Source organism: Labeo rohita, chromosome 3, assembly GCF_022985175.1.
Source record: "Labeo rohita strain BAU-BD-2019 chromosome 3, IGBB_LRoh.1.0, whole genome shotgun sequence".
Taxonomy (NCBI): Eukaryota; Metazoa; Chordata; class Actinopteri; order Cypriniformes; family Cyprinidae; genus Labeo; species Labeo rohita.
Window position 1 is genome coordinate 7206396 of NC_066871.1, and position 144179 is coordinate 7350574.

Consider the following 144179-nt stretch of genomic DNA (forward strand, 5'->3'; position numbering starts at 1 on the left):
AACACTTCAGTCTCCCTCACACACACACATATGCAATCACATGCAGCAAAAGATAGCAGATTCTACACACGCTGACAGGCATAAATCACTTGGCTTTTGAAGCTCCCATGAGCGGTTTATGAAACAGTCTACAGTGAATACATATCACTCTGAGGAAGAGGCGGAGAGAGAGACAGAGAGAGAAAAAAAAGAAAAACCACTTTAGTGCCTTCACGTCTCTCTTTGACTTTCTCTTCAAGGGGACCAATTTTGGCCAATTTTGCTAAAACAGGAGAGCTCACTCACTCATATGTCTTCCCTCCCCTAGTTCGGCTGCTGGGAGAGCTAAAATGGTCTCTTCCTAGTTCCTCCATCACAATTGAGGGTTAGAGAGAGCCCCACGCTGGCACGCGGTCTGGAATAAAAGAAAACATTCTGTCTTCAGATCGCCTATTGATCCCAACACCAGTCCCCACCGGCCTGTCCACATGACAGTAACTAGTCTCCATGACAACAGCATTTCACATGCAGATTCTTGTGGGTCCTACCTGTGAGAATAATACCCCACCTATTTAGCATACACGCCCACGTGAGGGGTTGCAATCTCTGGGACAAATAACCACACATTTATGGACACTGTTTTATCTCAGAACATTTAGAAATGTACAATACTGTTCTGAAAGAATGTATCACAGGTTCTACAAATATATTAAGCATCACAAGTGTTTTCAACACTGATAATAATAAGAAATGTTCCTTGAGCAGCTAGTCAGCATATTAGAGTGATTTCTGAAGGATCATGTGACAATGAAAAGTCAGCTTTGCCATCACAGGAATACATTTCATCTATATATTTCACAATATTACTGTTTTCACTGCATTTTCCAGCCTTTCTGAGCATAAGAAACAATTTCCAAAAACATTAAAGGGGTCCTATTATGCTCTTTTTCAAAGTCTTGATTTTGTTTTAGGTTTGTACTAGAACATGCTCTCATGCTTGGTGAAAACGCATTATTTTTCACATAATTTACATTATTACAATACCTTTCTCCCAGCCTGGCACAAATAGCTCGATTAGTTCCGGGTTTAATGAAGGCCATTCTTCTAAAAAAAGGAAATGTGTTATGATTGGTTAGCTATTCCACTGCGTTGCAATTGGCAAACAGCTTAGACGGTGTTTCAGTACAGCCACGCCCCTTGTCAAAGCAGTTAGCGCCAACTAGAATAATACTGAATCTTACAAAAACGCATTGATTCGCTACACCCCTGGGAGCCGTGTGAGGCACTTTTATTATGAATGGATGCACTTTATTAGACTCCGATTGCATTCGTCTGAAATAGGGAAGTCATATACACCTACGATGCATGGAGGGTGAGTAAATGATACACTACAGTAGTGTTGAGTCCTATCATCAGCCTGCGAGATCACAGATACGTGATATTATCGTGCTAATTTAATTATTTTACATATAGTTTCATTGCCTGAAACCAGCTCCAGCATAAGGCTAAAAGCAGCCTAACATTATCAAAAAATGTCATCACTGATTAGCCTAGCCTATTCTAGTGCAAGTTTATGTATTTTAAAAAACACTCGTGTTATAAGTGAAGCTATCTACACTGTATGAAGAATAAATCTCTTGCCACACACTGCACACGTCTGCGACTCACGTTCGACATTTGTTTCGACCCCCTGTACTGCACACGTCTGCAAAGCGTTACAGCTCTGAAGCGGCCACTCTAGTGAATGCTTGTGTTTATACCCGCCACGCTGCGGTTCATTGTAGCGCCTCTCAACATCCCCCAACTCGTCCCTACACACCCCCCTACAATTCGAATTACAATTTCGGATTTAATTTAATGATATTCTAATGGACGGCGTTGTGACATCATTGCATGCAGAAAACAAATGCTGTAGTCCAAAGGAGTCATTCGTTGTAGTTCTTGGAGAGAGATTTTTTAAAAACTAAATATCTCCCTTTGGAGTGGACTTTGACATTTGTAACTTTGTAGATCTTTTTTTATGCCCAAAGATACACACCACACACTGACTAAAATTCAAAAAGTGAAAAAACATAATAGCACCTCTTTAATAAACCTTACCAGTCCAAATCTTTTGAAAGGTAGTATATATATGGGCTATTAAATCAGTCAACAAAGAAAATATACTGTTCTCAAACACTTGCTATTTAATGGTTATTTGCAGCAACGAACCCTTTTCTCACCAAAAAGTTTTTAACTATACAGTACCTTGAGTTGACTTCATGGTTCTCTGGAGATTAGAAAAGTTCTCAATATTATATTATACACTGACAGTCAAAAGTTACTCCAGGACAAACTTAAAGGAATAGTTCACCCAAATATTAAATGATTTACTCACCCTCAAGTCGTTCCAAACTGTATAAGTTTCGTTCTTCAGTTGATGAGAAAAGAAGATCTTTCGAAGAATGCTGGCAACCAAACTATTGCTGGTAGCCATTGACTTTCACAGTGTGAAATAAAAAAAATACTATGGAAGTCAATGGGGACCAACAACTATTGCTCTGGTTTGCTCATAATACATTAACTACTAACTTGAAACGAACATTATTAGGTCATATCTAATTACTTAACTACTGTGAACAAACCAAACCTTTTTTGGCCAAACCAAACCAATTTTTTTTTTTTAATGGCTGAATTGTACGACAACATTTTAGTGCCATGTTAAAAAATAAAAAATCTAAATCTAAAGCAGAAATATTTAGAGAATAAAGTAAAAAATATGAGAATAAAGTCATAATATTTTCAAAAATAAAGTCGAAATATTTTGAGAATAAAGTCGAAATTACAAAAATAAAGTCGAAATGTTTCGAGAATAAAGTCACAATGTTTCAAGAATAGAATCAAAATATTACGAGAATAAAGTCTTAATATATTGAGAATAAAGTCAAAATACTACAAGAATGAAGTCGAAATGTTTCGATATTAAAGTTAAAATGTTTTGAGAATAAAGTCTAAATATTACAAGAATAAAGCTGAAATGTTTTGAGAATGAAGTCAAAATTCTGAGAATAAAGTCGTAATATTTTCGAAAATAAAGTCAAAATATTTCAAGAATAAAGTCAAAATTACAAGAATAAAGTTGAAATGTTTTAAGAATAAAGTTGAAATGCTTTGAGAACAAAGTCAAAATATTTCAAGAATAAAGTCAAAATTACAAGAATTAATTCGTAATTTCAACTTTATTCTTGAAATATTTTGACTTTATTCTCATAGTATTTTAACTTTATTCTAGTAATATTTTGACTTTATTCTTGTAGTATTTTGACTTTATTCTCGAAATATTAAGACTTTAATCTCATAATATTAGATTTTTTTGTTTTGTTTTGTTTTTTTAATTTTTTAACGTGGCACTAAAATGCCCTCGTAGAATTGGACTAAAAGAAAAACATGTAACATTGAACAAAGTTGGTTTAAAAAAAAAAAAAAGTTAAAAAATATTAGAATGACTTTACTATTATTTGAATATGTGCAAAATAAGAGTCATGAGTAAATGGTCCAAACCTTTGACTAGTCCTGTACACTGTAAGAAAAAAAAATACGTAGAAAAACAAAAAATTCCCTGTCAGAAAATCACCAGTATGTCTTCCGTTAAGTTTACAGACATTTCCTTCAACCCTGAACCCCAACACAACACAATGCAATGCATAATTCAGAATATGGCTAAAACACCTGAGAAAACAATACAAAAAATTCATTCATATTAACATGGTGCATTGGGCTGTATTTTTACAGACATTTCTTAGAGTGCACCATCTACAGATCAGCAGTTCCAGGTATCATCTACAAAGAAACAATGTGAGAGAAACAACCTCTCAAGTTCTCTGAAGCATCAATGCATTTTCTTCCAGATAAACCTAAAACAGTTCTTTTTTGGCATCCGGCTACAAAACTGCGTTTGCAGCCTCTATTTTCAAGTATCAGTTCATGGCTTCTGCTGATCTCAATTCAAGCGTTTGACAACAGAGGGACAGCGTGTGTGGAAATAAGTCCATCGCTGCCCTCCCCTTCTCCTCTAGGCCTAAATCCCTCAGTATCGATTACCCTGCAAGCGTGCAGGTAAGAGAAGATAAATATGAAGTCAGTGGCCATGAACGCTCCCCTCACTCACGATCACACGGCCAGCGATAGAATCACTCTCTCGCACTTACAGCCTCCCGCTGCTCTGAGCTTGAACAACTCAAATCCTAACCTTGATTCAAGGAGAAGCACCCAGGACGTCCTCCTGTAGATGAGCCCTTCCTTTAACCCTACAGTGTAAGACCCCGAGCAGAGAGCTGATCAGCAGTCACAGAACCACACAGCGCTCTATAAGCAAGGTAAATAACGGCTGATAGCCCGCTGCGCTGGGGGCAGTGAAGCGATACACTCGCTCTTTCCCTCTTTCTCTTCCTCGCGCAGATTTCTCAAACCCGTATCTGTATCAGGAACAGCAAACTGAAAAGGCAAATTGCTTTGTCACACCCAGACATGCTTGACTACCCTGAATAATTGCACTGCAGTGCTGAAAAAGAGCTGTTTTCCTTTTATCTAATGAAGCCCTTAAGGGGAGGGGAGGTGTGGGTTGTGTACGAATATGTATTGGTGTCTATGTGAGAGTGAGAGATGTAATGATAACACCCAACTCTGTAATACGCTGGTCGTTCAGATCTACATACGGCCCGGCTGCAGGTGAAGGAAGCACTGGTTCAATAATGCCAGGGGGAAAAAGAGACAGCAGTGGTCTTCAGACAACAAGACCTAAGATTTGCTGATGCTTCATTCTGCAATTCTGATACCTGCAGGGCTGCTGAGAGAAAGATAGGACGAGCGAGAAAGGGAAAGAGAGAGAGCGAGCGATGCCAGAGCCAAGGGTTCAATCAGACCACTGTGGCTTTTTGGACAAGGGTGACTGTAGAGTATTCGCTCTTAAACACAGAGAGGAAGACAGCCAGAAAAAAAAGAAGAAAAACAGAAGTGAGAATGACTGTGAGGGATTGCATACAGGGCTGATGATTGCATATGGCAGGATGTGGAATTTTTACACGATTTTCACGTAATGATGACTGTCAGAAGGAATCACGTTGATACTTGTATGTAGAGTTTGGTGTATATACTGTTATATGTACATTTATATTCTAATTTATTCAATTAGCGAACTGCAGTGATTAGCTCTACAGAAACACTCACAGAAACAGAAGTTGTGTGTGAGCGGATAAAAGACGTGCTTTGCTCATTATTTTAATGTATGGCAGTGTTGGGAGTATCAGTTCATTTTACAGTTTTGAAGTTGCAACTGCTCAAGGCTTGATTATGATTGCGTATTGATTACAACATTTTCAAGCATTCAATTATATATTTAACACTGTTTTTGTACCACAGCCTCATTGCTCACCAAGGTTATATATTTTTGTGACCTTGGACCACAAAAACAGTTGTAAGCAGCATGGGTATATTTGTAGCAATAGCCATTGTATGGGTTAAAATTATTAGATTTTTCTTTTATGCCAAAAATCATTAGAATATTAAGTAAAGATCATGTTTCATGAAGATATTTAGTACATTTCCTACCATAAATCAAAACCTAATTTTTGATTAGTAATAGGCATTCCTAAGAATTTTATTTGGACACCTTTAAAGGTGATTTTCTCAATATTTAGATTTTTTTTTTTTTGCACCCTCAGATAGTTGTATATCAGCCAAATGCTGTCCTATCCTAGCAAACCACATCAACGGAAAGCTTGTTTGTTCAGCTTTCAAATGATAACCTTAATGACTGGTTTTATGGTCCAGGGTCAGAAATACAGTAAAAAATAGTTAAACTGTTTAATCATTTTTAATACAATTTAAATCAGCTATTATATTATAAGGCTGCAGTGTGCAGTAAGAACAGTAATACTGTGAATATTATATTTTAAACTGTAATTTATTATAAGGCTGTTTTATGCAGTAAAAACAGTAATATTGTGAAATATTATATTTTAAAATGTAATTTATCCCTGTGGTGACAAAGCTGAATTTTCAGCAGCCATTACTCCAGTTTTCAGTGTCACATGTTCCTTCAGGAATCATTGTAATATACTGAATTGCTGTTTAAGAAAAAAAAATACATTAGCCATGTTAAAAAAATGCTTTGGAGACTCTGAAAACTGATAAATGGGAAGTAAAATAAAAAGAGCTTTTATTGTAATGTTTAATCAATTTAATGCATTCATGCTGAATTAAAGTATTAAAACTTCCAGATTTTGAACAGTAGTGTATGTCAGCAGCTTTAACCTGCCATCTAATGATCTAAATCATTTAAAGCAATGGTGGAGCTAGAGTTTTATACATGGGGTGGCCAGGAAAATGAGTCTGTAGGAGAGAGTGGAGCAAAACCTAACAATTTTTAGCTTTCTCTCATTTTAATGTGTAATTAATGCGGGTTTAATTTTTTCCCTACGTCAGGTACAAATATGTGGTTTTGTTTCATTAACACAGTATATACTTTTTATTTTTTTTACCTTGAAAGAATGGAAAATAAATGTGACAACATGCCCCATATGGACACACTGCCACAACTAAATGGCATAGTTTTAAAAAATGTGAACAAACAGATAAAGAAACACATTTAGACTCAGCTGATACAGCTTTACAGCAGAGGTAGAAGTGATAGTGATCATGTCACCACAAATTTAATGTGGCAAATGTGGTCCAGTTTGACTTACTATTCTGTGACTGCACTGCGCTTATTACTAGAACAGAAGTTTATGTTATGCTAAATTTGGAACGATCATGTTTTTCTTATCAGGTTCACTGTAATGAAGCAAAATGTCTAACATTAATTTAAACAATGGCCACGTTCACACAGCAGCAGAATACAGTTGTCAATACCGTATTTGAATACGGTTACGTTCACACACAGTACGGTTATTTACGGGTATGACAACCATATTTTAGAACCGAACTCATACGCGTAAATTTTTAAGACTCACAACCATTCTTGGAACACACGTGCTGTGTGAACGGAAGTAGGACTGGACAACTTGTCTGTCAAGTCATATAGTAGGAGAGACCCGCTCTGCCGCCCAAACGCGCGTCTACAGTGTGCTGCATGCTTTAAGCTGCGTTCACACTACGCTGCATGTCGTCAGTGGCTGGCGACGAGGTCGCTAGTGGGCGTTCTTACTACTGGTTGCCTTGGCAGCGAATCAGGTTTCTTGCCGCTAAATACAAACATTTTGGAGGCAAAAGACTAAATATAATATAAATATGAATTAAATCTGTACATACAAACAAAAACGAATGAGAAGCAGAGCCTACTTTTTTTCTTTGAGTATGTTTATCTATGGCTGAGAGAGGAGAAGGATCACATGAGCTCTACCGTCTTCTTTCCTATTGGCTGTCGCTCCCGAAAGTCGCTCTTCATTTGCATAAAGTTGAGGGATTCTGAACTTTGTCGCGTGGCTGGACACGCCCCATCCGGTCGCCAACGGTCGCTGTAACTCGATGTCACGCTTGTCGCCGGAAATCGCCAGCTCTCCATTGAAATGAATTGGATCGCGTCGCTTGTAGTGTGAACGGGGCTTTAATGTGTGGTTTCGGTAACTTACAGTGAAGGAGAAATTAGCTGTTTGTCATCTGAAAGTTTTATATCCAGTCTCCACCGGAGTCGCTCCCTCCCGTCAGTTGTGTTTTCTGCGCACGGCTCAAATGCTCCGATCTCCACTCAAATTTAAAAGCTGCTGTTGGTTAATGATGATTTGATGGATGAACTCGCGGCACGATTGGACTATTTAAGTGGTAATACTTTCAGTTTTACGGACGTCGCCATCTTTGATATTGCTTTGGTCTCTGTTGCTGTAGTTACTCGTAAGGAATAGGGGCTTGACTCCCTTTGTACGTTCCTACAGAACAGGACATTTCGAGACTCACACCTGTAAGTAAATGCGGTTGTCAATCCCAAAAACTAACAGTGTGAACACTGAAAAATGTCTATCTTCCAGCTAAGAATGAAGCCATTATGTACATTAAAAATGTGAGACACATATAATGTGCTTCTTATGCAATGTGCAACCACCTTTTGATATATTCTTCTGCAACCAGCATTAATATACTCTTAATATTGAGGTTTATATCAAAACAAATGCTTCTTTCTCAAGAGGTGAAATGAAATGTCAATCATCAAACCGCAAACAGCCAATGAAAATGTGGGGTGGCACCCAGGGTGGCCAATCAGATGCTGTAATACAGAATCAGCCAAATCAAGCTGTTCTTCAAACTGAATGTTTGGAGGTATCTTCCATGGAGATGTTTGAAATTATAGTTTAGTATTGGCTGTTACAGTATACTTATAGTCAGGGACAACTGATTTGATGTTGTCACAGAGACTGGATGATGTCATCCGAACTTGCCACACTATTACCATGCTTTAGTGTTAGCACTGCAACATCACGGTCATGGGTTCAGATCTCAGGGAATGCACATACTGGCAAAATGTATATTTTAAATACATTCTAAGCTGCTTTAGATATGACTAATTAGTCGGTGACTGCATATAACCTCATCTTAATTATTTCAGCATAGGCTTTGTGTCACAATGCAGATTAGACTAAAACAACCACAGTGCAAATGATGAACAGTCTGCAGAAAGGGATAAAGCACTCCAGGGTGAGTAGTGAACAGTGTAAGACGTGCTGCTCTGCAACTATCAATCATCACAAACACAGTTTGTGTCTGTAAGAAATAAAATATAGGTTCACTTCACTTCATAGGTTACTAAAAAGCAGCATGCTTCAGGATTTCCAAAACATTATATGGACAAAAAATATTTTCTTTTGTGTGCCACAAATGAAAGAAAGTCATAGAGGTCTGGAACAACATGAGGATGAGAAAGGATTTTCGGGCAAACAATCCCTTTAACAAAATAATAGTATTGTTTTCCCTCCTGATACAGCTCTTGAACTTCTCTTTTTTATTTCTCCGCTCCACCACAAGCTTTTATCCAGGAATGCATCCTAATTATCCTATGAACCCATCAAACTTGTATTGATTAGAAGTTTTAAAATAGTTGAAAACCAATACCAGTTGACAGCAGACGTACAACTGCCTAATAAAAGCCTAAATTAAATCAGTTCATCATATGAAGTGATCATATCTCTTCACAGTACTTGGATTAAACCACTCAATTCATACAGATTCGTTTTATGATGCTTTTTTGGATCTTTTAAGTTTTGCTTACCCAGATTTTCAATGAAGAAACAGAAAGGTTTAATTAAAAATATAAAAGAAATAAAATAAAAGACGACGTGGAACTTGCAACTAGGAGTCATGCGATACCAGGCTAGAATCAAAACTTCTAGCAACTCTTAATTTTTTTTCACGTATGTGCCCTCTTTATTTCTTTATTCTTTATTTGCGACTAGGCTAATTTACGCTGCGCTTGGTATATTGCGTTGGTCGATATGTAAATGAGATGAAAATGAGAGTTGCGTCTGTGTTCTTTAATTTGTGCATTGTTAGTAAATCATCCACGGAAATTTCCACACCCATCGGTGCTGGTTTGGAATTGCACTCTTGCACTAATTTGCCGTTTAGTAAAACTGGCCCTAAAGCCCAAAGTACTCTCTTAAAAATAAAGGTGCTTCATGATGCCATAGAAGAACATTTTTTGTTTAAATGGTTTCATAAAGAACCTTTAACATTTGAAGAACCTTTCTGTTTCATAAAAGGTTCTGCGTGGCAAAAGGTTCTTCAGATTCTAAAAAGGTAAGAAAGAGATAGTTCTTTAAAGAACCTTTGACTGAATGGTTCTTTGTGGAAACAAAAATGGTTCTTCTGTGGCATCGCTGTGAAGAAACTTTTAAAGCACCTTTATTTTTAAGAGTGTATACTTCACTTTTTACGCATAGGCAGGGGACAGCGTATAGTGTGCGTGACATGAATTTCGTCATCAGAATTGTACGCACACCACCCAATTTTTGTAACCGTGCATACTTCATATGCACAGGTCGCACATGCGCAGTGAAGCTATTTTGCAGTAATCAGTTTTTCCACAGGGTTGCGTTTGTGAGCGAGAGGGTATAAGACAGCCCATCTTTAGTTTAAAAGAATTCAATATATTTGTTGTCAGTCGTAACTTACAGGAGAATATTAGGGCTGCCCCCCAATAGTCAACTAACCGTTAGTTGACGAGAAGAGGCTTGATTGACCAAAATTTTATTAGCCGCTTATTCGCAGAAAAAAAAATCCACAGGAAAAAAAATCCACAGGAAGTGGCGAAGTCACACAGTCCGTGACAGAAAGATCATTAACTGCTAGTCTATGTGGAAATATAGCACATCGGGCAAGACATCCAAACGCTCAATGAAAGCAAACAGGATGCACTTTCTGCCATCTCGGTCTCTTGAACGCGAAACTTCGAAACTCTGTGTATATGCTATGTAGGCAATTTAAGGCTCATTATTATGATTTATAGTTTATTAATAAACGTGCAACTAATAGTCGATTAGTACTTAAAATGAACGACTACTATTTGACCAGAAACATTTTTAGTCGACGGCAGCCCTAGAGAATATAGAGCAGACGCTGGGTGCATGTGTCGACCGTCCGCGTCTGCGCACAACATCAAATGGAGTATATTTTGAAAGGCTACACGTTCGACTGTATGCGTACACTAGCGTAGTGCAAGTAAACAAAGTCTACTTTGGGCTTTAGCATGCTAGATATTTGTCTGGCATCAGTGAGGCGTTGATGAGTTGTCAGTGAGCCTCTCTGATGCGTTGTTGAGTACTTTACACATAAAGATTGCCGAGCACTGATCACCCGCTGATTTCCCCCCAATCACAGCCCGACCTGTCTGCGAACTTGTTGACTTGCAAATCCTGTAGTGTGAACTTGGCATAACTTTGTGGGTGAACTATTCCTTTAAGCATATTACTTTACCAATCTTGCCTGGAGTAAACGGTGGCACAGTTTACCCCCACTGTCTCCTGCCTTTTTTGCATCCTGCTTATGTAACGCCCTTAAGTGTTCAATTCCTTCCTGGGTCTGCAGAACAGCTGAGAGTGAGAGCAGAGGAATTCCTCCATCAGAGTCAGCCAGCAGGGGATGTGCATCATTATGACTGTTTAATTACTCTCCCTTTATCTCTGGGGTATAAGAAAAGCAGGAAGAGAGGGAAATTCGGCTTCTTTCCGGGCCGATGCTGCGCATTTCGGGGCAGGTTTGCGGATTGCGCCGACGGGTTTTGAAGCGATTGTTCTAAAGCAGAGCTGTAATTAAACCATCAGTGACAGTTTGGAGTATTTAACTTCATAATGAGCCCAAGTGCGTGGAGTTCAGTGCTCTGCGGCTAAGCTCCTGTAATCGCTACTATCTGCTTAATTATGTAAAACCATTCTTTTATCCCCCAGCCCCTTTTTCTCTGCGTCTGCTCATACACACAGACTCAGTGGGAAAAGCCACGGAAAAACATAGCCAATTTCGACTAACCTCAGAGGATGGCGCTTCACTTCTGGGCGAAGCTGAGCGAGCAAGTGAGGAAATTTCATCTCTCGTTCGCAGTTCTGTTGTTTACCCAGGTCTTGTGGCGCCAGAGAGGGAGTGATGTCATAATCTGGAGAGTCTGTTAATGGCTCTACGGCCTTTGGTTTACAAATGCCGTTGCTATGCCAACCCTAATAGCCCTTTACAGAATCAGTTGTTATATTTGCATGAACAATTCCCTTAAAAAAGACAGAAAAGCATATAATTTCGCAGCACAATGCCCTTTATGACCATACATCTTCAGATGGCTATTAGTGTTACCCCACGTTTGAGAAACAAGAGCTGCGATCAGCACCATCGCAACTTTGACATGGGGCGGCGACCATCTAAAGACCTCCACCACCAGCACACATTAAAACGACATTCTGTGGATTGTTGAAAACACAGGAAGCCCATTTTGAAATTAAAATTAATGGGGAAAAAACATGAAATGTCTTCTGTTTCAATGGAGCAGAAAAAAAACAACAACAGAGAGAACTGCCGAGAGCAAATAACTGCAGGTTTCGGTTGCCAGAGAAAACAGGGAGTTATGCATTTTCTCGTATCCCATTATGCTTCTTTCTGCATCCAATTAGGCACAAATACAGCCTATCGAGCGCGGCCCAGCAAATATCTCATCTCTAGACTGAACGTCTGCCTGTGGTGTTCAGAAATCGTGGCTCCAGACTGAAGCGCTGTGATTGTGCTGATTAAAACAGTCTCGTGGAGTCCAGTGTGTGAATGTCTTTCCTCAAACAATCAATCAGTGACCGGCAGTGAACTCCCAACATGCCTTATCTGAGTGCAGATGTGTGTTGTTTACTCATCTAAGTTCATGGCCATACAAACAACGCATCATAATACTTTCCTCGTGAACTTTGTTTGCCCTTGCCCCAGTTGCCTTGGTTACGAGCAGGTACTAAATGTGCAACTGCCCAAGGGAGGGTGTGAAACGCCATGTTTGATTCTGTCTGCCACTGGCCGACGAGCAATCTGCCTCTCACACCTTCTCCTACTGGGACCGTAATGGACATTGCTATGGCAACAAACCACTCCTTGGACCTCTTGCCCCATAGGAGGGCAATGGTTGAATGATGTGACCAGATCTGGGCCTTTTATGCCCCAAATAAGTATCTCCATTAGCCGGTACTGTGGCTTGCAGATGGGACTGAGGAATGACCAGTCGTCTCGATATCAGTTAGAGAGTGATGCTGGGAGGGAAATCACTGTGAGCTGTGCTGGACTGATGCTGCATTCCACTCAGAGTTTGAAAATTCTACTTGATTTCACCAGGGTCTGATCTTATAGTTTTCTGTTTTTTCATGCTGGGAAGATGATGTATAAAGAAGCAATGCTATCATTTGTTTTGCAAGCGTACTGTTGTGAAAAATTAAGGTTTGCCATGTTTTAGTAACCTTTCTTAGGCAAACTTGTGTGGCAAACTGTTTGTTTGATTGTTTGTGCGATGTTGTGGGAACATTAACTCATTGATTCATTACAATTTATTTGTTCTTAATTATTATTTATATATTGTAAATATTTTTACTATATCTAAAGGTTGTATGTAGGCTATCAAGTGATATTACTGCATTTTGTAATTTAATAATTTAACATATTTGTGTGACATTATACATTTGCACCAAAGTAAGGTTTGAAAATTTCTGTCAGATTTTCGATGTTTTTATTTTAGTGTATTTTATTTTATGTATTTACTTATTAATTTATTTAATAATATTTTTAAATATTATATTAATAATAATATGTCGGCGGCAATAACTTTGTGGGTAGTGCGGCGACATATGGTGCATTGCGCCTCGGGTGTCACAAGTTCGAATCCCGCCTTGTGGACTTTTCCCCATCCCACAAACCCCCCGACACACACACACACTTCCTGTCTCATCTTCACTGTCCTTTTAAAAAAAAAAAAATGGAAAAAAGCCCCCCCCCCCCAACCCCACTTTTTGCTATATTTTAAGGTTATATTAGTTATTATTAATTTAAGTTACTGTTAAATTTGTCAAATTTGTTACTTTTGTCACTTGTTACTGGTTCAGTGTCACAATTGTATTTATTTATTTATTTATTTGTTTTATTTTGTTATTTATATATTGTAGTTATTTTACTATATTTTAAGCTTATTTTATGTTAAATAATATTATTATTTTTTTATTTAATTTCATTTAATTTCCTTGGGTGCTGGCATATTTGCAAGATGTTATATTAGCATTTTATTTTATTTTTTATTTTCATTATTTTATTTTATTTTATTTTATTTGCTGTAGTTGATAGTTACATTTAAGTTATGTAATATTATTTTTCATTTAATTAAATGTAATCAAATTTAATGAGATGTTATATACATACACTGTTTCTGTCACAGTTTCCATATGTGGGCACTTGTTACTGGCTCAACTTAACTATTTATTTAATTTTATTTTTTTAGATATTGTAATAATTTGTACTATATTTTAAGTTTATATTACGCTTATGTAAGGTTATATAACACTATACTGGCTCAACATCACGGTTTTGTTCTGATAATGTGCAGTTTTGTATAACTGTACAAAAAGAAATGGTCTCTGGTTCTTTGTTAACGCTCCAGCCCATTTCCACCACATAAGAAAAAAAATCATGCGGTGGTAATCATAATTATGAGATTAAAATGTCAAAAATTTTAAATGCTAACTTATAATTATAACATACACGTCAAAAATATGTCATGATTATTATTGTAATAATTTAGACTTTTTCCTCAGACTTAGTATCTCATGATTTCAACCTTTTGTCACAACTATTACTTTTTATGTCATAATTTAGACTTTTTTTAGACTACAATTAAGTTATAATTATGATTTAGGAAAGCATGATTCTTTTTTTATCTCGTGTGGCATAAATGGGTTTCCATAGATGTGCTATGCGCTTAGTATGCTGATATACAGCCACATGCTGGGCTTCACTGACAGTGTTTGACATTTGCTAGGGAAAGTGGAAGTGACCGGAAGAATGCTGATGGTGCTGACACACAGTTAAGCTCCTTTCACATGAGGGCTACACAGCAGCTCAGACATCTTTCAGACTCCAGTGCATCTTTCTACCATATCAGGATGGGACCAAAATCAATGCACAGAAATTTTAAAATGAACAGGTATCGATCCGTTCCTGTTTCCACAGTTCAGGCCTCCTTAAAAACCACTACATTACCTCTGAAGGCAGCCCTGTTGTTGGATAACTAGTTCCCACAATAAGCATTTTCCACTTCATGTGCTTCATTTGGAAAATAATTAAGCTTAAGGCTTTCAGGGGTTGCTATTTTGCCGTTAGGAACAATAACTGCTCAATACAGACTTCTCTGAAGCTTCCACCTGAATATGTGTAAAATCACACACACAAGCACAAGCTAAGCTCTGGACATTGTGTCCAGCAGCCTTCAGTATACAAAGAGACTATCTGCCACCGTTAAGGAGACAGAGAGAGATAGTAGAGGAAATATAGACGCTTTAGCTCCATGTCCTCTTCATAGTGTGCAGCCAAGTGTGCAAAAACAGAGAGAGAGAGAGACCGAGAACTCTTGATTTGGCTTTGTGCCTCAGAAAACAGAACTTTTTCTGCCCACTGTCTGTGTGTGTGTCTGTAAAATAAAGTCGCTTTTGTCATGCATATTTAACAATGCAGATAGATTTAGCGATCTCATTTGTGTTATCTGATATGCATCAATGAAATCTGGCACTGAAAAAGCAATCTTTTCTGCAACTTCTTAAATGTAATACTATTCACCAAAAGTTAAGAAACTCCAATCTCTGCAGTGCAGTTTCTCCATACTGGCATTTCCTATTACAACAGTAAACATTAAACATTAAGGACCTGCGACCTTCATGTGAACCTTGTTTGCTTTTAAACATGAACAATCAACAAGTAGGCCTACTATGACCATTATATATTTGCTTATATTTCCTCAGAATTCATAAATAATGCACTGGGAGTGGCAGGCATTTGATTTAGGAGTGTGTGTTCTGCCGTCTTTGTTTATTAATGCCTATTCGTATTGCTTGCGGGCAAAAAATATAATCCACCCCATCAAACCCAGGATGATCAGAGCCCTACCACACACTCCACAAACATCCAGAGGTCTCCTTCTCCTCCTCCTGTCTCTCAACATTTTTTATTCTTATTTATTTATATATATATTTTTCCCCACAGAGGGACGTTTCGCCTTACTGTGAAGAAACCATAACAGCACTGCAGTGTGTAACATTGGCGCAACTCAAGTGAACGTATACGATGTATAGTATGTTAACCACCAAACATAACCACACACACACACAGAGTTAAGTTTTTGTGCATTGTGGGGACTTTCATAGACTTCTATTATTTTTATACTGACCAAACAATGTTTTCTATACCCTAACCCAACCCCTTAAAGAAAACCTGTTTTGTTATCTATTGTTACACTTTCAGATAAATATCAGTTAATATGTGTAATACCTTTTCGTGAGGATATATATATTTATATGTGACTCTGGGCCACAAAACCAGTCTTAAGTTTATTTGTAGAAATAGCTAAAAATACACTGTATAGGTCAAATTTATTGATTTTTCAGTAACACTTCAGTATAGGGAACAATTATTAGCATGCCTATTGATAACATATTAGCTGTTTATTAGTACTTATAAAGCACATATTCTGCATGACCATATTCTACTAACTACTAATAAGCAGCAAATTAGTAGTTTATTGAGGCAAAAGTCATAGTTAATGGTTGTTAATAGTGAGAATTGGACCTTAAAATAAAGTGTAGCCGATTTTTCTTTTATGTAAAAAATCTTCATGTTCCATGAAGATGCTTTGCAAATGTCCAACCATAAATATATCAAAAACTAATTTTTGATTAGCAGTATGCAATATGCAATATGCAAATTTAAATGTGATTTTCTGAAGATTTAGATTTTTTTGCACCCTCAGATCACCCTCACCCTCAGAGTTTCTTGGCCAATATATATATATATATATATATATATATATATATATAAAATTAACAATTATAACATAATAATATTTTACAAACGTTTTCAATTCCATACACCAAGACACCAAATATGATGATCTTATTGTGATGAACCTCTTTCATATAATATATAAACAGATATTTATTTTCATATGGAAATAAATACATTTTAAAATAGTAAAAACTAGCAAGCAAAAATCAATAAAAATATCATACATTGAAATTTTTACAATTTATGTACTATTTTCTACTTAAAAATATTTTATAATGTAATTCCTGTGATGCCAAGGCTTAATTTTCAGAAAAAGATGAATAGCAATTTCAAAAGAACTGCATTTATTCGAAATAGAAGTCTATATAAATTATTATATAGAAATAAATTATTAAAGTCTCAATTTTATGCATCCTTGCTGAATTAAAAGTAGAAATTTCTTCCTCTTTTTTTTTGTAACATTACTGGTAACACTATAAATAAAGTGTCATTTGAACAAACAATAAACAATACATTTATTACACTATTTATTAATCTTATTAATGTAAGTTAATAAAAATACAGTCGTTCATTGTTTGTTCATGTTAGTTCACAGTGCATTAACTAATGTCAACAAAAACAACTTGTGATTTGAATAATGCATTTCAAATGATTAAGATTAATAAATGCTGTAAAAGTATTGTTCATTCATATTTCATGTTAACTAATGTATTTAATGTTAACTAATGAACCTTATTGTGCCACACCACTGTATGTTTGAAATATAATCTTAAAATTAATCTATGAAAGCACCATGAAACAAAAATAATATCATACTTTGATAACTTTCAGGTATTTTTTATATTATTTTTATATATTTTTTTGTGTACAGTATTTTCTCCAGCAGTAATCTTTACTTTGAAAACCTCGGATCTTCAAGGCTTCACTCACCAATCTCAAAATCCAGCAAGTCATACTCTTAATTCAAAGTGCTTACACAAAATTGATCAGAAAATAATTGTTGACTATTTTTGAACACTGTCCATTTCCCATGGCTACACTGTAGCCTACAACTGAATGCTCATTCAGGAAACCTACATTTTACTAAATATTGTAGCAGTCTTTCCATGGCCTCCACAAACAAAACAACTACTCTCAAATTATTATTTTATGTCTGTTTATTTATTTATTTGTTAAGTAGCCGTGTAATAACACGGATAATGTGCAGTAAGCTGGTCATTATCACAAAATAACCCCCTTCAGGGTGATCCAAGACACCTCTTGATCATCCTGTCGGAGTTTATTTCGCAATAATGACCAGCGGACTACGTAGATTATCCCTTACTTAGAGTCGCCGCTAACTGTCAGCAACTCTCTTTCACATGCAAAGCGCCGCTAATACGCTGCTCAAAGTCTAATCCAATCATCAAACCGCCCGTATCATAATGTCACAGCTCTCCTGGGGATATGCATGTCATTTCATCCCCATCTCAAAAATCCATTGTTTGTGCAACAGACTGGGCTGTCAATATAAAGCCTCCTCTTTCACCCTCCACTCTCTGTCTCTCTCTCCCTCACGCACGCACACACACACACACACTGGAGCGACTGGGCTGCATCTCGAGCAGGGCATTTCTTTGAATCCGCTCCCAGAGCGTCAATGTGTGCTGCTCCTAGCGTCGGAGCTTCGCAAGCACATTAGTCACCTTCCAACCTCTGCAACTCGAGCTCAGGCAGTCGATCCCACTTCAAAAAGCCTGCTGAGAAGGAAACTGCTCGACTTCATTTCCCGTGCCCGTTTACAACGCTGACCTCTTGGTGGCGGTCACAAGCGAAAGATAGGGGACTAATCATAAAACACAAGGCGGCTCGTTGTGCCGTGGCACAGTGGGGGTAATCTGCCTCCGTGAGCGGAATAAACCCCAGCGTGTGATGTGGATCGTCGGGCGCGCTCGACAGAACACTGACAGAATCCTGCGCGGAGCTTAAGGAAGGCGGGCGAGCTCTGAAAACGAAAGTGTCCGAGTGCTGGCGGTGGTCGGGAACGCTGTCATTTCGGGAGGAATGCATCTCTTCAGTGCCATGTTCCTGCTGCTGATGTTATCTACTATACCCTGCGAGGTAAGATGCTTTCGTGGCATGCGAAATACTGCTCATCATCACAACCCGGGATGCGAATACGCATTGTTGCGCGATGCACAGTGGCTTCTTTGATTATCAGTTTCTAAACAAGTGCTGAGCACTCTAATTAGCACATTGGAGGTTAATGGCTGAATCACTGTCGAGTTGTTTGAATAAATCACAAAGGAGCGTCTCGGCACGCAGGGGGAGATTTTCTAAGAATCTGGGAACTCGATTTAGAGGACGACAGCTGAAAAGTTTCGCGATGAATCTCAGTCCTCAACCCTGAATTCTTTCCACAACCGGACTTGTGTTTGTTGAAGCACTGTTCGTATTGTCACAGAAGCACTTGTAAGAGCTCTTTTCGTTTGTTCGCCTCGAGTGTAAGATTTCCTCGCTCTGGCTGATGAGAGCTGAAGTGACAGATGTGAATTGAAGTGAAGGACGGCACGTTACCTGACCTAGAAATATTCAGCCAAAATCAGACATGCGAAAAATTCACACGGCTACTTGAGTGTGAGATTTTCATAGAGTAGTCAAAACTACTCTTCTACTAGTCGTTGTCGTTTAGGCGTCAGCTATCGAGTGTCAATCGCCAATTTAAACACTTAAAAGACGTGTTTATTTAAGATTCACGTAATTGGAAGCTATGACTCCCATTGGTCAGGACCGTGGACAGCGCTCAACCAATGGCGTTTGTGATCGGCTTAAACCGCCTCGGACATTTCCTGTTTTGAATGAATTATTACGTGCGCCAACTTTATAAAAACTGGTTTAACTAGCAGTGCGATTAGCCTATATTTAATTTGCGTTTTTAAGCTGCAATAAATAGTAGGAGAGACTGCAGAGTGCTGTAACATGGGCTGAGTTGTAGAACCATCAAGTTAACCAATTGGAAATTAGCTACAGAGTGACATCACTAAAATACAACTCTAACATGTTGTAGGCTACTTGAGTGTGAAATTTTCATAGACTTGTCAAAACTGCTCTTCTGTTAGTCTTTGTCCTTTAGATTTCAGCTCTCATGACGTGTTTATTTAAGATTCACGCAATTGGAAGCTATGACTCCCATTGGTCAGGACCGTGGACAGCGCTCAACCAATGGCGTTTGCGATTGACTTAAGTCGCCTCGGACATTTCCTGTTTTGAGTGAATTATTATGTGCGCCAACTTTATAAAAACTGGTTTAACTAGCAGTGCGATTAGTCTATATTTAATTTGCGTTTTTAAGCTGCAATAAATAGTAGGAGAGACTGCAGAGTGCTGTAACATGGGCTGAGTTGTAGAACCATCAAGTTAACCAATTGGAAATTAGCTACAGAGTGACATCACTAAAATACAACTCTAACATGTTGTAGGCTACTTGAGTGTGAAATTTTCATAGACTTGTCAAAACTGCTCTTCTGTTAGTCTTTGTCCTTTAGATTTCAGCTCTCATGACGTGTTTATTTAAGATTCACGCAATTGGAAGCTATGGCTCTAATTGATCAGGACCATGGACAGCACTCAGCCAATGGTGTTTGCAATGGGCTTGTTAAGTGATGACGTAATGCGTTCAACGAACTCACCAAGGAACGCTGTTTCCGGGTCCAAACCCCAACTCATTTCACTTGAGAATACTACCTCAGCAGCCGTTTATGAGCACTGTTTATTCATAATAAACATTTAAGCTAAACGTTTTCAAATTTTAGGCGTACACTACAGTCTCCGTGCTCACAGCATCCCAAACACAAATAATTTTTATATTAATTTATTTATATTTATATTTTCTTGAATCTCTGTATGGAGTTAAAGGGTAGGATTATATTTTCTTGGTAGTATTATATCACATTGTGAGTGTATAATTAGTACCGTTTGTTGTTTTCGCGTGTCAACCGATGGACCCAGAAGTCACGGAAGAGGTGACGCTTGACGTCAGACTTAACGAGCGAATTGGCCAAAGTCGCCTCGGACATTTCCGCATTCGCACTCTGTTTTGAGTGAATTATTACCTGTGCCAACTTTATAAAAGCTGGCTTAACTAGCAGTGCAACTATTCAATATTCAGTTTGTGTTTTTATGCTGCAATAAATAGTAGGAGAGGATGGAGAGTGCTGTAACAGGGTGAGTTGTAAAACCATCAAGTTAACCAATTGGAAATGAGCTACAGAGTGACATCACTAACACAACACTAACATGTTGTACAGTATGGGTTAAAATATAAAGGATTTCCAACAAACAAACAAACACGGTTTGGATGTGAGTATGATGAGAGATAAAGTGAGACTGCGCATTATAATTTGTTTGCGAAATCATGCAAATGAGTGTTAAATGACAGAACTGGGTGTTAAATCTGACTGAACAGATGGGATGGTTGTACAGTAAAATTTCGAATGTACTTCTTCTGCACTTGCCACACTTGTGAAACAGCTACACACACACACACACACACACTCATTCACTGTCTGTTATGTTGTTATGGATGCTAGCCTTTTTTTTATTTGCTATTTTGTATCAGGCCTTACATGTTTCCTGTATGTTTATCGTTTTGAATTAGATTAGGTGGTGAGATGGATGGGTTAGGGGTAAATTCAATAAGTGCAATACATTCATGCACCCAATTTATAATGTCCACGTTTTCTGTTAATACAATCAGCTACTTAGGTAGGATGTAACATCAGCACTCTTTGTACTTGACACTAATTTACACAAAATATTATTTTCTGTATTACTAAAGTACATTGACTTGTAGCAGAATGAATACGAGCATGATTAATACCAAAGTACTGTTACAGACTCTGAAAAAATGTGTTACAACACTCCCTGGTCCTCCATAAATTTGTTAACCTCTGCATAATGAATTATTAAGGCATTTACGTCAAACTGTGTTAGAACAGCTCTGCTGTGTTTAGTTTAGTTTATTTTTTGTCAGTGGTGTCTAGAACTGAAAATGATAGCATTTATCATTTTAGAACTATTTTCACTACATTCTATTTTCATCACACGCTATTTTAATAACATGTTACTGTTATAAGTAAAAAATTAATTCGAATAAAACCCAAGAGCATGTGACTTCCCACTATGTGGCGTAATTAGAGACTGGAGGTGATGCATTTGATTAGATGTAACCTGTGTGCTCTATAATGTGTATGTTAAGCAGTCTGCGACTGATTTTAATATTAGAGGAAAGGAAATGATACGCTACAAGACGTGTGCACAGTTTGCAGATTTGCCAGTGCTGCTGTTCCAGACATACATTAGGATATGTAAATGCGAAAGCATCAGTAAAAGATATGAGAGTCCTGTAGGCATGCGTAGGAATGTATATTTCTATTTCTTCACCACAAACTTCTCATAATTGGCCCAAGGGGACAATTTGTTGTAAGTGTTTGCATTAAATATTAAACGGAGAAGAGAAAAAATGGCACCACCCATCTCCCTGATGTAGAAATGTAGATATAAAAAATGGATGAATTCTTCTGGTGTTTCTCTATCCTGCTAGGACTACTTCACATGGGATGCAAACGAACATTCACACGCATGGACTCACAAACATGTAGCCATACACACACACACACACACCTTCAAATGAATACACATAAACACACTCATGCAATGTTTAAATGAGACTTATTTGCTCACGACTTGTGTTTGCCCTGGGACAACCAGTGATACAGATGGGCGCCTACTCGACCTTGATAGTTCCCCTTTTGTGATGTGGTTACGTGCACACATCACACACTTTCACACATCTGTGCATCTCTGTGCATGTCCATATGTACGTGTATGTCGTTAAATAAGGACAAACAGAGGATCAAATTCTATTTAGGCCATAAAACTGGATGGAACCGGGTTTAATTGGGCTCTGGGAAAATGAAGAGTTTAAAGCAGAATGCAGATTAGCAACAATAACAGTTTAACAAATTAAAAGCTCGTTTTGTTTTCAGCTCACTGCGATGATTCATTCAGTAATCGTTAACTTGAATCAGCTTGCACACCTTTATGGCTACGCTGGACGCAAATGGCATTTTTGCTTTTTTCCTCGCTTCATAGCGCATTGTATTATTTATAGGCAAACCTATTCAGTCTGTATCAACAGATGTATGTTTATTAGGGTCTCATCCTCTTAATTTTGACTGGCTGCTCACAGTTGGGATCGGACATCTATTGAGTGCTATCATTAGCGAGGGCTAACACTAGGTGCTAACACACAGGCATCTTAAAGAAACTTTAATTAGTTTATATTAAAACATTATTACACAGATGACATTTTAAATCTACGCGCTCGAGTGTAAATCACATACATTGACAGCGACGGGTACCGATTTTGCAGCCACACAATGACAGACATTAGCCACAAATCTGCTTGCAATCAACATCTTCATCAAATGTAATTAGCCAGAGCGTTAGAGGCAAACACGCTAGCTTAGATATGCAGCTCAAGGGGCCTACTGGATGTGTCTGATCATTCCTTGCTTTAATGGCATCACAGAGCTGTCATGAGAGCATTGGATATCTCCTTTCAGCTGGAAGGCAGAGTGCTTCCATTTGAAGCCGTCCATCAATGAAATTACCATTTTTGATTATTTTTTAAAAAAGGGACTATATGGGAGGCTTGGTGGCCACACTTTGCCATCCCCCAGAGACATTAAGATGCAAAACTGTTACTTTTTAGCTTGTGAAATGAGGGGGTTGTCTGTTTACTCACTATTTAGCCCTGTTATATCAAACTCTCTGCGGGGGAGAGGTGCTAATTGGTTGCGACTGTGAGACAAAACCCTCATAAGTTGATCAAAATCTGTTCACGGCCCGCTTTTTCACTTTGTTTTGTAAATACACCGGAGACGTGCATCAAAAGCAAATGGTTACAATTTTTAAATAGGACTGTTTAAACGTGCAGGCCTTTGAGAAATAGAGAAGCCGCTCACAGTGGAAAGCCGCCCAGCTGGAGTGAAGTGAAATAATGCGCTTCAGAGCTGCTGTTCACTAGAAATTCTCATTCGTACTTTGGAATTCACTTAAATGCAGTCGTTTAATAATAAGCTAGGTAGAAATTGGCTGCCGCAGCCCTGAGATTTTATTAAAAGAAAAATATGAGATAAAATGAATAATTTCAATTAAGCTGCAGTCGGAGTTAATTTCTGCTCCCCTTGTAAGAGGTATTAGGCAAGCAGGGTAAAGCGAAGCTTATGTGAATACGTGTCATTTTATTTACAGCTGGATTTTTATCGTGGACTATTGTGGGCTTGTGAAATAACGTCCAGGCAGGATCTGTTCGAATAAGCAACTGGTGGCAGCGTGATCCAGCCAGGATGGAGTGTTTGCATGGCACTAGACCAGAGCAGGCCAGATCTGAGCAGCTGCCCGGAGAGTATCACGACTTTCGGGGCACGTCCAGCCTAAAGAAAGCTGTGCGGTGAAAGCCCATTCTCTGAATTATGATTGGTCCAGTCCAAGTCAGTTCGTCTTGCCCACCAGCTAAAAGGCCTATTATACACCCATTTGATCAGATGTGAGATAATGTGCGCGGACCTATTAGGCCTTCTTTCTAAAGTTAGCTTGGCAATGAAAATGGCCTCATAGTGGATTTTGGCTGTTGAGAGACTAATAAATATCAGGAGCGGTGACGATGCTCTTGGACGGCGGTCAAAATAGGGCAGTGAAGCGCACAAAGCTTCAGTCGCCATTGAGATCAAGGACGCGCAGGCAGGTCGGACAGGATGTGCTCTGCCAGCCGTTGGTCTGACTTCCAAACGGGGAATTAGACAAATGAAAATGCCCAGGACCAGCAGCATAAATCTCTCCACCAGAACCCCGAGCACGAACAGGAGTGGCCGGCAGACCCACTGCTGCTCTGCACCCTTGCTAACACCAGCAGCTGTCAACTTGAAACTCTTGCATGGTTTCCCATTGAAGCTAAACAGGGTTGAGCCTGGTCTGGGAGGCCTCCTGAGTAAAACTAAGATTGCTGGTGGAGGAGGTGCTCCGAGTGTTTACACTTCCCTTATCAGAGTTCTGCTCTGGCTCGTGGATGATGTGTGTTGTAATTTTCATCATCAAAACAGTCCACAGATGTCCATGCATGCTGTTCACGTGAAGGCCGTTTTTTTTTTTGTGTCTGTGCAGACTTGTGCACAGACAACCTCACGTGTGAGTGATTTCAGCGCTTGAAAAGAACAGTCCCAATAGATTGTGTGGATGTCTATACATCCATCCACACTCTTGGTCAAAGGCGTATGCTTTGAAAGGCTTGCACTCTCAACTGCGGAATATGGAACATGGAAAATGGAGTATGCCTGAGCCTTAATGCCCAACAATGATGTTGGCGATTAAAATACTATTTTTTTTTGGATAAGATTTTCATCTGTTGTGACTCTCTGTGGTCATTAAACATCCAAGGGCATATCTCAAAAGATTAGAGGTGTAATCCTGGCTACATTTGCGCTCAATCATACGTGGACCAGATGTTCCCTATTTTCTGGGTACAGTGCCCTTTTTTAGTGACCTGTCCCTGGAAATAGGGATGGGTGATATCTTATTGTTTGCGATATACTGGTAAAAAAATTTCCACGATAGGAATTAGTCTAGTTGTTGCCATATTTCTGTGTGCGACAGTGCGGAGTGACATGCTAAAGGCGGATGTGAAACTAGTATATCGCTAAATGAGGAGCTCCGGTCTACAGGAACTGGTTTGGTCAAAACTATGCAGTGCAACAAAAATCGATCTGAGCCTTGAATAATGTTAACTGTACTTGTAGCAATTGTGCGATGCAGTTTTGCGTGTGTTTGAACCTGTTTACAAACCTGTTGTCCAACAAAGATATAATTTATTAACATGCTTTTTCTCCAAATCAACTTCATAACTTAGTCAAGCGTTTGAAATAACCTTGCGATCAGACGTGGCTTCAGAAAGAGCTTTATTGCGAAGTGTTTTTCACACACAAGGAACTCTTTTAATTTAGTGGCTTCCAGTACAGAAAGTACAAACAATTTAATTCACATTCCAGTGAATTAAATAGTGTACTCAGTGTTACTGAGTTGTAATGCTCACAACACCCTATTTTGGGTAAAAAAATAGGAAAAAAAATAGGAAAGATAATACTTTTCTCTAAAGAAACAGGATTTCCCTGAATTATCGTCATTGATATCGTTATCGCAATAAATACCAGAAATTATCGTGATACATTTTTAAGGCCATATCGCCCATCCCTACCTGGAAATGTTCCTGGTTTTTATAGGCACTCCAAAACAGCCCACAAACTGAAACAACACCAAATGCGCTAGATCATGGATGGCCAACTTCAGTCCTAGAGGGCCACTGTCCTGCAGAGTTATCTAACACTCTAATTTAACACACCTGCCAAGCAATCCTGAGGATTTTTGATAGATTTTTCAGGTGTGTTTGATTAGGGATAAAGATAACCTCTGCAGGACAAGAATGGATTTGCCTGTCCATGGGCTAGATTTTGCACATGCTTATTTTTTAAATACATACAGTGTGTAATTTCAGTTTCCTTTTTTAAATGTAAAAAAATTGTGTAACTCATTGAAGACAATTAAAAAGTAACAACAACAAGGCTGCCAGTGCCTTGTCAAGTTCCTGTGCTAACAGGGACACATAGAGGACAGAAAATAATATATAAATTATTAAAAAAGCTTCATAGTTATTACTCGCCAGTGTCAGTTTCTTTGTAGTTTACTTCATTAAAACCATGAAATAAACAATTCAATGAAGCGCGCTATTTTTAATAATTTGGTTTTATTAAGGCCGTGACACCAAGCCGGTGGTTGGCCAATATCAGGCCGTAGTTGAGTGCCTGTTGGCCTAGTTTATGAAGTGTGTTCTGTACCACTGGCATTATTTGGACTCTCATTGGCAGCTTTCTGGCCAACTGACCCTTCGCGCAGTGAAAAATACATTGCAGAGCAAAAAGGACACTGACAATGCCTCAACAGACAAGACAGAGCAAGTACACCTTGGTAGAAAACAGAGTCTGAGCTTTCAAACTTTGTATTTTTTAAAGAAAATCAAACAAAAAATACCATTTTGGCTCTTTAATGTGTTGTGACAGACCACTGTAGCACCTCCAGTTCAAACGGGATGTGAACTGTTCATATTTTCATACTTACAAGTTAAAGGCAAGGCAAGGCAAGGCAAGGCAAGTTTATTTATATAGCACATTTCATACACAGAGGTAATTCAAAGTGCTTTACATAAAAGCAAGTAAAATAATCATAAAAACAATAATAAAAACAATCACAAAAAAGGAAGTAGAACAATCATAAAAACAATGATCATAACAATAAAACAAAAATGTAAAATGTAAAAACTTATACAGCACAAAATAAACATAAAATAAACATAAATGAACATTAGAAGGTATTTTATTTCAACCACAGAAAGACATCAATACACACTGTTTTACAACTTTAAATCCAGCAAAATTAAACTACTTTCCTATCTGTTTTTTTTTGTCGGACAAAATGGCGGATTCACATTATGATTGGTCAGATCGCCTGTCAATCAAGCTCAAGTGAACCAGTGAGCAAGAAGAAAAACTCAAGGGACGAAAGTGACAAATTTGCATTATCTCATCTGAGCATTCTAATATGCAAATATTTTCGTAATGACAACCATCTGGAGTGAAGAAAGTTAAGTGTGATTAGTGTGAAAATCGTGAAGAAATGCGATGATGTTTACAGTTTGTACATCCACAGACACTCCTAGTTTGCCTACTACTCCCACGTCTTTACTCAGGTGCAGAACACACGTTAGTTGGCCAATCCCATGAACAAGAAGTTAATATTAATTTACTTACATTTTAGACACAGCAGCTTCTGTTTTTGCTCTATTTCATTAAAGGAGAAGTTCAACTGCATTTTGGATGTTCAAACTGGCAGGCACCATAGAAGTCCACAATATGGAGATAATAATGTTTTCCTCATAAAACAATTTCTTTACGACTGAAGAAAGAAAGACATGAACATGAACGGGTGAGTACATTATCTGTAAATTTTGTTCCGGAAGTGAGCTTCTCCTTTAACAAAAATAGTTCCAAACAAAGCAGAACTGTTTTGCGTCTCTGAGCAACACAGGACAGTGTTTAGTTACTGAATCAATCAGTCGTTTGAACAAATCATTTGAATGAATGACTCAATGAATCACTCACGCAGTGATTTGCTGCCACCTACTGGCAATTTTAGGTTTATTTTTTCCCATTTTTTCCTCCAAATCATTTTAAATATCAGCATTTGTTTTTTTTTTTATACATCACAACGTTATTTACACATTTGTAACTGTAGGATAAATGCATTAAACAGCCTGTGTAAATGCATTTACTCTAAATGCCACTTCAGATGCAGATTCTGTGCTTCCAGTGCATTGCAAACACAAATTCTGTTGATACTGAGACAAAATTCCAGAAAATACCAATATATCACCTTTTTTTCATTATCACACACCCCTGGCCATTTCCTGGAGTGTTTGTGCTGTGTTCAATGACAGCACAGTTTTTTGGCCCAGACGTAGGCGATGTGAGGCGACACCACAGTCAGCTTTTGTCACTGCCAGTGCCGGTTGTGTATTTAGGCCTTTACATAGCCAATCAGTGTAATAACTGTCAGTGGTTATGCATCGATGGGAAACGATGGTGCACTGATGAACGTCATTTAGAGAAGTATGAGAGAGTATGATAAATCATAGCTAATCATAATACTTCATTTGACTTCATTTATGTCAAAATACAAACAACTGGAATGACCTCCAAGCCTGACCGCTGACTTAAAATGTCTCCGGTTTTCATTTCAGAAACTGATCACCTCATTCCACTTTAGAATATTAATAAAAGAACCTACTGACTAATTCAACATGACCTTCCCTTCATCCCGTAAAAGTGTGTGTGTGCTTTTGCATACTGTATGCATATGTATGTAATGCACACCTGAGCCACGCAACATCACACTGGCACGTGGACACAGACAATAATGTTAATATTTTCACATGCGACGCATGCGTGGGCGTCCGCTCATAATGATACTATAGTTGACATCATAATAATGTCACAGGCAGCATATGAGCCGCACTAACAAGCGATGAGAAATGAATAAGCCCTCCTCCCGTTCGCCCACCTTCAAGTGTTCCCATTAACATTCAATTGTAACGCATTACAATCAGGGAGCGTGCGCGCATGCATGGCTAGATGAGGCGATTGAATAGCACAGCCTACACTGTGAGAGGTGGCTGATTAGGACCCACTGATGAGTCTGTATTGTGTGTGGCACAGCGGAGGGGTCGAATGTGGGCAGAATGCATGTATAAGTGTGTGCGTGCTAGTCCACATGTCCGGTGTGAACAGAGATGCTACTGCTGTGCTGCTGTTTTGGTGGTGTTTGTGTGTTGTTTGCAGGAAAGAGGAACAAGAGAAGTGTGAGATTAGATTCTAGGTTTTGTGCCTGCATGACAGTTGTGCGAATACCTGCTGCTATCAATATTTATTTATTTATCCACATAAGAGCAGGCGCACAATGTGTGTTGACACTTCTGTGGGTCCTCACAAACACACAAGGTCTCAACTACCAGCACAGAGCTGTTTAGATTGCACTTGTCAAGAAAAAGCTACAAAATGTTATCATTTTTAGCATTGTGGTGTTATGAGTAAAAGAAGGTCTGTTGTTAATGGTACCTACATTTTGCTACAACATAAATTATACACGGTACTTCAAGTGCAAATACTGAAACCATTGTGTGCTTTAACCCTTGTGCCGTGAATAATTTAGTCAATATTCATTTAAAAATAGATGCATAAGCTCAGATCAATAAGGCCTACTAACAAGTCAGTTCCAAAAAGAAAAATGAAACCTGTGCTAATTGAAAAAGCACAAGCTGATAAAAATATTGAATCCTATATTTGGTAATAACATACTGTAGCATAACAAGGGATTTATAAGCAATTTTTTGTAGGCTGAGACACCAAACTTGAATATTCTGGCCAGCTGCCCACTTAGAAATGGAAGAGGCTGTCTGCCTGACATAGATGGTAACCAATGCCAGTTTTTTTGTTTTTATGATGTGACATTTAGGAGCAGCTGTATGTGAAATATTAGAGTATATTCAACATTTTACTGACCTTGTTTTTACACATGCTCAACTGGAAAAAAATGCTTTAAATTTTGTGCATTAAAATATTTAAAATATGATATATACATACAGTGCCCTCCACTAATATTAGCACCCTTGGCTGTGAAAATAAATTTGCATTGATTAGCTTTTTGATCAAACATAATTCCAACCTTTTGTTGAAGTCAAACAATTGAGAATTGGGGAGAAACTCACATTATGAAATAAATGTTTTTTTTCCAATGCATGTTGGCCACAATTATTGGCACCCCTAGAAATTCTTATGAGTAAAATATCTCTGAAATATATTCCCATTCATATTTACATTTTGTTTTAGCACAACAGGGTGACTAGGAGGATGAAATTGTCCAGCCATGACTTCCTGTTCCACAGGATTATAAATATGAGGAACACAAAGGCAAAATTACCTTAATCACCCATTACAAGGAGTAATTCTGATGTGCAGAACAAGATTGTTGAGCTCCACAAAATAGAAAATGGCTGTCAGAAAAGAGCTAAAGCAATGAAAATCCCCATTTCCACCATCAGTGCAATAATTTACAAATCTGCCTGGAAGAGGACGTGTGTCTATATCGTCCTGATGCACACTGAGGAGGAGAATTTAAGTGGCCAAAGACTCTCCAAGGATCACAGCTGGAGAATTGTAGAGATTAGTTGAGTCTTGGGGTCAGAAAGCCTCAAAAAACATCAAACAGCCCCTACATCACCACATGTTGTTTGGGAGGGTTTCAAGTAAAATCTTCCTTACTCATCCAAAAACAAAATTCAGCATATTCAGTTGTCAGACACGACTGGAACTTTAGATGACAATAAAAAAGAGCTTTTTGGCAGCAGACCCACTAGATGGGTTTGGTGCAAAGAGGGATAAAAAGTACCCCATGTCCACGGTTAAATATACTGCTGGATCTTTAATGCTATGGGCCTATTTTTCTGCCGGAGGTCCTGGACATGTTGATCAGATACATGGCATCACAGATTCTCTCAAATACTAACGGATAAAAAAAAATCTAAACCCGTCTGTCTCTGTTAGAAATCGTATAATGGGCCGTGACTGGATCTTCCATCAGGACAGTGATCCAAAACAAACATCAGAATCAACACAGAAATGTGTCACTGAGCACAAAATGAAGCTTTTCCCATGGCCGTCCCAGCTGCCTGACCTGAGCCCTACAGAAAATGAGTGGGGTGAACTGAAGAGAAGAAGCACCAACATGGAGCTGGGAATCTGAAGGATCTGGAGAGATTCTGTATGAAGGAATGGTCTCTGATCTCTTGTCAGGTGTTCACCAAACTCATCAGGCGTTATAGGAGAAAACTCAAAGCTGTTATCTTGGGAAAAGGACGTTGGAATAATTGGGTGCCAATAATTGTGGCCAACATGAACTAGAGAAAAACATTTATTTCATAATGAGATTCCCCCCCGACTTTCCAATAAACAGTTAGAATTTTGTGATTTTTTTTTTAACATAAGATCAAAAGGATAAAAGATGAGATTTACTTTCACAGCCACCTTTGCTTATACTTACCAATGGTGCCAATACTAGTGGTGGGCACTGTGTGTGTACATATGAAGAGTTCAGATGCAAAAGCCTCTAAATCCATCTGATGTACTTCTTTAAAATTAGCATTTCTTTCTGGCTACTTTGTATAGGATTTTATGTCAGTACTGGTACTTCTGATTGGGCTGACACTGAATTCTACACAGAATGCTAATTTATATATAGATAATGTGATATGGATGAGATTGTGGCTGTCATATGCTGTCAAATGTGGTTTTACCCAGCTCAATGGCTCTGGCCCAAGCTGTGATATAAATGAAACACTACTGCCTATTTAAAAAAGGGGCGGGGCTGCTGGATATGTCCCGCCCTGTCTTTTTGATTCAGTTGAAATTACGTCAACACAGAATAACGCTGTGTTTTTCTAAGAACTTCAGTGCGTTCTTGTTACAAAGTGTCCCCCAAAAATGAAAAATTAATAAAATGTTTATTAAATTAAATGTTTTAGTATATGAAGAGTTCAGATGCAAAAGCCTGTAAGTACGTCTGACATTTTTCTTTAAAACTAGCATTTCTTTCTAGCTACTATGTATAGGTTTCTATGTAAGTACTGGTAATTCTGAATGGGTTGAGGCTGGGATTCAGTGCATTTGAAGTGAAAGTACTTGATTTTGACTTCATTTTGGCTTTTAGAGGCTTTTGCATTGGAAGTTTTCATATATAGATTTAATGCAACGAACATTACAAGATACAACAGAATTGTACAACACAATTTTGTTTGCCGGTGGGCAATACATTAAGCCAGCTAATCAGATTAAAACTTCCCATTCTGTGAAAAGTCTTGCCATTCTGTGTACAATAATCATCAGATGGCCTGTCTGAGGCGACCATTTAACTAATGGATTCAGTATTTCTCTTTTACTAATTACTGATAATGAGTTTTTCCTCTTGATGTTTGCTTCCATTCGTATGTGTTTGTACCTTTTGGGGTAAGCAGTGGCAAACCTCAATGAAAAATGAAAGGCACTCAGAAGCAGTTAGTGAGGTTTTATGAACACTCGAACATCTGCTTGATGATTCTTTTACAGGTGTAGCGGGATTGCGGCAGTGTGTTTGGCTAAATTTGTGAACTGTCACCCTCCGGGTGCTTGTTTCAACCCGGGCTGTGGACCAAACAGGAAAAAATGTTCCTTGTTCGCTAATGTTTCTACCTGAAAGCATGTTTGTCCTGGTGTGACACCACACTGCAGCAGGGCTCAGGGGAACAATGGACTAAGCTGACCACACCAGGTGTCCTGACTGAGCTTTTATAGGCCTCTAGGTGCCGTTTCGAAATGTGCAGATGTGCGTGTTCGACTGTCCCGCGGCCTAATGGAGCACCTAACCACGCGTCCTCAGATGACAGCTTGAGCGAAGGGTCTGCTTCAATGACGCTCCCCAGGCGAGACCCCCAGGCTCCTTTCTCCTGCAGAAGGCTGTAACATTAAAGTGCTACAATGCAATCCGACCCCAAATACGTGTCACTTTCCTTTAACAGCCAAAATAAAAAGCCACGGGACTCCACGAGAACAAAAAAACAAAAAACAAAAAAAAACAGCGTGGTCGGGTTGACATTATTAAATTACATTTAGTAAAGCTGGTACATGAAATTCTTCTTTTAGTTCTGCTGAATCTGTTCCGTCACCCAAGCGGCAGATTAACAGAGCATCCTGTTCAAGCAGCGTGTCATCGTTTACTGCCTCTCTTTTTCTCTCTTTGTGTCGGGCTACGACACTGTCTGCTTGGTGGCGTGAATATCAGGCGTGCGGTATCAGGTCTGCCGGGCTCCCTCGGCTCTATGGTCTTGACTCTAAGCGAATGTGACATTTTCTGACAGCCGCGAGAGAGGCCCGTCCTCTGGCCTACTAATACTGTACGCAGCCGCACACACTGGTGCCACCGCACATCGTGACCTAATAAAATGCACACACAAATGCAGCCTAACTAGTGAGCGAGGGCAGGGTCAGCTACGGCCAGTCAAAAGTCTCCGGGCACGTGACAGGGCAGGAGGTTATCGTAATAATGGGACGGTGGGATCTCGCACGGCCGCTTTGCCTTTGCCTGATGTTGGTGTGTTGTAGTAACTACCTTCTGACCGGTTTCCTGTGCGACCTTGCTTTCCACCAGCGAATGAATCTTTTATGAGCTCTGCGATGTGGGTTTTCGGTGTGGAAGATTGGAATATAAATATGGCAGTTGCACACAGAGCCTCAAGCCGTGTGATATTAAACTCTTTATGCTGCGAATGTGCTCGGTGCGTGTCACCTGGCGACATACTTCACATATATGTGTGGTGTGAACCATATCCATACTTATTTTTATGCATAAGGCCGATGGAAGGAATTCACGATTTTCTTCAGCAGTGGTATCTATGCAACCGTCTCGTCTTAAAATAAAGCGATCTGCTTTTTAATTTGGTAACAGAACAATGCACACTATAATTTGCTCTCAAAACTCTTAGCAACAAGGCATGACAGTACTAAATATATTGACAACGTGTTTTAAACCTACTGTCTCTTTGGTGTCTCATTTGTGTCAGTCTGCATTATGTTTCGTACTACAGATAAATGTGGCCATCTGTTCACAATGAATTAAAATGTAATATATGAAGCCCATCGATGGTAAATGCGACACGCTGCAACGGTGCAAAGCTAATCAAGAGTGAATTCTTATGGAAAGGTCACATTTTACAGTGTCAGCCAGTTACACTTTGGTTTATTTTCACTAATATCTGGCACAGATTGGATCTCGGTGAGGGCGTGTAAACAGCAAAAACACGTTTTCACATCTGATTTGGGCCACTTTCAAATCTGATACTTTTCTGATACACTCTAAAAATAGGTAAAAAAATGGACAGATGTTGGGATAAATGTTGAACATTGTGGGTAGTTTTTTTTTTTTTTTTTTTTAACTCAACTATTGCCTAAAATTACTTTTTAATTAATTTTTGCAGTAACACTTTACAATAAGGTGTCATTTGTTAGCATATTAACTAACATGAACGAACAATAATCAATACATTTATTACACTTGGCATGTATTAATCTTTGTTAATGTTAGTTCATAAAAGCCATTGTTCAGTTGACATTGCATTAACTAAAGTTAACAAACACAACTTGTGATTTTAATAATGCATTAATAAATGCTGAAATTAACACTAAGATTAATAAATGCTGTAGAAGTATTCTTCATTCTTAGTTCATGTTAACTAATGTTAACTAATAAAAAGTATTGTAATGTGTTACCATTTTTTATTTAAATTAACCCAAAATAGGTTGGAAATTAACAGTTATTATTTATGTTCAATAAATGAATGTTTATTAATAAGTTGAGTAAATAAATAAATAGTAGTTAGTAAAACTTTTTTTAATTGCTTATTAATAAGTGTTTACCTTTTGATTATTGCTGATTCCTCTAGTAATTATTTGTCTGATTTTTACCACCTATTTTGGGTTCATTTTAAGCCAGCCATATAGTAATTTTTAAACAATAGTTGAGTTAAATAAAACTACCCAGAAGGTTTGGTTAAACATTAAACATAAACTCGCTGGGTTTGTCCATATTTTACCCAGCACTAGGTTATATTTAACCCAGCATTTAGAGTGTAATCTGAATCAGACATTTTCACCATGTTTATGTGACAGATTAGATCTGATCTAAAATTCATGGAATTGGTGGTAATTCCTGTGTGTGAACCGAAAAAGTTTGAGGTTGGTACAATTTTAAGTGTTTTTAAAAGAAGTATGCTCACCAAAGCTGATTTCATCTGATCAAATTCAGTAAAAAGGAATCATTTAAAATATTATTACAATTTAAAATAACCATTTTCTATTTCAATATATTTCAGACCTGAGCACCGATGGTGCAAGGACCCAACTGGAATTGCTTAGTTTCTTCTTCTCCAAAATGAATCGCATTTTTAGGGGCCTAAACATGCTTGAAAACTCATAAAACTTTGCACACGCCCCAGAAGTGGAGAAAATGTACATCTGATACGGGTTTCAGAAGTGGGTGTGGCAACATGGCTCAGTAGCGCCACCTATAAATTTTCAACGAAGTGCACTTCAAAATATGTTTCACATGCATGTATACAATTTGGTGGACACTATAATACACCAATACCTGCCAAAAAAACTCCCCCCGTCCGAAGTCCGAAACCCAACAGGAAGTCTCTGCAAGTTTTGTGCCGTTTTTGCCATTTTCAGGTGTTCTATTTAAACTAACCCCTCCTAGAGATTTAAACAGATCAACCCCAAATTTGTTCAGTCTAATCTAAAGCCCTTGAGTTTTTGTTAAAGGGCGTGTCTGTGGCGGCCTGACAAACTTTGATGTTTCACCATGAAACAGGAAGTTGTTATAATTCAGGCATAAAATGTCCTGAATACATGCACATGCCCATATTCAGTTAAATACATAGCGCCACCTGCTGGCAACAGTAAGTGACATGTTTTACACCCTAACGAACTCCTCTCAAAGATTTAACGACATCAACATTATATTTGGTCAGTCTGCTCTAAAGGCCTTTGTCGTGTTAAATTGCGAAGATCTTGAGTTTTCGTTAAAGGGCGTGTCCGTGGCGTTCAATGTTCAAAGTTCAATGTTTCACCATTGAAAAAGAAGTTGTTGTAACTGAGCCATACAATATCTGATCTGCCCCAAACTTCACCTGTTCACCTGTTCACAAAAGTCCTGGCCTGAACACATCTAGAGGACAATAATTAGTTATAATCATAGCGCCACCTGCTGGCAACAGGAAATTACTTGTTTTACAGTAGCTTAAACATGCAATGTCTGATCTGCACCAAACTTTACATGTTTGGTAAGAGTCCTGGCCTGAAGATATCTACATGACAATATGCAGTTGTAGTCATAGCGCCACCAGGTGGCAGCAGGAAGCTTGGCACATAAATGATTTTGACATATTCCTCCTATATTTACCATATTGCTCACCGTTCGCTGTTTTCCTAAAGCCACCATGTGGCAGTGAGCCCGGGTACAAGGGCCCTTTTAATGCTGCTTGCAGCTTTAATTTAAAATGTAGTTTATTCTTATGATGCAAAGCTGAATTTTCAGCATCATCTTCAGTGTCGTGTCACATGATCCTTCAGAAATAAATATTCTAATATTGCTACTTGAAAAATGTTTATTATTATTATAAATGTGGAAAATGGTTGTGCTGCTTATATATTTTTTTGGAAACTGATTTTTTTATTTATTTAAGCAATTTATTTGAAATAGAAATGTTTTGTATCATAAATGTCTTTACTGTCACACTTGATTAAAAAAATGGTCATTTCTGATTATTTTAATAATAATTTATTTAAAAAATAAAAACTCGATAGGCTATGTCAAAATACTGGATATATGGATTACTTCTTGTAGTGAAAATGCAGCATAATTTTGTCTTCAGAAAATAAATGTATTACTCAAAAGTAGCCCTTGAAAGACATTATGGAGCTCTCAATTATGTTTCATGCAACATCAACCATGTCTTGCTGGATGTTTCTTGTAAGATTTCTTATAAAAAAGGAATAAAAATAGAAACAGTTGTTGACTCTCATTAGGAGTCTAAGGCTAATTAATGCAGATAATAAGGCTTCTGAAGACGGATGTATGGACCACTTTTATAGTACATCTGAGGTAATTTTGTGACCTTTTTGAAGCTTGAAAGCTCTAGTCCCCATTCACTGTAATTGCAAGGAAAAAAAAAAACAGTACGTAATTCAAAATGTCTTCTTTTGTGTTCCAAGCAAGAAAGAAAGTAAATGATGATAGATGATTTACTGTGAATATCATAGTTCAGATCATTTGTCACGGGAAGAATTTCAGAGAAATATAGTTTCAAACCTGAGCACAGCTTGCAACATTGTTGAGATCACTTCTGAAACACTACAAGAGACTCATGTGAGATTGCTGGGGTCTTTCTTAAGAGAAAATAAAATGGCTCTCTATTTAATCTCAATGTGATTACTCATGAAACACAAGCAGAATGATTTTTTTGTATGTAAAACAATTCATACAGTACTTAAATGCATCAATTCAATTGGAAATTGATGTGAGAATGGATTTACTCATGATTTAGAAACTCATTGTGCTTGTGTGTCACGAAAAAGGACCTCTGGTGTGTGGGAGAAACAATTGAGATATTAAATTGGTTTTATCTGTCATTTTCTTTAAACTAGCAACCCATTCCCCTGTCTTTTCTTTCTTGATTTCTCTCTTTTTTTTGTCTCCCCCTGTCCCTGTTTGTTGTTTTTCAGAGCATATTTTCCCTCTTGACACCCTCAGGTGTGACAATGCAGCTTCTCCTGCAGAAAGATAACCTGTCAAAGAGAGAGAAAGCCAGATAGAGAGAGATTTGAAGGCAAGAGATGCAAATGCGAAGTAGGGAGTTGAAACTCTTTTTTTTATCGACATGTTTGTTCTGCCGTAAGACAGACAGCCAAAGAGATACGCTGGCCATTCTGGCCGCCGGAGCAGTGGCAAACTCTTAGATGGGGCATTGATGAGGAAATATTCCTCCCTTTCCCCGTCTCTCTGTGGCGGTGCTTGAAAGCGGACTCAGAAGTGGAATAAGCTACACAGCAGTGGCTATACCTGAGCCAGGCCCTGTACTGGGGGAATTTCTTTGTTAAAAACCAAGAAAGAGAAGCACTGTCAGTCCTCATTTGATATTCTCAAAGATAACAAGGCTCTCCTGTTTCCACACAGCAGCACAACCTGCTCGCTCTGATACTGACTCTCGGGACTGACGTCGAGGCACATGAAGTGCACAGATGTTACATGTTTGAGAAGCAAGTATGCTGATGCCAGCACATGTGAACAGCAGCAGGAAAAATGCTTGACATGTCCACACTGTAAAACATTTTCACCTGATTCAGCCTTCACTTAAAAAAAGTGTAGAAATAGTTTTCACTCAGCAATTGCTAGTAAGTTTTACTAGTGACAGCAAGTACCACATTGAATTAAATAGGGCGGTCTCTAACAATTATTTTGATAATCGAGTAATCTGTCAATTATTCTGATGATTAATCAAGTAATTAGATATTTATAATTTTTTGGAAGTAATAAAAATAGACCTAAGTGAACAATAGCCTTTTAAAATGACTTAAAATACATATATAATAGCAAGGAGGCAATAATAATTAGCTCAAATGAAGTATCAAAAGCAAGTAATCATATGGTCTTATTGAACAAAACTGTTAAAATACATAAGGTATTATAAACTGAGTGAATGTACATTACGCATTATAACAAAAGCCTGCAGAGGGCACCAACAGCCTGATGGATGTTTTTTACACTTTACTACGTGATTTAATCCATGTTTAATATTCACTCAACAACATAATTCAAATGTCCATTTCTTTATGACAGGAATACTACAGTACTAATTTCTTAAATATGTGGACATGAAAACGTGTAAACTCAGAGTGAGGGTTTGAGCTTTTATGTTGAAATCACTATGAAAAATCTGTCGGGGCTCCAGCAAGATTAAATTTACAAGAGTAAAAAGTGTTTTTTTTTTACAGTGTAAAAACTTCCGTTCAGATACTGCCTTAATTTTTTTTGTACAATGGCTGTACAAGTCATTTTAATTATTATTTTTTTTTCAAATCTTGTCTAGTTGAATCTCTTGTAACTTAAAATAAATAAATAAATAAATAAATAAATAAATAAATTAGATTTAGAAGTAATAGAAACATATGCTGCCAAGAACAAAAAACAAAAATTGGTCAGAAACAGTTTTCACTCTAAAATTGTGAGCAAATTTCACAATTAGTTACAAAGAAACAGCAAGTATTACACTGAATTAAACGTGGAATGTTGAACTCCAATAATCTTTGTTTTATTTATAGGTTTTTTTTTTTTTTTTTTTTTTACCATGTATAACTTTTTTTAACAGTGACTAAAAAAAATAGCACTGTAAATATACCCTCATTTAAAAAAATCATGTACAGCCATATGAGATGAAGACTTTTTAAATGTAATTTAACTTAACTTAATTTAGCCTATATATCAGTAGTGAGCTGTGATGTCTTCATTGTGAATGCTATTTGAAGGGATAGTTATCCAAAAATGAAAATTCTGTCATTAATTACTCACCCTCATGTCATTCCAAACCTGTAAGACCTTGGTTCATCTTCAGAAAACAAATTGAGGTATTTATGGCACAAATTTAGTTACGTTCATAGCCCAGAAATGTAGTAAGGACATCATTAAAATAGTCCATGTGACATCAGCGGTTTAACCGTGATGTTATGAAGCTACAAAAAGAATTTTTGTGCACAAAGATTGCAACAATTTCCTCTCTTCCCTGTGTTGTGAAGTAATGTCAAAGACTGATCAGTGTTAATTTCGTTGACAAATAATTCTTGTCATAATTTTCATCTACGTTTTTTATCAACGATGAAAGCGAGATGATAACGAAACAAAAACTCGTTTTGAATGACAAAAACCATGACGAAAATATATTGACATTTTCGTCAACAAATAAAAACGAGACGAAAATGTTAAGGAGGGATGATTTGGGATGAGATTTCTTCAGAACTAATCTGCTGCGTCGTCAGAAATTTATGCGTACATACTGTATCATAGCCTATTGATCTATCTGGCGGGGCATAAGCTGGCATACATTTGCTGCAGTTTCATTACATGTTCAAAAATGTCAATATCTGGGAGTAAAGAGTAGACATATGGATAAATTTGATGACGAAAAAGAGAACTCAGTTCGGTCCTGTTTTTTGAGTGCAGACAGTAGGGAAATTATCGGACATATATCAGTACATTGAATCCATGCATTCAGTTTTAAAGGGACAGCAGCCTAATTTAGTTGCTATTGTCTGTGGCATTGGTGTTAATTAAGCAATAAAAGAAAGACAGAAAATCACTCACTGCTCTTGACTGAATCACCTAGTAGCCCTAATAAAGATTAATCTAAATTTATTTATATAAATAAATGTCTGCTTGGCACGTGGTAAAACAAGTTGATATAAAGAATGTATAATTAGCCTATATAGCCACTGACATTTCATTGAAAAGAAGACCATGTTCTTGTTTCTTTTCATTTTAATAAAGGCATGTTGCATGTCACAGCAATTAAATCTGTGTATATCATGATAAAACCTTAATATCAAACCTATACAATGAATTTAGTCATTTTAGAGAAATTCTTAATAAATGCATTACACTGTAAATAAACAAATTTGATTTTAGCCGACTAAATCTACTGTAGATTTGGTCGACTAAAATCTTATGACATTTAATAAAACAATTCAGATGACTAAAATATGACTAAAACTAAATGGCATTTTAGTCAAAAGACTATGACTATATTCAAATTTGCTGTCAAAATGAATACTGAGACTGACACAGAAGATTGCACACAAAAAGTATTCTTGTAGCTTCATAACATTACACTTGAACTACTGATGCCACATGGACTATGGAAATTTAAAGTAATGTTAATATTAATTAGACTGCCCACAAACTCATTCTCTCAAATGGCTTGGGAATGCAGAGAATTTGCAGCATACAGTATATGGACTGCATTGCCTTAAGATGTTGTGGTTCAGTTCAAAGTAAAAAAAAATATTTTCAATGTCTAAAATGTTCTGTTTGATTTTTTAATATTCTTTAGAAATGCTTGTCCTTCAGTCTGGAAGGAATACATATTTAATGTAAGAGTTGATATCCTTCATTTCATGTAAGAGATTATACTTTCATTAAATTAACTGGACAGTTTTAAAAAGTTGAGGTTGCATAACATTCATTTCAGTTGCACATCCTCATTCGAATATTTCAGCACCTCCAACCCAAAAAATCTTCCCGCATTTCTGTCAGATATACATTTTTAATAAAACGACAATATTGTAAGCAACTTTAAAAATCCTATGAAATCAAAATGGGAGAGGCCATCTAAATGCTAATGTACTGCTTACTGAACCTTCTGATGCATGAATTATTAAATCACAAAGGAAAAATATTTCTTTTTATTTTTTTATATCAAACGTGTAAACTTATTTTTATTATTATTCATTTTTAATAGAAGTACTGTTACATATGTGCATTATAGTGGACATCATGCATTTAAGGTTGTAATGTAAGTTTAGACAATAACAAATTAATAATTAGTAGAGTGCCTGAGGAAGCGTGATCAACAGATCTCAATTATGTTTAAAATATATATGCATTTTTAGTTGTTTTGGTCTTTTTGAATAAGGATCGAGATAACTGGCGCTTCATTTTAGTCAGCCATGTCAAATTTTTGACTTATAGATAGAAATTACATCAACCCATGAAAGAAAAACTAGGCTCTTCAAAGCATTTCTTGGACTGAAAGTCTGTAATGGTTGAATCTGTATGTTAGGCTTTAGCACCTGTGATTACATGCTGTGCTAGAAGTGAACTGTGGCCACAGAGTCATCACTGTATTAAAGGGGTGAAGTCATTCTGGGAAATATCTGTTACTTTATTTATGCTCCTAACAGACACTTTCCTGCCAAACACTTCACAAAGCACTTTCACAAAATCTGTACGTACAGTATCCATATGTATGGATGGGGGAATCAACCAGACAAAAAAAAAAAAAAACAACCAAACCAAAAAAGCACATTAAACTCATAACGTTCATTTCAAATACATCAATCAGTTCTGAACTGAGAGATACCAACTAATAGACAGCAGCCCAAAATAGCAGCAGTATTTATAATAAGTATTCAGTCCAGAGCGTCCAGACTCAAGAACAGTTTTTTTTTTCTTGCAAGCAGTCAGACTTATGAATGGCTATGTCTAACAGCTGTATAATTTATAGATATATAAATCTGTAACAGAAATCGAACATTTGGATGAATTTTAAAGTGACTTTGAGTCATTAATTTCCCCCAATATCCTGAATTGGGCCCAGCCCATACAAACTGGGGTGGTTCGTGGTTTCCCCTAGGTTCACAGCTATGGGGTTGATGGGGCAGGGGTGCCAGTACCATGTACAATGGTACTTTACTCTCTGTATAAGAAAACATTTATTTCAGTAAAAAAAAACATTTATTTCAGTAAAAAAAAAAAAAAGAGTCCAAAACTCTCAGTTTCAACATTTTGAACAATAGGGACTTACAATCTTTTTCTTTCTTTTTTTTTTCGGAAATTTCTGTGTTTAAATTTTTCTGATAATAAAAAGGCATTAAACATTTATTTATTTTTTATCAAATGAAAATAAAAAGCCTTTATTTTTTGTCAAACAAAAAATACTGTTAAAATGAATGGAAGAATACATGTGTGAATATTCTGTTAAAAAGTTTTAATAATAATTGTAGATTTTTCTACAATTAAGTGGTTAATCTGGTTGTAATATTTATTTTTATCATTTAATTGTTTTATTTAAATTGGCCAGAAATAGGAATATGTAAAGACATGAAGTTTCTGTGTGTATATAGTATGATACGATGCTAGTTTTCTCAAATGAAACGGTAAAATTCACATTAAATGTCTTTCACAGCAGCTCTGGAGATGAAGTTTATGTTCATGTCGTCATATAATGAGACGCAGAGGCCGAAAATCACTGCGAGTCTCACGTTTGCTTCAGCATTTGTGTAGTAAACAAACTGTGTTTCTGCCATTCATACATACAGAGCCAAGCGGAACATGGAGGATTCATATCTAAATCGCCTTTTTGCGTTTTAATATTCACAGACAATAGTCCATATCGCGATTCGAATTAAGTGACAGACGCAACTTTGATTCATTTATCCAAAAATTGTCGAATTCTGTGGCATTCCGCGCTATAGAGTAAATTCTGGAGAAATTGTACATGCGCGTCCATGTAGAGACAGAAATGACATGCCGTCGTGTAAATAAGATAAATAACATAAGACCATTTAGTTTGTTTAATAAAAGAACAAGGTATAGACCTGTTCTATAGGAAAGGTAACCTTAAATGACTTTTGTTGCGATCTGGCGCTATTTATAAAATACAATTAAATAAAATGAACTATTACTTTCTATCCTGTTAGTCTTTTCTAATATACTTTTAAATAACAACACGTTCATAATGACATCATCCTAGGAAGTGACATCACTTTGGTGGGAAAACAACAGTATGAATCTCAATGAGTATTAGCAATGGATTTAATGGATTCTGTGATGTTCTGTGGGATGGTTTGTCCCGTGTCAGTCCTCAGTGTGATAACATCAACGTTTAATTAAGAAACTAATTTTAAGTTGGCACCCTTATGTATACGAACTAACTCTCAATCACTGAGCAGTGACTAACTTTAGCTCTTGATATCCTGTAGATTTTCTTCCCATAGTGTAAATAATCCAGCTATAAAATAAAAAATTAAAGTCTGTTAAGCCTTTTCTTAAAATCACAACTCATTTCTGTTGCTGCTGCTCCTCTCCTGCACTTTTTATATTGTTCTGTTTTACACACAATGTTGGAATGCAAGACAAATCGGTTAATTTTAGTGCTGAGCAGAGGAAGAGTGTGTAGACGCGCTGAATCCATAATCCTGCTGAAGGGATTCTAGAAAAAATAAATGTGAGTGAAAAGAAAGAGAGGGAGAGAGAGAGAAAATAATGGCAGAAGTTGGAAAGAATGTGCCTCTGGGGTTATTATCTTAAACATCCTTATAAAGAACAGAGCAATAATTAGACCCCTATCACTCTGTCACTTTGATTTTCTCTTGCTGAATAGCATTGGCACTCCTTACAGTTTGACTTTAATTAGAATTATATCGTTAAATCAATACGTGCACCACAAAGGCCCAACAATAGCATGAGAATGTGTCTTTTTACTGTAGGAAACACTGTACTGAGAAGGAAACATAGACAGTGGTGCGTGATGGACCTGAGGTGTCTGTTTCAAACGGTTTCTGTTTCAATGACAAGATTACCGTTTCTGAATGTGTATTTCTGGGTATGGGTAGGACTTAAAATGGATGTTTGAATCTGTTTACCAAAAAGATGTATTCAGATTCAATGACTAAGTCTTTCAAGAGGTGCCATTTATTTTACATCAGGTGCACTCTTAAAAATCAAGGTGCTTCACGATACCATAGAAGAACCTTTTTGTCTAAATGGTTCCATAAAGTACCTTTAACATCTGAAGAACCTTTCTGTTTTACAAAAGGTTCGTTGGGGTTCTTCAGATTATAAAAAGGTCAAAAAGAGATGGTTCTTTAAAGAACCTTTGACTAAATGGTTCTCAGTGGAACCAAAAATGGTTCTTCTATGGCATCGCTTTGAAGAACCTTTTAAAGCACCTTTATTTTTAAGAGTGTGATGACAAGTCACTTATGATGTAAGTCCACTGAATCATTCTCTCAACTGATTTGTAAAAACAGTCGTTAAAGACCAGAACAAGTCTTTTATTTATGACTGAGCATGTATAAATCTGCTAAGAGACTCAGAAAGAGTGTTTAAGCATTCTGCAAAGGGCAACAAAGCAGATCTAATGTTTTTCCCCCCTCAGTTGTTATTCACAATTCATATTCACATCATTTATTCCTATATAATAATTCATAAGTGAAACACATCTACTGCCTTTAGTCTGAGTCTGCTTGAGACACAAAAAACGTGTTATTGTATCCATTGTATCTTTTTTTTTTAATGTACTGTAAGAGCGTTGCAGCCATCTTGAATGTGCGAGGCTTCCAGTGACATTCACTTCCAGTTATTTTAGCTGTACAAAAATAGCCTGTGCTGCTTGAAATTTCAAAATGGTATTTATCATACTATTTAAATTTATTACTGTAATTATAAAATACTATTTGCACTTTTGTGTAGTGTTTGCACTTTGTTATTCTTCTAGCTAACTGAAGTGGCTAATGAAACGGGAAATCTTGCACATTCACAGAAATAGCTTACTTAAGAAAATCTGAAAAAAAATAAATAAAATAAAATATATATATATATATATATATGCTATATTATCTTTGTTACTCTCAACACATGAGATTTCTGAAATGTGCACAGTTTAAGAAGACTTTTGTTTGGTCTCTAGCACACCAGTAATGTTCTTTTTTTCTAAGGCACATTAATAAAAATTACTTGTCCTAATTAAACTACACTGTAAAAAACAATTTGTTGAGTCAACTTAAAATAATTTGTAACCTGGCTGCCTTAAAATTTTAAGTTCAGTCAACTCAAAAATATAATAAATTATACTAAGTGACAACTTAGATATTTGAGTTGAATCAACTTAAAATTTTAAGGCAGTTGGGTTACTTACCCATCTGTTAAGTTTAGCAAACACAAATATCTAAGTTGTTACTTAGTACAGCTTAACATTTCAGGTTGACTAAATTTATTTTAGTTGACTGAACTTAAAATTTTAAGGCAGCAGGGTAACAAATTATTTTAAGCGGACTCAACAAATTGTGTTTTTTATTTTTTACAGTGTATGACCTGTGGTTTAGTCTGTGAAACCAGGCCTGTATGTTACAATTGTAAACTTAAACTGTGAACCTTTAAAGCAGGGTCTAAAAATATAGATGCTCCATTATAAAAGTGTGTATTTTATACATTTAATAAATAAATAATTCTGCAAGTGCTTTATTTCCCCCCTTACTCCCCCTTTACTATACTGCACAAAACTGGTTCAATAATGCTGAATGTTACATGGACTGATTAATGCAATTGCAGATCCCACTGTTTTTTTTTTTTTTTGCTAAGGTTTGCATATGGTGCAATTATATCTTATTCTTAAAATAAGAAATATCCCAATATATCACCTTGCTTATAGTATCACAGTGTATCACAACATATCGTATTGCAACCACTGTATCGTGATACATATTGTATCGCCAGATTCTTGCCAATACACAGCCCTACTGCCATCGGATCTGAACTTTAGATCATACTTTAGAATTTAATGCATGTTTAATATTGTATATATATATATATAGATATATTATTGTTATATTAATATACAACCTATACAGGCCATAGTCAAACTGTGTACGGAATTGTAAATGCTTTATTTCTGAAATTATTTCTTTTGATTAATTAATAAATTATTTATAATTATAGTATAATGTTTTTCATAGTTGATAATTATGTCAGCTGTGGTAAATTCAACAACGCACACTGCTACTAAAATCTGTTTTGTGTTTTTAACATATACTGACAACCAAATTTCATCACATGTAGCTTTTCCACAAGCTGAAGTATATACTAATATATAGAAGGTGCACAGAATCATTCACGCAAACACAAAACAACATCATGGTTACACATGTGACACTTAAATAATGCAGTAAACATTCATTAAACAACAGAAGATGTAACATAAAACCTAAATGTATATAACTGATAAAAAACTATTCAGAAACATGATCATTAAAAAAAAGAAAAACTTTCAAATGTAGAGTGTGATGCAAGGAATATTAGTCGATATGTTGATTTGTTCTTTTTTGATTTATAAAAACTGTACAATTAACAGCATTTTACTGTAAAATTACATGAAATGTCTGGTTAGATCTGTAAATAGTACAGGAACTTACTGTTAACCTATTAACTGTTTTTTTCTGTAAGTTTTTACAATATTTTACAGTTAAAATTACACTGATTTTTTAATAGCAAGAATATTTCAGCTATCTTTTCCAATTTAACGGTTGATTAGCTGCTATTTTTATTTACTTTATAGTCACATTCATTTCAGTTAATTAGTCAATAAATTCTCTGTAAACACGCAGGTGTCATAAAGGTCGCAACCAAGGTGACGCAGCTTTAATTTAAGTGAGCTAAATGCTCACTAACAACCGCCTCACAGATCATCATTTCAAGTTCATTCCAGTTTGAGCAAGAGCAAAACTACTGATGTCTGAGTGGGCGAGTTGTTTACTCTGTAATTAGTCCATTTATTTCCATTCAAGTTCATTTCTGGGCTAGTTCTGGACATTATAGCTGGGCTTTATCCTATATCACAGGGTAATAAGCCTATCGTTGCATCATGGAGAGGGTTCTTTTTCATCTATACTTAGTAATATTTTTAATACTTGTACAATCAGCTATTTTTGCATGCAAAAGCCCTTCGCCTTCCAGAGAAAACGCCCATGAAGAGAGTGAAATCGAGTACGATAGGGATCCTCTGATTTGATGAATGAGGCGAGTGTGATGCATGTGACATTTCTCCGAGATTGAGCTCCAAGGCTTTGTCTCCCGCTGATTGCCACGTTCTTTGAGCGATATGGCTTCACTACGATCCAGAGGTGCAAGAAGAGCAGTGGAGGAGAGAAAATACTGACACAGAGAGACAAAGGCAGAGATTAGATTTAAGCAATGACAGCATCCAAGCCATTACGCTGCATGATGGACGAGAAAAACCCCAAAGAATTCTGGCGAAGCAGTCGCTAGCACATGCGGCGTGCCTGATCTGGGATACCGCTCCCTGCCTCGCGTGCTGCCATCTTAATTCTGAGCTTGTAGCAAGCAAGGACAGATATGTCAGCACTCTGGCAGACTGGGGGGGAGGTGAATATGTCTGCCGCAGGAGGAGGCCCCCCCGGCCACTCAGACGCCCTCAGAATTCTTCTCTCGCTCTCCACACCTCTCTCCTGCAATCTGCCTCACGCAGCCGTGGGAGAGGAGAACGGAGAAGTGGAGTTTGACAGGAACAGAGACAGAGAGCTCCTCGCAGCCTGACGTACACATTTTTCTCGTTAGGCTCGCCGGGGATCGATGGTTGCAGTTGGGCTGATACCTTTGTTGGTGCTCGAGCTCTCTGGAAAGCTTTATTAAAAATGAGTGACAGAACGGATTCTCTGTCTATCTGTATTTCTTTAGCACGTCTGCCGTAAACTGCGTTAGTCAGATGTACAAGTTTCTATTGCCTTTGTCCTCTTAAAATGCTAGTTTCTCGTGTGGGGACTATAAATGGTTTTTAGTCAGAGTTAAAGGAACAGCTTTACCTTAAAATGCCAATTATACAACCTCTCTTCTGAGGAACAAACAGAATCTTTTTTACATACGACACAAATGAATAGACACTAGCACTGCTGAAATGCCAAAAAGTACTGTAAAAATATCATAGAAGTGATTCATTCCAAGTCTTCAAAAGCCATACAATAGATTTGTGTTTGAAGAATATGTTGATATGGACTGAAAATCTTCCTCTTCACAAAAGTTCAGAAATTTCATTCACTGTTGTACATATTTTGAACTTGGCAAAATGTCCATTTCAACTTTTAAAGGACTGATCGTTGAACATTTATGATGATGTTTTGTCTTCTTTGGAGCTTAAAAATCATTGGTAGTGTTGTTTTAATATTATTATTATTTTATTAATATAAAAATCATTAGGATATTAAGTGAAGATCATGTTCCATTAAGATATTTTATGGATTTCCTACCATAAATATATCAGAACTTAATTTTTGATTAGTAATATGTATTGCTAAGAACTCCATTTAGACAACTTTAAAGGTGATTTTCTCAATATTTTGATTTTTTTGCACCCTCCGATTCCAGATTTCCAAATATTGTCCTATCCTAACAAACCTTACATCTGTAGAAAGCTTATTTATTCAGCTTTCAGATGATGTATAAATCTGAATTTAAAAAATTGACCCTTATGACTGTTTTCTTTGGTCCACGGTCACATTTATTATATAATATTAGTTTTTATTAGTTTTTTAAATAAAAGCCTTTATTTTCCTTTGTTTTAATTTTAGTTAAATTTTAGTAATTTTATGCATATTCTTCATTTTGGTTAGTTATGAAAATGTAACAACAAAAATGATTTTGTTAATTTCTATTTAGGTTTATTTCAGTTTTAGTTTTATAGTTAGTCATTTTAGTGCTTTAGTAAATGTAAATTTTTTTTTATATCAGCGTTTTTTTTTTTTAATATTAATTTTAGTTTCAGTTAATGATATTAACCATAATCAAAGATTACTCTTTTATTGTATGGAAAAAAGGCCAAGGTGTTCATCTAAAGCACTAAAGGACTTCTTTCTTCAGTCATAAAAATATTATGTTTTTTGAGGAAAAGCGATGTAGGATGATTTTGAAATGATTTTTGAAGTTGAGGGAGAAAATACAGTCTGAGTTTTTCAACATACCCTAACTGTCTTGAGTCAGAATACACAGAGTTCAGGAAGACAAGATGAGTGTTTGAGATTAAAAAGTATTTAAATTGTATTTTTTTTTAATGAAAATAACCGATCGTTTCGCTAGATAAGACCCTTCTTCCTCAGCTGGTTTACAACCGCATTTGGGATCGTTTGAAGCTGCATTTAAACTGCATTTTGGAAGTTCAAACTCGGGGCACCATATCAGTCCATTATATGGAGAAAAATCCTGAAATGTTTTCCTCAGAAAACATAACTTCTTTACGACTAAAGAAAGAAAGACATGAACATCTTGGATGTCAAGGGGTTGAGTACATTATATGTAAATTGTTGTTCTGGAAGTGGACTTCTCCTTTAACCACGATCAAAGGTTACTCTGAGCTTTTATTGTATTGAAAAAGGCCAACGTATTCAACAACAGACCATTTTAAATATAAAAAAAAAAAAGGAAAAATAATAATTTTGAACCCCATGAGTGTAGTAAATAATAACAGCTTGTTAATTTTCTGGTGAACTGGCCCTTTAATTGTGCGTTAATTGTGTTTTGTGGTAATGCATGCAGATGTGCTAGAAAAATACATTCAGCAAATTTACAGTTTTTTCAACTTTATTTTATATAAAGTAGAATAAATTGAACAGATACTGCACTTCCTAATCCTCTCACAGATTCACAGAAACAAACCCCATGCAGGTTTGACCGAGGTTAGTCATTAGACTAACATATTTAACAAATGTACCACACCAATGCTTCCAGTTCACTGTGAGCGGGTCGGCAAACAGACATCTTTTAATGAGAAAAAATGGCATGAAGTGTAACATATTAATAAAGGGAAATTTGTCTTTAGAGAGGACTCATTTCACATTCCCTGCATTATTCTGAATGGATTAGCAATGTGATAGGAAGCAAAGCCAGGATCTCATTGTTATGGGCCATGCCTCTTCACCTAAGTGCACTGCTAATACACTAAATAGAATGAAAATCTACAGGACTATTTGTCTGGCATTTGAGAAATCTGAAATTGCTGCTTACAACCTTGCAGAAAAGACCAGCTTAGACTAGCATGAGTTCCCATGCTGGATCAGACTGGTTTATGCTGGTGAAACAACACACAGTTGTATAAAACCTTCCTCCGGAATGTTTTTTTCTGGAAAAACTTGATGGCTAAAGACGTTCTGCAGGTTGAGTTAAGAAGCTTGGTGGGATGCCAACATCCCATGATCCAACAATGAATACACAACAAAAGCTGGTGACCAACTATGCTAGTCTTTTTAGTCATAGTTTTACCAGAAACATGCATTCACATGCATTTTACCTTAAAAAAAAAATTATATATATATATATATATATATATTTAAAGGGCACCTATTATGCCTCTTTTTCCCCAGAATGTGTCTGTGAAGTTTCAGCTCAAAATACCCCACAGATCATTTATTATAACATGAGGAAAATGTTATTTTGGGGGCGTGTCTGAAAAAAAGCTGTTTTGGTGTGTATTACTTTAAATGCAAAAAATGTACCATCGAACAGAGAGCGAGAGCTACTCTCACCAGCATGGCGCTGATCAATTAAAATACTTTGATAACGTACACACAAATACGGTTAAACATGATTTGCGCAGACAAAAAAGTATTTAGGTAAATTTTGAGGCGCATTACATTCAAAAGTAAAAGTAATCCATTGTGTCCTCGGTGGCTCAGATGTTGGACATTGTCAAACGCAGAAAAAAATGGAGGACAGTGTACAACCAAACACAACTCGCTGAGGGCGGAAACTATGGCAATGCATGACTGTCAGTCAGCAGGCTGTGGGCGGGGCCTAAACAATGTGACATCACACTGCTTTGAGAAACAAAACAGCACGTCTAATGAGACCGGTTGGGTTTAATGGGGATTAAAAAATAAGGAGTGGGTGGATTTTTATTATTGTAGGGTGGTTGTGTTCACACACTACCAATACCCATTTATGTCCAAACACCATGTAAAAGTGGAATGTGCATAATGGGTATCCTATAAACCTAAAAAAATGGAATAAAATGTAACCCTGGACCACAAAACCAGTCATAAGTACCACCAGGTATATTTGTAGCAATAACCAAAATACATTGTATGGGTCAAATTTTTCTTTTATGCCAAAAATCATTAGGACATTAAGCACAGATCATGTTCCATGAACATATTTTGTAAATTTCCTACCATAAATATATCAAAACTTAATTTTTGATTAGTAAAATGCATTGCTAAGAACATCATTTGGACAACTTTATAGGCAATTTTCTCAATATTTTGATTTTTTTTTTTCTTTGCACCCTCAGATTACAGATTTTCAAATAGTTGTATCTCGGACAAATATTGTCTTATTCTAACAACAACAACAACAACAATAAAAAAAAAAAAAAAAAAAAAAAAAAAAAAAATATATATATATATATATATATATATATATATATATATATTTATTTATTCAGCTTTTAGATGATGTATAAATCTCAATTTCAAAAAATTGACCCTTATGACCGGTTTTGTGGTCCAGGGTCACAAATGTGCATACATGTAAAGATAACTGGATGAATATAATGAATGTGCATAAATGCACAAGGTCACTGAGCAAGAAAGAACAAAGTTCCTGCATGTCACGTTTTGATGACTATGCAAACTATCCTCTTCATCACATTAAAAAACAGCCCTCCTGTTTGCCTGCTCACTTTTCCCTGTACTTTCCCCTTCTTCCTTTTGTTTGTGCAATCACGAAATGGATCAATGAGCTGTACACGCAATTACTGAACGCCACCGGTGGGACATGGACCGAAGGAGTCCTACAGTAGCCTTTGGATTAGTAGGACAAGTGGAGTGAATAGAGACACACTTGACTCAGTAGCATCCCTGCCTGCCTGTTAAACTTCATCTTATCTAAATGATCCCTTTATCACCTTTTTTTTTTTTAAAACGCCCACAACTGAAAAACTGGCACGTTAATGTATTTCACTCGTGTTCTTATTAGTCACTGTAATTTTCTGTCCGGGCAGAACATGCAAGTCTAAATGTAACCAGAATTATTTCCCGGAAAGGAAGCCGTGTGTAGCAATAAACACATCTCTAAATGCCAAACTAAACACACAAATCCGTGTAGAAACTGCAGGACACATTATTCATTTTGAAATTATAGAAGTTTACTCGACACTGCATTAAATGTGGAAGCCTTTCTTCCTCCTCAAGAACATTTCCCATTAAGGCGCTGGTCTGGGGATGTGTTGTGATTTATACGTCCGTAGCTGTTCAAGTAATTACAGCAGCCTCCTCATTAAATTATACAGTCTACATTCGCATTCATAACCTGCAGAGAAGCAATCTCTGGAAGAAAGTTTGCCCGTGTTGCACACCAGAGGCGTCTCTGAATCTGCACTGACCCTCGCTTCCAAACACCTTTCGGTCTCTTAATGGCCATTTGCACTCTCACAGTAGCATCATATAAACAACATTGGTTTAATTAGTGGGATTTATCTATTTCTTTTGCCTTGCCCTAATGAGCACTCAAAGAATTTGTGCTTTTGTCTGCTAGGGTCCAGTAGGGCCTTTCTGTGCCAGCCTCCCGCCTCCCTTTAGCTCTAAAACAGTGCTAATCTAATTAGTAATTAGTGTATTACGAGCACTTTTATTATCTTTTACCACAGAAAACTGTGGCAGTTTATGGCTGGCTCCTGAAATGTCACTAGTCTTTCACACTCGGAGTGCTTGAGAGTGAATACATGTACTGTAGCCCCACGGTCTGAGGGAAAAATGGTTCCTGCGAGACAGGGATTGACACACCATCTTTATGGCCCACTTGATGTCATGATGTTTGATGTCCTGGAGTGAACATTTTTTTTCCATCTATAGAATGCTAGAGGCCACTGACCCATTTTTCACAATCATACGCACTTATCCAGACATGTTTTGCAAAAACAGAATATATCTTTCTGTTTCTTCTACTTTGCTATACTGTGGGCTACAAAGAATTGAAAATGATGTTTACCTGTTACCTGTGACCCTGCTGTGGCTAATGCTTCAAAACAGTCTTATTGATTATCGAGGGCTAACTGACTTGACAGTATACTTTTTTTTCTTTTACTTTTTTTTACAGTAATGCATTTAGTAGATGCATTATTCAAACCGACTTACAAAAGAAGAACAAAAGCATTTGTCAAGAGGCCAGTGATACTTGTAATATATACATGCATTCATACATGTATATATAGGGGAGCACGGGAGCAACAATTTTTGACATTCTCAGTTTGTGTAATTCCATGTAGGGTTCAAAGTATAATTTTTATCCACACTAATTTCACACTTGTCTACTACTAGTATGTTGCTTTGATACATAATTACAGTTTATACGTTTTTCTTAATTTACCACAAAATAACGGACTGCATTTAAACTGCATTTTGGACGTTCAAACTCGCGGGCACCATTAAAGTCCACTATATGGAGATTTACATCTTGGTGAACATCTTGGATGACAAAGGGGTGAGTAAATTATCTGCAAATTTTTGTTCTGGAAGTGAACTTCTCATTTAAAGTGCTCCTATTTTTCCTTTTTTTAAATATGACCTTTCATGCAGTGTGTCATGTAGCTGTATGTGATCATAAACTATCTGCACAGTTGTGAAACCGACAGTGCACGATAAATAAAGTTATTGGCTAACTCACGCTTCTGTAGTTCTGTTGTTCAGCTGTGGGCCCACTGTAGTCTAAAAATTTGTAATTGATGCAGCTTGACTGTCTGTCTGTCTCATTAGTTGGAGTAATGATAATGGATGGCGCACGAAGCGGCTTTCACACCGAATGCGGAAAGTGCTGCGTTATGAAACCCATTCATTTCAATTGCTTGCTCCGCATGAGAAAGGCTTGTTTCTGCGTCGACTAAAGCGGACACGTAGCGGAGCACGCACACCATGCTCAAAGTCCAAATGAGTTTTGCCGCTCTGAAGGGCTGCACTGAACCCAGCGGCCAGCGCAGCGCTTTCTGCGTTCGGTGTGAAAGCCGCCTTAATGCATTATACAATGTTGAAGTTTACAACATAGAAGTGTGCCCGGTTCGCTTACATAAGCAAATTATGAGCACTTTCCATGGTAGTTTGTGCTAACTTGTTGATCAGCCACTTGAACCGCTTCATCATCAAACTCCGGCTCAAACTGGTAAGGTAAAATTGATGCCATCTTTTCTATGTATTGACAAGTCTCCAGGGTTGTCATTCAGTTATGGCAATGGGTGTTTCCATGGACTGCGCCATTTGACCAATCACAGCAGGGCTCACGGAAAGGAGGGGTTTAGAGAGACTGATTCTTCGAACTGCTTTGCATGAGTCGTTTACGAAATGAAGTAAAATGAAATCTATTTTTGGAGAAAACTAAAGTGTTTTTTGACCTTGCATACATGTAAACGTGTTTTAGGAGACTCATAAAACAATATTAGCAACCTATAAAATGGCATAATAAGAGCACTTTAAAACTCATAAAAGTAAATAGTCTAAATTACATAATGCTAATGTCATAGAATGGCATAGTTTAATAAATTTAAAACCGGTTAGTGTATTTTGGTAGTTAGAGAAGCTAACTTTCTAAGCTCATAAATCATAGATTGGAGATTAAAATAATAGCAGATTTGTCTCATTTGAAATAAATACTAAAAACTGAGATGAAAAATTTACTTCAGCCAGAAATGTAATTTTACTATAGTAAAATAAATATTCAGCGATATCTTCAAAAGATTTTTTAATTCTGGTGCACTTTTTTCTCTATATAGTGTTGATATGGCAATTAGTAAATACCTTTATTTTGGTTATGCTAGCATGATTGGAAATATTTAAGCTACGGATATTACAACTAACCCTGCGTTAGTTTGTGCCCTGCACTTTCCTAAATGTACATGAAGTACACATACATATTTATCGTAATGACGTTTTAAACTGAAATGATGATGAATGTGGAATTGTAGTCATTGGTAGATCAACTAATGAGGTGCAGGTGCTTTGCCAATAGCCAAAAAAGGGAAAAATGGTTTGCCAATTGAGTTGAGTTTACCTAAAAGACCCCAAAGCAATTCCACTGGCTGAAGGTACTTTTAATGAATACTGAATTTGGAGCTTTAAAATTACTTGATGTACGTCGTCTGAACTGTATTTACGACCGTAAAGATCTTTTAAAAATTTATAAATTTCTGTGTGTGTGTGTATGTGTGTACCTGGTATATATCACATTATGGGGACCGAATGTCCCCACAAGGATAGTAATACCAGTACATTTTGACCTTGTGGGGACATTTTTGACATAATGATGTTCAAGTATACATTTAATATCAAAGACTGTATATACCACAAAAAAGTGCACTGGTATTGCCACAGTATTGTCAACAGTTTGGAAACATTATAATTTTTAAATATTTTCAAAGACGTCACTCATGTTCACCAAGGGATCAGTCTTATTCCAGTCTTCAGTGTCACATGATCCTTGCTGGGACTTGGTAAGCATCCAGGACTTAATTACAAATCATAGTGTTTACAAACTTTCGACAGGTACTGTATAAATTGCAACACGTAAAATGTTGGCTCCAGGGTGGCTCTAATAATGCAAGTCCCGTCTTCTAAATTAAAGAGCCAATTGGTAAAGTCATCGCTGCATAGCTGTTAGAAACGCCGGTTCCCCTAATAACCTAAAACTTGCACTTGGGATTGCATTTTCAAATATTGCTGGGACCAGCCTGAAATATGCTTTGGGACAGTTCATGTCATCCCCATTCAAACAGATAACAGTGAGACAGCATTTCATGCTAGGGCCAATGTAGGCACGATATGGGTTTGAGGTATTATATATCCTATTCATCCTATCTGAATTGGCCTGTATGAGTCTCATATAGAATCTGACTGGGTCTAATTCAAATTGGGCTGACATGAAACCATTTGGGGCCTATATCTCAAGCAAATATTGTGCCTACATTGGCCCTACTATGAAATGTTAGCTGGGGATTTGGTTTTACATGCCCAAAATAGTTGCCTGGAGGCATTGCTAAGTCTGAGTAAACTAACTTTCCTTGATAGGAACTTTTGTATACTTTTATTCTTTTGATCACGCATTACAAACAGCTACCAAATATGTTCCAGTGCAGATAGCACCGTACACAGGTCCAACTCTTTTGTGGCACTGTAACCAAAAAAGCTGTTGGTTTTTGTGACTGCCTCCTGCTCGTAATATGTGAGATGGCTTTAGAAGGGCACATCAGGGATTCTGGTGTATTTCTTGGCTATGGTATTGTTTGGATGCAGTTCTTGGCAGAAATGGATAGGAAAGAGATTCAAAGGGAAACAAACAATGCTGCCTTTATTGCAAGTCGTGAGGATGATCCTTGGATATTAAATGAGCGGTTGCCAGAATATAAGCCTTTACCTCTTCTGGAACGCTAGGAGCTATAGGTAGTCGTGATTGTAAAGCTTGTCCATGTTTTTTTGGAGTGATATAGGAGGTTTTCTATAGCAGTGGAACCTTTTGGTCCAGTGAGGACCGGCACAGCAAGTGTAAGCAAGTTCAGCAATTCAGCACAAGGATTTCTGCTGCGTACACCATCTGATCCTGAGGCTTTGTGGATTTCAGCTGCTTTGTGGATAACACATCTGAAGGTTTAAACAGAGCTTACAAGCTTTGTGTAATTTCAGTTACCTGTCATGCTAATTGCCAATAACGCTACTGGTTCATTTAACCGTGTGCCGCTTCAGTAAGGAAAGCATCTGCTAAAACATAAATGCAAAAGTAATGGGGGGTTGCCAGTTTAATGTGATTTACCCACTAGGATGTGTCTACATGTTTGCTGTTTTTGGATCAACATTCCCATAAAAACCAATCAGATTTTATGGTTAGATTTAGGATTGCAATTAGGAGCTTCAGTATTCAGTCTTATCAGCCAAACATTTCCCTTTTATTTCAGGTGTGAGTCGGAGATTGGGTTAGGACTATGATTGATTGCTAATAATGCTGGTTAAGGTTGATTCAGTAACACGTTCTACTTGGGTAAATCAAGTTGTGTGATCGGGCGTAAGAGACTGAATGTTTCTGTGTCAGAAGGTCGCTCAAGCCATAATAGCAGGTGTAGAGAATTGAGTTCACTGGTCAGAAAGAATTTTTTTCAGAGTGTTACATGCCATCTTTTGCTCTGCTTATTCTTGGAAAGGAAAGGACGTGACGTGAGGCCAAGTATGGTGACCTGTACTCGGAATTTGTGCTCTGCTTTTAACCCATCCAAGTGCACACACACAGCAGTGAACACACACACACCATGAACACACACCCGGAGCACTGGGCAGCCATATTGCTATTGCTTGTGCCTTGCTCTAGGGACTCACCTCAGTCGTGTTATTGAGGGTGGAGAGAGAGCTGGTTATTTTAATTCCCTCACAGCAGCCATTTTAATTCCCTTTAAAGGAGAAGTCCACTTCCAGAACAACAATTCACAAATAATGTAATCACCCCCTTGTCATCCAAGAGGTTCATGTCTTTCTGTCTTCAGTTGTGAAGAAATTATGGTTTTTGAGGAAAGCATTTCAGGATTTTTCTTCATATAATGGACTTGATTGGTGCCCCAATTTTGAACTTCCAAAATGTAGTTTAAATGCAGCTGCAAAGGGCACTAAATGATCCCAGCTGAGGAAGAAGGGTCTTATCTAGCGAAAAGATCGGCCATTTTTTTCGGATGCACGTTCGCGTACTATTGAATCATGTCGAAAGGTGATGCCGAACATAAGCGGAACTACAGACCCAGTGTTTACAAAGCGAACACGCAAGACTAAGAAAGTGCAAGTAAGTCAAATGCTGTTTACAAACAAAAAGGTACAACGATGTCGGATGATACGTGAAGTTGTAGGAGAAAATAAGAGTTTTTCACCATACTCTGCCTTTTTTAGCCGGAGTACACAGACGATGAACTTAGACGTGATTCGTAGTAGTGACGGGAAGTTCGGATCATTTTACCGACTTGGACCTTTGAGTCTCGTTCAGCAAAATGAACAAATCTTTTTTTGAGTCATTTTGTTCATTTTAGCAAAATATAATTAAAATGTTACGTGTTACTTCCCTAACACATCTAATGCTTACACAAACGTTGACTACACTACAGACAAGACAAAACTATAACGTGACAGCCCCATAAGCTCAACCAATGCAGTGTGAGCCGGAAAAAGAATTGATTAGTTCATCTCTCAAGTCTTCGGGTGCGAGTCATTCATTCATCACGTGACAGCCCCATAAGATGAACGAACGACTCGAAAAACTCGAAGACTCGAAACAGGTGAACTAATTCCAGTACAGAACCTAATAGGATGTTGCGCATGTGCAATTGAACGAATCACTCCCCGAGACGACTCGTTCTTCTCGAGACACATTAAAGTAACTCATTTGTAGCATCGAGAAGCCAGTGGTACACAAGCTTTTGTGCTTAAAAAGTATACAAATTTTTATTTTTCGAAAAAAATGATGGATCGTTTCGACCCTTCTTCCTCAGCTGGGATCATTTAGAGCCCTTTGAAGCTGCATCTAAACTACATTTTGGAAGTTCAAAATTGGGGCACCAATCAAGTCCATTATATCCTGAAATGCTTTACTCAAAAACCATAATTTCTTTAAGACTGAAGACAGAAAGACATGAACATCTTGGATGAAAAGGGGGTGAGTAAATTATTTGTAAATTGTTGTTCTGGAAGTGGACTTCTCCTTTAAGTATTTAAGTCTGATCTGTTTTTGTCTCCTTTGGGTCCCATGTGAACAATAACCCAGGTTTTGTTATTTTTTTAATCAAATTTCACTCATAGAAATATCACAAAGATGTATTTCAAATAAATAAATAAAATAAAATAAGCAAGCAAATGCTTTCCTCTTGGTGTGTAAACACTGACCATGAGGATAGTACTGTATAATAATGTACTGAACTAAGGACGAAAGATCCTTTAACTTTTATCATTTAGTCTTAGGCATATTTTAGTCATGCTGCAATAATTAAACTAATAATCACAATTATTTGTTCATTAAATAAATGCTTGTTGATACTTTTAGCTCATCAGCGCTTTTTCCACAGTGTAAGAGACAGCACAGTGTGAGAGTGTGTGTGTGTGTGTGTGTACACGGTTGCCAGGTTGCAAAGATAAAGTAAAACACTGGGTAGAAAATGTAGCATGTTTAGAGACAAACTCTGATAAGGGAATTTAAACTCTTGACATCTGGTAAAACTTGTGGAGATCTCGTCTTTTATGTCAAAGAAAATCAAGAGAGATTTTAGATCTTTAGCATTTTGGCTATTTATTTACAAAACAACAGTGTTTGAGGGTCTGAAAACGTTTGAAAACTGGTTTCACAGTGCACGTTTTTGAAAATGATACAGTACGTTATTGTCTCTGACTGTATAAACAAAATGCGAATTTGCATGCATATTACAGAGTTTTTTGTTATATAGCAGACCCGTGTGAATGGGGATCGTTTTAACAATGCTGACATATGTAGGTGAAACATTGTTGTGTAAACATACACTTAGTCTTGTCTTTTTTTATAGTCACATCACAAAAGTTCATTAAAAAATTAAAACTAGTAAACATGCATTACCTCAAAATGTGCTTAGTGCTAATTTTGTTAATGAAAACTATGACGAAAAATGTCAGAGCATGGGAAATCAAGCTTTTTTCCCATGACTAAAAAGAGAGACGATGACGAGACGACAATAAGGTCAATAAACAATAACTGTGACTACATCAACAATATCGTTGATGATAAAAGATTAAACTGAAATGTATTGAAAAAAATAAAAACTTTACCAAAATCTCTTTTTATTTTCCTCCAAAAAAAGAGATAAAATATTTTTGCGGAATGCTGCACATGCAACTTTTCATGTGTGCGGTTGCCAGATATCAAGAATTCAAATCCCCAAATAAGAGCTTCTCTGTTAAAGGAGAAGTTTACTTCCAGAACAAAAATTTACAGATAATGTACTCACCCCCTTGTTATCCAAGATGTTCATGTCTTTCTTTTTTCAGCCATAAAGAAATTGTTTTTTGAGGTAAACATTTCAGCATTTTTCTCCATATAGTGGACTTCAATGGTGCCCTGAGTTTGAACTTCCAAAATGCAGTTTAAACGCAGTTTAAAAGTCAAATGCTTGTTTTGTCTTACTCTGCATTGACTCTTGAACTCTACCTGAACTTTCCGGTTCATTACAATTAGGGTATGTCAAAAAACTCCCATCTCATTTTCTGCAGTGATGTAGGATGATTTTGAAATATTTTCTCCCTCAATCATTTCAAAATCATCCTACATCACTGCAGAAGATGAAAATTCTAAAATTCTCAGACATTTAGTCGGACTAAACAAAAACAAGACAAGGTTGACTAATTATAAAAACTAAAATGTACACAAGTTTGACACACGATTAAGACTAAAGGTGCATCCCAAATCGCATACTGTACTTATGCACTATTTTATAATGGCTTGTAGTATATATAGTGCGAGGAGTGTGTTCACACTGAAAATTCCAAAAATATAAAGTGTACTTTAAATACTCGGATGATGCATTTAAATAACTGAAAAAACTAAGTGTGGAATGTTGAACACTCAGCTGTCACGGATTTAATTACATAGCGAAGGAGGAGGGGCTATCAGACTCCATTTATGAATGGCAAAATAACCTTATATAATTCATACATTACATTGTTGAGTGCATAGTGTATAAGTACATACTGTGTTAACACTAGATATGCTAGCTATTGTCTTACCTGTGCTACAACATTACGGATGAAACAATGGAAAGTAGACCACTTGGAAACATTGCAGGTCATGAGGTGGATGTTGACTTCCAGGATATAACTCACATAACAAGTAGATATATTTTCCTCCGTTAGCACTAAAAGCACTACCCTCAAGCGAGTTATTGTCCTAGAAGCTAACATTCACAACTGATGTGTTTCTTTTTTTTTTATTCAAATTGTGCTAATAATCTGATTATTAGGTTCCATGTAAGCACAGCTACTGAAAAGAACCTTTTAAGTCCCATTAGCAACAAATCCTTGGCTAATGTTGCACGTGTGCTTAGTTCGACCGATTAATTGAAAAAATCGAGCACAAGCATTGACTTAAAAGCCCCGCTGGGCCATAATACTTTTCCAGAATCTTATTAGTACAGGTGCCACGTGTTACATATGGGTAATAGCTTTCCAGTGCTTTCTCCTTGGTCTAATGATTTATAGTCACACAGTTTGAATACAGAGAAATAATGCATATGGTGTTTAGTTTGCAACAGGCATTCAGTAGAATCATAGCTCCCTTATCACAAGGGTGTATGTCAGTGCACAGTTTGTGAATTATGAGATACTGGAACACAAATGTGAAAAGGTTAGTTTGCTAGTTTAGAAACATTCTCTCATCCCTGAATTTATAAATCACCGTGAGATTTATGAGAAGAACTCTTAAAAACAACTCAGTTTTTGCAGGGGTGTTTAAGGTTATTAACACGGTTACTGTTCATTTTAGCTTTAGCATATAAGGGGATCCACTTAATACATGTCAGATCTGGCTTATTTAGGCACAAATGAGCTTTAAAAAACAGTTTGCGAAGCTTGAAAGTAGTAATATTACGCTAGTTCTTATTTACAGAGACTACAGAGACTCATTATTTTTTAAGCCTGGTTTTGAGTTACCAAGAGGACCAACCTGCTGTCAGTACTATACATTCCCACCATGTTTCAGTGAGCTTTGACCAGCTTGGAAAGTCTCAACATGCAGTGATGTTAACTTTCAACCGTTTACAGGTTAAAAGTGTACTATAGCGCCATTTAAGTCCAGCTCAAATGGAGAGTAGCTTTCATTCAGCTTCAAACTGAAAAGCCAATTATTTTCAAAGACAGCGTCAAGGCCAAACCCAGAAGCGGGCAGACAGGCATTTAGACGACATGCATAACCGTGTGGGGTAACCTCAATTAACAGGCCATCTCGTGGCCTTGGCTTTCTCTCGCTCAGGCTTAAGACACCCAATTTTCTGTCAGTAATTAGTCAAATTACAAGAACGGAGAGGATTTTTTTTTCATTTCCCACCACAGAACGAATGTTTGATTAGTTCAGATCAGCGGGAAGGGTCAGCGTGTCGAGTCAGTGTTCACGGGGAATGTTATTCACAGAATTAATCTCCGTGGCTGTGGGTGTAATTGGGTCATTGAGGCGCGGAAAATGCGAACGGTGATCATTGTAATCGGTTGTGAGATGAATGTGCACAGCATCATTAACTCAATGGGGAGGCAAAGCAGTCTTATTCTCACCTAGAGAGATGGCGAGGCATTTGGCTAGTACGCCACTGCTCCGGTTTAAAGATCTCTTTCTTTTCGTGTCCATTGACTCATCGTGGCATGATGAGGGGGACCGGTCATAAATAGAACAGGCCAGGATGCTATTGCTATGGCTCTGTGTCCCCTCACAACAGCAGCGTTGAGCCATATTGGCAAAGGATGTGAAGAGAGGAGACTGCTTGGCTCTCGTTGCAGTCGTGTTCTGCCCAAACCGTGTTCTGTGTGCATGTGTGAGCTGCTGCATGCATGTATGCAAGGTTGGAAAAACATCTTAGATGAATAAGAGTGCCATTTTTATTCTCCTTAAAGGTGAAATCATTTCTCTGCCACTCGTGGCAACAAGGAAAACTGCAGAAATAATGATTGGCTATATTTGGAACAGTGCACTACCATGCTAATCATATTATTTTGATGTATATATAGTATATATATATAATATGCAAAATGTGCTCATTTTCTGTATACTTAGATGACCTACAGTACTGCATTTGCAGTATCCCACAGAGCACACTGCGGGGAGTGCTATATCCCACAATGCAATGCTTTTAACTTGACCATGCATTTGCGGTACGCAAATGAAACAAATTAATTTTAAATGTGACGTTTTATTTTTAAACTAAGACTATTATGTTTAACATTTAATATTTTTACCCTCAGTTCTACGCTATCCGCCATTTTCACTGCGCTCGAGCAGCTGTAGCGACAACAATGTCTTGTAAGTAATGAAGGTGTTTTGTAGTTGGATGTAAAAGTGAACATAAGAGTCTTCATTTTCTCCCGACATCAAAGCCACTGAGGACGCAGTGGATTCATTTTGTTTTTGATGGTAACGTGCCACTGAATACACCTACATTCATTCAATGCAATGTCAATTCAAGACAGGTTTTGCTAAAAAAAGTGCACCTCTAGAAAAAGAAAGACTCACACTTTATATTTTTTTATTATTTGGAAATGATTATGATTATTTGGAGCAGAGCTCATTAGTATTTAAAGAGACATGCACCAAAATGGGTTGCTGTGAACAGTGCTGTTTTTGACAAGGTAAAAAACAGTGGTGTTTTACACGACCATTGAGGAATTTTAACCACAGTATGTTGCAGACATTTCATGAAAACTCTAAAGAATCATATCAACTTGTGGAAAATGGGCATCTGATGTCCCCTTTAAAAACGGTAGGGTAGCTATGGATGCACCATGTGTCAGTACCATATTGGTTTTCAATATACAGTATCTCACAAAAGTGAGTACACCCCCCACATTTTAACAATCATTTTAGTATATCTTCTTAAGGAACAATACTATAGAAATGAAACTTGGATATATTTTAGAGTAGTCAATGTGCAGCTTGTATAGCAGTGTATATTTACTGTCCCCTAAAAATAACTCAACATACAGCCATTATTGTCAATAGAGCTGGCAACAAAAGTGAGTACGCCCTAAGTGAACTTGTCAAAACTGTGTCCAAAGTGTCAATATTTTGTGTTAGCACCATTGTTATCTAGCACTGCCTTAATCATTCTGGGCATGGAATTCACCAGAGCTGCACAGGTTGTTGCTCTTCAAATCCTCTATAATGACATGATGGAGCTGCGGGATGTTAGACACATGGTGCTTCTCCACCTTCTGCTTGAGGATGCCCCATAGGTGTTCAGTAGGGTTCAGGTCAGATCGCCTTCACCTGCACCTTCCTCAGTAAGGCAATTGTCATCTTGGTGGTGTGTTTGGGGACATTATCATGTTAGAAAACTGCCGTTCTGCCCAGTTTCTGAAGGGAAAGCATCATGTTCTGCTTCAAAAATGTACAGTACATAATGGAATCCATGTTTTTCTCAATGAACCACACTTATGCAGCCCCAGACCATGATGCTACCACCATCATGCTTGACTGTAGGAGAGACACAGTTTTCTTGGTACTCCTCACCAGGACATCACCACACATGCTGGACACCATCTGAGCTAAACAAGTTTATCTTAGTCTCATCAGACCGTATGACATGGTTTCAGTCATTCATGCTCTTGGACAGGATGTCTTCAGCAAACAGTTAGCAGGCTTTCTTGTAAGACAGCTTCAGAAGAGGCTTCCTTCTCGCATGACACCAACGCAAATCGACTTGTTGCAGTGTGCAATGGTCTGAACCTCTTATAGCCTAGGCCATCTTTGTGGAGAGCAATAATTCTAATTCTCAAATCTTCAGAGAGTTCTTTGCCATGAGGTGCCTTGTTGAACATCCAGCGGTCAGTATGAGAGAATTGTACTCAAAGCATCAAATTTTAACTGCTCTAACACAAGATACACAACTTTCTATGGTCCTGTCAAGCAGACAAAAACATGAACATGATGAATAGGACATGTGGCTTTGCATGGTTAAATGACATAGTGCTGTTATCACTGTTAGGGTGTACTCACTTTTGTTGCCAGCTATTTTGACAATAATGGCTGTATGTTGAGTTATTTTCAGCAAACAGTAAATATACACTGCTATACAAGCTGCACATTAACTACTTTAAAATATATCCAAGTTTAATTTCTATAGTATTGTTCCTTAAGAAGATATACTAAAAACGTTGCTGAAATGTGAGGGGTGTATAGGGTGTATAATTTATTGTATAGGTTTGATGTTGGATGTATCAGCACATATTTGATATTTAGGTATTCATGTGCATTTCCCTGTTTCTACATTTTTATATTACCTTTATACTACCATTTTTAGATTATTTGCTGTCATCTAAAATCTGCTTAAAGTGAGAAAAAAACAGTTACAGTAATTAGTTAGTGTCACTTTAATTATTAAATTAGTGTCACTTTAAAAATTTAAAAAGATTACGAGATAAATGTCAGAATATTTTAAGAAAAAATCAAAATTACAAGAAAAAAAGTTGAAATATTTTGAGGAAAAAAGATTACTACTAGAATAAAGTTGTAGCAATATGAGAATAAAGTCTAAATATTTTGAGAATAAAATGGAAATTAAATGGCCACCGAAATTTCTCCAGGTGCTCCCAATCCTGGCCATTTGCATGTGCAATATACTCTTAAAAATATTATAACTTTAAAATATATAAAAATATATAATATATAACTCTTTAAAATATATAACTTTAACCGTGTAATTGCTACGACTTAATTCTCATAACTTTGACCTTATTCTCAAAATATTTTTATTTTATTCTCATCATTTAGAGTTTATTCTCAAAATAATTAGACTTTATTCTCATCATTTTGACTTCATTCTCAAAATATTTAAATTTTATCCTTGTAATTTCAACTTCATTCTCATAATTTTGACTTTATTCACATAATGAAATATGAAAAACATTTTACAAAGATATTGATAGAATTTAGTCATATATGTACTTCATACACATATATCACAAATACGAACCATGTATTAGAAAAAAAAAAACCAAGCTGAAACTGAAATACTTAGTTGACTCTGTATATTAACTTGGGATAGGATAAAGTATTTTAACATCAAAATAAAATAAAAAATTACACACTTTAACTTTAAGCTTCTACACACACCCATCACTCATAAAAGGAAATTACACACCGGCATCCCTACAGCATCAGCTCTCAAAACCTCTTCTGCAACCAAAGTGCTTCATCTCACAGCACATCCTGTTCCCCGCTGAGAACCAGCTCAATAATGCTGCCATTTTAGACATATTTATCATGGGAAAGGTAACGCTGGCGTAAAATAGGAAGACAAGTTTAACCAGCCAGTGGCCTCAGTCATCCCTCATTCAGCACTGTCATTGTCTGTTTGTAGCACATGGATAAATGCGTAACAGGCCTACATCACAGCGCTAATATTTCTCAGAACACATAATGGGAGTTGATGTGTTCGGGGTGCTGTGACGCTGCAGGATCCAGGGCTGGCAGTGACGGCCTGCATTATTTAGCGGGATTTGGGCAGGAGTTAAGTGCTGGCAGAGGGAAAGTGAGATGGACATTCCACGTTACGTGCCCTGTAGTCTCTCGAGCGGGCGCTCTCGGGAATCTCTGTTGTAGAATCCCACACGCACAAAGCATTTACTATCCGTACTGATCTGTATGCAACAGCTGCAGTACAGACCTGAGCTGCATACAGATGCATTACGACTGTGATTGTGTGAAGGAAAGTCTACTGTGATTAGCAAAAATGTAAATTCTGTATTTACTCACCCTCATAAAGACTTTTATACAGGTTTTACTGACATGTGGGTGAGTCAGCGATGACGAATATTAATTTTTGTTGAACTACCCCTTTAAAAAAAAAAAGGTTCGGTGCTTATTGATGTAGAAAACAATGCCTTGTTGTGTTTGCAAACTGAGAGTGGTGAATATTTGATGTGTGGTTGAATTCTTTGTGCATGTGCAGGTGTACGAAAGCATTTACAAGACAGCAACTGTGGTCTTGGACATGCCGAGCAGACACATTTATTATGGCACAGGTTCTTGAATAGTAAATCGGTGTCCTTGGAGAGGTTCTGAGGCCATTTGGGAAACTCTAGATCTTTACTGCCACCTGCAGGCGGCCGTGAGCACTGCGCTCTGCAGCTGAAGTTAATTCAAACTGTGTGAACTGATTAAAAATGCCCTTTAAACCAGAAGCCCTGAAGGCAAGCACCACAATCAAATTTTAAATGAATGTTTAGCACTGAGTGCTCGATAAACACGGCAGCCTGCGTTTGAACAGGTATGTGCGTGCTGTGCGTGTCTGCTTGTGCAGATGCATTCTTAAGACGCGGGTGTGTATAAGAGACCGCATTAGTGTCTAAGAATACGAGTAAGATCATTAATGAGGATGTGAGCGCTGTGGACAGAAATAGCAGACTGAGAGGCCTGCAGGGCACGAAGGGAAGAAACTCAACTGCAGCTCGTGACTGCAGAACAAAATGCACGGCTGTACGGTTCACAGTCAGTACTTGGGATTGACAACTGTATTTACTGATGTGACTGTCAAATTGTCACATACATGCAACAGCAAAAAATTAAATAAAGTTGTCCAAATTTAGTTCTTAACAATGCATATTAATAATCAGAAATTAAAAAGTCCACTTCCAAAACAAAAGATTCACATATAATGTACTCACCCCCTTGTAATCCGAGATATTCTTGTCTTTCTTTCTTCAGTCCTAAAGAAATTATGTTTTTTGAGGACAAAATTTCAGCATTTTTCTCCATATAATGGACTGATATGGTGCCCCAAAACGCAGTTTAAATGCAGCTTCAAACGATCCCAGCCGAGAAAGAAGTGTCTTATCTAGCGAAACGATCGGTTATTTTCATAAAAATAATACAATTTATATACTTTTCAATGTCAAATGCTGGTCTTGTCTTACTCTGCCTGGACTGTTTTTTTCCCGGTTCTTGACAGTTAGGGTATGTCGAAAAACTCTCATCTCATGTTCTCCCTCAACTTTAAAATCGTCCTGTATCGCTGTTTTACCTTTTTTGTTAAGAGTGTTTGATCTTCTTTGCATGTTTACTTTGCAAAGACTGGGTCGGTACTTCTGCAGCGATGTAGGATGATTTTGAAATGACTTTTTGAAGTAGAGGGAGAAAATACAGTCAGAGTTTTGTGACATACCCTAACTGTCTTGAGCCAGAATACACAGAGTTCCACGAGAGCAAGGCAAGACGAGCGTTTGAGAATAAAAAGTATTTAAATTGTACTTTTTTAAATTAAAATAACTGATCGTTTCGCTAGATAAGACCCTTCTTCCTCGGCTGGGATCATTTACAACCGCATTTGGGATTGTTTGAAGCCGCATTTAAACTGCATTTTGGAAGTTCAAAATCAGGGCACCATATCAGTTCATTATATGAAGAAAAATGCTTAAATGTTTTCTTTAAAATTTCTTTACTGAAGAAAGACAGACAACATGAACATCTTGGATGACAAAGAAATGAGTACATTATCTTGAAATCTTTGTTTTGGAAGTGGACTTCTTGTTCAAAGGGTTAGTTAATCCAAAAATGAAAATTCTGTCATTAATTACTCACCCTCATGTTGTTCCAAACCCCTTCGTTCATCTTCGGTTTCGAGGGGGATCCCCCGTTAAAATATCGCGTTCCTGGGGATAAAATACACGTTTTTTGCCAGGGTTCTCCTAATAAATTCGCATTTTAGGGGCTAAATATGACGTTGTTGGGGTCCCTTCATCTTGCAGAGATCAAAATTTAAAAGTAGCCCAACCGCGAACTTTACAACACTGGTCAAAACGCCGGATGTGGGTCAGCGCCGGCGCCGCCACACGCATGCGCGTCGAGGTAACGTACTCACGTGAACGTGCGTCTACAACTGACAACAAAGTCGTTATTTTTGTTTTCAATACAAAAAGTATTCTTGTAGCTTCGTAAAATTACAAAATTACCAACAAAGAACTACTTTGTTGATCATCTTGGTACTTTTCTGAGCCTTGAACGTGGTAGTACCCTTGTCTATGGGAGAGTCAGAGACCTCTCGGATTTCATCAAAAACACATTAATTTGTGCACTTCGAAGATGAGCAAAGGTCTTACGGGTTTGGAACAACATGAGAGTAATTAATGACGGAATTTTCATTTTTAGGTGAACTAACCCTACGTTTTGATATATTTACGGTAGGACATTTACAAAATATCCCAATGCCCTGGTGAAAAAACCAGCATATGCTGGTAGGTATGTTTTGATGCTGGTTTAAGATGGTCCTTTGCTGGTTCATGCTGGTCCTTGACCAGCAACATGACCAGCAAAAACCAGCAAAGGACCAGCTTAAACCAGCATCAAAACATACCTACCAGCATATGCTGTTTTTTCACCAGGGTGGAACATGATCTTTACTTAATATCCTAATGATTTTTGGCGATCATTTTGACCCATACAATGTATTGTTGGCTATTGCTACAGATATACCCCTGCTATTTAATGGTTTTGTGGTCCAGGGTCACATATAGATGTTATTTTGGCTGATTCTGTATTAAGGGATTATGAAAGAAATAATTCAGCCAAAAATGAAAATGTACTCTCTCTCATTTCAGTTGTGATCACAACACATCACATTTAGCATTTAGAAATGTGTTTAGCACTCCAAACAGAACTGATAACTATATTCTGCTGCTGTGTGAATCTCATTTATCTAATTTAGAAGAAGTCATGATCCTTACTGGTCAGAACAAAAGCATGTTTTCTCCTGCCTGTTTGTTCACAGGAGAGTGGCCATCTGTTGAACAACAGCATCCTCTAGTGGACACTAGCACAGAACAAGCTATTTATAATGCAGAACCTCATTACCACAAAAGGCCTCGTAAAATGTATTCAGTACTGAGAAGGACAATTTCATGTTTGCTTTAATGATTAGAGGAAAGGGAAGGTTGTTTGTACCCTGTTCCCAAAATCAATTCTCACTCTGATACATTTTATGAGGCTATCAAATGCAGGCCCAGAGTAATATACTGTGGCACTGGAGAATACAGCAAGTGCTAAGTACATCTGACAGTATTTGGATACTCAGTTTATTTCTGTATCTAACTAACCTCAGATGAACTGTAAGAATCTTAATCTTAAAAGTGTGTTCAAGGTGCTGATTTAGTCCGTTTGTGAGGTTAGTGCACTCAGGTGGGTGAAAATGATTTGTCCTACTTAAAAAACCTACACAGAGAAACATTTTTTTGGGGTCATGTAAATAAAAAGGTGTTGCTTGCTTTCTCTTTGCATGATAGGAAAGCTTGTGAAAGCTGTGGGTGAGGTGTTGTGTCGTGACAGTTACAGATCAATTTTACTGATTTTTACATGTATGCATTTGGCAGATGCTTTTATCCAAAGCAACTCAGTGCATTTACGCTGTACATTTAATCATTATGTGAGAATCAAACCCATGCCCTTGGCATAGCTACCTACCATTTATAGTTACGCATATGCTGTATACAGTAGTGTATGGAAAAGAGAAAAATTCAATGTTTAAATATCTCTAAACCTGATGTGTATTCAAGTGCATGAGATTTGACAGTTTGAAATGCACATTTTAGTCTTTTCCTCATACAAGGCTGTTAGTAGGGGCTACTTGTACAGTGCCTTCTTGTAATTTTTTAAACTTTGAGAGCCCCATTCATTTTCTTGTATGGTTATTCTGCAAAACATCATTTTTTGTGTTCTACAGAATATAGATAGTCATACAGAAAAGAAACAACATTCTGAGTAAATTATGACAATTTTGATTTTGAGGTATGTTTACAAATGGCTTGTTTCTAGGAAAAAAAATGTAACTGAATTATAGTATCTCTAAATAATGGTTTTCCATTGAAAATCCATTTTAGCGTGGTTTATTTTACTGAGAAATAAGGTCATGCTGTTCAGTGTAACCTTTGGATTCCTATTGATGTGACACAAAAACAAACAAAACAGATTGCTCTGGAAGCCTAGCAGCCAACTGGCTGTGACTAGTTATTACTGTATAATCAACAGAGGGCGTTAGATACACGTGTATCTTCATTATGCTGTATTACACCTGCTCAGGCAAACTTTAAAAGTGGGGTGTATAATTAACGTGCCAAACAGAATTACAAAACGCATGCCGTTTTCAATCAGGTTCGCCAAATACTCCTGTCTGCCAGGTAGTCCCATGCCAAACTAAAAAGGACTATTTTAACACTGAAAAAAGTAGTTGCAGTACTCATATACAAACACATGATGGCAGTGTTGAGCTAATTCAATTCAAATGTACAGCTGCGTCAGGTGAGTAGAGACCACACAGGGTCTCAGGCAACTGTCACATTTCATTGATTGTTGTTATTCTGCTGCAATTCTCTAGTCCCTCTCAACATGTCTGTGAGAAAACACCTGAGGTAAATAACTACTGAAGATAAAACAAACTATTTAATGACATTAAGTTGATAGAACAGGTTGTTTTTTGTAAGAGTGAGGAACTGTGACATTGTACATACTTAGTACTACTTATGGCTTGAATGACAAAGTTCTCCAACAGTCCATCGCTCAAGGTTAAACAGCCTCCATGTGGCTCGTCTATTTAATTATGTGACTTATGTGGCTTCAGGCTGGGAATGATGGGAGAGAACGAGAGTGGCCTGCATGGCTGGGCTGCTGATGGACTGCAGTCAGCATCGGTTAGTGCAGCGCACCAGCTCGGTGCCCATCCGCATTCAGATTTCCCATTACTCTTTGATTAAGGGAGTGTCAGACGCATATGTGATTGATGAGCTGTCAAGGGAAAGCCGCCGACTGGAACGCCTCATCCTCTTCCTCATTAAACACTCCAGGAGTACAGCTCCTCTTCTTCGCACACATACAAACAATACACTCATAGAGAGAGATCCTAATTTAGCTCGAGCCGTGAGCTGCCTCTGTACGGTTGTGAGGGAAGACAAACCCTTCAAACGGCGACGGCTTCAAACAGCTGATTGTTGCACAAAGATCTGGGGGTGTGCATCTCCCCTGCCTCTCTGATTTTTTTGTGCTCACAAAAGAGAGGGATCAAGAGGCACAGAGGAGCCAGAGGAGAGGGAGAAGACAGAGGGATGGATGTGGAACAAGGCTGGAGAGAGGCAAGGGAGGGGAGGGAAGAGGAAGGGAGAGAACGAGAGAGATAGATGCAGCCAATGCGCAGCGCGGCATCTTGAAAGAGAGCGAGAGGAGAGAGAGAGAAGAAGGGAGGGAGAGGGAGCGGAGGAGTGCGAGTCAGGCACTGGCAGTCGCTCTTCGGTTGAAGAATAACGTGTGTCGTGCGGTGCTGTGATGCCGTCGGATCCAAGCGGCTGGTACGTGTGAGCTGGTTTCGAGAATCTCGTGTGCACGTGCGGCCGCCTGTCCTTTGGCTGGAGGAGTAGGAGGAGGAGGGCGCATCAGGTTCGTGTCCATTCTTGCGCGCTGCATCTGGACCCCGGCGCCAGGGAGTGTGGGGGGGCACTAGGGCCAGGCGGCCGGCCGGGGGACGACATGAGCGTTCCGCTCCTGAAGATTGGCGCGGTGCTCAGCACCATGGCCATGGTCACCAACTGGATGTCCCAGACGCTGCCCTCGCTGGTGGGGCTTAACGGAACCACCATCTCCCGCGCAGGCACCTCGGAAAGGATCGTCAGCGTGCGTAACCCTCCACTTTTCTACTCTTCTTCCTGTCTGTTTATCTCTCGCTGTGTCTGTTTGCTCATCCGAGTAAGCCAATAAGTCAGGACCTTTTGTGTTAAAGAGCAGTTACACTCTTCTGTGGTTACAATCCTCAGAGATTTGCTAGACAGGCTTTTAGAGGGATTTTCAGGGTGAGAGGCAGGTAAATTGAATGCGTGTCTGGCTTTGGGGGTTGGTTACAGAGGAATTGATGGCTGCTGTGGGTGAGTGATTCTCAGTGGGAGATGATAGACGAGGAAGTTATACCCGGTGAGATTCATGACTCCTGCGAGGATATCCTCACTTGGCAGGGGAGAGGAGTTAAGTGCCTCATGACTGATGTTCAGGTCAAATAGAGACAGGGAGGCAGGATTGTCTTCATGAGGCAGCGTCTCGTCTGCTGGAGCCACCGATGGTGCCGAGACATGGGGTTAGACCTTTATAGCATTTGAGCCAACTCTTTTCTTCCAGAAAGGCACCATCTTTTTCCCACCCCCTCATGCGCTCTTTTTTTTAAATCAAATCCACTGTACTTTTTGTGTAAGGACTGTGCACTTTGTCTTTGTCCATAACAAAATTAAGTACCATGTGGGAGAGAGGCCTGGGCCTTTGGCACTGTCGAAGCGGTTACATTTAAAGTAAAAACACAGAAAGAGAAGAACAAAGAGAGCTAAGCACATTGTTACATTTTAAAAGGTTGTTAAGTAAGCACTCCCTGAAATTTCAACCTTCACAATTCTGCCAGAATCTGAGTAATTACCTTGCATGTCTAAGTGTCTATGCTTTTATCTTCCAAATGTCGGGTATTGAAAAATGGGACCAGGTGCGAGTAGGTGGAAGAGGGTGGATGGAGAGTGAGATGTGATCCCTGTAACGTTTTCTGGATCATTAATGTTGAGAGACCGCCTGGGGTATCCTATGTGTAGTATCTGAGCATCTGTCCCTCAGTAAAAGCTTTACCCGGCGTAGCTTATGGCCAGGGATGACACTCCATCTGGATGAGAGAGGAGGCGCTGTAGGGGTCGTTTGGGTTGGTCAGGATGCCTATGCTGATTTCCATCTGTCTTAGAAGAGGAGTCTGCAGAAACTGTCTATCACAGCTTTGTCTAACACATTCACACTCGCTTTGGAAGACTGTTACTACTCACCACAAGCTAGAACCTGTAGAGATGGAGGCTCCTTTTCTGTAGAGCTGTTTACTTCGTGTGGAATTCTACAGACAACACCAACATTGCTTCATATCTAGCCAGATTATTCATCTAGTCATGTGCACCCAATGTCACCCAGTACATCTAAATGTAGTCACTAGGAGTTAAGCTTGGCATGTGAGTAAATGAGAGGAAGCAAGAAGTTCAGAATTGAAGAACTGGCTGCCTTTCAATTAACCAGTGTAAATTTAAATTGAATCAGATTAACAGGAACTGCAATTCTGTGAAACGTTCCAACCTTGCTCTGTCAAGCCAGCATTCAAAGTTGCTGAATGTCTCACAAATCTAAAGCTTAGGTTAGGTGCAAGCTCTGGAAATTTGATAATGCCTATATCACATAGCTGCCAAAGGGAAGCTACTGGAAAATGAGCCAAAATTGTTCAGGACACTTATTTATTTAGCTAAAGTGGCACCCATTGAGGCTCCGCTATCGGTAGTCATCATTACCCAAAACACATTAGCATTTGTGATCTCCCCCGTATCTCATTTCAGGCAATCACTTTAAAACATTGCCACACTTCACCTCAAGGAAAAACCAAGGGGAAATTAGCATACGTAAAAAAAACAATCTTCCCTGAAGCAAAGGCCTTCGTTTTTAGATTTGAGGCATTAGACAGATGTTACTCTCATGCCGGGGACTAATTTATTCTCTATGATAAGTGTGAACCCATCCAAAGCGATCTGGCTTTGTAAAGACTCAAAATCTAATCTCAAAAGCAGCTTGCTCTCAGTCAGAAAGAGAGATGCATCCCTCTGTTCTTGAGATGAGGTGATGATCATGTGAAATGAGCTGCAGAAAGGTGTGGTCCGTGAAGCAGAGTGACTGATGGACTCGTAGCAGGCAGCAGGGAAGTCCGCTGTTCTCTTCAAAGCAACTTGTCTTCTATGCTGCCGTGATAATCTAGGACCAACATGACTGTCCAACCTACCGTCACGTCAGTGCCAGACGTTAAGTGTGCCGTATTCCATCAGCCCCGAGCTGCAATCACACTGTGCTCCACTTGCTCTTTTTTGCCTTTCTCAGCTTAGCTGCTAATTCATGTGAAGTCGTCACGTGTAAAGATCATCAGTACATGTAGAGGTGAAGTGTGTAATTTCTCCGCTACTAGTGATACCAAACTGAATTTTAAATGCCTTTTCATTTTTTCCACTTTACCCAAACATTCCTACTGGTTCTTCTGCTCTACCCTGATTTTATCCCAATATTCAAACAGGTAGTCTCACCCCAAAGTCATGCCAATGGTTACACATGAAGCTTATGTTAAAAGGATAGTTCAGCCCAAAAATGAAAATTACCCCATGATTCACACACCCTCAAGCTATGCTTCTTTCAGACGAATACAATCAGAGTTATATTTAAAAATGTCCTGGCTCATCCAAGCTTTATAATGGCAGTGAAGGGGTGTTGAGATTTTAAAGTCCAAAACAGTGCATCCATCCATTATAAAATTTTTAAATAAAATTGTATTTTTTTTTTAATAAAGTTTTAAATATGTTTAAATAAATCTTACACAAATACACTGATTCACTTCAAAAGGCCTTTATTGGTTAAGAGCCATGTGGAGCACTTTTTATGATGGATAGATGCACCTTTTGGGCTTCAAAATCTCGAACCCCGATTCACTGCCATTATGAGGCTTAGATGAGCCAGGTTAGCTCTTATCCTCTGTTAGGATAGGACAATATTCGGCTGAGATATAACTATTTGAAAATCTGGAACCTGAGGGTGCAAAAAAATCTAAATATTGAGAAAATCGCCTTTAAAGTTGTCCAAATGAAGTTTTGCGCAATGCATATTACTAATCAAAAATTAAGTTTTGATATATTTACAGCAGGAAATTTAAAAAAATCTTCATGGAACATGATCTTTACTTAAAATTCTAATGATTTCTGGCATTGAAAAAAAATGTATTGTTGGTTATTGCTACAAATATACCCGTGCTACTTATGACTGGTTTTGTGGTTCAGGGTCACATATACATCTAGAATGGTTTGAGGGTGAGATACTTAAATATGTTGAAAGCGTGACATGTACACCTTTTTTAGTAAGTTAATCTACAAATTACTTATAAGTTAAGTTACACTTTACTTATAAGGAATGAAAAATTCATGTAGGTAGGGAAAATACTTTTACATATGCATAGCAAAAGCAGCAGAGCTGCATAGAAGCAAGCATACAGGAAAGTCTCAATGCCGCAGTGATTGCTGGGTAATGATTTTGTTAAATGTCCATGTGTAGGCGAATGTGTGTGGCAAATACTGCTGGTTCAGGGGTGAGTCTGACACTAACTGTCTCCTCGATTATGAGAAATAAATGAGAGGCGAGTGAGAAGCCGTAGGACAATTTGCAACAAATGTGTAATGAACACAAACGCTTAACAAAGCCACATGCCCATGTGGCTGATATCAGCTGCTGTTTCTCATTTTCACGGGACCAAAATATTAAAGGAACGTCATGCAAACCGATATGCATAAATAAGCACCAGAAAGCAACATTCAGCTAAAGTCTACTGACTCTGTGGGAATTAGAAACATGGAGCTTTGGATTTTTTTTTTTTCCTCTCGTTGGAGCGGCTCAGATCTGTCTGTTATGAAAGCACCAAAACACAGCTCTGCTCAGCTGTTGCTGCCCACTAGGGATCTCTAAATGAGAAAGTGAGGTTGAACCACTTTGGACACTGTCACCACCACACACACCCACAGATGACAATGCTGAGATTTACAGCCTTAGAAGGGGCATCTATTCAGATTGCACCTTGGTTTTCAGGTTTATTTACTGTTTCTGGGCTGAAACAAAAGGTCAAAGTGTTGCTGATTAGCCTTGTTAGCCCATGTTGGTAGATCTTGCTGCTTCACCATCTGACTGTGAAAAGCATATTTGTGAACCTGGACCACAAAAGCCAGTCATAAAGGTCAATTTTGTTGAATTAAATAAGCTGAATAAATAAGCTTTCCATTGATCTATTGTTTTTCTTTTAGGATAGAACAATATTTGGCCAAGATACAACTATATGAAAATCTGGAATCTGAGGTTGCAAAAAAATCTAAAATATTGAGAAAATCACCTGTAAAGTTGTCCAAATGAAGCTCTTAGCAATGCATACTACTAATCAAAAATTAAGTTTTGATATATTTACAGTAGGAAATTTACAAAATATCTTCATGGAACATGATCTTTACTTAATATCCCAATGATTTTTGGCATAAAAAAAAAACTATCATTTTGACCCATACAGTGTATTTTTGGCTATTGCTACAAATATACCCGTGCTACTTAAGACTGGTTTTGTGGTCCAGGGTCACATTTCTCCACTTGCCGTCATTCAAAATTAGTTGTGTATTTTATTTATTGATTTATATTTCCAAGCATATATATTCATTTTAAAGCTGAATTACATAGGTTCTCCCTTTTTCCATCTTCTCTGTTTGAAACCTGCAATTGCAGTTTTTTGCGGAATTATCCTCTTTATGTGGGTTGTGCATCGGCACGGCACGGCACCTCAGCATGGATGAATCTAATGTTTTGAGGTGCATGTGTGGGCTGTTAGTCAACACACCAGTGTGAATATTCAGTGTAGTTCGGAAATACAGATACTACACCTTGGAAATGTCCCAAGTAAGAGGTTTCACCAGAAAATGTCACCTGAACAAGTAAGTAACATCTCTGCCAGTTCTGTTTTACAATATTTGTACAATAATTTGTGTTAGCAATGGTGATTAAATCTAATGATTGCAAAGTTAGCTCAGATCATGTCAAACCGTGCACATTCTTATTATTGTTACACTTTTTCTTAACTTGTTAATGTTAACATCAACATGCATGACTATGTGAATTTGGTGTGCATCAGTGTCCTCTGTAAATTTCAGTTTAATCTCTAATTGTCATACCATTCGAATGTCATTGAAAGAAATTGTTCTTTTAACTACAAAAAAACAATTTGAAGAGTTCAGATGCAAAACCAGCTAAAAGCCATCTCGGTCAAAAATGAGATAATGATACTGAGTGAATGCTCTCGACACATATTATACGTCCATCAAATAGATTTCTCGCTAAAATACCAGCCTCAGCCCAATCGGAAGTACCAGTACTTACATAGAAACCTATACATCTGAGCCTGATAAAAATGCATTTTTAAAAGAAAGATGTCAGATGGATTTTGCATCTGAACTCTTCATTTATTGTTCCTTAGAATTTATTTTAAAATTATGTTTAATTATTAATTATTACCTGCAGTATCTACACACGCAATAAAGCCGGGACTCCTTCTTTGTGTACACAGACATGACGTTGTGACATAATGGAGCAAAGACAGACGACCCTGAACACTTAAATTAGAAAACATTATTATAAGCTTGCTGTTGTGAATCGGGTGAATCTCTAATTTTAAACACTGACTGGTTATGTACTTGCTCAGTAATTGATTTTGGAACATTTTTAACCAAAAAAAGTTACACAATGCAGCTTTAATAAAGTCAGTGTTTGGCCAGTGCACAGTTTTGATTTGGAGTGCTCTCAAAAGCATATAACGGACCTTAAAATGTTTATTTTTTTCCAGGCTGCTGCCTTTGAGTCACAGCTCAGAATATCAGCTAGTAAATGTTTTGGGACTGTGTTTGTTATTGTGGTCAATCAGCCAATCAGCTCTGGCATGACATCATTTTGCTGCAGCCATGCTGCAGAGTCCCTATGTATTTATAGATCAGGTGACTGGCTTTATTGAAGTGAAAGCTCTTCCAACTTTTCAGTCACATTATCAATACCATGCTCAAAATTGCTAGCTGAATCTTTTATTTTCAGTGGCAGAAGCAGGGCAATCTTTAAGAGCACCTGTAGGAAATTGAGCATCTAAATGCTCTCAGAGGGCAAACAGAGTAATATCTCATTCGCCTGTTTTATGCTGCTCTATTTTTAGGTGTCTTAGAGCTTAGAGAAGAAACGCTGGCAACCGTGCGTATAGCAGGACATTCATGTTCATATGCATCAGCATCTGGATGCTGGATATCTCAAGTTGTTCATGAGTGTTATGGAAGTATGTTATGATAGAAGCAGCGCTCGGAGCCATGGCAGAAGCTCGCATCCATGTTTAGAGTGGAGACAGATGCCAATGTGGGGCTTCAGGGTAATATGTAATCACAAAGCTCCACTCCACTGTTATTCTGATGAAAAAGCGAGACACAGAGAGAATGGTAAAAAAAGGTCAGAAAAACAAAAAACACACTAAAGGACATCTAAGGAGAAAAATAAGGCAATTTTCTCTCTCCTTGTTACTGTGGAAACCCGGGTTCACAGAGCACCAATAAAGGTCTTTCTGTAGAAAACAACTCGTGGCCATCTCCCACACGCTTCTTGTGAAAGTTGTAATAGACTTCCTGTCAGTTTCATAAAATGGAGCCTACAGATTTACGATCTCATTTATGCCCCGACTACAGTGCCGAGCTCAGAGATCGGTCTAATGAAAAACGCCCTAGGTTTAAACCCACAGATGTCTCTGGGGCCAAGCGTGCCACTGTAATTGGTTAATCTTTTCCGTAATGTGTTAATGGCGGCCTCAAAGCAAAGGCCAGCTGGAGATCATGAGCAGAAGTAGTGCCGTTGAGTAAGAGGAAGCCCAGAGAGGGGAGGTGACCTGAACTTCCTGCTTTCAGTGTCTATTGATCACCTCCGTTTTCGCAAATGGATGTCGATACCTGGGTGGCTTCTCCTCAGTGGGGAGCGTGTGGGATGTGTGTGACGGTTTCCAACTGAGCCAGGGCTGAAGATCAGACTGCGGGATCGAGGCTGGTAAAGGTCGAGCAGTGTGTGAGGCTGGGCACGTAATGGAGCTGGTGTCAGGCTTTGGCAGCGGTTCGGCTGAGTAAGAAACTGCCACTCTGGGTCTGAAATTAGACCTCGGCATCTTCCCCCTCAGCAGCTCTCTGCTTTCACTCGGTGCTGTCAGTTTTCTCTCTCATTCTCTGTTTTTTTTTTCCTGGTGTTTCTTTCTCTCCCGTTCACACAACACTAGCCGGGCATCTTGTTATCTATTGCCCTCACACCAGGTTCTATCCTCCTTTAGTCTGTTGTTCTGGATCTCTCGGTAAAGCTATCGGTGTGCTTTTTTTCCCCCATGCCTTTAACTTGACATTCTTTGTGTTGGAATACAAAGGAGGTGATGGATAAGTGAGCTTGGACCTGTGGGATATCAATTTAGGCTCTCGACTTGCCGATTATTCCTCTGTGGTGCCCAGGACACCGTTCATCTATGATGTCATCCCTATTGAATGAAATGTGCCACATAGATTTCTGGACTCCCATCAGGCCTTGCTCTTAATGCTGTTCTTATCTTTGTAATAGCTCAGAGCAAAAAACAAATTTAGACTCTCACATTGTGTTCTGGCCAGGTACAACTAAATCTTTTGGTCCACTAAAAATGCTGCACAATGTGACAAATAGGTCCTCAACTAATTGTTAGTTGATTATAGGTTATTTATTAATTTAATATTTATTTGATTAATCAGATGGAAAATCCAATCATTGTTAGAAGTGAACAATTTTTACATTCTAAATCAACAACAAATTGCGCACCATTCTAAAGTAGAAGTTAAATTCTGTCATTAATTACTCACCCCAATGTCGTTTCAAAGCCGTAAGGCCTTTGTTCATCTTTGGAACACAAATAAAGATATTTTTGATGAAATCCAAGAGATTTCTGACCGTGCATAGACAGAAATGCAACTGACACATATGTGTGATGCTGCTGATGCTTGAATGTGTCGTAGTACGCTCAGTTGTTATTTTTGTTTTCTTTGCAAACAAAAAATATTCTTGTAGCTTCATAACATTACGGTTGAACCACTGATGTCACATGGACTATTTTAATGATGTCTTTACTACCTTTCTGGGCCTTGAACGTGGAAGTTGCGTTGCTATCTATGCAGGGTCAGAAAGCTCTCGGATATCATCAAAAATATCTTAATTTGTGCTCCAAAGATAAACGAAGGTCTTATGGGTTTGTAACGACATGAAGGTGAGCAATTAATAACAGAATTTTCATTTTTGGGTGAACTACTTGCATTGAATTTTAACAAAAAATATTTTAGCAAAATGTGTATTTTAGTAAGAATTATACATATACTAAAAATCTATGTGCTCTGTCTGTTTACGCAAATGAAGTGTTTAATATAAAGCATTCTCATGTTTTGGGCAGCTCGGTGTGTGTCCTCCACTATTATCCAGATGTATTTTGTCCATAGAAATACGTTATTCATCATTGGTTTTTCATATAGCTGTATAGTGACATGACTAATGAATGTTGTCCTCGCTTATTACGCAGACAGACACAATTTAATTTGTTACAAAATGACCAAAATAATTGTAGAATGCCAAAGCTCTAATGCTGCTTTCAATTACACCCGAGTACCTCAGAGTTGGGCACTGGTTATTGTGAAGTCACGTATTTAAGAAACAACACAGAAGTAACCTAAACAAAACAATAATATTGTGAACAATTAACCAAATTATCTTAATTCAAAATGATGAAGATTATACTAATTTCTATCACTTATGCATTCATATATGGCATAACAACTAAATGTTTACATGACAAGGCAAACCATTAAATTTGAGTGATTAACTTTATACTAGTAACACACAAATTATTCATTATAATTCAATACAGATTTGCTTTCCACTCTCTAATGTACAGTACAGATTATGTTATATGACAATGTCTACATATACAATAAATACCTATATATTGTATGATATTATGCATAGATCAGTGTTTTCACCATGTTTCAAACTGAAATGCAGCCGCCAATGTCACAACCCCTGCAACTCGTGTATCATCAGGAATTCTGAGTTTCCCACCCGTAAACAGGACTTTGCAGTCATTCGTGTGCATGAAACTTGTAATTACGATATTTCAGACTACACTTGAAAAGCTGTCAGCCGCATAATTGCTGTCAGCCATGATTAATTTATTCCACAAGTGACTGCATCCAATAATAGAGGTGTAAGTGAGTCATGTGATTCAACATGGTCGCCCCTTGAGGTGACCCGCTTAACGTAAAATAAAACAGCTTTTATTAGGCTATAGATATGACATGATCTCATTTTTCTAAACTACGTGTACTATTATTTTCTTTGTGTAAAACTTTTGAAATGAGGAACAAAAAATGACCTTTAAAGAATCAGTTCACTTCCAGAATAAAACTTTACTGATATTTTACTCACCCTATGTCATGCAAGATGTTCATGTCTTTCTTTCTTCAGTCGAAAAAAAATGTAGGTTGTTGAGGAAAACATTTCAGGACTTTTCTTCTTATAGTGGACTTCAGATGGACCCAACGGGTTGAAGGTCCAAACTGCAGTTTCAATGCAGCTTCAAAGGGCTCTACACGATCCCAGCTAAGAAATAAGGGTCTTATCTAGCGAATATCTAGTTACTTATCTAGAAAATGACTGATCATTTCACTACATAAGAATGGTATTCCCCAGCTGGGATTGTGCAGAGCCCTTTGAAGCTTCACTGAAACTGCAATTTGGACCTTTAACCCGTTGGCTCGCACTGAAGTCCAATATATGGAGAAGAATCCTGGAATGTTTTCCTCAAAAACCTTAATTTCTTTTCGACTGAAGAAAGAAAGACATGAACATCTTGGATGACATGGGGGTGAGTAAATTATCATGAATTTTTCATATTCTGAAGGTGAACTAATCCTTTAATATCCAGTGATGTGTAGAGGGACCAAAGTGATTTTACTGCAGACTTAATGTGACAGAAATAGAAACCAAACAAAATGACAAAATGACAAAATGTCTTGGTCATCACTTAACATGACCACAACAGGTTAAGACAACAACTAAAATGAACATAGAAGACGTACCATTTACTGCTTTCTGCTTTACCGTGTCACACCTGGTTAGGATACACAACATATGATCAACAACTTCATTTGTTCGCTCGTCTTCTTAAATGCCGGCAAACAGACTGCGCACTACTGACAGAGTAATTTGATCGTTTGCAGGCTGTTAAATGCAAATGGGAGAAAAAAAAACAACAAAAAAACAGACATATGCGGATACACTCACCCTGACGTTTACGGATGACAGCTCAACCATTACTAATTAAACCGTGGCTCATTTCATCTGACCTGTTTGTTCATAAATAACTGGCCTATTCCGTAACACGCAGCCACATACAGTACAGGATGGGAAGATCTGATGCTACACAAATCCGTCAGTGATATGGGGTGTGTGTGTTTGTGTGCCCCCCGTTCTCTACTCTGCCATTAGCAGTAGATGAGAGGAAATTACAGCAGAATGAATTGGTGGGTGGTAATGAGTCCAGGGGTGATTCTAATCAGTTCTTAAATTAAAACTCAACATTTATGCAACATTAATGAACAGAAAGCATATTTATGCGAAAGCACAGCTCCCCATTGGCCTCGCAGCTCATATCTTCCACCCGTCGAATGGGCACACGTGCCACACCGATGTTTAACATGTGAGGTGCATGTACCGCACCGATGATTGATGCGACAGTTTTATCCACTTGAGGGGCTGCAGGCGGCAGATTGGCGTATAGATTGAGCCGCAGCTCGACGCTAACTGTATCTGACGTGCACAGACACTAAGCCGCAGGTCCGTCGGGACAGGAATGAGGCTGACGATGAAATGTTAGGGTGGTAATACGCTCGAAGACCGCATTCTTTCAGGCCAGGGTGAGACACGCTTGGGCTAGTCGTACATTGGCTACGAATGGTCAACGGAGCGAATGGTGAACCGGCAGACTTGTCTGTGTTCATCTTGCGGAGAAGGTTGGATCAGCTCACCTGGGAAAAAATCCATCCAGGATAGCGGTGCGTTTTTTTTTTACAGAGTGTTTGATGATAGTAACACGAAACACAGAAAATCACTGCTAATGGATGTGAGGACCCCGCTAGATTTGACAGCCGCTGAATGCCAGGCTGGACGGGAAAATAGCACAGAGCCCAGAAAGGCCATTTATAACAGTATGTGGCATTCTTATGCAAATCAAAACGTACTGTACAAGCAGAAGGTTAGGTGAACAGAAGGAACGAGGCTAATGACTGAGCTAGACCAACCTTATCAAATCTGAGTGTAAATCTGAATCACTGGGAACTGTGTGTGTTGAGTGTCAGCTATTGTATGTGTGTCTGTCTCTCATGCCTTCAGGCTTTGCAAGCACCTTCACCGGAATGAGATGGGAGACTTTATGTGTGTCATAATCTACTGGGTCAAAAAAAAAAGAAGCAGTTTGGTATATTTTTAGACCTTTAATCTTTAATGTCATTTCATTGTGTTTTGTTTGTTTCCTTCAAGAGAAAAAAAAGAAAATAGGAAGCCCATGCTACCTAAACGAAAATGTGCTCAAGGGGAGAGACAGAGATGGAGAATAAATTGGAGAAACGGATACAAAGGGAGAAATGTTCTCAAGCCAGAATTAATCAAAACAACAATCAATTTTTTGCCTGCATCTCCAGATTTGACAAACTGATAAAATTGAAAAGACAAGCGCCATTAGACGGTTCAAATGAATTGCAGCTCCGCAACGAATGAACGCAGACCTTCAAAGTGATAGAAAATTTGCACGTTGCTGGACTAGTAAAGAATTTAAGGTGAACAAAACATAACTGATGGTCAAAGCACAAAAATCGAGACAGCTTGATGTAATCAGAGTTGTTTTTCAAGAAAGCATAGAGCGTGGAGATTAGACCGCTTCCATTAGAGATGAGCAGAGGATGAAACATGGCTTCACTGTTTCTCAAAATAAAAATCACTTAAAGTTTCCTCAAACAAGAAAAAATTCATCAAATGATGAAATTGCACTACAGCATAAATGGCAGCAAAATATGTGAATTATCAAGTAGAAAGAAATGTTTGTAGCAGAATAATTGTAAGTTTTTGTTTTCACATACAGTTTTATGCGAAAGTTTGGGAAGCCCTTGCAGAATCTGTAAAAATTTGAATAATTTTAACAAAATAAGACAGATCATACAAAATGTATGTTATGTTTTATTTAGTACTGTCTTGAGTAAGATATTTTACATAAAAGATATTTACATATAGTCCAAAAGACCAAAAAATAGCTGAAATGATTAAAATAAGCCCTTTCAAAAGTTTAAAAAAAATATTGCTCCAGAAGGAAACATGTTGCATTAAGCCAGGGAGTGAAAACTTTTTGAATTTGAAGATCAAGGTAAATTAGTACAATTTGTCTTCCAGGACACATGCAAGTATCTTCTGTTGTTTCCAAGGGGAAGTACTAAATGGGGAAAAAAAAGATATTTCAGCAAAATAAGAAAAATGTTGACATCTTCATCCTGTTCAAACGTTTTCACCCCCGGATCTTAATGCATCCTGTTTCCTTCTGGAGTATCAGTGAATGTTTGAACCTTTTTAAATAGTTGTGTTTGAGTCCCTCAGTCGTCCTCAGTGTGAAAAGATGGACCTCGAAATCATACAGTCACTGCTGGAAAGGGTTCAAATATGCAAAAGATGCTGGAAAACTGAAGAATCTGCAAGACCTGGAGGATTTTTCTGAAGAACAGTGCTCAGCTTAACTGTTCAGAACAAACAAGGGACTCATGAACAACTATCACAAAACAAAAAAAAACAGTCATAGATCATCCACACACAGTATTAAAAACCAAGGATTCCCAAACTTTTAAAGGGGGTTATTTGAATAATTTCAGCTTTTACGTAAAATATCTTACTCAGGATAGTACTAAATAAAACATAACATGCATTTTGTATGATCTCTCTTATTTTGTTAAAATGATTCACATTTTCAGTGATTCTGCAAGGGCTTCCCAAACTCTTGCACAAAACTGCATTCGTGTCATCATTCATAAAGCCATAGCAAAATGAAAAACAATCCAACAATGAAAGCTGTATAAGTCACTTTAGAAAAATAACTGTATGATTATACAATGTGCATTGTGAAAAGAGATATGCAAATAAATCTGACTTGAATAACATTCATTGTGATCATTTGTATTTGCGCAACCTGTATTTTTCATTGCCTCTGCACCTAAATATACAAATCAATTCCTTTTGATTTTGTGAAATTACATTTGCCTGGCAGGCTAATAAAGCATTATTGAGTTGAATTGCTGTAATTTGAATTAAATTGAGTGAGCGAGTGAGTGAGAGATTGCTCAGGGACGAACAGAGCTGAAGACACAGGGAAAAGGGACAGATGAGAGCGATAGGAAGGTGAGAAGAGGACAGGCCAGGGAGGAAAAGGAGCAATGTGGAGGGAGTGAAAAAGTGAAGGAGACAGAAAGAGTGGCAGGGATTGGCAGGAGTGACAGGATGTGACAGTGAGCTCATGGGGCGGCTGCTGCTTTACTCTCCAATCACATAGTCTCTCTGTCCGCTCGGTCATTTAATCTGATTGGGGAAGTGTGGGGAGAGAGAGGGTGAAGCGTGAGAGCAAAAAACACCGAAGAGGGGAAGGGAGAATGAAAACGGGAAGGTTAGAGCAGAAGGAGACATTTTATTGCCTCTCCTTTTTCTTGTAAATGCTATCTGTCTTTAATGACGTTTTCAATTGTTCTTTTCCAATCTGGCTTTATTCTTCTTAAGGATAGGGCTGCTCAGTAATGGTTAAACAGTTAATCACAATTAAATATAATCATAATTTTTTTTTCAGATTTATTGCACTTTCACATAAAAGAATATCAACAGATTTATTCACAGCAAACAGTGCAAACCGCGTGAAAGAAAACTGCTTAACTTCAAATTGTTTGCCAGTGTTTTAAGCTCATTTTCTGTAGTGAGTAGTGAGTATGTGCACATGGTTACCAGATTGGGAAGATTAAGTAAAAAGAAAGCAGAAAATATATTGGTTTATGGAAAAAGCTCTGGTTTGAAATCTGGCAACCACAAATGTGAAAGCTCGCAGAGGCTCGTTACCAATGAAAGATAACACAAATGCCAAATTAAAATGCAATTTTCAGGATAAATAGCCAGCAGGCAAATATTGCAGGCGATTATGCTTTATAAATCGAGAGCAAAGCAGAAATTGGGATCACTGATCATTGTGCAGCCCGCGTAAAACCTGAAATCACCAGCTTCGTAAACATACCAAATTGTGTCTTCAAAGAATATTTTGTGTTCACTACAAGTTAAGCTCAATCAAAAGCATTTGTGTCAATGTTGATTACTATAACCATTAATTTCCACTTATTCTTTCTGGGCTACAGTGAGGCACTTAGTGTAAAATGGAAGTAAATGAGGCCAGTCAGCATACAATAAAATATCCAGTGTTTTAATAATATAGCCACAGGAGATAAACAATCATTTTTGTATAAAAAATAGCTTTCTAATTGTGTATATCCAATTTTGCAACTTTGTTTCCAAGCCAACATAATAAACCTAACTGTAAAAATGATTTAAACAGCACTAAGGCTCAATTAATACACATTTTTAACAGAAGAATTAATGTAAGTGCCTTTATAAAAATATAAGCCTCAAATGGCCCAAAATGGGCTCCATTTACTTCCATTAAATACATCACTATCACTGCAGTGCTTTTATGTATGTAAGCATGTTTTTTTTTTTTTTTCTTAAGGAAAGAATGAATGGTTAATGTTCAGTATTACAACTACAAATTTTTAGTTTATTTTTTAGAGTTGAACTATTTACTCTTTCATTAAAGGAGAAGTCCACTTCCAGAACAACAATTTACAGATAATGTACTCACCCCCTTGTCATCCAAGACGTATATGTCTTTCTTTCTTCAGTCGTAAAGAAATTGTGTTTTTTGAGGAAAAGATTTCAGGATTTTTCTTCATATAATGGACTGATGTGGTGCCCCAAGTTTAAACTTTTAAAATGCAGCTTCAAACGATCCCAAATGTGGTTGTAAATGATCCCAGCCGAGGAAGAAGGGTCTTATCTAGTAAAACGACTGGTTATTTTTATAAAAATAATACAATTTATATACTGTATGTCAAACGCTCGTCTTGTCTTGCTCTACCCAACCTCTGTTTTTTCCGGTTCATGATAGTTAGGGTATGTTGAAAAACTCCCGTCTCATGTTTTCCCTCAACTTCAAAATCGTCCTGTATCGCTGTTTTACCTTTTTTGTTACGGGTGTTTGATGTTCTTTGTATGTTTACTTTGAAAACACTGGGTCCGAACTTCTGTAGTGATGTAGGATGATTTTGAAATGATTTTTGAAGTTGAGGGAGAAAATACGATCAGAGTTTTTCGACATACCCGAACTGTCTTGAGCTAGAATACACAGAGTTAAGGGAGAGCAATCGTTTGGCTAGATAAGACACTTCTTCTACGGCTGGGATCGTTTACAACTACATTTGGGATCGTTTGCAGCCACATTTAAACTGCATTTTGGAAGTTCAAACTCGGGGCACCATAGCAGTCAATTATATGGAGAAAAATGCGGAAATCTTTTCCTCAAAAAACATTTTTTTTTACGACTGAAGAAAGAAAGACGTGAACATCTTGGATGACAAGGGGGTGAGTACATTATATGTAAATTGTTGTTCTGGAAGTGGACTTCTCCTTTAATGAAAAAGCAGAAAGGTCTATGTGAGCTTTAGTTTTGTAGCATGGCTAGAAACCATTATCATCAAGTCAATGGAAAATCCCCACTATGATAAAAGCAAACATCCGTGTGTGTGTTTGTGTGTGTGCATTTGAGCTTGTACATTGTTTCAAGACATCCATCTCCTGACTCCACCCTCTTTGAAAAAGCAGCTTTATCGATCCAAAGCAGCTCTATTTCCTCCAAGTGTCTAAGCTGATCAAAACGTCCTCCTCTCACAGATGCCACATTCTATTCTGCTCATGCATTTCACCCTGTCTCTCCATGCATCTTTCGCTATCTCTCTTTTTTTTCATCTCACCATCTCTTTGTCTATGCAGGCCCTGTATCCGAGCCCAGAGGAGGGCTGGCAGATCTACAGCTCGGCACAAGACGCAGATGGGAAGTGTATCTGCACAGTTGTGGCTCCGGCACAGAACATGTGTAATCGAGACCCCCGTAGCAGACAGCTCCGTCAGCTTATGGAGAAGGTGACATTTGTCTCTTACACGCACACTAACCTAAATGACACGTGATTGTCAAAAGCAAATCCTAGATGAGTAATGTTTTGTATACATTACGTAGTCATTAAACATGGACTGCATAATACTGTTCCCCATTAGAGAAAACTTGTGAAAGTACATGATGCAAAGAACCACCTAAAAGAGGACGCGTCCTAAATACTGCTGTGAAATTGGATTCATTCTGCTGAGCCGTTAGGATGTTTTTATTTTTTTCCCTAATCGTGCTCATTAGACTAAGACCAGGCAAAGAACAACTGAAAAAAAGTGTAAAGTACCACCTAAATTAGGAAATGGAGCACTCAATGCGCAGGGCTTTACTAAAAGCCTGAGGTTCACAAAGAGACCCTGTTTAAAAGAGCAGAAAAATGAAAATTCAGACTTCAAATGTGAGTAAATGATGACAGAATGTCTGTGTCATATATTTCTTTCATCTGCGGAGCATAAAAGACTCTATTAAGCCCTATTAAACCCTATTGACCACATACTGACCTGGTGTGAAGTGAAAGATAAATAGGAAAGAGATGGGAAAAAGGAAAGCCCTGCTACAAAGACTATATTAGATCAGCATGAATTTCCATGCTGGTTTAAACTGGATTATGCTGGCAAGTGCTGGTTTTGTTCTGGTCTGTTTGGTGAAACTCAACATTGTTAACTTTGCTCGGTAGTCACTGATTACATGTAATCTGGATTATGTAATCAGATTCCAAAAAATCAAGTACTCATAATTTGATTATATTACATTTTAAAATGCTCATAATCAGATTACAGTTACTTTACTTTGGATTACATATTCACACAATGGCAGTAAATCATTCCTAATTTGATTCTCAGTGATTCTTTTTTTTTTTTAATTGTCTTTTCTAAAGATGCTACTGTGTTGTATCATTTAGGTTTGACCATATTCACAAATAATTTTGCAATGCATGCTTCTGAATTGGCATTTTTATGATTTAATTACTTTAATTATTATTTAATTACTAGCTTTTTGTCAACTCACAAACCCACTGCAGTTCTTACATTAAGCCCAGTTGGTTTAATGTAATGTTCACTGCATTTTATATTGTTGTTGTAAAAAAATGTTATATGTTTTCTTTTTCTTTGCTTTTTAAGATCAGTGTGATATGTTAAATGGTAAGTTTAAAACAAGTTAGATAAAAAAAAAAAAGGGTACGACGGGCCTAACGGCGCCCCGGGGTAAAATGTGCTATTGTTTTTATTTTCCTCTAAACCACTAGATGGCACAAAAAAAGTGGCATAGCACTTTCCAAAATATCTACTTTTCAAGATGCACATGCAAATTTGGCTGATTCTTGACAAGACTGTGGGCAGCAGCGCAAAGTTGATTCTGCGCTTACTTGATCTAATGTTTGTTGTTTTTTTTTTTTTTAAATGTAGATTTAAGTAGCAAACGAGAACAAAAGAATATGTAAAAGTATGGTATTTGGGGTAAAAAAGTACCCCTGCTGTTGGGGCTAAAAGCCTCAATAATTACCATGATAATTAACAGAAGGCTGACTTTTCCATTTTTTGACATGACATTGTTAGATTCAGATGGTAAATATCATATATTATGTTGGGTGCCCATCTTAGAGATAATCACCATGTCTAGAATGAAACCATCATATTTAAAAACATTATATTAATCATATCATATACTGAAATATCATTTGTTGTTACTACTGTACATTTAGATTAATTTTTTAATGAGATCTCCTTCAGTGCTTTCAAAATCTTTACTTTTTAAAATGATTTTATGTATTTTAAAATATATATTTTTATATTAACATATTGTAATGACAGTATATTTATTGAACAAAAATGAATTATTTTATTTATTAAAAAAGCAGAAAGTAGTACAAACTTTGCTAAAGTGATTGTTTTGAACAAGTGTTAACTTAGACATTATTAAACACATTATTTTAGGTAACGTATCAATACTGTGTGCCTTTGCCCCATACTGTGTGGGGTAAAAATCCCCCTTGCCACCTGATAGATTTATAATATTTTTCAACAAAATAAACAATTTGTATGGCTTACTCCATAAATGTTCAATAAAAAACTTACATATTTTTTCTGAAATCATACATTTTGGATGCAATGAAAAGCACATTCTTTTCCATATGTAGGGTGAGGAACAGAATTTGAAATATAAAAAGGAATTTAAGGAGAGAGAGAGAGACGTTTTGCTACAGAGAAACGGTTGAATATTGAGTCTGCTGATATGCACAGTTCAATCGATTGGCAGTTAAATGGAGAGTGTCGGCATAAATAGTGTCTTGGACTCTCAGCCAGTTGACTGGCCCCCATTTCCTCCTTCCTCACCAAGCCCTCAGTGGTTTCTAGCCTCATCTGTGAACAGCAGCCCATTAAGAACCACACGTCCCCATCAACATCACGCTCACTGAATCAGAGAGAGCTTTGGAATCACACTACAATGGGAAGCAGCTGTTTGACTAGCTAATGAGCACAGCTGATGGAGGCAGAGATGAAGAGAGAAGCAGAGAAATTGTGGCTGAAATTAAAGCTGTTTGGAGAGGGATTCCTGAGAAGACAAAATTGGGACTCCAGACAGAGTGAGTCAGTAAGGCACATGACTCACGGTCATGACAATGCACCGCAATATAACTCTGCCTCAAATTCTGCCTTACAGGAATAGTTCACCCAAAAATGAAAATTCTGTCATAATTTAATTAGCATCATGTTGTTTGAAACGGTACATTAAGAAACATTTTGAAGAACGCTTCAGCTGTTTTTGTCTGTATTATGAAAGTCATTGGAGTCCAAAACGTTTAAGCTCCAAAAAGGACACTAACAAAAATTCTGGTTAAAAAGATTAAAATGTAAGGCTTAATTCAGTCTCAGATCAAATCAAAACAATGATTAATACAAGCGTACACAAAATTTAGAGTGTGTTCACACTTGTAGTTTGGTTTGTTTGGTCCAGACCAAAAAGGAAAATGATACATTTGGTCTTGGTCCACTTAGCATTTACACTGGCATTTTTGACAGCAAACCTAAAGTCATAGCGATACATTCACAACCTGATTGGTCGGGTTGACTGACATATATTCATCCTAACTTGAAATGGCGCTGCGAATGTATGACATCTTGTACCCATTCACTAATCAGTCTGCTCAGCACCGCTTTAAGTCAAATACACTTAATGCCATCTGCTGGACTAAGCACGCTCATTGTTGCGTGTATATGATTTTATTTTCACCACCTGCGAACTCACAAAGAGCTCATTAAAAGTACTTTACCTCCTCATTGCTCCATGTTTGCCCTCTGCTCATTTAGTTTTGGATACACCGCTTGTTCCCTTCGTGAGATCATGTCGCATAGCGTCACATCCTACTTCCTGTTTTTGGTTCGTTTAGAAGTATTCAGCTGTTGTTGCATTCATATTTCATTCGAAACACATCAGAGTTCGTTTAGAAGCAGACCGAGCCCCAAAATTTTTTTCGCGGTCTAGGTCCGCTTGTTTGGGTTCGGATGGCAGCATTCACACTTACTCAAATTAAACGCACTAACAAGAGCAATCGACCCAGAGTTCATTTTTTAAATCAAACCAAACATGACAAGTGTGAACACACCCTTAATCAACTACCAACTTTAATCATCAAGCCTCCTTGGTTCATGCAAGTGACTTGTTCAAATATCAGTGATGTTTGAAATTTGTCACCATATTTGATGTTGTGTCATCTGTATATAAATGATAATCAATATTTTGATTTGATTCAAGAGTGAATAAAAGGATCAATCTGTTCATCTTACAAAGTGATCGTGATCCTTTTTAGAGCTTGAAAGTTTTGTACTCCACTGACTCCTATAATATTGCATGATCAGAAATAGCTGAAACATCTGAAAAATATCTTCTTTGTGTTCCACTGAAAAAAAAAGAAGTTATAAATGACATAAGGCTAAGTAATTTTAAAAATGTAAATGTTTTGGTGAACTATCCCTTTAAATACTGCCACAAACTCTACCTTAAAGGAATAGTTTACCCAAATGTTTTTCATTCTTTAATTTACTCACCACCATGTTATTCCAGTTCTTTCTCATGAAATACATGAAAAAAGGAATTCTGAAGAATTTTTCAGCTGTTTGTCCTTATTATGTAAGTCCAAAGCTTTCAAGCTCCAAAAAACGTTAAATTAATACATTTGACTCACCTGTTATATTAGCTGTGTTTCCATTACAGATTTGCGATATGCCTGTTATATTAGCTGTGTTTCCATTAAACGTTTGCGATATGTCGGGACAAAAAAAAAACTATTGCGAAATTAAGCCGTTTCCATTAACCAATGTTACGTGACTAAAACATTTTTTTTTTCCTCTCACGCGTAATCATGGTGACAGATGTTAGTAGGTTTACGTACATTGCAGCCACCACACTAGGCGTTATTTTTAATCTAAGGAAAAATAGAATAAAATTTAAGGTATAAACACAAGCATTAACTGGAGTGGCCACAATCAGCTCTAGTGGCCGTGTTAGAGCTGTAATGCACTGCAGACACGTGCAGTATCCAAGCATTAATGCAGAGAAATTATACTTGAAAGCGTTCATGTATGAGTTGTTTTTTGGAGATTATAGTACATTAAAAAATGATCATGTGACTTTTAAGTATGCCAGGTGACCTGTAAATGCAAAAAATAAATAATTAAAATAAATAAATAAACTGTTTCCACTGCAGTTTTGCAATATATTCCTTTTTCGAATTGCCTGAAAAACCACCTCATGTGAGTGCAAAAACTTTTCAATTTGCGATTTCAATTGCGAACACAAACTAAATCATAACCTCAAATAACATAAAACCTTATTGGTTCTTGATGTCATGTGACCATGACATTTGAGATTTGTACTGCCGAATTTGATGTCATCTGTTTATATGTACTGTACATTGATCAGTGTTTTGATTAAAGGATCAATCTGTTCATCAGAATGATTGTGATCCTTTTTAGAGCTTGAAAGTTTTAGACTCCAATGACTTTTACAACACTGTATGGACAGAAACAGCTGAGACTTCAAAATATCTTCTTTTGTGTTTTGCAGAAGTAGGAAAGTCATAAAAAATTGGAACAGCATGAGAGGCAGTAAATGATGACAGAATTTTTATTTTTGAGTGAACTGTCCCTTTAAATCCTGCCACAAATGCTATCTTAAATCCTGCCTTGGCCCTTTGTCAGGGTCTAACCACCTTATCTACAATCGTACACCAACATAACTCAACCACTCAGACAATAAAATGTGTGTGTGGCTTTGCCAGCAGCTGTGAGCCACTAATGCTCCTGCCTAATAAAACGCAGACTAATGAGGACACCTGGGTCAGTCCCTCTCTGAGAGAGATGTGTTCAGAATTAAACTACCACCACCCAGCCTCTTGTGTGTGTGCGAGAGCGTGTATATGCTCAGTCCTCCTGAGCAGTCAGCGACATGCATGGCAAACAATAACTGCATGCAGAGTGAATATGTGATCCCACCTAACCCTTGCCCAAGTCCAAGCATCCACAATCCTCTGCGCTAAGTGTGACCATTGGGTCTGACAGCTATGCAGATCAGCTAATTAGACAAGAGCCCTCATGCACATCAGTGTGGACATGAGGAGAATACCAGCATACAATCCACATCCTTTTTGATTCTCTTAAGTGCAGCCAGGAGGAGGGTATATGAATGTCTGTGTATGTGTGTATGTGGCTTCTGGGAGTATGTGGGAGTATGTAGGAGCTAGTAAGGTGTACGCTGAACAGCAATCACGCTGCCATCGCCTGTGTGTTGATGTGGGCAAGATGCTCAGTGGGCGGTCTGAATATGTAGGATGGCTGATTTGAACCACAACAAATTGAAGGCATCATGCTGTTGTGTCCTCAAAAAACATGCCCCGATGCATCACACTGTTTTGACTTTGTGTTTTGTGGTATTTAACAGGTTCAGAATATCACTCAATCCATGGAGGTGCTAGATCTGAGGACGTACAGAGACCTGCAGTATGTGAGAGACACAGAGAACCTCATGAAAACAGTGGACAGCAAACTGAAGACTGCCTCTGAAAATCCACGCAGCCTCAACCCCAAGAGTTTTCAGGTAGCAAAGCACAGTCTGAGTGAAAACGGCTTAAACCAACAAAGCACATTAGGTGTGCCCTTCCTTCTCACAATGCCTAAGCTCACCCAGTAGACATATTGCTGCTGCAAAAATAGCATATAAAATAGCCCGTAGCAGATCTAAACAGGTGGAGCTGGGGAGGTGGAGGGTTTCAGAGGTAGTGAATACTAACCAGCCATTTAAATGTAAAGCAGCAAACTCACTGGCTGTGTATGCAAGTCAAGTAGTTTAACGCTGTGAATATCATCAGTTTGCGTTAAGGACCCATCAGCCTGCGCCATCTAGAGTTTCATAACAGAGCTTGGCATTTATGTAGAGAAGGGATCAATCAGAAAAAGGTCAAAACAGCAATTGACAATTTTAATTGTGCAGTATCTGAGCAAATGTAAAACTGACTTGATGCTGGATCTCAATGTCAAAACTACATGAAATATCTAGGCTATGCAAATCAAGGACATTTGAATACACCATTAATTAATGAAATGAACCACCGTGAAGTTTAGTGCAACAGTTCCTCTCAGCATGCAAACCTGCGACAGCCAACATGGGAGGAGGGTGTGCTAACAAGGAAACAGCCTTTAGTGTCAGTCGCAAATGCGCCTCTTGTGGTCAGGGGAGTATGTTTACTCCTCGGCCTTTACCGGCTGGCCTCCGTTAGACTCACCCCCTGTCCGGGTCACGACACCAAAGCAACCGGTTCTGCTTGGCCCATTCCGAGTGGTACCCGGTGATAACTGGCATGAGGTGAGCTTGATTAAAAGGACACTAGTGCGCCTCTTGAGGTCAGAGGAGTGAGGTTTCCAGTACATTACCCTTTGAATATTAATTAGGTAACATGACTGGAGATTGAGCAACATCAGTGCATGCTAAATAGTATACACAGGCTATTTTTATATAGTGACATCACAACCTGCCCACCTCCAGACGCTCTACTCTAAAACTCTTTCCAGCACCTCTGCCCCTGCATGAAATAGACACTGACAGTAACCTTCAATACCTCTGATTTTTATGCTTAATTGAGACATACCAAGGGTCCTCTGAGAGAATTCAAATGCACCTCAATTATTTATACCTAGAACTTGGAGCTTGTTTCAGTAATGAGTGTGCGTGTGTGTGCATACAAAAGGTTACGCTTTTTTGTTCTTTTTAGCTAGCAGCTGCTCTCCCAAAGGCTAGGATTCAGACCCCTTTATTATTAAAGCTTTTAATCTCTTGAATACAAGACTGTGCTCGTAGCTCTGTACGATCTCAGAATAGTAGAAGGACTCACTACCAACATACAGAGGACTAAGATGAGTAACATGTAGCCGTCTGCTGAAGAGACTGGAATGGAAGCCACAGACACTCCTCCCAGGGGTATCGCTATCATTCAGAACCCACCGCCACCACTTACCCATCCACCCCACTCTACTGCGGCGTGAGTCATCTCACCAAACGCTGTATAGAAAATTATTCCAAAATGTTCCAGAAATCATTCCTCATCTATCGATACATGTTCAAAGCACCATAATCCTTTTTTCCCCTCTTTTTCTCTGCTGGAGCTGTGAAAAATTTGCGAGATGTGCCAGTGTTAAAAGCACTATTTCAAAGAGTGGGAGTCTCAAAGCCCGGCTTTATTTCGCCGCGGCTGCTGATGAATGTGGAGAGCTCAAAGTCGCCTATGGCAGGGCGGGAGATTAACGAGACTAAATTTTTGTGTCTCGGAACAGGAAAATGAGATTTATGATGTGGCGCCGCAGGGCTGAGAGCAGCTCCATCACCAGATTTACGATAAACTTTAACAAGGAGGAAACAGCCCCTCCTGTGGTGAGCATGCTTTATTGATACACCTGCTGTTCAGACCCCCTTTATTGATATACCTCAACCTAGGCCAGACCCGCCAGTCCGCATGGCTACGGTAACTGATTGCCCACACTGAGCTGAGATCAGCCCACAAGTTTTAGCTCTTTCGGATACGCTCGGTCACGCCGAGGTGGAGAGCTGACAGCGCTCTGATGAGTGGGCCTGTGTCACTAGGTCGGACGAGCAGTAGATTGTGAGAGATTGCAAATGCATAAAATCAATATTTGGTTCTCATGTGAGGATGCATTCGGATCCGGGCCAGGAGACCGGTCATGCGAGATGAAATATTGGAGATAAACGTGGTGAATAGTTAATGAGAGCCAATGCAAATTCCCAAAACTCTGTAAGAGGGAGAGTAACCATTTCTTATCTTTTCTAGCCACCGTTTCACACCTTTCTTCTTCCGTTTACCTCAGGAATTAAAGGACAAGGTTACTCAGCTGCTTCCCCTGCTGCCAGTGCTGGAGCAGTACAAGGCTGATGCAAGGATGATCCTTCGGCTGAGGGAGGAGGTGAGGAATCTGTCCCTGGTACTAATGGCAATTCAAGAGGAGATGGGAGCCTATGACTACGAGGAGCTCAGGCAGCGAGTCCTACTGCTGGAGACTCGCCTGCACTCCTGCATGCAGAAACTTGGTAAGACTTCTATCAGAAGTGGCTTTGAGTTGATTTCAATAATCAGAAAGAGGCAGCAACTAGTCTATTGACAGTGGACACACAGTATGTGACCTACTACAATGAGAAAATAGGAAGTGATGGGACTTGTTTGGCATGATAACGTATTAAGCTATTTTAGAGCACTTGCAGTAATTTACTTTTAAATGGAAAAGCAAAAGTAAAGTAGACATGTCTGATGGTTGGGGAAACCACATTAGACCCAAATTAAGTCGAAACGTGCTTGCTGTCCAATTAGATAAGCAATTTAACGCTAGAACATTAAAAACAGCCAGCTAGCAGGCCTCAAACCGAAATGTCCAAAGTTCATTTGGCTGAAAGAGTAATTTGGCTTTTAGATGCATGATGAGACAAGCTCATGTTCTATTCCAGATGAAACTGATGACTTCACAAGAAAATCCAAAATGATGATCTAACGGATATTCGTTCTGCTCCATAAATGTCGCTTTTGGCAATTTAATGCTGACTGGTTCATCGGAGTTGCACTGAAGCGTTGTTTATAGTGCCCCCTGTGTTCTCTCACCAGGTTGCGGGAAGCTAACTGGCGTCAGTAACCCCATCACCGTCCGCGCCTCAGGGTCAAGGTTCGGCTCCTGGATGACTGACACAATGATCCCCAGCTCCGATAATAGGGTAAGAACGACCGCGCCGCAATACTCTATCACTCCATCACTGCCACTGCTATGATGAGCCGCCTCTCCCTGGAGACACACACACACACACACACACTGTGACTGAGTCAGTGTTTTGGTACAGTGAAGCTGCTCCTCAGCAGTGAGAGCTGAGTCACTGATGGATGGTTCTTCCATCATTTTTCTCCCTCTCTCCTCTTTCCTTCTCTATCATGCTCATACTCTCTCTCTCCCTCACTCCATTCTTCTCTCAGTCCTTACGTCTTCTGTCAAAGCCAAAGTCCCAATATTAATTACTCTATCAGGGGGCTGGGTATTAGCAACTTGTTTAGGCAAAAGCTTTACCAGTCACTGCCAGGAATTACTAGCAGCCAGAGCTATCGTCAGGGGGAGTCAACTGGGAATCATCCTGGGACCGGTGATGAAAGGCAGTGTTTCCCAACCCTGTTCCTGGAGGCAAACCAAAACTAGACGTTTTCAAACTTATCCTAATCAAGCACACCTAATTCAATTAATCAGCTCGTAGAGACTGCTGGTCCAGAAATGGATGGGTTAGATAAGGGAGATATCCAAAATGTGCTGTCAGCGTGCCTCCAGGAACAGAATTGGGAAACACTCCTGTAACAGCCCACTTTTGGGAGGTTTCCACTGTGTACAGTACCTAGTACTTGGTACTTTTTTTAGTAACACCTCGGCTGAGGTTCCAAGCGAGCCGTACCGATACTAAAATATGACGTGTAAATGCTGCAGATCACAGGTCACAGAGAATCGTCACTACCACCGTCATTGGATTTACGACACGAAAATCCAATCAACAATCCAACGACCGCTAGACTTAAATAGTCAGCAACAGCCACCGCAGTATCATTCGTTCGCACAACTTTTTTAAAGAGGGGTCTAATGCTATTTATAAAAAGGATAGTTTCTGTCCTTCATTCTGATTGGTTGAGCTGTGTTCGAAGCTGTTGTAAATTACTCTACAAACATACACCTTTGTTTACATCTGTGTGTTGCTCGGCAACCACTTTGTTGCAACCACAACTATTTCTGAGGAACCACATTGTTTGGCAGAAGAATGATGTTTATATTAATATCATAACACTTTTTTGCTCCGTTTTATTTTGTGAAACCTTGTTACGTATATGGAATAACAATTTTATAAAAGCAATAAGCCCTGTGAAGCCGTGGTTTACAGTGAATTTATAACAGCTAAGGGGGTTCCGCTTTGCTTCGTGCCTAACAACACCCTTAGCTGTTATAAATTCACTGTAAACCATGGCTTCACAGGGCTTATTGCTTTATTCATGCATGCTGAGTTATTTACACTGTTAACTCTTTTACCGGTGAGTTTAAAATATTCTAGCTGACCCCCAGAGTGAGTTTATTTTAGGCGACCGTTATTATAAAACGTTTGCCCTTATTGTTTCCATGATGACGTGTCATGCTTGTCACGTGACACACCGCAGCCACAATAACACTGTATGACAGATGGATCACTTTTATTTCATTTTTCCTTTTTTTATTCAAAATATTCACGCACTTGCTTACCATAGCATGAACTATCTGATATTCCGATTCACAAACATGTAAATTAGTGTGTTTTGTTGTTTAAAACCCTACATAAATTATCTTGAGTGAAAAGTGAAAAGTGAAAGTGGCGATGTATTGTCAACTATGGTGACCCATAGTCGAAAATTTTCCTCTGCATTTAACCCATCACGAGTGCACACACACAGCAGTGAGAAGTGAACACACACACGCACACACACACTGTGAACACACACCCGGAGCAATGGGCAGCCATTGCTCCAGCGCCTGGGGAGCAATTGGGGGTTCAGTGCCTTGCTCAAGGGCACTTTAGTCATGGTATTGAAGGTGGAAAGAGCGCTGTTTATTCACAATCCCCACCTTCAATTCCTGCCAGCGACCTTTGGGTTACGAGCCCGACTCTCTAACCATTAGGCCATGACTGCCCCTAAAGAGATGAGATGGGCGCCGCCATGTTTGAGTCCTGTCAGCCGGATTTACAGCACATAAATTCATCAGATTCTCCCGAAATACATGCAAGTAAGTGGCTGGTGAACTGGGAGAGGAATTGAGTGAACTTTTTGTTACTTACACTATGTGATATGAATAAAACACAAGTGCAAATTATATTTGAATAGATTGTTATTTGCTGCTTCCATCTGGTTGTATTTTACAAACTCTAAATGTATTGTTTTACTAGTGTTTATGTGTATTTGTATATGTATATGTATATGTCGGAAACCTAAAAAAGCATTATGTAGTTAAAAACACTGCATAGTTGTGATTATATCACAAGTGCAGAGCTCGTCTCTCTCTGGCTCAGCACCAGTAAATGTGCGAAAGCGCAGTTTGAATTTGGCAGTTGCGTGACGTCATATGTGTAACCGTACTCCCAGGGGCACAGGAATAAGAATCCCATTTGTGGGACCGTACCACTCAACAGGTTAAAGAGTTGGATTCTCATGCTAAACACAGCTGATTTGGACATATGACAGTTTGATATATGACAAATGTGTTTGAGAGTTCGCGTCATTTCGGTGACAAATGTTTTATAAACAAGGCCCAGTTTGACGCTGGATTTTCACCAATTCGCCAGTTCATCAGCAGCAATTACACCATCTATCCCCAGCACTAGAGAGAACCCCAATAAATAATCAGCAGTCAATCAAGCAGTCTTACCTTCACTATCTCTAGTCTTTCAGCATCCCTCCACCACCCCGATTTCTCACCTTCAGCCTGTTCCTACCCCAGCATGGGGGAGCAGCACGGGGGGAAGTGCTCTGGGTCCGGGCGAAAATGCCGAGCTCGGACCCCTCTCCACAGTCAGGAGAAATCCTCTCCCGGACAGCACGCCAAATACGCATAAACTTTACTCAGTTTATTATATGCAAGTGTGAACTCGTGAATTAGCAATTGGCGCGCAAGTGCTTGTGACTCTTTAGCTCCGCTCATGACATGCTTTCAGGAGCTTGGCTGTTTTTGGAGAGAATCGTGAACTTTTATCTATCTTTTATAAATCTGATAAAACTAAAGACTTTTTGGAGATATGAAGGATGCAATACTACTCTATAGGTACTCAAGATTAACATGAGATTGGCCTAAACTTTAAACAACTTCCTTTAATTGACCATTGCACGCAACTTAAAAAGGAATGGCTGTATTATTGTCAGTAGATGATGTAGTGGCGCAACTACAGTATATCGATCAGTCACCCATTTTGAAGCAGTACTAAACTGCAGTGGAAAAGCAAAGCGACCCAAGGCGAGGCGAGTCGTACTACGCAGTGGAAAAGCACAAGTTGTAATCTAACTGGGTTCAGTGGCAAGAGGGCCAACCCATTTAAACCTATATTGTCCATGAACTACATTGGTTTTAGCAACAACCTTGTCAATCTTGGAATTGAATTGAATAAATTGGCTCTCTTTAAATGCACAATTGTGAAGCTGAAATGGAATTGCAGTGACTATGTAGAGGAATTTAATTCAAAGACATTCAACACAGGTAATCTGAGTTGTATTCTCAGAGCAGTCTTTTAAAATTTCCACTATAAAAGAACTGACACAGAGAGGACAACAGGCAATGATCATCATTTATTCTGTTTCATGAGGGCAAGACGAAAGTTCATCTCCAGTGATACAGTCCTTTATCTTTGGCTTTAATGATCACATCACTTGCCAATATCAAGTGACAAATAAATCTCCGCAATCAAGATAATGGTCATATCAATCTGGCATCTGAGCATTCACTGTCCCTAGATTTACAACGTGTGTGTGGCTAGTTATGCTAGTAAAGGTCCAAACACCAGTACCACGCACAACATATGCCATTCTTCTCAGAAGGGAACAGAGAGGCGGAGATGAGCAGACCGCAGTGTGACCACAGCTTCACTCGGCAATCTACAGGGACTCGTTTAGCCCACAAAGGAAATGCTATACTTAATGTTCCAATTATCCTGCCTGTCCATAAGTCACCTGCTCTCCTCCTCTCCAGTCACCACGCAGCCCCACAGTAGCCTAAAAATAAAAACGCACCGCATCTCTCTGTGGAATGAAAAATGGGGGAAGAGGCAGGGAGGGAGACTGCAGGAGGGAGGGAGGAAGGAGGAGAGGAGGCAAAAGATAGCAGGGGAGCGTTAAATCCTCAGAGGGGCTTCATTATGCAGGAGAAAGAACATAATAACCATCCTAAATAAGCTGACTGTCTGAAGTTTCATTACGATGTGTTAATAAAGAGTGCACAGCGCATGGCTTGGTAAAGATGGGGGCACAGCATGGCTGTTGTGTGCCTGATAGATACTTCAGCCTCATACAGTGACGGTGAGTAAGGAGAATAGAGGCAGAGAGAGATGGAGAACTGCTAACAGGATTGATTTCCTGTGAATGTGGAGTGGAAAAGGGCAGGGAACAACTGCTGCAGCTGAGTGCAGAGCACATACAGCATCTCCTCTCCCACACAGGGAGCAGATCAATAGATTTGACAACACACACACACACACACACAGACTGTGCACAGTGAGAGTCACCGATGGTTACACAGGAAGAAAGGCTCTGCTGTCACTCTCTCAAAAGTAAGTCAGAAGATGGTGCCTCTTTTGATGTACTGTACTTTCATCCAGGTATATGCACTTTCTACTCCATTCTTGGCGTAGAAATCTCAGCTTTCATTTCTAACCTGATTCTTTCTTACACATACAGAGGGGTCAAAAAGTCCACTGGTGGAAATGGTTCTATTTTGCATTTTGTCCAATTTGATTGTTTGTTTGTAATTCAAATTAGTTCACTTCCAGAATAAAAATCTCCGGATGATTTACTCACCCCCATGTCATCCAAAATGTTCAAGTCTTTCTTTCTTCAGTCGAAAAATTAAGACTTTTGAGGAAAACACTCAAGGATTTTTCACCATATAGTGGACTTCAATGGAGATCAGCAGGATGAAGATCCGAAGTGCAGTTTCAGTGCAGCTTCAAAGGGCTCTACATGATCCCAGCTGAGCAATAAAAGTCTTATCTAGCAACCGATTGGTCATTTTCTAAAAAAAAAAAAAAATTAATACTTACATACATTGTAACCACAAATGCTTGTCTTGAACTAGCTTTGTGATGGGCGTCTATGATTTCACACATTACGTAATCACTTCGAAAAGGTCACACGTGGTTAGTTCATCGTCTGTGTACTTCATCTCCATCTCATTTTCTCCTCCAACTTCAAAATTGTCTGACATTGTCAGACTGGATCAAACACTGGATTAGTACGTCACATGTGACCTTTCCAACGTGACTACATAATGCGTAAGCCAAGCTAGTGCAAGATGAGCATTTGTGGTTAAAAAGTATATACATTTTTATTTACGAGTAATCAAACGAATTACTGTTTCCCCCGTTACAATGCTGTTACAATTATACGCTATAATTTATTATAATATTATTATCATTTTATTTTTCAGTTCATCTGAACAGATGCGTAGCGTACCTATTTGACGAACCCTAAACTCTAGTGTGACGGCACACGACTAACCGTTGCTTTGTCTCACACACACACAAAGAAATATACAGAGCAAGAGAGTCTTACATAACATGCAGAATTTGCTGTATTTTCCTTTCAAAACAGCAGAGTTCCTGTGGAATTCTTCAGCTTTTAAGAACTGGCGGTTTCTTCTGTAGTAGGCGGAACTAATGCGCAAACGGCTGTTTTGATTTCAGAAAATCAGTTTGAGCGCATACAGACAATGTGATTAATATTCATGGACCCAGCAGCTCATTAATCCTTAGTGCATTTTATATTGTTATTAGTAATAGAATTCATAGTAGTTATGTTATCTTTTCAGTATTATTTTTATTTTTCCCCCCTTTTTTATAGAAACACTAAATTACAAACAATATCTTAAGAACCACCACCAGTCCTAGGTTCAGTCAGTATGACACATATGCATTCATACATCGTTATTCTAAAGTTCTACTTGCTAAAGTTTAATGCTAAATTATCATAATGTCATATTATAATGCTTGACTGACTGATGCTAAGTGTACATTCAAATATTTAAAAAACTGTGCTATTAAACTTTATATATCTGGTGAGTAAACTAATAATTTCATTCATTTCATTTAAATTTGATTCATTTAACATATTTAATATTGGGGGTATCCAAGTTATTTGACATATTTTAACATTTACACAAGTAACACAATAGTTACTTTCCCTGGTAATTAGTTACTTTTATAATGATGTAACTCAGTTACTAACTTAGTTACTATTTGTGAGCAGTAACTAGTAACTATAACTAATTACTTTTTTACAGTAACATGCCCAACACTGAAAATGACAGATCATTTCGCTAGGTAAGACCTTTATTTCTCTGAAGCTGCATTGAAACCGCATTTTGGACTTTTAACTGGTTGATTCCCATTGAAGTCCACTATATGAAGAAAAATCCTGGAGTGTTTTCCTCAGAAACCTTCATTTCTATTCAAGTGAAGAAAGAATGACATGAACATCTTGGATAACACAGGGGTAAATTATCAGGAAATTTTAACTCTGGAGTAAACTAATCATTTAATGTCACCAGCACTAAAGCTGCATGAATGCCACAAGTTTGTGTAAAACTTGATGATCCTCCAGCATGATTTGCAAATAATCCCAAAAAACATCTTGTGCAAAGGAGTTCACATGGTAATAACATTTGCACATCTTATTCTATCTCAGGTATGGTCAATGGATGGTTACTTTAAGGGACGTCGTGTGCTGGAGTACCGCACGATGAATGACTTCATGAAGGGCCAGAACTTCGTGCAGCATCTCCTACCCCACCCATGGGCTGGTACGGGTCACGTGGTCTACAACGGCTCCCTCTACTACAACAAATACCAGAGTAACATCCTCATCAAGTACCACTTCCGTTCACGAAGCATCCTAGTGCAGCGCAGCCTTAGCGGCGCTGGCTACAACAACACCTTTCCCTACTCCTGGGGTGGATCGTCTGACATCGACCTCATGGCTGACGAGAATGGGCTGTGGGCCGTCTACACCACCATTCCCAATGCTGGAAACATCGTCATTAGCCGTCTGGAGCCACAAAGCCTGGAAGTGCTTCAGACGTGGGACACGGGCTTTCCGAAACGGAGCGCCGGCGAGTCGTTCATGATCTGTGGCACACTCTACGTCACCAACTCCCATCTGGCCGGTGCTAAGATCTACTTCGCATATTACACCAACACCTCAACCTACGAGTACACAGACATCCCATTCCATAACCAATACTCCCACATTTCCATGATGGACTACAACCCTCGAGAAAGAGTGCTCTACACTTGGAACAACGGACATCAAGTCCTCTACAATGTCACATTGTTCCAGGTCATCAAAACAGCCGAGGACTAGGTCATGCAGACCTTAAAAACATATTTGCTTATACACAAATGTACACACACTGATATGCCCACACACATATACACACACACACATTTATGTGGAGGAGGACATGACTAAAGCTTAGACTTTTTTACTGCATTCCAAACTTCATAGAGTGCTATTATTCATCTAATGTTCTGAGGAGAGCAAGATTGGTACTGGTATATGGACTGAGCCTTTATTTTCTTTCCTGTGATGATTCAGCATGAGTACTTTCTTTTTATTTGTGGAAAAAGAATAAATAAACATCAAACTTTACCATTTTCAAGTTTCACCTTTTTCTTTCTCTACCCAGATAACGGTGGTTAATAATGGCCGCGTTCTGAAAAGTTATAGTACGAACTATAGATTATAAACGCTTGTTCGCTGAGTATTCTTTGTGAAACCTTTCACAAAGCCTTTATCTAAACTCCAGCTGTAAAACAACAAGAGATGTGCCGCAGCAGGATGAGCCAGGCTCCTCTTGACTGCCTCAGAAAGTGAATCCAGCTCCTGTTTGGTGTCAGCCATCCTGAGGTGAGACGTCAGTCAGGCGGAGCTCCGTGACATGAAGGGCTGAAAGGTGAGGTGGCGGAGGAGAAGAAATGGGAGACAGCAGAAGAATAGAAAAAAGCAACAGCATTCAGTCGGACAGATGAGGCCCCGGGCTACAGTGATGCCTGCTGCTGTTGTTGTTGTTTGCGCCTGCCAAGTTGCAATCTGTTTCCATGTTTCTTTCGAGGCACGCCTCCTCAGCAGGCTGTGTAAAAATATTAAATTAGAAACTGGGGACTTGTCCAACTACCTGTTAGAAGTGTTCTTTATTTAATTTGAGATGAGACCAAAGTGCACTTCCCTTGTCCACATTCTTCTTCAGCTCACGAACCATCCACGTGATATAGTTTTTGTCATCAGCACAGCCTACTGATGAGTTTAAGGAAAACAGCGCATCCATACTGTAATTCCATTGACCTAAAACTTTCAAAAATACTACATACTAATTTAAAAATACTACAGACTGTAGTCTAAGCTGCAACATGTTGATGTCAAAAAACATTAAAGACATTGAAGGGGTCATTAACTTTTTAATTTCTCTCATCTTTTGATATTTAAAAGGGGTCAACAGATGCCCATTTTTCACTAGTTGATAAGATTTTTTAGGGTCTTAATGAAAAGTCTATAACATACTTTGGTTAAAATTTCTTAGTGGTAGGGTAAAACAGCACCCTTTTTACCTTGACAAAAACGGCTCTCTTCACAGCAAGCCATTTCAGTGCATGTCCCTTTAAATGATAATGAGCTCTGCTCACCCCGCCCTTCTTTTCCATGGGGTGACGAGCAGTTCTCTGAGTGACTGTAAACTTTAACCACGAAACTTGCAAACTAGCACATACTAGCACAAACCCCTATACCTACTTCTTCTGTAGGTAAAGCTGCATCATGAATGATTCGCTCAAACAGAGACGCATTTAGGTAGATCGGGGGGCGCATTCCCTTCCAAAACAAAAGTAATCCTCTACGTCTTCAGCAGCTCAGATGTTGGAAGTAAATGATGACTGTTATTTTCATTATTACATCCAACAACAAAACACCTCAATCGCTTAGGAGACATTCTTGTCTTCCCCTGGTCCGGCATTAAAACAATTGCGGACTGTTCACAACTCACTAAGTGCAGGTCTAAGGTAAAACACCAGTGTCAATCAATAATCGTAAGAGCGGCATTGGTCTGTGTGACATCGCACAGCCAAGAATCTGAGAATGGCTTGATTTGAGAAAGGGGTTATGATTTATGGGATTTAAGAAAAAAAAAAGAACTGGGGGGATCCACCCTATAATTATCATTATAGGGTGGATGTGTACATACAGTGCCAACACATTCAACAGCATGTAAAAGTGAATTTTGCATCCGATGACCCCTTTAAGAGGCCACTGCACTATAAAAACTCAAAACTTCATAGCTAGTCTAAAAATAGCTTATTTGGAAGTCACCTGCCAAAACGACAGCTTGTGTAATGTGCCAGATCTAAACCTGCTTCTATATCACTCCCTGTTTAGCCCCCCCACCAGTTGTAGTGTAAATAATGACAGAGGCAAACGTAGGTCTATGCAGAAACCAAACAATGAAGCAGTTTTGCCAAGTCCACGGATTTCCCGCAGAATTGGGCTACTGTAACACTGTTGCTCCGGGTTGTTTTTGATGTCCACGGGTTGAAACGACCCCAATAACATCATATTTAGCCCCTGAATTGCGATTTCACCAGGGGAACAAAAAATGTGTATTTATCCCCCAGTACGCGATTTTTAACAGGGGACCAACCCCCTCGAAACACAACTGGGCTAGGTTTGGGTAGCAACTGGGTGGGTTTTGTTGTGAAAACCTGGCAACCCTGCAATGAAGATTGTTGTTCACTTCATTTTACTGTGGATTAGTTTACAAACAAGGCACAATTCGATGCAGGAATTTCAGAAAGATTGAAACTAAAAGACAATGCTATACCGACTATATTGGATCTGACAGTAATGCCGCACCACACAAGTGTGAGTAACTGTTTTTAATACGTGGTCACTATTGCTTTGCCTGTTATTACAGATCATTTGATATGTACAGAGTATTTGTATGTTTTTAACCTAAATCAGAGCAGTGTCCATCTATGAAGGATGTAGGCTGTCAAACATGCACAACTATTAACCAATCACAGCAGTAGGCGTTTACTTTCGAGTCTACAATCCACCACAGCTATTCAAACAGAGCGTTTCGGTCGAAACAGGACAGAAAATAGCCTATTACTTCCTAATTATGATGTTTTTGATGTAAAAAGACCTTAGAGAACAATACAAAATAATAAAAAAGGCAGATCATGACCCCGTTAACATATAATCTTCAAGTCTGATGCCAAGCCACAATGAGACAAGTATGAAATAGGACAGATAATATTCATAAAAACCAAAAGAACAATTATCAAGAGTAAATTTGGGAAATATTTCTGCTCTGCATGTTCTTCCAAAAGTTCAAAATGTCGGAAACAGGCATCTGAAGATTATTTTTAACATCGGAGTCTGATCTTAACAGGTTATGCGGCACATTTCAAAGGAGATTATTTTGTGATTCTGTCACAGCTAAATGCTGTTTACAGAGAAGTCTTAAAGGCACAGCAAAAAAAAGCAATTACTTCGAAGGGGCAAAACAAACAAAGTGGTCAAACTAAATGGCTAAACAATAAACCTTGACTAACGGTATGATATAACCACTGTAGCAGCAACAAAGGTAAAGGTAGTACTTGTATAAGAGAGAAAGTCAGACAGAGGTAAAGGAGAAAATCATGCAAATTCAGCAAACTTTCAGATGCCACTGTCTCCACTTGAGTTCTCCTCAGTGAGTTCAGAACACTATTGTTGCACACAGCAGCTGTGCATGAATCTCAGTTGTGTTTCACACTGCATGCAAAAGCAGCACGTAAATGATGCAGCAGCCCAATTACAACAGCAGACACACATGATTCTTTCACAAGGGTGTTTCTGCTGCGTAACAGAACTGTGGAACTACACAGAAAATAATGATTTTCAATTTCCTTTAGTAAATTCTGAAATGACTATTGGGAGTTGGCTTTTAGGAATTACAAACACGATCGTTGTGAAATTGAATTTGCATCCAAATGGTAATTAATTGACGCTGCTTGAAACCGAATCTCGTACAGTCTACGGTCTATTGCGTTTCCCTTCGCTTTTTAAGAATATTCCCACAGTAAAAGATAATAGGAAGTAAAAGTAATGAAAAATAGGGAAATTCATTGTCTTCACAAAAATACACAGAGAAAAATGTGAGTGAGAGAAACAATAAATAAGTTAAAAGTGTAGTTCAGTGCAATAATTCATGGGATATTGATCATTAAATCAGGCGGGCAGATCACAAGAAAACTGTGTCTGTTATCTTTTTTTAACCGGAATAAAAAGAAAATGCCACAGACCCACAAAAAAAGCTTTAAAATTTCAGTACATCAAATTGGCATTTGCAATGCTTTATTTGCAGTGCAGCCGCATGTGCAACAAAAACACATTTGCATTTACATCTTCATTAAATGTGGTTACAATCCATTTCAGACCATCTCCAATTGTAATTTCGAATGCATATTGGGTGCATTTACTGTATAGTGGGCTTTTAATGTTAAGTGCTATTCAATCATGATCTGATCGCCAAAAATGCATATTAAGGGCCTGTTTATCAAGCCTAAAAACTGTCTTTTTTCAAACAATGTGAGTAGTTCAATGTTAGGTTATATTATTTCATAAAAACACTTTCATAAAACCCTATATTGCTTACAGTTGTTGAGATAAATAGTGCATTTTCAACATTTTCTTCTGAGATGACCATACAACACATGGTTCCATTAAACTTCACTTGAAGTGCTTTTTAAGCATGCAATGTGAGTGCTGCAACCTGTTAATAAGGCCGCATTACATGTGGCATAAAACAGGCTTTATGCAGTTTACAAGGTAAATAATGGGAAAATTATCTGATGCGTGTCACACTGCGGCATCTAAGGCTGCTGAAGAGTTCTAAATAATTGTTTCATTTGTATACGTACAGGGAATTAAAGCTTTGATGCAGTGAGGCCGCTAAAAATAGAAATCGTGCTGAGAATGCAGCAACGCTTTGAAGCCATGCAAAAGAAATCTAAAGAAAGCTGTACCCTCTCCCTTTCTTCTTCTCTCTCTTTCAGGCACAAACATGCACCTAGGCCTCATGAATCTTGATTGTGGAGGGAACAACATTAGCACAGTCACATCTCTTATTTGAGTGCCTCAAATCAGCAGGCAACCCTGCTGAATAAAAGATGAGCCTTTAACAGCCTCCATTGCATCTATACTGCGTCCTTCCCTTTACACTGCTCAAGCAGACTAGTGCATTGGGACTACAGTAAACTTTCAATGACATAAGCAAAGCTGTCTGTTAGCGTCCTGCTGCATGTCTGTTTGAGTGCCGGAGGTCATGTGACGGAGGGAGACGGACTCACGGATACGCCACCCTACGTGTGTGTTTGTGCGAGTGAGACATCGGGGTGATTCACACAACATCTTCCGCTTCTTAGTGAGGTTGCAGCCGGCCCAGCATGCACTTCTGTTTAATTAAGACTTACAGCCCAAACGGCGGGCATGACAGCTGTTTCATATGCAGCCAATTAAAAGAGCCGCAGGCCCTCCCTTCCACTGCAGTGTAAAAACACTCTGTTACTGTAAAATGGTACTCTCTCCCATACACCCTTTCTTCTTCACAAGTACATCCTAGAACAAATCAACAAATAGGGTCCAAACACTTTGAGGACATGTGAGTAAAAACGCCAGTTGTATGGCAACTTTCACTAGAGCTTGGCATTAGCACGTTGCTACACTAACACAAAAATACAGAGCAAACACAAACATTGCACAATATTTTAATTCAACTGGTTTTCATTAAGTTAGAATCACTAATCACTAGTGATTAAAATCACTAATGACTTGCTTCTTGTGTCAGACCAAGGCTGCATCTCATTACTAGTTTTACTTGATCTTAGTGCTGCGTTCGACACTATAGATCATGACATACTAATAGATAGACTACAAAACTATGCAGGTATCCAAGGGCAGGCTTTAAGATGGTTTAGATCCTACCTGTCTGATCGCTACCACTTTGTTTATTTAAATGGGGAGTCATCTCAGTTATGGTAACACATGTTACCTGTTTCTGACGCAGAAAAGCTAGTTCATGCATTCATGACCTCTAGACTGGACTATTGCAATGCACTACTAGGTGGTTGTCCTGCATCTTCAATAAACAAGCTACAGAAAGTCCAAAATGCAACTGCTAGAGTCCTTACCAGGTCAAAAAAATATGATCATATTACCCCGATTTTAAAGTCTCCGCATCAGCTACAAAATACTACTTCTTACCTATAAGGCTCTTAACGGTTTAGCTCCTGCGTACCTAACTAGTCTTCTACCACGCTACAATCCATCACGTTCCCAAGGTCGCAAAACTCTGGACTGTTGGTAGTACCTAGGATAACAAAGTCCACTAAGAGAGGTAGAGCTTTTTCACATTTGGCTCCCAAACTCTGGAACAGCCTTCCGGATAATGTTCGGGGTTCAGATACACTCGCTCTGTTTAAATCTAGATTAAAGACACATCTTTTTAGCCAAGCATTCAAATAATGCATCTCATAAACTTTTCCTGCAGTTATATCTGATTAAATGCTCATTATTAATCTTTTAGCTCTGGCTGAACGAATCTTTCTTTGTTTGCTTTGAACAGCAGCAACTCTAATTATGTTCCTATTTGTTCTCTGTTTCTGCCATGGGACTGACATCCCGTGGTAACTAACTAGGAAACTCACAAGCTTCAGTCTAGATCAAGAACACTTAAGAAGAGATGATGCCAACCCCTCAGAGGACTTCACATGATGCCAACCCTGAAACTACATACAGCACTACTGAATTTTGCTACTAATTTATGGTGTTTTTTGTCTGTTTGATTACGTCATTAATTGATCTTTACCATACATCTCTGCCATATGTACATCAACTTGACATAGTCACCACTCGTAAGCTACTACTACATATATTGTAAAAACGTTAATTTGGTGTAAAGCTGCTTTGCAACGATATGTATCGTGAAAAGCGCTATACAAATAAATTTGAATTGAATTGAATTGAATTAAAAAGTTCCACTGGGTGGATTTTTATCATTATTGGTTATCATTATTTGGCCAAGATACAATTATTTGAAAATCTGGAATTCGAGGGTGCAAAAAAATCTAAATATTGAGAAAATCGCCTTTAAATTTGTTCATATGACATTCTTAGCAATGCATATTACTAATCAAAAACTAAGTTTGGAAATATTTACAGTAGGGAATTTACAAAATATCTTCATGGAATATGATCTTTACTTAACATCCTAATGACGTCTGGCATAAAAGAGAAATCAATAATTTTGACCCATATAATGACTATTGCTACAATTATACCCATGCTACTTATTACTGGTTTTGTGGTCCAGGGCCACAAATGTCCAGGTAGACACCAGCCTATGTTAAAATGGCAATCAAGAACTAACTGATACCTTCTGAAAAACACATCCATCATTTTTTAGTGTCACCAATCAGAATAAGCTCATTTAAATGGAAAAATTGGCCAGTATAAGTGATCGGATGCAACGTAATTAGTAGGTATTTCACACTCGTTCATGCACACACCATGACAGTCAAAACTGTCATTCATTGATACCGTACGATAATCCGATAACAAAATATGCATATTGCACATCGTATATTTCATGCTAACAACCAGTCACTCACGAAAGTCTAATCAGACTCATCCGGTCTGTCTGCTGATCCCTAGTGACTGACTAAAAGTGTGGAAGGTGACATCAACATCAGCACCAGCCGACTTTACAGTGTGTGTGTGTGTGTGTGTTTGTGTGTTTATTAACACACTGGTGACTGATTGGATGTAGCCCTAGTGAAAAATAAATATACTAAAATGTATTTAAAATACATTTATTTCATGCTAAGAATATTACAAATACATTTACAAATTATAAAAATACCCTATACTGGTATATTTAAAGTCTGCTAATTTGGAACAACTAATTTTGCACTTAATGCACTTTAATTGTGCAGAAGTAGTGTTGAAGTCCAACTAAAGATACACTTAAGTATATATGATTGTGCTAAAGTGGAACTATTGCAAGTATACTTCAGGTACACTTCAAATATTTTACATTTAAAGACAGTCCTCATCAATAGTGACATTAAAACTAATTTTAGGCTTAATATTAGGCACATTTGGGTTTTTAACCAATTAGCCTATACAGTTTAGATGTCTGAAAGCCACCAAGCTGACCCAAAACTAGCCCAAATTTTGTCCACCTGCACAAACCATTTTTTCAAATTCAAAACCACCCAAATGGGTGGAAACTCGCTCAATCTGGCAACCCTGTTTGTTGCAGTGCATTCTGAGATTAAGTAGTTAAATACTGTGGCTGGTTAAATATTTACAGCATATTTGCTATTTGGCAGAGGCTACTATGGGACCTAAAGGTCCCACTGGATTGAAGCTAAACATTTTATTACTGTATGTCACGTTACCTTGGAATAAAACCCAAACTTGGCACACAGGAACAAAGTGAGCTACAGTATTCTTAATAAATGCAAAATCCAGTTTTATGGCTGCTAAGAGAGTGTTTATGGCCAGTAAAGTTAGAAATATAAGGGGCCATTCACACAGAATGTGTACTTCATATTTTCTATTAGCATTACAACCCATCATCTACTGTTACAACTCCACCTGGTATTTGTGATGAGGTTAAGGATGAATCGTGAGACGGTGGATCCATCTGCAACAGCTTTATTAAATCGGACAACTTTAACAGGCGTTGGTCAGAACTGGCAGACAGGTGTGGTGAAGGCAAATCCAAAGGGGTAGTAATAGTCCGTGCAAAAGGTCGGGGCCGGCGGCGAGACGATAACAATAATCCGAGGGAATAGCAAAGGTCGACAAAGGGCGGGCAGCAAAGGTTCACACACAGCAAAACAGTCCAGTTGGCAACGGGTAGGCAGTCCGATAAAGAAACGCTCAGGATTGACGACATAACCGACAAAACTTCGCGGTGAGCGAGCCGGCGAGGAACGCTGAAATGGCCGCCGGGGAGGAAGTGACCCGGGCGACCCGGAACCGGAAGCGAGAGCCCCAGGCACGGGATTATGGGTAATGTAGTGCTAATACTCCGGTGACGGTTCCCGCTGGTGCGAGACGGGGGAGCCACAGAGACCGCGCTTGTGACAGAGCCCCCCCCCTGCGAGTGCCTCCTGGCACGAGGAGGCAACCGACGCCGGGGTCTTCCCCTGCCTCGGGGTCCTGGCCGACCGGGGTTAGCAGCGTGGAAGTCCGCGGTGAGGGAGGGATCTAGGATGTCCTTGGCGGGCACCCAGGACCGCTCCTCGGGTCCGTAGTCCTCCCAGTCGACCAGGTATTGCAGGTGACCGCTCCGGCGTCGGGAGTCCAGTATGGCGCGGACTCGGTAGGCCTCCTCGCCGTCGATGATCAGGGGGGCAGGTCTCTGGGGTGCGGTCTCGTCTAGGATCTCCCCCTCATCCGGGGACCAGCGGGCTTTAATAGAGAGACATGAAACGTGGGTGAGATACGATACTCAGGAGGTAATTCAAGTCTAAAAGATACTGGTGTAATTTGGCGGATTATCTTAAATGGACCCACGTACCTGGGGCTAAGTTTCCTGCAGGGGAGTCGAAGGCGCAGGTCCCGGGTAGAGAGCCAGACCCACTGACCGGGCTCGTAAGGCGGACTGGGTCGGCGTCGACGATCCGCTGGGCCTGGGTACGGCGGACAGCTTGCTGTAGATGAACATGGGCCCGGTTCCAGATAGCCTCGCTCTGTTGGAACCAGGAGTTGACCGCGGGTAGTTCTGAGGGTTCTCCTGACCAGGGAAACAAGGGGGGCTGAAAGCCTAAGACGCACTGGAAGGGTGTTAGATTGGTTGAGGGTTTCCGTATAGAATTCTGGGCGTATTCAGCCCAGAACAGGAAACGACTCCAGTTCTCTTGGTGATCGTGACAGTATGACCGTAGGAAACGGGTCAACTCCTGGTTCAGACGTTCGACCTGACCATTGGCCTCCGGGTGGTATCCTGAGGTCAGGCTGACGTTGACTCCCAACAAGTGGAAGAAGCTGGACCAGAGGCGTGAGCTAAACTGGGGTCCCCGGTCCGACACAATATCCTCGGGGAGACCGTAGAACCGAAAGACTGAGTCACAGAGGGCCTCTGCCGTCTCCATGGCGGTGGGTAGCTTAGTGGCTCCCAGTTGCATAGGCTCTGGCGCATTGGAGACCGTTGGCTGAGGCTGAAAGGTTGGCATGAGCGAGCGGTTGGACCTGCGGGCGCGCATCACGTTGTCGACGCGGATGGAAAGGTCGATGTACTGATTTAGTGAGAGGTCTTCATCCCGGCAGGCCAGCTCCACTTGCAATTCCGAGTTGAGCCCCTTACGATAGTGGAGCTTAAGCGGACCATCATTCCACCCACTTTGAGCTGCTAGTGTTCTGAAATCCAGCGCGTACTCGGCCGCTGTACGACGTCCCTGACGCAGCGCAACGATCTGCTCGCCCGCCTCACTGCTCTCCGGAGAAGGCTGGAACACCTCCTTAAAGCTTTTGAGGAAAGTGGCAAACGTGGGGTAGGTGGACTGACCCAGATCCCATACTGCGGTAGCCCACTCTAGCGCCTTTCCGGTCAGAAGTGAACAGACAAACGCGATCTTACTTTCGTCCGTAGCGTACAAGTTCGGTTGCTGGTTCACGAACAGGGTGCACTGGAGCAGAAATCCCTTACATTTAGCGGGTGTACCGTCGAACTTGTCCGGGAAAGCAAGTCGTGGGCTCGCGGTGACGGGCTGAATCACCGGGAGTGGTGCAGGTGGAGGTGGTGGAGATGCGACCGGTGGTGCGGCTACCTGTAATCCCTGTACCGCTCGAACCAGCTGTTCCGTCAGAGCAGTTAGGCGATCCAGTTGTTGCTGGTGCTGGGTCAACATGGTAGCTTGAGCGGACATCGCCGACGCAAACTGAGAAGCTGTCGCTGGATCCGTAGATGGCGAAGTTTTCTGTGATGAGGTTAAGGATGAATCGTGAGACGGTGGATCCATCTGCAACAGCTTTATTAAATCGGACAACTTTAACAGGCGTTGGTCAGAACTGGCAGACAGGTGTGGTGAAGGCAAATCCAAAGGGGTAGTAATAGTCCGTGCAAAAGGTCGGGGCCGGCGGCGAGACGATAACAATAATCCGAGGGAATAGCAAAGGTCGACAAAGGGCGGGCAGCAAAGGTTCACACACAGCAAAACAGTCCAGTTGGCAACGGGTAGGCAGTCCGATAAAGAAACGCTCAGGATTGACGACATAACCGACAAAACTTCGCGGTGAGCGAGCCGGCGAGGAACGCTGAAATGGCCGCCGGGGAGGAAGTGACCCGGGCGACCCGGAACCGGAAGCGAGAGCCCCAGGCACGGGATTATGGGTAATGTAGTGCTAATACTCCGGTGACGGTTCCCGCTGGTGCGAGACGGGGGGGAGCCACAGAGACCGCGCTTGTGACAGTATTGGTCCATGTTGTACTGAAAGCACTTTATCATACAGCATCACTATACACTGCAATACCAAAAATAAAGTGCCATAATTGTTTATATTGAATTTGCCCTTCAATCCTTCTGCCTCCTATCAACAACACAAGAGGCACCTCCGATTGAAATTAATCTTGGCGCTCTCAAAAGTTTGCACAGCTGTTTCCCCCCCCTTGAGAAAGAGGTGTAAAGAGGACAGACGAGAGGAAAGCAGGTTGTAATACGCCTTCATTCTCTTCCTTATCTCCCACGAGACACCACTTGGTAATTGCCCTCGTAATTGCATTTTTTTACTCGCATTGATTGGTACACCCAGCTCTAATTTCATTACATGCTGATTTGTGAAAGACAATAAAGCAGAAATATTTTGCAGCGAAACCACAGGTCATTTGTCTTTATGACCCTTCTGCTTGGGCACGCCACACTCCACTAAGGCAATAAAACCATTACGGCTGGTTTAATAATATAAGGTTGCAGTAAAATCTGGTTTGACGTCATAGAGGAGATGCTGCAGGTGTGTGGGTCAGAGAGGTGGTTGTGGTGTCTAGGTCAACTCAGGATGGTTTAAATAAGAAGAGAACAAGACGAAGAAAAGTTCATAGTGAGATCAGGTGGAATAAAGATGCCCTGAGCACCACAGCGGTGAAAAAAAAACCTTGCCGGTATGGCTGCTGATAGATATCAGACTAAGAATAGGGTAAAGCTGGCCAAGCTGCCGTAATAGGAATCCAGCTGCTCAGCCAAGCCGTGCAGTCGGTGTGATTACACCAGTAGCAGGACCGGAGCTTCACAAATAGAACATTCATAATCCACCCGTGTCCGTCTCAGACAGTATTACCTCAATTTCGCTCACTCGCGCACTCAAATTCTGCTCAGACCAACAGCTGCATTAAATTTGTGAGCAGACTCCATACTGTCATCTATCGAATTTCCCATACACCTCTCTCTCTGTGGGAAATCTGTTTGCTGATGGACTGCCTGTTTTCTCCCAGAACCCCTTGAGTGTGCCATCTGTGCTCGTGTTGTTGTGGGAGTCTGTGTAGGTGTGCGGGGGCTGGATAGACGGGCACAAACTAACCTACACCAACGACAGGGCAAAGCACTATGTTTTCAACAGATTTACCACCAACAGTCTCTTTTAGCCAGGACCAGATATTATCTGAAGACTTGTTTTCAGTTTTTGAGCTGCTTTTGTCAACATTAACTCAACTCAACTCAATTTTTATGCATATACTTGGTCTTGTGAATTATTTATCCACACAAGTAATTCTGGTTACACTTTGTGACAATCCATCCTAATAATAATTTCCTGGCAATTTACTCAATCTCCATGTCATCCAAGATATTCAAGTCTTTCTTTCTTCAGTCAAAAAGAATTTAAGGTTTTTGAGGAAAACATTCCAGGATTTTTCTCCATATAATGGACTTCAAAGGGAATCAATTGGGTTAAAGGTCCAAATTACAGATTTAAAGCAGCTTCAAAGGGCTCTAGACGATCCCAGTCGAAGAACAAGGGTCTTATTGAGCAAAACAATTGGTCAGTTCCTAAATATACTTTTTAACCACAAATGCTCATCTTGCACTCGACTTCACACATTATAGAATCATGTTGGAAAGGTCATGCGTGACGTAGGCGGAAGTATCGACCCATTGCTTACACGCTTAAAGGGGTCATATGATGTGATTTCAAACATGCCCTCACAAATCTACATCATTTGTGGGAAGATTTGCATAACCCCCCAAATGTATATGCAAAGAAAGAAGGCATAACTTTTATCCTCACTGTAAAATTGTTGTTGATGCTGCCATGTTGTGGAGACGCTGTGTTTCGTTGTGAAAGCGAAAGTACTTTGTTTGGCTTTCCAAATGAGTACACAACTAGAAATCAGTGGTTAAGTTATATTTGCAACACTGTTCCTGTACAGTACAACGCCAGTATTCAAGTGTGTGCAATGCATTTTACAGAGGATTGTTTCCTGAATCTGAGAGAGTAGTCTACAATGCTGGCTGTGCACAAAGGCTGTTTTTATAAAGTGGGGCAATTCCAACTTTGCAAGGACAGTCTGGCGATTCTGACTCACAGCCTGTAAGTACGCTTTCATATTTAAAGAATTTGCTATTGACTATACAAATGCGCATTTTGAGCAGCGAGCTTGTTGGAGATATGGTTTTATGTTTAAAAAGACAGTACAAGTCATTATAATCAGTAATTATGCCTCTTTTATAATGTTTTTTTTTTTTTTTTTTTGTCTCGTCGCCCCGGGACACGGCATCACAGCATGGTAAGGGGCATAACATTTCCGTCACATGCTTAAGGTATTCGGCCAATCACAACGCAGTGAATAGCTCGCTAATCAGAGCACACCGCACTTTTCAGAATGATGAGCTTTGTAAAAATTGATGCGCTTCAGAAAGGCAGGGCAGAGAGGAATAACAATAATGTACAGTATGTGGAAAATAATGTGTTTTTTTGAACCACATTGAATTACACCAAATTCACAAAATAACGATATTTTTAGCAACATCATATGACCCTTTTAAAATAGGTGTTTTTGCAGTGATGCCATAGAAGAACCATTTTTGGTTCCCAAAGAACCTTTCAGTTCCTAAATTAACCATTTTGAAGAACATTTTAAAATTCTAAATCAGAATCGGAATCAGAAAGAGCTTTATTGCCAAGTGTACTTATACACACAAGGATTTGTCTTGGTGACAGAAGCTTCCAGTGCACAGACAGGATCACAAGTGACAAGACACAGATAAGAAATAAACGAGTGACTAGAATAAATATATGAAAATGACTAATGACTTTTGTGACTATAAATAAGCTTTTCTGCATTTGAAAGGTTCCATGGATGTTCAAGGTTCTTCATAGAACCATTGATGCTAATAAAGAACCTTTGTTTTAAGAGTGTACAAAGCAAACGTGCAAAGAAAATCAAACACCCTTTACAAAAAAAATAAATAAAATAAAATACTTTTTTAGAAAATGACTGATCGTTTTGCTAGACAAGGCTTTACAAAACCTTTATTCCTCAGATGGGAGTGTATAGAGCTCTTTGAAGCTGCACTGAAACTGCATTCAACCCATTGATCCCCACTGAAGTCCACTATATGGAGAAAAATTCTGGAATGTTTTCCTCATAGACCTTAATTTCTTTTCAACTGAAGAAAGAAAGAAATAACCATCTTGGATGACTTGGGAGTGAGTAAATTGTCAGGAACGTTTTATTATGAAGGCAAACTAATCCTTTAACTATAAGTAACTTTGCAAATACTGTACATGTCAACTAACTCATTAATTTGCAAATACATGTCAAATAACTCTCTTTAAACTATTAGTAGACTGTTAGGGTTAGTGACTGGAAGCTGACATGTAGCTGCAGAGTTACTTACAGTCAGCAGAATTTCTAAAGTGGACTATCGATATAAAGTGTAAATGTTATTCCAAAGACAATTATATTTGTCATCATATTTCATCATAAAATTTAATAACTCTCTCCACCAGGGAAACAACTTTTCAGCTGATCCAATAAATTTCTGATGGATGAAGTTTCAACCTATTTTTCTCTTCTCCATGAATTTCTAGGTTAACACAGAAATATGTCAAATACAGCAGTAAAATGCAAATGTTGAGTTGCAAATGCCGTTTCATGGACTTTATACATGGCAAAAGAGTGTTCAAGGGAGTTGAGGGTGCTCCAATCTTATTGGTAGCTGTAAGCAGGATCAATTTATTCAAAAATATGAAACGGACACACAAGAGGTAGGGAATTTTTTGATTGACAGGTTTTCAAATTTTCTAAAAATGTAGGTGGATTTATGTTTCTGCGGCTGCAGACTCCATGTGGACCTGCACATTGCTGCTACATTCTACGAATACAAAAGCCTTTTTAAATGTCTTAGAGGCAAAAATCCTACGTTTTTTTCTGTGAGAAATATTACATATGCTAGATCAGGGGTGCCCAAACTTGCAGAGTTTAAACACACCTGAACCAGCTAATCAAGCTTTTACTAGGCATACTAGAAACTTCCGAGGAGGTGAGGTGAGGCAAGTTGGAACTAAAATCTACAGGACACCGGCCCTCCAGGACCGAGTTTGGACACCCCTGCACTAGATAAAACTAATATATAACAACAACAAACAAACAAACTAAATCAAGCATAATGGATATTTTAAAAACATCAAGAGCCAGTTTTACTAACAGCTTGCACCAGTCCAGTGATGAATTCGCGCTGAAAAGGTGTGGACACATTTATTTGCGCCTGACCTTATTGAATATGCATTTGTAGGAGTTTCCCTTTCAAACGCAAATTTTATGGGAGGAGAGTATACAAATAAATCATCCAATGTGTTTTACTAACGTTTGCGCTCGTCAAATTACTGACATTTGCGCCCATTATTTAACGCCCAAAAAAGCATGTCAAACTATTTTGCGCTTGAAATGCCTGCAATTATTGCTGCTAGGAGGAGGCGCTGCAGAGAACAGAGAGCGTGTGGTAGAAGGGAGAGGATTTTTTCCACATATTCATTTATTTGGAATGCCAGATGAACACATTGTGCCTCATTCACGAAACTTGTGTAAATGTATAATTTGTAATTTGCACGTAAAAGACCTTCCCGAAAACTCTCCTCCTGATTAACGAACACTTCGTAAACATCCGATTTGATAGTTAAACGTGTATGTTAATGAATTCCAATAATTCGTAAATTAGCATAATCCCGACTATGAATTACAGCTATGCAACTTGTGTGTCCAGGAACACAGTGGAATATTCTGGTCTACTTTCCCAGGTTTGGGTCCAGTATATTGCATAAATGCTAGAACAACAAATGCTAGACTAATAGGCCATATGCCTAACAATAAATATTCAATGTGTGTCCACCAAAGGGTTTTTAGCCAACTGAAAAAAATTTCAGGTACTCTTCTTAAACGACCAGCTGATGGCATTTGAAAACACTTTGGTGACATAATGTTTTTCCAGCTGAGATGCTTTAGTTGCTATGATTTGGAATATCCACAGCGGTAACGCATTTCATTTTTAAGTATTTTAATAAATATAAAAAAGCAGTAACCAGTACTACTGACTTCTCCATTGCTGTAGGCAGTCGTTGTACAAGTAGGATGTGGTTGGTCAATATTTGTCCCACCCTTCCTCTATTTACGGCTGGGTAAATAGTGACAAGTGCTGCGTTTTAGTTATAATCTCGGCTGCAAAAAAATGTAAAAAGTGGGCAGGGCAAATGAAAGAAAGAAAGAAGGCATAACTTTTATTCTCACTGTAAAATTGTTGACGCTGCCATGTTGTGGAGATGCTGTGTGCTTTGTTGTGAAAGTGAAAGTACTTTGTTTGGCCTTCAAAATGAGCACACAACTAGAAATCAGTGGTTAAGTTATTTGTACTGTTCCAGTACAGTACAACGCCAATATTCGAGTGTGTGCAGCGCATTTTACAAAGGATTGTTTCCTGAATCTGAGAGAGTAGCCTACAATGCCGGCTGTGCACAAAGGTTGTTTCTACAAAGTGGGGCAATTCCAAGTTTGCAAGGACAGTCTGGCGATACACAGACAATGTTTTTTCAGCTGAGACGCTTTAGTTGCTACGATTTGGAATATCCACGATATCCACAGCGGTAACGTATTTCATTTTTAAGAATTTTACTAAATATAAAAAAGCAGTAACCCGTCATTTTGACTTCTCCATTGTTGTAGGTGGTTGGTCAATATTTGTCCCACCCCTCCTCTATTTATAGCTGGGTAAATAGGGACAGTGACAAGTGCTGCATTTTACAGTTATTAACTCAGCTGAAAAAAATAAAAATAAATTAAAAAGTAGGCAGGGCAAATTACCTTTAAATTAATAGTTATTAGGACAGTGCATCAAAATTCAGTGTCATCAGTTTGCCAAAAAGAACAGAACGTTTTATGCACGATTTACACGTGGTAGGAAGCAGGTGTACATTTCTTTCGTACCAACTAACATTTTGAAAATACAATCATTTTCATAAATTCGAAAGTTTACATCAGAACAACTTTACGAACGATTTACACAAAATCGTTCTACTTGTGTTTCATGAATGAGGCTTATTATCCGAACATATCATTTGCCAAGCGATGTTATTTTTAATTTGCTTCAGGAAATAAAATACCACTTGGAACCCTCAACTAGGAGTCACGCAATACCAAGCTTCTAGCAAACCTTCATTTTTTGGCCTCTGGTTCTTTTCAACATACTTCAGCTTCTTTATTGCTTTATTCTTTATTTGCAACTACACTAATCTGCTATGCGCTTGGTATATTGTGATGAGATGTTGCGTGTACCCACAGAAATCCCCCCTCCTATCGACGCTGTTTTGGAGTTGTGCTTTCACACTAATTTGCCCGTAAAACTGGCCCTACACTTCAGTATGCACCTGCTGAACAATTAAACAAGGCAAGTAAGTAATATTATTACATTTTCAACTTTTTATGCTATTCTAAAACTAGTCAAGTTCCCCCAGTTATTGTAGGCAAAAAAAAAAAAAAAAACAATTTTCTTCGATTTATTGGAAACAAGTCAAACATATTTATAGAATAAGGACTGAAAACATTAAAAATATACAGTTTTTGTAAATTTGAATATGTTCATTTAATGTTTATTGCTTGACAATTACAAAATCCTACAGTGTTTTACACTGTATTCAGACATATCCAAAATTAAGAGGGATGGAAAAACTGTGAACCTTTTGTGGCGGAGATAGAAAGTGAAACCAAAGTAAATGACCTTTAATGCCACCAATGAACAGGAAAGTGAACGTAAATCGAAAGAAAGTGAGGTCGCTTCTAGATCAGTCACACTTCAGACAATTTATAAAAAAACTAAACTAAAAGTTTAGTTTGGCCATCTAAGATCATCATTTTCTGATGGTTGAACACCTCTTTTCACTGACTACTTATGGGAAAAAGTTTTCAAGAGTTTCTGTTTCAGTGCACTTCAGTACACACTTGATGTGTTGAAAATGAGGCAGCGCGAGGCTCGATATACTCTGGCACCTGTAACATTACTTAAGATGAAGTTGTATCCCATCCGTTTCAGTGTCTGCAGGAAAAGTCTGGAGCTCTGAAACAAATGACCGGCCTTTGTGAGAGCTCTCAGTGTTTCGGTGTGATTGAGTTGTTCTCTCTGCCTGAGGATTCGGAGCAGTCACAGTTCAGCAGAAAGAGTGTCTTTCCTCTCACACCAGCCCTGAGATAAATGAGAGACCTGTTGGAGACGGAATTAGAAAAAAAGACAGTCTGGACTCGTGCAGCCACAGGCAGAGATAAGCAGAGCAGAATTCGAAAAGACAGAGAATAAGATAATGTCGAAAAACAACACAACAACTAATTTGCCTTTGCAGGGAAATACGAATTCAGAGGCCAATCTCAGGGGCATCTCTTCAGATGCACATGCACACTCAATTCATACCGTATTCCTTTTGCATTTCTGCTGTATAATGCAGGCGTAGCGAATACAGCTGTCCCCCAAGCCATCACATAAATCTTTATTATGTCTGTGGACTGAAAGTGTCAATTCACCACACACCCCATACATAATACATCAAAATATACATTATAAGACAAGTATCTGCAAGTTTATAAGCTCTGCCGGAATTTTAAACTACATAACATTCATATTACCAAGAAGCTCCGAGATTATGCTTACACGGCAGATATCTGACACTTGATTCCCAGAGCGAAGAGTGTGTTTCCCACCATTATTCCTCCAATGCATCAAGGGAAAGACTGTTTCTGAGCTGAACAAACAAAACGCAGCTCAAGGGGCAGGAAAGGTAATAGGTGACGACTGCTCGCCCAGAAACGCCTCACGCGCACAAATTCATTAATATGGAAATTGGGGCGAGGCCACAATCACGACGCCTTACTGATCTTGTTATTAAATTAATTTCCTCCAAACAAGCTGCTGGCGCTGCTGAACTAGTCAATGGAGATTCCACCTGTCTGTGAATTTCAATGAGCCCTATCAATTTTGCATTCATCACAGCTAGCCGGTGTCACCGGTAGAACGGCACTGCGGTCTCCAGCCTGTCACCACATCCCGACACGCAAGCTGCAGTCATCAGTCCAGCGCTCACACGTCGTTCGTCACCACCGCGTGCTGACGACGGGCCACGCAAGACCCCCCGGAGGCCCTGTTCCCCATCTTACAGAGTCAGCTAAAGATTCCGCTCACGTCTCAGTCTCACCCACTCACAGACAGTTGGTTATTTTCCTGACTTCACTGAGGGATGCCGCAGCTCTGTCTCTGAGAGCCCATTTCCCAGGCTCTTTAACGCCAATAGAGTGATAAAAGGGTGTCGGAACGGATTCTGTGGCATGTTGAGAAAGATCAAATACTATTTAGAGCAACAGGTCTGCTGGTAGAACTGGACGCAGACATACTTTGTAATTAGTCTCCCTGCTGAAAAATCCTACATGGCTGGTTAGCAGCATATGTCGGGTTATGGATGCTGGAAGTCTCTGATGGCACACCCACAGACCGCCCAGTCTGTTCACTGACCGCCCTATGCATATTGCAAACAAAAACTGCCAGGATTTTCTTGATCTGGCAAGCTCTAATATGACTGCCATATATGCAACTAAACTAGGATTCCAGTCCATTTGGAAGCAAATGTAGCAGGTTTTAAAATAACTGCTTTAACTTACAAAAAGTAAGTGTTTGTGCTGCCTCAAGGTTTAGTCAACTGAAATATCCACGCTGTCACTTAGTACAAATTGAAGGGATAGTTCATTAAAAAATGAAAATTACTCCATGATTTACTCACCCTCAAGCCATCCTAGGTGTATTTAACTTTGTTTTCAGATGAATGCAGTAGGGGTTATATTAAAAAATGTTGTGCTCTTCTAAGCATTATAATGGCAGTGAATGGGTGTGGAGATTTTGAAGCCCAAAAAAGTGCTCCACACACCTTCACATCTAAAGGCCTTTTGAAGTGAATCAATGTAAGAAAAATATCCATACTGAAAACTTCATAAACTAATCTCTAGCTAACTGTTGTATGCATGCTCATTATTAATCTTTTAGCTCTGGTTGAACAAATCTTTCTTTGCTTGCTTTGAACAGCAGCCATGCTAATTATGTTCCTACTTGTTCTCTGTTTCTGCCATGGGATTGACATCCCATGGTAACTAGGAACTCACAAGCTCCAGTTTGGATCCAGAACACTTAAGAAGAGATGATGCCAACCCTGAAACAACATACAGCACTACAGAATTCTGCTACTAATTTATGGTGTTTTTTGTCTGTTTGATTATGTCATTAATTGATCTTTACCATACATCTCTGCCATATGTACATCAACTTAACATAGTCACCACTAGTAAGCTACTACTACATATATTGTAAAAACGTTAATTTGGTGTAAAGTTGCTTTGCAACGATATGTATTGTGAGCACTATACAAATAAATTTGAATTGAATTGAAGTGGCGTTCCAGTGGATGACGTAGGAGTTAGCGTAAGCTCCGGTCAGAATACGCTAGTTTCACGAGAACCAAATTTTGTTTACAGCAAAGGAAAACCAGTCTCTTCTTGGCCTTTTATTAAAATCCTCAGACATTTTTCTTGACAAATCCACATTTAGTACTTCCAATTCATGAGCAGTGTTTTGTTTTGCTCTCTCCACTGCGCTTCCAGCATCACCTGCTAGAAGCATCAACTAACACTTCATAACATTTCAAACTGACTAAACTTAAAATTTTAAAATAACGTTTTTTTTTTTTGTTTGTTTGTTTGTTTTTTTACAGTGTACAATGAGAAAGGCTTTTGAGAAAGAACTAATCGTGCCAAAATTTGCCAGGTTACTGGCTTCAGTCTTTTTTTAGTCACTTTGTCGCAAACAAACTAGATAGACACAAGTACTGTACACTCTAAAAAATGCTGGGTTCAAGCGAAATAACGGTTTGTATACATTTTATTTCATTTATGAAGTCTGTACTGTGCTTTAAATTATTATATTTCATGCAACGCTACATACAAGATGTCATTCTGCTGCGTCAGCAGTGGCTGTTTAGCATGATGGAAACACATTTTGCATTGCATGAACTGATTTTATTAAAATTCTGCATAAATTGTAAATTGTCTGAAGTGTGACGGATCTAGAAGCGACCTCACTTTCTTTCGATTTACGTTCACTTTCCTGTTCATTGGTGGCATCATGCAGAATTTTAACAAATGTCAAAATATGTTCTTTAATCTTAGTACTTAGTACTATTTATGGGCAGGTTATGGAGTCAGTCACACATTTTTCAGCTACGAGTGAAAAGCAAGGTGGTGGTCTAAGGTTCATAGTTCCCCCGGCAAACAGCAGCCCATCACTGGCTCAGATTTCTACAACAAACCAGCATGAGAATCTGCACTATTTTGGCAAAAAGTGATTACAGAGAACAGTTGAACACACTTATTACATTTATAATTAAAATGCTACTTTTAAATGTTACATTTTTTATTACTAAAATGCTTGTTAAACAAGTTTGCCCAAATAAATTCAATTTGCATCATATTTTTGTCCATGGGTGTTCTTGCTTATTAATAAATGTTCATTTTTTAATTATTGCTGTTGCCTCTATAATTCTGTGAGTGTTTTTTTTATTTTTATTTCCAGACCATTTGAAGCCAATATAATAATTTATAAACAACAGTTGACTTAGATAAAACAACCCAGCACATTGGGTAAAAACATTTAACCCGACCAGCTGGGTGAAAATAACCCAGCACGTGTTCTGTCCAATATTTACCCAGTGCTGGGGTGCCAAATAACCCAATTTGGGTTGTTTTTAACCCATCATTTTTTAAGTGTAAATATTGGTTATTTTAAGTGTAAATATTATTGCTGTTCGTCGGGGGAACTACGAACCTTAGACCGCTGCCTCGCGTTTCACTTGTAGCTGAAAGATGCCACGACTGACTCCATAACCTGCCCATAAACAAACTGAGATTAGAGAACATATTTTAACATCAAATTAAATTAAATTCAGCATTATAACGAATAAAATCTATTTATTATATGCAAGGCCAAAGGTGTTTCCATCATGCGAAACAACCGCTGCTAATGCAGCTGACGCAGCTGACGCAGCTGACTGACAACTCGTACTTTTATGTTGCATTGCAGAAAAATATATAGACTTGTTTACAAACCTTTATTTCACTGAAGAAGTGCACCATAATGACGGCGCTGAGAACTGCCTGTAACTGAACTGAACTCTGACTGTAAATCAACAGCTGGGTTGTTTTATCAGAGACAGGTTCAACTCAGTGGCTGGGTAGAAAAAATAACTCAGTATTTAATAATCCATTAAAATTGACCCAGCAGCGTAGTTACAGAAAAACAACTCAGCACCTGGGTAAAATATTTTTAAAATAGCCAGGCATTTGGGTTAGAAAAAATAACCCAGCATTTAAAGTGTTTCTAAAGATATTATTCCAAAGATATTTCTTATTTAGAAATAAAATATTAACCATTCAGTGGATATTAAAATTCCACTATATAAAATAACATATTCTTGAAAGAAGGAAATTGTTCCAACAATTTTTTTTTCAAAATAATGATTGTCTAGGGAACAGGTTGTAAAGGTGGCCTGTAGGCATTCAGGGTGCAGTTGTTTGTTATGTATTAAGCCTCTTCTCTGTTTTAAAGTATTCAGCCAGATATCAAAGTCTTGTCATCAGCATTACAGCGACATCACCTCATTAGGCCAGTTGCTTGGAAACAAATAATGCTTATTATGCTGGGCCATTTTTGTGTTTTATGTTTCTGAGCACTGCTAACATAGCACTAGCAAGTAGTAGTGCTCATTAAAAACAGAGTGAAATGGAGAATTCTTGCATCTTGTTACAAACCTGCATTATAGCTTTATTGACTCTAATAAAAGAGACTGAGTTTTGTTGTTCTAAACCCCGACTTTCATTCTGAAACACACACACGTGACAGACAAAAAGATATATTGATATTTCAGCTGCTTTTTACTATACAATGAAAGTCAGTGGGGTTTTAAATTCACACTGGACCCTATTGACTATCACTGTTGGAAAACTCTTTCAAAATATTTTCCACTGTGTGCTTTAGAAGACAGAAATTGAAACAAGTTTGGAACGACATGAGGGTGAGAAAATGATGACCAGACTTAAACCAGACTGCCTACATGTTAACATTACCATCATCGATTGCTGAGCTACGGACATTTCAAGTGGCCGTAGAATTGTGACATTGCAATGACAGTTGCATTAGGACATCTTTGCGTTGTGTGTGTGACAAAACTGTTAATCTGCTTCCTGTGTTTGCCTTCAGGTGACCTTGGACAGTAGCTGCTGGTCTGGGACAGCTGAAGCACAGTTTGCAATCGTTAGAGCAATTACTACAAAAACAGAAGGCCACAGGGAGCAATTACACACTCACTGTTTACTCTCCTATGCTAGAGGCCAACGGGATCGAGGGACCGCTGATAGAAAGAATAGAGGAGAAGAGATGAAATCTAGCGAAAGGGCAATGAAAGAACAGGCGACGGGGCACAGAAAGAGAACAGAGAAGGCGGGTGAGATGAGTAAAGGGAAACATTTTGCTGGGGGCAAAATTTTTTAGGAAAGATCCACTGGAGAGGATCTGATGTTAGAGGGGAAACAAGGAAATCCAATACTCAGTAGACTGTCACAATGAGCAGCCGGATTAAAAGTTGTTGTACACAATACGTGGTTCCCAGTTAACATCAGTTCTCAGCGAGTTTTGAAAGTAACACTGCATGCTAAGCTCACACATATGGTGCCGTTCAAAAGTTGAGGTCAGTAAAATCAAGTATACTTTTTTTCAGCAAGGATGTATTAAAGGGATAGTTTACCCAAAAAATGAAACTTCCTGCATGATTTACTCACCCTCAAGCCATACTACATTGTAAAAAACAAAAAACACAATTTGAGTCAGCTTCAAATAATTTGTTACCCTGCTGCCTTAAAAAAGTTCAATCAATTCAAATAAGTCTAAGCAACTTAAAATGTTAAGTTGTACTAAATAACAACTTAGATGTTTGTGTTTGTTAAACTTAAAAGCTGGGTGAGTAACTCAGCTGCCTTAAAATTTTAAGTTGAATCAACTCAAATATCTAAGTTGCCACTTTGTATAACTTAAAATTTCAAATTGAATAAACTTTTTTTGAGTTGACTGAACTTAAAATTTTAAGGCAGCCAGGTAACAAATTATTTTAAGTTGACTCAACAAAATGTTTTTTTTTACAGTGTAGGTGTATATTACTTTATTCTTTCAGACAAATACAATCAGAGTTACACTACCAGCCAGAAGCTGTTGAACAGTAAGATTTTCAATGTTTTTTAAATAAGTCTCTTCTGCTCACCAAGCTTGCATTTATTTGATCCAAAGTACAGCAAACACAGTACAATTTTGAAATATTTTTACTATTTAAAATAAGTGTTTTCTATTCAAATAGATTTTAAATTGTAATTTATTCCTGGGATTCCAAAACTGAATTTTTAATGTCTTTACTCCAGTCACATGATCGTTCAGAAATTATTTTAATATTCTGATTTGCATTCATTTCTGATTAACATTTATTATTATTATTATTATTATTATTATTATTATTATTATGTTGAAAACAGCTGAGTAGAATTTTTCCAGGTTTGTTTGATGAACAAAGATCAGAAGAACACCATTTATCTGAAATATAAGTATTTTGTATTATTATAAGTGTCTAAATAAATGCGAAATAAAAGTATTAATTTCTTTGGTTCTTTCTATTCATCAAAGAATCCTGAAAGAATGTAGGCTACTCAACTGTTTTAAATATTGATAACAACAATAATAATAATAATACATGTTTCTTGAACAGCAAATCCACATATTAGAATGATTTCTGAAGGATCATGTGATACTAAAGACTGGAGAAATTATGCAAAAAATTTAGCTTTGATCACAGGAATAAATTACATTTTAAAATATATTCAAACAGAAAAGAGTTATTTTAAATATTTAAATTTTTTACTGTTTTTGCTTTACTTTGGATCAAATAAATGCAGGCTTGGTGAGCAGACGAGACCTCTTTAAAAAAACATTAAAAATATACTGTTCAAAAACTTTTGACTGGTAGTGTATATATAAAAAAAAATGTCCTGGCTTTTCCAAGCTTTATAATGGCAATGAATGGTTTATGATATTCAATAGTCCAATCATAATCCAACTCAGCATGGGGAAGTTATCCCAGGCTCTCTTCTCTGGGCTTCCACATTCGTCATAGTGTTTGCCTGCGCCCATGTCATCCGTAGGAACGCCACTCTCTCGTGAGCGCAGGTACAACAGTTAGCAGAAGCTATAGATTACGATCTATAAAGTTTTAAATATGGATATTATTCTCACTCAAATGCATCAATTTACTTCAGAAGGACTTTATTGGATGGATGCACTTTACTGGACTTCAAAATCTCAACAGCCAACCACTGCCATTACAAAGCTTGGAAGAGCAAGAACATATTTCAACATAACTCCAATTGAATTGTCTGGAAGAAGAAAGTCATATACACCTAGGATGGCTTCAGGGTGAAAAAAATCATAGGATAATTTAAATTTTTGGTAGAATTATCACTTAAAATCTAAAGTTACTGTTAAGACTTTTTACAAAACACTTATTTCAAATAAACGCTGTTCTTTTAAGCTTTCTTTTTTATCAAAGAATCCTGCAAAAAAAAAAGTATGATAGTTTCCACAAAAATACTAAGCATTATCATCAACACTGATAATACAAAGAAATGTTTCTTGAGCAGCAAATCAGCATATCAGAATGATTTCTTAAGGATCATGTGACACTGAAGACTGGAGTAATGATGCTGAAAACTAACTACCCTATTTGAAGCATTTTAAGCAAGTGAAAAAAATAGGAAAAACACTGTAAGATTTAATAGCCTACCATTTTTTTTTCTCTGGATGGATTTCAATCAGACAAGCTCACTGTTTTCATGCTCTCTTCTATCTGTCAGCATGGATACTGGCCTGGCTGAGCCGAAGGTTGTTCTCAGTACGGCTTGAAGAGGCAGAGGTGGAGGAGGTCAGCACTCTCACTGGTGACAGAGGGAGATGTACAACCCCTCAATCTCATCTCCGAAAAGAACACAAGACTCTCTGCTGCAATCACAGGCTTTAAATCCATCTCTCCATCCTGACCTTTCCCGTACCGCACGATGGAGAAGAAGAGAGGTGGGCGGGGGTGACGGGGGGATTAGCAATAGCCTGGAAAATCTTCATTTCCAGTTTCAGTGATTGAAACAATTGATTATACCACTGCATCTCCTCAAAAAAGGAGATAAATGTGGAATACCTTTCGCATGGATACTGCAACGCTCCAGCTGAGCACATAAACTCCCCAAAAGCATTTAGTTAAACATCACGGATGCCATTTTCATTATTCATTAGCTTTCATTTGCAACTTGGAAAAGAGTTGCTGTGGACACCTGCGGCGGGGAAACTCCTGTCCGACTCCTGATTGGGTGGGATGGGAAAAAAGAGGGAGAGTTGACTAAGAAAAGGAAAAGGACTCTTCAGGGCAGAGACCCTTAGTGGCCATACATCAGCTTGAAAGAAAATAAAAGATTTAGCATTCTGTCCTACTTACCATCAAACATCCTGGCATTCCCTTGTTATTTTAACAGCTCCTGGTTCAATTTTTAATGTGGGCATATGCTTATGCTAAAACCGCACCCGCTGCTTTGCCTCCCTCTCAAGTTCCTCCTCGTCCGCTCCAAGACAACAAAATTCCCATCAGTCTAACCGAACTCAGATAAATAAAGATTTGGGGACAAAAGACTGCATGCGTGATGCAGTGTGACATGATTGCAAAGGCTCACTGCTGGTCGTGAAGGTCAAAATATCAATAAAACAGAATTATGGATTGGGTTATTTTGGTTCCTGTAACTCATCTGGTTGAGGGAGGCACTAGCAAAGCCAAGGTCGTGGGTTTGATTCCCAGGGAATACACAACTGATAAAATGTTTGCCTTGAATGCTCTCCAAGTCCCCCTGGGTAAAAGTGTTTGTCAAATGGATGAATGTAAATTTATGAGGGACTCAGTCTTGACATGAGAAGAGGAGCTCTCCCAAAAGATGAAAGACTTTGATATGGTGAAAGCTCTGGCACTCACACAGACACATACCACATATTTCTGAATGAAACATTTTGATAGATTTGACAGAGCGGGGAGAATCACAATGAACCCATTTTACCTCTGTAATGTCATGTATTTCAGAGTGAAACTGATTATTCAGCTAGACAAAAAATGTAGACTTCTTTCCCATTGTTAATTGATTGCATTATTAAAAATGGATGTTACATACCAGATCTGACTGCAAGTTTGCAGTTGATTGTGGTGGAACACTCTTCTGTAAACACTCATTCTCACACCATTCCTGTATGACACACACAAAAAAAGACATTTTCTACATCTCTTTAACACTTTTTCAAAAATAACTTTAATTGCTTTTTTTGTTGTTTAATATTATCTTCAACATGTTTTATTATTATTACTAACTTTATTTATATAAATGTAATATTAAAAATCATTAAATTAGTATTTGAACTATAGGCAACATTTCATAAAGTTATATTGCCTACAAAGTATAAATAGCTATTTACAGTAACTACTGGTTAGCGTTCCTAAAGAGCTTCCTAAACTTCAGAGGTATAAAAAAAATGCATTTTATTTAGTTGTAGTGCAGACATGATGAGGCTGATGTACTGTCATACTCTGCTCCTTTTTAGCATCTAATTGTTAGAAATAATTAACTGAATACAAAGTGAGTTATCTATGACAGCCTGTTTCCGACAATAAATAACAAAAAATAATAAAAAGGTAATTGTGATGTTATTTCACAATTCTGACTTTTTTTGTGTTGTGAGTTCATCTTGTAATTTTAAAATTTTTTCCTCAGAATTGTGAAACAAACTTGCAAATGCGAGAAAAAAAATCAGAATTGTGAGCTTATATCATGCAACTTTATATCACACAACTGTGTTTATACCATGCAATTCAGAAAAAAAATCAGAATTGTGAGTTTATATCACAATTCTGTCTTCATTTCTCAGAATTGCGAGTTTATATCATGCAATTCGGGGAAAAAAAAGAAAAAACTGCAAGTTTATATCACAATTCTGTCTTCATTTCTCAGAATTGCGAGTTTACATCATGCAATTCAGGGAAAAAAGTCATAATTGCGAGTTTATATCACAATATTGACTTCATTTCTCAGAATTGCATGATATAAACATGCAATTCTGAGAAATGAAAAAAAAGAGTCAAAATTGCAAGTTTATATCACAATTCTGTTTTTATTTCTCTTCCCAGAATTGCGAGTTTATATCATGCAATTGACATAATTTCTCAGAATTGTGAGTTTATATCTCACAATACTGACTTTACAACTCGCAATTGTGAGTTTGTATCTCACAATTCTGAGAAAACAGTTAGAATTGTGAGTTTATATCAATTGTGAGAAAAAAAAGTCAGAATTGTGATTATTGTGAAAAGTCATAATAATCTTTTTTATTTATTATTCAGTGGCGAAAACAGGCTCCCATAGGTATCTCTCCTTGCTATAATAAAAAAATATTTTGATATTTCAAACTGACATTATAAGAAAAAAAGAATTGCAAGTTTATATTACACAATTCTGTCTTCATTTCTCAGAATTGCGAGTTTATATCATGCAATTCGGGAAAAAAAAAGAATTGGAACTTTATATCACAATTGTGTCTTCATTTCTCAGAATTGCAAGTTTATATCATGCAATTTGGAAAAAAAAAAGTCAGAATTGTGAGTTTATATCACAATACTGACTTCATTTCTCAGAATTGCGAGTTTATATAACGCAATTCAGAAAAAAAAAGTAAAAACTGCAAGTTTATATCACAATTCTGTCTTCATTTCTCAGAATTGCGAGTTTATATCATGCAATTCGGGGAAAAAAGTCATAATTGCGAGTTTATATCACAATATTCACTTCATTTCTCAGAATTGCATGTTTATATCATGCAATTCTGAAAAAAAGAGTCAAAATTGCAAGTTTATATCACAATTTTTTTTTATTTCTCTTCCCAGAATTACGAGTTTATATCATGCAATTGACATCATTTCTCAGAATTGTGAGTTTATATCTCACAATACTGACTTTACAACTTGCAATTGTGAGTTTGTATCTCACAATTCTGAGAAAAAAGTATTATAAGAAAAAAAGAATTGCAAGTTTATATTACACAATTCTGTCTTCATTTCTCAGAATTGCGAGTTTATATCATGCAATTTGGAAAAAAAGTAAAAACTGCAAGTTTACATCACAATTCTGTCTTCATTTCTCAGAATTGCAAGTTTATATAATGCAGTTCGAAAAAAAGTCATAATTGCAAGTTTATATCATTCTGTTTAATCACTTTAATCACTTAATTATATCAATTTTTGTATTAAGTTTACATTTCTCAACATTTAGAATAATATTGCAAATTCTACAACATCAGAGTGCTAACATCATTTGTGTTTAGACGGCGCGGCAGACCACCGTTACGAGCCAGAGGCCAGCTTGCAAATTGAGGTAAGAGGATTTAACGATGATTAGTTTGCACATTTGACACTATTTTAGACTTTGGGGTGAAAATTACACGGTAATTTCTGTGATTCATGTAATGTTCTGTTCATGTTCTGTTAACGTGAGTGAGCGGTTAGGTGCGAATATTTTTTAAACGTGCACCACACGTGCTGTTTTGGATAAGCTAGTCAAGTTACACGTCGCAGTTACGCTCTTCTCCAAAGTACAGTGCTGAGAACGATCAGGCAATCCAGTGTTTTGCTGAGATATATTTTTTGACCGCGTATGAAAAGAATCGTTCCAACACCAGAGATTTGTCTAACGTGACATGCACGATTCATATGCAAACATTTGTTTACATTACATTATATATCCTTTGAGAGATGACAGATGGAGCTTCTGATTGTAGCTGCTTGCTTGCTGGACTTTATTTAAAATTAATGATTATTTGTGTTTTTCTTGACCAATAACTGTTGTCATGCTGGTGAAAATTCAATACCAATGAGTGAAGAAAATTGTGGAACAGCTTAACGATTGTGCATTCCAAGTTTTTCTAAATGAAGGTAAGTGCTACTGCTTAGAAACTGGCTAATTAAACCATATAGCAACCATGTTTAAGCTGATACTAAAACATCCACAGGGCTTTTAAATCACTGAGATTTTACTTAAATATGAACAAATAAATTATGTCTGTATTCATGTTATAGTTAAAATTACTTTTCACTTAAAAGACACAGACACCGATGCGGAATAGGACACTAATTGAAGGCATCTACATTTAAGTTGTTTCTGCTGGCATACCTGATGGTAAATATATTAATACTTAAATATATAAACACTTCACACATTCTTTTAAGGCCTCCATAATATGATAGTGTGAAAGGTTTATCTGTAGGCCTGTATGAATGAAGCCTTGACAGATATGAATCATGAAATTGTTTTGCTTTTCTCTCTTAGTCACCCACAAGATTCTCAACCCTCAGCACAAGTGCTCATTCTTTCATTCTCTTCAGCTGACCATAAAGAGACAGAGCAGGGCAAAATCAATAGGCATCGGCCAGCAAAAACGTTAGCATAGATGCTAAGGCAAATGGATATGTATACGTTTTTCTTAACGTTTAATTTGTCTGTGTAATAATTCCCTTTCATAACTTTACTAGTCTTAAGTTGTCGCCTGGAAAAACAGTCCAGTGATGAGGGAGGAAATTAAGTTGAGACAGACTTGTGCACTTCCATAAGGTAAAACACACAATTCTGTTGCAGTTTTTTTTTTTTTATTATTATTAAAGGGTTAATTTACTGAAATCAAAGTAGTCATGTACTCACCCTCATGTCATTCCTAACACTTAAGACTTTTGTTCATCTTCAAAGCACAAATGTAATTAGTTTAATGAAATAAGAGAGATTTCTGTCCCTTCATTGGCAAATACCATTATGATGCTTCCAAAAGTTCATAAAGAGATCGTAAAACTAACCCATATCACTTGAGTGGTTTATTCTATATATGAAGAGATTTGATCGCTTTGTATGATAAACAGATTGAATTTAGGCTTTTTATTCATATATAAACATTTATCAGCTGAAACATCAGAAATGGTAAACAGAAGCTCAAACATGAGAACCAGTGAGGTTCATTCTCATGTTATACGGTATTATTTGAGCTTTCACAGGAACCATTTGTTTGCTGATGGTCAGTAAATATCAGAATTTTCATTTTGGGTGAACTAACCCTTTAAAGCACATTTCATCATCAAAAGTTATAGTGCAGGGTTTTATGCATTCATCAAAGCACATAGTAATTATCTTTTTCTACTCTCTTTGTTTAATCTAATTGTTGTTTTTACTGTTTACAGTTCTGCACCTGCACAAGTGTTATAGGCCATCTCAGCCATACCTTCTGGTATCGAAAAGGATCAAGGGCACGATCACCTTATTCTACGTGGTTAGACAAGCACCTCATCCCTTCTGACAGAACCAGCTCCTTGAGTGCTATCGAACTCTAAGTCCACTATGTCCTCAACCTGTTGTATCAGTAGGTCCTTGTCAATGTCTTTATCTTCCTGCTATGCTCTACAACATTGATGTTGGTCATATCAGTGAGTTGCCAAAAGTAAAGGAATTGCATGCAAAGCATTGACAATCTTCTGACAAAACATTTTTCAGAGCATCATGTATTTAAAGTACAAAGATATTTTAAGTTGAGACATGTTCTTTAAGTTCTACATGTCTTTTCATCTGTAGAGTTTACATGGTGTTTTTTTTTTGTCTTTCTTTTAAGTGTTCTGTCTAAAATAATGGTTCAAACTGTTTCTACTGAATGCACACATTATGTATTTTTAGTTGAAATGAATGCAGATTACATTTAGGTCAGGGGTGCTCAACCCTGGTCCTGGAGATTGACTTTCCTGCAGAGTTCAGCTACAACCCTGACCAAACACATCTGAACCAGCTAATTAGGATCTGAAGGAGCACTTGATAATTACAGACAGGTGTGTTTGATTAGGGTTGGAACTAAACGCAGGAAGGTCGATCTCCAGGACCAGGGTTGAGCACCCCTGATTTAGGCCATGTCCACACCAATACGTTTTAGTTTCAAAACGCATCTTTTTCTCTCCATTTTGGCCTTCCATCCACACTGACAGGGCGTTTTTGGTCAAAGAAAACTGAGCTTTTTGAAAAAGCTCTCCGAAGTGGATACGTTTGAAAAGCGTTGCAGTGTGGACTGTGAAAACGGAGGCTTTTGAAAACGATGACGCATGTTTAGTCATGTGACACATATTGTACCAATAGATATGTTTATACCAGTAATTGTGGCTGTTATGTACTACTCACTTTCACACTACTGCTTTCACACTCTCGCAGGCTGATGATAGTACCCAAAACTACTGTAGTGTATTATTTACTCACCCTCCATGTATCCTAGGTGTATATGACTTCCTTCTTTCAGACGGATGCAATCGGAGTTATATTACAATTTATCCTGGCACTCCCAAGCTTTATTAACCGCCCGGAGGCCTCCTGTAGCGGATCAATGCGTTTTTGTAAGAAAAATATCCATATTTAAAATGTAAGAATCACTTAACCTAGCTTGCGCTAACAGTTGTACACGGAACTTGCTTCTTTGACAAGGGGCGTGGCAGTACTGAAACACTGTCTAAGCTGTTCGCCAATCACAACGCAGTGGGACAGCTAACCAATCACAACACATGTTGTTTTTCAGAAGGCGGGTCTTCATTAAACCCGGAACTAATCGAGCCTTATGTGCCAGGCTGGGAGAGACACTCCTTCAGTGTTCATGTAAGTTTCGGAAGTTTTTTTTTCCGAGTATTGCCTTTGACATCACAAAAGGCGGAATTGCTTATATGGACACATCAACCAGAGTGAGAGTAAAAGCATGTCCATCAACACGCTTTATTCGGGTTACGGAAGTTGAATATATATGGCTGGATCACCATTAACTTAAGTCAAGAATTTTTTTCCCTGTTTTATTTATATCAGTGTCACAGCTTACCGACAATTGCTTTGACAATTTTTGAAGAGTTTTCAAAGAGAAATGGTACAGCAGTATCTGTCTTTTATAAGTCTGATAAAACTCAAGACTCCTCGAAGATATGACCGATGCAATACTACTCTATAGGTACTCAAGATTAACATGGGATTCGGCAAAAACTGTGTGTTATGTCTGTTTTAAGCAAACTGTGCAGTCTAGGTGATGTCAGCCGAAATCACAAAGATGACTTGTATTGGATTTGTCTCTGTGATGACTGGCAAACCGCTCTACTACGTACTTTGCACAGTCATTTTTATAGTTGCACTAAAGAAATGTGCTGTTGTGTTAATGCTGATTTCTTGTTTTATTGTTGACAGAGATTATAAACTAAGCTGTTGCGGGAGACTTACTTGACAAGCTTTTTGGCAGCGAGAAGAAAAAGCCATTTGTGCCAATGAAAACAGAACAAAATGGAGGAAAATGTGAAAATCAAAGTAGCGAAAGACAGACAAAAAGAGACAACCCTCCAGTTTGGCGCCAAACGCGGGGCGAGGGATGGCAGGGAGGATGAAGAGGAAGTGATGAGAGGCCCAAAGGAGAAAAGCGCCTGATGAAATGATTGCAGGATAGAGAAAATACAAGAAGGAGATGGATGCTAGAAACACGAGTCTGTGGCACCAGCACACTCTGTAATCATCATACTCCTCATTTCCCGCTATTCACCACCTATATTGTCTCCATCAGGAGCATCACACACACACACAAACACACTCATGCACACAAACAGTAGAGAAAGCAAGAATCCGGACCTGATTACCTATTGTGCAGAGTATATTATTGCAAAAAAAACAAAACACACACACGCAGTTCAAAACCTCAGCCCTAGCCTTCCCGGAGCCACATTAGCCTACCAAAGAGAGACGCCACCGAAAAAACCCAGCTGAAGAGTGGGAGGAAACAGACGGCCTGCAGTTTCTATGGAGATTTCAAACTTGATCATTCAGCTACCATGGCGGGCTCAGACAGAGCCGTCAAAGGTCATCATTTATTATATCTCTCATCAGCCTGGTATGTGTGAGCGCCTTCGCGGGAGTCAATGAGTTTGCGAACGTGTGGCGAGGTGTGATAAAGAATCACAGTGAATACACAGTTCTGTTTACACATATGGCGATTTACATAGCTCGTCTTCTTTGAAGAAAAAGACTGACAGTAGTGGATGGAAGGGAGGGGCGATGGACGGCAAACTGAGAATGGGAAAAGAAAGAAAGAGAGGAGGAGGACGACGAAGGCACGGAGTGAAAGAACAAGCTTCAATGATGTCACTCAAACACCAGGGATTCATTAGTCAGACAGCAATGCAGCAACTCAGCCATGAGATAGTGAAACATTTCACACTGGGCTTTTCCAATTCTCCCCACCTCTTCTTTCTTTCTTCTCCTGCTAGGTTTCCTTTCTTGTCAGTGATCCTGCCGAGGGTCGAATTTCAAAATCGAACCTCTGTTGTTCTGTCAAACAGAACCAAACCAGCGGCATAGATTCATTTGAACACTGAGAAAGCAGGTCGGCCTGGTCAAGAAATATTATGACGCTTGTCTAGGGGAGTCTGGGATAAGATTTGTCACTTTTATATATGGAGGTTGGACATGAACATCCATTATTATAGTATCATTTGTGAAGGCTAACAAAAGGACAAATTCTATTAGAATGTTTAGCAAAAACATCTGTATATTTAACAGCCTAGTTGTTTTGTGTTTTAAATGCAACAGTCTTTATGATTATAACTGTATACACAAAGCATGGCAAGGCTTCATCAGAAAAGAACCCAGATGAACTTCAACATCTGCCCTTTGTAGCCAGTTTTGAAGGCTGGAAGTTGTATTAAAGGCAAATGTGACTCTGGACCACAAAACCAGTCGTAAGTAGCATGGGTATATTTTGTAGCAATAAGCAAAAATACATTGTTTGGTTCAACATTATCGATTTGTCTTTTATGCCAAAAAAAAACCCATTAGGATATTAAATAAAGATCATGTTTCATGAAGATATTTTGTAAATTTCCTACTGTAACTATATCGAAATTTTAAATTTGATTAGTAATATACTTTGCCAAGAATGTGGACAACTTTAAAGGCGATTTTCTTAATATTTTGATTTTTTTGCACCATCAGATTCCAGATTTTCAAATAGTTGTACCTCAGCCAAATATTGTCCTATCCTAACAAACCATACATCCAGTCCATACAATGGAAAGCTCATTTATTCAGTTTTCATGTATAAATGTAAAATTTAATGTAAATTTTTAAAAAAAAGGGTCACAAATTGTTTTAAAAAACATTAATAATGAAATGTTGCCTATTTCCCGGGTGTTCACAATTTATCCAACCTAACTACTTCTAGTTATGTTTATTTCAATGTAGGGCTGGGTGATATGGCCAAAAAATTATACAAATTTTCATATCAGTCGATATCAATAATTATCATGATAGATTTCAAATCTAAATTTTTTTTCAACTTTAAAGGCAGATGTTTGCTCCTAAATGAAAGTTGTTGAAACCGGACAGTTAATTGTTGTTTTAAACTACTCTTTATGGTCAGAACATGACAAATACTTCACATTCATTTATTTTTTTACACCTTTCCAGTCATTTTTCATCAAACTAAATATGTTAATACAAAATTAATTTCTTCTTAATTTTCTGTAAAGTTTCTGTATGTTCTAATGAGTGATGTTGTTTCAAATCAGGCTTGTGTTGCCTGACTTGATGTTGTCTATCTTCATCACAGTTTGCAATGCAGGCTGCAATATTAATAACAGAAATGCACATTTAACAGTAGCTTGAGTTGACAGTAGTTTTAGCTTGAGTCAGGATGCAGATGTAAATTTAGGCTGACAACCTCATTTTTATATGTTGAAATTTAATTATTCTGACTGTTTGAGCTTTATTAAAATTAACCACTGGTCTTCCATAGTAGTATACATTGAGATCATGATAACCACAATACCATGGTATCAATTCTTTTCACATGTTGTTCTGTTAAACTGCTTTAAATAACTTTTTTCCACATCAGTCTATACTCCATACACCATAATGACAAAGCAAAAACAGAACTGTCACAACCTGGTAGATTTATTAAAAATAAAAAACTGAAATAAGTACATTGCATAAGTATTCATACCCTTAACTCAGTTCTTCGTTAAAGCCCCTCAAGTCTTTTTGGGTATGATGCAACAAGCTTTCCACATCAGCATCCGGCAATTATCTGCCGTTCTTCTCCTCACCTCTTCACCTCTCAAGCTCTGTCAGCTTGGATGGGGGCTGGCAGACATTTTCAGGCTTCTCCAGAAATGTTTGATTGGGTTCAAGCCCAGGCTGTGTCTGGGCCAACCAAGGACATTCATAGAGTTTTCTATAAGTCACTCTTGCTGTGTGCTTAGGGTCATTCTCCTGTTGGAAGGTGAACCTTCTGCCAGGTCTGAGGTTCTGAATGCTCTGGACTGGGTTTTTATTAAGGATATCAATGTTTTTTGTTCACTGAGCTTTTCTTCTACTCTAACAAGTCCCTTAGTCCCTGCTGCTGAAAAACAGCCCCGCAGCATAAGGGGACTACCAGCACACTTTACTTTTGGGATGCTACTCTGCAGGTGAAAAGCAGTGCCTGGTTTCCTTAAAACATGATGCTTGGAATTGAGGTTTATCAGAGTCTGAGGGGTCCCTAGGTGCTTTTATGCAAATTCCAAGTGTGTTTTCATGTATCTTCACTGAGGAGAGGATTGCCACCATAAAGCCCAGACTGGTGGAGTGTTACAGTGATGTTTGTCCTTCTGTAGGTTTCTCCTGTCTCCACATATAATAATGAAGCTAAACCAGAGTGACCATCATGTTCCTGGTCACCAGTCTAACCAAAACCCTTCACCATTCATTGCTTAGTTTGGCCAGGAGGCCAGCTCTAGAAAGAGACCTAGTTGTTTCAGACTTCTTCCATTAAAGGGTAACAGAGACTACATGCTTCTGTGAACCTTCAATGCAGCAGAATTTTTTTCTGAACTCTTCCCCAGATGTGTGAATTGACGCAATCCTGTTTCTGAGCTCTACAGGAATTTTTGTGACCTCAGGGCTCGGTTTTTGCTCTGATTTGTATTTTCACCTGTTAGACCTTTTATTAAGACGTGTTTACCTTTTCAAATCATACCCAATAAATTGAATTTGCCACAGTTTAACTCCACTCAAAGTGTAGTAACATCCACAAGCAATATGAATGCTCCTGTGCTAAATTTCAACTGTCCGAGATAAGGGTATGAATACTTATGCAATGGAATCATTGAAGTTTTTTATTTCTAATAAATTTGCATAGATTAAAAAACATTTTTTTGCTTTGCCATTAATGGTGTATGGAGTGTAGATTGATGTGGGAAAAAAAGTAATTTAAAGCAGTTTAACATAAGGTAGCAACATAAAATGTGAAAAATGAAGGGGTATGAATACTTTCGCAATACACTGTATATGAAAAACAGTAGCCTAAATACATTTAGCATAAATGCACAAACTCTATAGCTTACTGCAGTAAATCCATGGTAAAACAAATGCAGATTTGTAGACTTAAAAGCTTTTTGACTGTATCATTGCACATAGTATTTCTCCTGTTTGCCAGTACTGTTTCATCTGGGTTGAAACTAGTTTAAATCATCAAGTAACTTGTGTTCTTCGCTAAATTCAAGCTCTTTATACTAGATATCACAGCAATGTTCACTTGAGTTCTTGCCGAGCGGATAAATGGTCTGTGTGGCACGCTTTAAATGTTTCGTTCCGCTTTTGGCGCATAAACGCATATTTATCACATTTATTGAACTCGTTGTCCTTCATAAAACTTGTTATAGTTTTATGAAGGAAAATTATAGCACAGTAATTATCCTTATCATTTTATCACCCAGCCCTATTTCAAGGTATCTGTTACTTCAGGTTAGTGGGTGAGATCCAAGAGGTGATCCAAGACTATAATTGATTCAAACTGTTCCTTGTATAGTTCTGACTAAAAAAAAAAAAAAACACTTATTTAGGCCTTAAAGCTCTTTCCCCCCAAAAAATATCACAAAATGATGAGTATTTTTTTTTTTAACAGCCATGGCTGCGTACTCAACTACAGGTGCACAGCAGTCTGTGAAAGGTGTCAGTGAAAAAATATGACTCATTTTATATCAGTAACTTTGTGGGTTTAACAGGTGTAT

General features: G+C 38.3%; 1 protein-coding gene across 2 annotated transcripts; it reads left to right on the forward strand.

Annotated features, from left to right (window-relative positions):
* The first annotated feature begins 18030 nt into the window (after positions 1–18030).
* On the forward strand, positions 18031–105973 carry olfm2a (olfactomedin 2a). 2 transcript variants are annotated; one of them, XM_051106447.1, is made up of 6 exons: positions 18031–18594; positions 88846–88995; positions 94955–95110; positions 97390–97609; positions 98175–98281; positions 105006–105973. In XM_051106447.1, the coding sequence occupies exons 1-6, from the start codon at positions 18538–18540 to the stop codon at positions 105678–105680; spliced, it is 1365 nt and encodes a 454-aa protein (XP_050962404.1). In that variant the 5' UTR covers positions 18031–18537; the 3' UTR covers positions 105681–105973. The 2 variants fall into 2 exon arrangements, with proteins under 2 accessions (XP_050962404.1, XP_050962403.1); XM_051106446.1 differs by lacking the exon at positions 18031–18594 and adding an exon at positions 72134–72711.
* Positions 105974–144179: the final 38206 nt, after the last annotated feature.

What these genes read in the sequence shown, in the direction of transcription:
- olfm2a (XM_051106446.1), top strand. Translation starts at nt 72,568, where the DNA reads ATGAGCGTTCCGCTCCTGAAGATTGGCGCGGTGCTCAGCACCATGGCC. An exon ending in CCTCGGAAAGGATCGTCAGC is followed by an intron (nt 72,712 to 88,845) that starts GTGCGTAACCCT and finishes TTGTCTATGCAG; the next exon opens with GCCCTGTATCCGAGCCCAGA. An exon ending in TCCCCAGCTCCGATAATAGG is followed by an intron (nt 98,282 to 105,005) that starts GTAAGAACGACC and finishes ATTCTATCTCAG; the next exon opens with GTATGGTCAATGGATGGTTA.